Below are 141,873 nucleotides of genomic sequence, written 5' to 3'. Positions count from 1 at the left end.
ATGAGTTCTCAATTTAACAGAATGCATTTTGACATTTAGGGCCCTATCTTGCACCCAGCGCAATTGACTTTGTACACCGACGCATGTGTCATTCCTATTTTGCACCCGCGCAAAGCGCGCTTTTCCCTCCACAGAAGCACATCGCTAAACTAGTGAATGAACTTGCGCTCCCTGGGCGGTTCAGCGCAAAAAAGCAGGCGTGTTCCGGCGCAAATGATCCCTGGTGCTATTTTGCTGTTCCATTAAACAATTGCGCCACTGACCAGAAAAAACCTAGTCTAAAGTCAGTGGCGCGTTGCGCGTTGTTCATTATGCTATTTTAAGGGCGCATGCTTGACCATAATGTATAGCGTGCACAACGCGCATACACTTTGCTCATGTAATCTACACAGATGCAACAGTTATTTTTGCAAATCATAAATTGTTACACTAAAAAAATATTAACACATGAGATGACGGAAATCATTGTGGTGTGCCACGAAGATGTGAAAAAAATAGGCATAAAACTAGCTCACAAATTATTCAGGCTAATTATTCTCCCATCCCCATACAACACAACTTCTCTGTCTTTCACTGCTCTTACAAGAACATCAGTCTCCTCGGCTGTGAACCGCTCCTGGCGTGCGCCTGGTAAATACGCCATAATAATAGCAATCCATAATGGAACTTGCGCACCTGCTTTTAAAGGGAATGTTTGATGACGCTCTGATTGGTTTATTTCACGTTACGCCCAAACCACACCTATGAATAATGAAGCTACTTCAGACCAACCCATTTTAGATTTGCGCCGGGCGCAAGAGCCATTTATCCCGCCGGGAAAATAGCAACAGCGCCGAGACCCGCCCACAAACTTACGTGCGCTTCGCGCTTTGACACTTGCGTTTCAGATCGTTTAAATAGGCCCATTACCTCAGAATAACTGGCTATACATCAAAGGTTGTAGCTTGGTGCCAAAAGGTTCAGATATAGCAACGAGTGAGTGGCTGCAAATATAAATTTCTCTCTGCATGTGTGTGAAGAAAGTCACAGTGTAAAGGGCTGTAATGGATTCTAGGTCAGCAAAACAACACATGTTGAGCGCATAAGAGTAGAAAAGAGGAGAGAAAAAGGGAAACAGTGAGTGTTTACAGTATGGCCACCTTTCGACGCTTTGAAGAGCCAATAAGATAAATTACCCACCAAATTTAGTTCCTGATTCTATTTCAAAAAGACCATGGAAAGAAAGCCATTCGATTTAACTCTCCTCTCTTTTAAGTATATTTTGGCCATAAATGTGTTTTGATAGGCCTAGAAGTTAATGAAAATGGGCTGGCATGCCTAGTTTGGTGGGACACGCCCAGTTTGGAGAGTATGAATCTTTTAATCAGCACATAGGTCAACTGAATGTCTATGCTAGGATTTTGTCCTTGGCCAAGACATGTGAAAGCTCAACCTCAGATTTACAAGGTGGTTATTACTGGGCTTTGAGTCTGAATGTGTGTATATTGGTATATTTGTATATTTGCGGGATCATGCTTCTGTGCGTGTTTTAAACTGCTCTCATTAAAAAGAGATGACATATATAATCAATGTGCAAGACTGTTAAATTTAGACGTGTAAAGGATATGGTTAAGCTGACTGAGACTTTTGCTCCTCTGTTCTGTTTCCAAACTCACAATGTTTTTTTTATTTATTTTTTTGTCTCTCATGCCTTAAACATCAGGGCGGATTTGTTTTGTACAAGGCTAGTGTAATTTAAAAAGCTAATTTAGAGCAAACAAATGAAAGCGACTACTAAAGCACTATTAGAAGTGCTCATTTCCCCTGTCTCATTTGGTTGGCTTAGAAATGGCAAAAGCCCACTGGCATAAGTTCCCCCGCAAATTGATTGAGCCCTTAACCCAAACCGTTAAAGTCTAGGCAGCCAGTAAACACATTATGAAGGACACTTTTGTCCCTAAGTATGATGGCAAAAAGGGCCCTCCAACACATGAATGAGACAGATAAAAACATCTTCAGAGTTATATCGCCCCCTTTTGGTGAACGGCTCGCAGCACTCCTGTGCCTGGTCACTTCAAGAATCATATGTGACCTTTTAAGCATTTAGAGCTGGCCACCCCCTTAACAAACTTCCCAAACTCAGATGATCTGCACTGTGCTGCAGAACCTCTCTGCCAACATCTACTGTATGCATTCCAGCAGCGTTTGGTTTGGACAGGGCTGCTCGAGCACATCTGGGACTGGTTTACTAAATCCCAAGTCCCCAAACTTTCAGTTTAAATGTTACAGTTCGTTTCTATGCTATAAGTGAAGGTTAGGTCTGTTTATTTGAGTTGCAGTCTTTCAGATTATACAAGACCATAACTGACCGTTTCCATATTTGTGTGATGAATCTGATTTACTGTTGTAATGTGCCAAACCGGGATGAAATAAATATGGCTGTACTGATGGAATTAGATTTATTAGGCATATCCTTCTTTACCGGGGTTAGGATAAAATTGGAATTTAAGGTTTAGATATTGGTCAGTTCATGAGCCGGAATTTGAATACAATTGACTGTTATTATTATTATTATTATTCATTTGTGCTATATATATATATATATATATATATATATATATATATATATATATATATATATATATATATATATATATATATATATATATTAACTACATCTGTTGAATATATCCATCCAGTTTTAAGTTTAAGTTCAAATTCAATTTAGAATGGAATTGTGCATCCGGTTTGCCACCTAAATTCCTGAATTCGAATTTAACTGGTATTTCAGTTCTCAATGGTGAACAAACAAGGTCCTAAACGTGTGAGTGAATCCCAATCATGCTAACCATTGTCCAGATGTATTTATTTCAACCATAAGGGGGCAGTATAAGAACACTTGATCTGCTCTTCCAGGCAGTTACTTCAGATTTATATGCTTGTTTCCTGGGAGGGTAATCAGCAGGTTGTCAAAGAAGAATCATGCATCACTCATCAGGAAGTGCCCGCTCTGTCCTTTCTTTCTCCTGGCAGTCCTATTCCAGCCTATATTCGAGAATGATTCTTTGTGCACCAAGAGCCTCATCTCAGAATATTATAACTGATTAGTGTATATGTAATGTACATGTAAAAAAAAAAAAAGGTCTAATTAAAGCTAAAGAATATATTCTCCTTTTCGCAGTAATATTTCATTAAAATTTTCCTTTTTTTTTTTTGCTGACATCATGCAAATGTCATTGCTGACATTTTGCTTTATTCTGAAGCACATTATGGAAGTCTATCTCAATAAATTAGAATGTGATGGAAAAGTTCATTTATTTCAGTAATTCAACTGAAATTGTGAAACTTGTGTATTAAATAAATTCAGTGCACACTGACTGAAGTAGTTTAATTTTTTGGTTCTTTTAACTAGGCTACACAATCATTGGGAAGACTGCTGAACTGACAGTGACAATCTGAACTGACAATCGTCGACACCCTTCACTAGGAGGGTAAGCCACAAACATTCATTGCCAAACAAGCTGGCTGTTCACAGAGTGCTGTATCCAAGCATGTTAACAGAAAGTTGAGTGGAAGGAAAAAGTGTGGAAGAAAAAGATGCACAACCAACCGAGAGAACTGCAGCTTTATGAGGATTTTCAAGCAAAATCGATTCAAGAATTTGAGTAAACTTCATAAGGAATGGACTGAGGCTGGGGTCAAGGCATACAGACATGCATGTCAAGGAATTTGGCTACAGTTGTATTCCTCTTGTTAAGCCACTCCTGAACCACAGACGACTTCAGAAGCATCTTACCTGCTAGGAGAAGAACTGGACTGTTGACCAGTGGTCCAAAGTCTTTTTTTCAGATGAGAGCAATTTTTGTATTTCATTTGGAAACCAAGGCCCTAGAGTCTGGAGGAAGGGTGGAGAAGCTCATAGCCCATAGTTTCCACAGTCTGTGATGATTTTGGGGTTCAATGTCATCTGCTGGATGTTTTTTATTTATTTATTATTATTAACCTTTGGCCTAGCTGGCACAAAAATTCTGAAGATACACAAATAAATATTTATTCTACATTTATTTATCTTTTATTTATCTCTTTTATGAAAATGAATGTAATTGGAATAGGGTAACCTTTAGTCTCAAAGCTTGTTGATAGTTCAGAAGTCTTTTTTTTTTTAAAGCAAAAAAGAATCATGAATGTTGCTATGAGTGTCTATAGTGAAGGTCACATTGGTAAGAATTTCTCAATTTAAAGAAGAAGTAGAAGAAGAAGAAAAAGAAGAAGAAGAAGAAAGGAGGTCAGGAGCCAGTCAAGTTCTTCAGTCTAAAGTGCTGTCCTTATAAAATGGGGCTGAAAAGAGGTTTTTAGTTAGTGCCAGATTGCATTCCACACAGTTCATTACCTAGCACTTACAGAGAGGACAAAGGTATGCCTTTGTATTATGCATTCAAGGCTGACAAGACGAAATCCATTTCAAGTCAGAGAGTCAGGTACAGAAGGGAAGTGCCAGTTGAGGGGTGAAAAAAAAGGATTGGTTGCAAGGATTAAACCCTGTCAGGTGAAGTTGTGTGAGTGACTAGGCTACCCTTTTACTTTCTTCATCAAATGGGAACCACAAGTGCAAAAAGTGCAAATGCCACAGCCATGAAAGAGATGAAATTATGCTAGGGCAAATGTGTGAAAGCTTGCATTCAAAAGCAGAGCACAAGCTTTTTGCACAAGTTTTGGGTGACGTAAAACTGAAAGATAGCATTGAAATAGGACTAATGTGCCAATTGGTAAACTATTTTATCACTTTACAAGCATCCAGCATGGTGTTACAATTAGTCAAATTCATTGTTACTATGGATTATGGATTCATGTTTTGGCTAGATGCAACCGTGCATATTCAGTATGCCTTAATATTGAATTTGTTCTTTTTACACTTATTCTAATTGCCCTCATTCACAGAAGAGGATCCATTGGTGTGCAAATTATTTAATGCTATTTTTTGGGGGGTGAACTATTCCTTTAATCTGACTGGTCATGATATTCAGCAGTCAGATATTTCTAATTTCTGTTGTCATCCATGACAATGGTGTACCTGTATATCAAACCATTCATGCAGATAATCATTTTAAGTTCATATTTCTTGTATCATACCATAAACTTTTCTCACTTTCTTTTCATACAAATGCAAATGCTGCAAACTTGCATTGCAATTACCAGTTGTAGTAGAAATTACCTCAAACAACTAATGTTCTGATATTACATCAGTATTTGTTTATTTTTTGCAGTTTTTGTCTTGTTGTTAGGTATGCTGGTTTGTATGTAATGGGCTATATTTTTCTTTGCAGAAACTTTATCAGACTGTGATTTGGGGCTAAGAAAACACATTTGAACTATAAGTTTATAGTTACTCACCCAAAAACTGCTGTTTTAGATAAGTGGTCCTTTTTATGGGGTTTATCTGATTTATTAGTTCTTACTTGGCCCACAATAACACAAGGATATGACTCTGTTTGTATTCAGCCAGAAGTATATGCCTGCATTGTTTGTGAAAATTTGTAAAGGTCTATTTAGAAGGTTATGTAACTAGAAGGTTATGTTACGAGGCCACACAGACAGTGTTGCTGTTTCTCATATCTATGATATTTTTAATCATACTAAGTTTTAACAACATTCATACCCAGTACTTGGCCTTGTAGATTCAAAGCTGTGGTAAAATCACAGCTGTAAAAATACAACAATACAATTTAACAGGGCTCAAGAGGACATACACAGCTCATATAAATTGCACCATCATTTTAATCAGGATAATGACGGTGGTACTGAGTGACATGATTCCACAATTTTCAAATGTTAGTGATTACACTCGAGATGGCACATCGTGTTATATTGTTGGAGATTATTGGTGCATACTAATAGTGCATATTTGATGAGAAAGGTTATGTAAGCCTATGAAAACTCTAATCTTGTCTTTATGCCTGCTGCCCTGACATCAACATACTACAAAGTTAAATTAATTTACTAAGGTAAATTAAAAACAAACTAAAGAATCTAACAAAAACTAATAAAAATTACAAAAGTGCATAACAAATTACTAAAACAATTACTAAACCTACAATTAAAATAAAAAACTGAAAATATAAAACAAAAGAGGATTTGAAACAAATATTTATATAATAGTATAGAAATAATACTTAAATTACACTGGATTAGAGCAAAGTTTGGTTGGTTGAAGCAATTTTTTTTTCTAGATAGATAGATAGATTCAAATGTACATGTCAGAGAAATGAAGGCATTTAAATGGAGCTAATTAGTGGATTAACTCCTCTTTTTTATTCCCCTCTTTTCAGATCAATATATTTCTTAAGGCACACTGCTCTGCACAACATGTTGCCTGCACACTGTTGAGTAGACATGTGTGTCTTCAGATCGGAGAATGTGAGGGCTCATGTTACAGGTGAAGGACTAGCTTCTCCATCTCTCTGCTGCGGCGGATCCTGCCTGATAACAGAAGCAAAGATTCATTTTCAAATCCTTGCTAAATCCTTCTATTTTCTGTCTGGCAGTATTTTGAGCCTGTCCTCCAACAAAAAACGACCATATAGGTTGTTTGTGCAAGCACCTTATCACGACCTATTGCCTATTTACGTTTTTTAAATTAAGCGGCCTCTAGCGGGCGTAAAAATAATGACAGCATCGCGTAGCATCTGTCGTCATGAAATGATGTATAATGTCATTAACAAACAAAATGCACATTTATTTAAATGTTTGGACTTTTTACCAGGGGGGCAGGGTTTCATATTGTATTGAAGCAGCCCTGGGCGCCACCATCGCTGTTAGCATTCCATTGACTCCCATTCATTTTGGCGTCAATTTGACAGCTAATAACTTTACTTCTGAGGTGTTTAAAGACTCCATTTGTTCATTAATTATTTCTAAAGAAACACTAAAATGTATAAAATGCTCCATTACCTTGTATCTTATGTTATGGTCCCATAGAGGCAATTTTTGTAAAAATAGGGTAACGATTGCGTCATAACCAGCGACTCTCTGTCGCACAGCAGAGAAATTACCGTATGGACAGGAGGAAAAGCTCACAGGCAATCTTTTACTGTGTATGAGGCTATCGGGGAAACGTGGAGGCATAAAGTCAAGGGAGATAATTGATCAGAATACTTACCAAAATTTGCTCCTGTTCACACTTGCCTTCTCTGCAAGATTCGGTGGGTGATTCAGATTTCTCTTGGCACACCCATTAGAAGACTTACAATTGTCAAACAATTGCTCACGTGACCTTTACGTCATCTAACTCAGTTTGAGTCTGCGCAGTACGCTCGACGCCCAGGAAGTGCGTGCTTCCAATTGACTTCATTTTTCTCAGTTGAATCCAATGGGGTCGCTGTGTCCATTTCTTTTACTGTTCATGCTTTTTACACCGATCTCACAGTCGTACATATTTTACTAAGTGGCTTATTCGTTCGAATGACCACACCTAACTCCACCCCTAAACCTAACCCTCACAGAAATCATGCTAAATTATGATTTTTTGAGCATATACATTTTACGTGCACATCCGTTCTCTGGGATTGAACCCATGATAACATATCAAGATATAATGCAATAATCTACCAACTGAGCTACACGAAACGCAAATCACAGTGCAAATAAAAGAGTACAAAACATTAATATGAAAACAACCTTTTGCCGATAGGGGCGCAATTGTAGTATACACTCTGATGGGTCGTATTTCAGGGATTTGGACAAACGATGAGCGTATTGGTTGGAGGACAGGTTGGTCTGATATATAGCACTGTTTCTGAAGTGTTTAATGTGGAATATTACTGTCAGCTTGAAGAACACACCTCAAGTCTTACTCTTTTATTGGACCAGAGGACATTTTATGGGTTTAGTGCTTGAGTGCTTATTAAATTGTGTCTTGAAAATTCAATATAAGGGTAAAACGTGTATCAGAATTAAATGTTAGGCCAAGAAAAGTTTCTGCTCTGTTGCACAGTTCTTTTTTTTTTTCTTTATTTAATGTTCAAATAAATAGCCTATGCATCATGGTTGTATTTATTTGATTAAAAATAGTAAAAACAATATTACTGTAAAATTTGTATTTTAATATATTTCAAATTATAATCAAGATGTAAGCTGATTTACTCTAGTCTTCAGTGTCATATATGTTGTGCATATTAATATTCGTTTTGGTTTAAGGTAAGCAAATTGATGAGAAGGAATAGCTAGACGTTTTGCATCAGACCTATAAATTATGAACCAGGATGTCTGCTTGCATCAAACATGTCTGCAGATGCTTCTATAGTGTACCTGATGCCAGAACTTGAGAGAGACACTTCCAAAGGTTTGGATTTTTTTTCTGAAGGAATTCAGTTCTTGCCCCTGAAGAACATCCATCTTCAGAAGCCCTAGAAGGTGCTTGAGTCTATTGATGATGTTGGATACAGGACATGAGACGTTACATAACTCTGTTTATGATTTACACATCAACGCTACAACACTAGCCAATTCTATTAGTCTTAGATCATATATAAATGTGTGTATGTTTATTAAGTATTTTTATTGAGTGTGTATATATATATATATATATATATATATATATATACATTTTTTTTTTTTAATTTTGTTGTTGGAAAACTGATGCTGTTGCAATGTGTCTGGATTGAAATGATTCTCTGCAGTCATATTGATCTGATGTTCACTTATCACATCTTACAAACCTTTTATTTTCTATCTGCGCTCTCTTATTGTGGTTGTCCTCCATCTTCCATTTAGAAATTTAGCTGAATACTGATGTTACATAAGCCACAAATACTATTCATTATAAAGCAATGATGTGAAATACATAAAAACTGTGACTTCAGAGGTGGTTGGAGCTGAATCTTTTCTGACGAGACTCGAGGAATACACAAGTAATTCAGGATACACCTTAGGTGTGAAGACATTACTGTTAGCGTCAAAGATACACTGTGTAGTTTCTTTAAAAAGTCTTACATCCAAAGTGAATATGAAATTCATATGCAACTTATTTTACTGTTGCAATGTGACCAATCTAGACTCACTGGAAACATGTACCTCTACCTGCTTATCTGTAAAACGCATCTAAAAATTTAATTCACTGTTGTTTCCAGTTGAAATGAGCAATAGTGGCAGTAAAACACCAACACCTTTTAACCAATGTCAAAATCATTCTCATATTTTTATGATTAAACAGAATGTGCTTTTAGATTAGACTGGGTTGAATGAGATGGGTCTTTTGAGTAACACAGAATTAAACAAGATTATTCTAGGGTGGGAATAGATTTTATCAATAGGCATTTGATTGGATCATGGAAAGTTGGGGTTGCCATGTCAGAATAGAGATTGCAGTTAATTATGGAGTCCTATAAATAAAGTTTCCAAAGGGAGGATTTCACAGTGATACCTTAGAAAATCCCCTTAAGTTTCTCCTTACATTGAAAAGTTCTTACAAGAACCATTTTAGTGTATTTTTTTCTTAGTGTATTTTATGTTAAATAAATAAACAAATAATGAAATAGTTAATTTAAGATTCTTCATGGAACCATATATGTCAGTAAAGGGCCTTTATTTTTAAGGATGTATTTCCCTTTTAAAACACCAGTTACTGATGTTTTTGACCATGACTTGAAGACTTTACCCGTAGCATTTATTTTCCAAATCGCTCATTGTTTGCTATTACAACCGTAACCTTCACTGAACTGAACATTACTACTGAACAATAACCAGCATAAAATTACTGGGAAGGTTTTAGGAAGGCTGTACTGACTACAAAATATTATTGTTATCAAATATGAAGTCTGACCAAAGTGTGGTGAGCCAAAAGTGAAAGACTATATTTTGCAGTTCAACCAATTTAACAAATGCAAAATTCAGTTGAACTTACTGTACATCCAACATAACGTGCAATGACATCATGAGCTGATGAGGACCACAGTTGTGGTATTTAAGAATATGGATAAAGAAGGAATAATGCACTAGTCAATATTTTTGCTTAATACAGCTAGAAACTGTAATATAACATCGGTATTAAAGAATTAGGAAATTATCATCAGGATTATCTGTATATCATCATCTCTGACTTTAATACACATGTGCACATGGAGAGGAGGTGTTTTTGCACTTGTTGTCACATTTAGTGATTTTATGACCTGCAGACTCTCCTGTGTGTGGGATTATCATAAAGCGATATGTTCTACAAGAGCACTAGTCACCACATTATGTCTGGCTATAGTACCCCAGCATTTTTCATCCCATGTTTCACATCTTAATGTGTTACAGAGGCTGCGTTCAAGCATGACATCTGCTCAAGACACCCCATGCCCCTCGCTCCATCCCGGGGTTGCAGGATACTGTGGCATATTGGCAAATGCTGCAAGCCTCGTCAGAAAGCTTTCATCTCTTGACAGCTGACAGCTGACATCCCGCCACAGATGTTACTCTTTTCCAGCCATAAATCATTCAATGAGACTTCAGCCTGCCATCATTTAAGTTATTATAGCTTTCAAACAAATCTGAGTGGTCATCTCATCTTCCCCACCTCATCTTCTTCTAAAAGACAGGTAAGATTTCAGCTCACTTTTGGACATTAGTCAAAGCGAGGGCCTTTTCAGAATATTGCCAATATTTCCAGCCTCCGTTATGCAGATATGCCACAATGTGGCTGATACTGATGAAGCTCAGGCTCCTGGTGATAAGTTGAGAGGCTGGTTTGGATTTCATGCCGCAGAGTCAGAGAGGCATTGGAGGTTTCCACTTGATTAAACCCGAGCTTGATCCACTGTGTGCTCGCTTTAATTTAAAAGTTGCAAATAGGGGAGCGCTGGAAATTGTAATGAGAAAATAAAATGCACAGATACAAAGTAATTGACTTTGCTGATCATCAAGGGATCAGATGAGGTTTTATTAGTGGACCTTAATTGTACTTTAATTACTAGATTTAAACACCTCCTCATCTATAGAAAAGTGCAGAATGCACCTAATTTCTAAAAAGTTCAGGAATACACTGGAGAGTGTTATATGAGGAACAGCTGGTCTAAGGACAGCATCAACATAATTTTCATTTGCTCTTTTAAAACTTGGATACGGCACAAATGCAGTTATCATTATTATTTGGTCACCAACAGGTGATGTACTTCATTATTCAAATAAGATTCTCTCTTCAGGTCTCAGGCTATGCCATGTTTTCATACACATTCAGATTGTTTGTTTCTTGGTAGTCCATATGTATTTATTATTCTGCTATTAATTTAAGGCCTGAAAAGGACTGAAAAGTTATAGATTTAAATATTGCATTTACTATGAAATGAATGTTTTTCAGTACAAACATCTACACCTCCTTAAATCGAGATGCATTTACTTGAGATGCAAATTGAACATGTAAAGTCTTGTTTTCTGAGAAACTGAACAAAATTAAGTTCATGTTTAAAACAACACCAAATACTGTACCTGTCAATAGGAGGATTAAAACTCTTCCCTTTTTCTGAAATAAGTTGACTTTTTCTGACTCCATTGGCAGATATTTGGGTTGCACTTTATTTTACAGTACATGTACTAACATGTACTTATAGTGTACTTACAGTGTATTAATCTAAGAAAGTTCTGGTAATACAAGGTAACTACATGGGGTAGGGTTAGGTTTAGGGGTAGGTTCAGGGTTAGTACCTAGTTATTACATAGTTATTGTAATTACTATAATAAGTACATAGTATGTACATGAGGAACAGGACTGTAAAATAAAGTGCTACCGATATTTGTTCTTGTTTTAATCATAAAAACACTTAATTTTGAGTATGGGTCACTATACTTGGTAATGTCACTTCACTCACTCACTTTAATACAAGCACATTGCTTTCTACAGGACAAGTAAGATTTTATCCAGTTGAGAGCTTGCTCAGAGAACTATGTTGATTTCAGAATCTTCAAACATTTGAACTGGAAAACAAGACAAGTTATTATTATTATTATTATTTTGTAGTGTGATCAGAAGGTATAATAAAAGTTATTTTGATATTCCAGTGGTCGGTAGCATTTGTTTTATTATGATTAATTATGGATTTATTTTTTAACAACTTTTTAAGGATTTTTAATAGAATACATGTACATTTAGAGACCATTTTAATGTATCGTGTTCCATTCTAATTATTTCTTAAAGTGTCTTCTTAAAAAGTCTTAGATTTACCTTCATAAAACCTGCAGAAACCGTTGAATTAAACAATGATAATGATGACGAATAATGTTATTTGGTTCTCAAGAAACATTATTTAAAATCTTGAAACAGCTGTGCTGTGTTTTTTTTTTTTTTTGGATATGGATAAGGATACCCCCCCCCCCCCAACCTCCAGGAATCTTTGATGATAAAATACAACAAAGCAGCATGTATTTGAAATATATAATTTTATCAGTTTAATTTGTCCTTGCTGAATAAAGGTATTTATTTCTTAAAAAGTGTGTTTATATTAAGTTGTGTATTTATATTTTTGTTGCATTTTTTATGTATCTTGTTGTAAAGATATTTAGATATCGAATACTGATTATGTATATGTCCCAGTACAAAATGGTATGTGGTATGCTTAATATCTCCTTTTCTTCATTTTTTTCAATGAGCTATCAATCTACCTTCCATGTTTTCGTCACACATAACTGGTTCCAGATTCTGTCTCTGTTTTTTGGGAAAATTGTTGGATGCACTCTGAGGTATAACGGACACACCTCAATGAAGAGAGATGGCTGACAGATGCGTCATTGAGACAAATGATGCTGTGAAACCTGGAGTAATTCACACCTGTTCACAACGCTCAACACTTTACATACACAATGGATCCATAGAATCCACATCACAGTGTCTCCTCTCTGATGGTACTTAACATGTTGGGTGTATAAAACTGTGAAGCTTTTTTAAGCATGCTGCTGGTGCTCCAAATATTTACACAACAGCCTTGAAAGGATTCTGTTCTTCAACTTTAAAGTGACAATCAGTGTCCTTCGCAGGTGCACAGCTACATGAAATATGAAATGATTCATCTTTCAAACATTCTGGATTGAAAGCATGTGATTGCAGAGGTTGGCTGCTTCTTCAGAAAGTATTTTATATTCTTGAAAAATATCAGTGCACTATGGACTGTTGTCAGTACGGTCGCATGGAAGTGGAAATCAATTTCTTGGTTTTATTTCAACCAGTGGTGTTCGAAAGGAGTGTGGGGTGACAAATGTAGGAAGTTTGACTGAGGTCATGAATATTAATTAGCTTGGACTGGCATTGCTAGGCAATCTTCCTCTGGGCCTTTCACACAGGATACATTCTGGTGCTTTTATTTAATTGTTTTTCCTCTGGAAACATTTACTAGATAAATGTCACTGGTTGTTTTGCAGGTCATGAGCAATATGGATTTAACATGCTGTGTCAAGTTAATAACAGTTGAACCTCTAAAGGCTGTCCAGTCAGGTAATGTAATTAATATTCATGAGCTACACACTGTAAAAAATTTCTTGTTGTTTTTACAAAAACTTTTTGGCAGCTGTGGTTGCCAGAATAATTTTGTAAAAATACAGAAAACTGTAAACACATTTACGTCAAAAACTGTTAATTTTACAATATAAAGCTGTAATTTACAAACAAGAAAATGTGAATATAAACCAGTAAATTCAACAACACACAAAATTAAATCTGTTTTGTACCTTGAAAATACGGACAACCACCATAATAATAAAGATGGTACTGTATAAGAGAAAGCCACATGAAGTATCAAAGCTCATCACAAGTAGCTTCACCACAAGCAGAAGTATATATTAACATATAGAAGGTGCACATTTATGGAAACACAAAACACCATCATGGTAACACACGTGATACTTAAATAATGCAAAGAACTTTCATTAAGCAACAGAAGATGTAACATAAAGCTCAAGTGTACATAACTGATAACAAGAACTATTTAAAAACATGATTATTTAAACAAAATACTTTCAAACGTGGAGTGTCACGCAGGGAATTCTGGGAATATCAGTTTACAGTTTTAGACTGTAAATTATACATTGATTTGTTCTTTTTTACTTCTAAAAGCTGTATAATTAACAGAATTTTACTGTAAATTTACATTAAATGCTTTGTTAGATCTTTTACAGTTTTTCCCTGTATATAGTACGGGAACTTACTGTTAACCTATTATCAGTTTTTTTCCGTAGCGTTTTTACAAAATTTTACAGTTAAAATTACACTTATTTTTTACAGTGCACCTTTGCCTTGTGTCACTGTTAAGTTATTGAGCTGCAGTATCAAGACAGTTTTACATATGCTCAGATATTTGTACCTTTTAATGTTAAAAATGCAGATCGAGTCTGTGGTAGAGCTTATCTGTAGTAAGTGTTTTTATATATTTATAAAAAAATAATTTAAACAATTAAAATTGTCAATTGCACATTAAATGGCTATTTGTCTTCATAAATGCATGCTTGATCTCATGAATAGTGATTTTTTTTTTTTTTAAACAAATGGATCTAATTTATTTATCTTCATCCTTTGACCTGATTTAAAGCACATCTTATGTAGATTTAGCACTACACATTTTGTTAGGGTTAAGTTTGGCCTTTATGGCAGATATTACATTGGCCATAACCATATTATTCACCATATTATTATTATACTAGCTGCGCTGTTGTGTGCTTTCACAATATAATATCGATCAAGAGTCATATGCAGTCAGTTTACTCTATGAATGTTTAACATGCTTATGTTAGAAATGGAGATAATGCACTAAATCAAGACTGACAGGCTTCATAATTTACAGCGTTAGTCTACTGTAAAATATACTGCAGTCAGTGCTACATCACTGACACATGTTGGAAAAAGGCTCCCTGTGGTGAATGTTATGATCATTCAGAATTATTAGTGGTGGGTTGAATTACTACTGCTGCTTATAGGGTTAGGGACTCTAATCCAAAGTATTAACCATGAAGCTTATTAAGAGAAGTGTTCTATTATTATGTTCTATTATTATTATATAAATTTACACTGACTATATAAAAATAATTTTATTTGGTATTTGGTAAATCACATTTTTGTCACGTATTAATAAATGAAATCTAAACATACATATACAACACACACACACACACACACACACACACACATATATAAACTATGTGGATTATTGTGATATCTTAATCAACTGTTTGAACTATCATTCTGACGGCACCCATTCACTGCAGAGGATCCAGTGTTGAGCAAGTGACTTAATGCTACATTTCTGATGCAAAAAACTAAAATTAGATTAAAAATAAAATTGTCATCTGGATCTTGGCCTGAGGTTAAGTACATTAACAGCTCATTTGTTGGGCCCATACAGTTCAAAGTAACATTAATAAACATTAATGATTTCAAAGATATTTGAAGCTAAACAGTTTCTGTTCTTTGTTGCGTCGTAAAACCTGGATCCTTTTACAAACCAGTGATTCTTTGAGATGTCATTTTACACAAACTGACGTTCTTGTTCTTGCGTTGTCATGAAAAAAAAAAAAAAAAAAAAAAACAGGTGTGACACCCACCCAGCATGCACACCCGAAAAACTGACACATCTTTTTAAAGGTCACAGTTCTGTCAAAATACACACACCATATGGAACACTCTTCTGGGCACATATCATATTTTAGCACTTGCAGCCTGCCAGCGACACTGATAGAGAAGTGCTATTCCTGAGGGTGCCACACAGATGGGTTGATCAATTTTACACGGTTTCTGCTACGTCGTCTACACATTTATGGGTGAGTTACTTCCTAGTCAATGCTTTTTTTCTCTCTACCAGTTTACTTAATAGGAAAACTGAAGGTTAAGAAAAATGTCCTGAGAAATAATGTTGGTTGCAATGTTTCTGTTTAACTGTAATAAGAAGTAATTAGATGCTAATACACCACACCATACCCACTGCTTGTTATGCATGATGTTTAATGTCCTGTGTCGGCAGAATCAATTTGATGGCTGCCTGCCCGCATGGACTACTGGAATGAACTTAATCAAGTCATTTAATGCTCTAATTTCTCGAACCTGATTCTGTTGGCAAAAACTGAATGCTGCTTCGTGTTTTCTTAATTTCCATGACAAGTTTAGGGTAGCAGGGTGGTCTTGCTGAGATTTCTGACCCCATTAGCCAACTTGAGCAAACTGTTTTGTCTGCTTATATTATTAGTTTATAGAGACCTAAATGCCAGTTGTTAGTGTTTTTCACTGTGTTTCGCCACCAATTAAACCATTCACTCAGAGACCTTAGGCTCGCTGTGATCCAAAACCTAGTGAGCTGCCACATTGCCTGCTGTCTACATAGATGGCAATGACATGGAACTACAAAAGTGCCCCATTTTTCAACACTCTATATAGCTGGCAACTAAGATAATGCTTTAATAATAATAAAATGGTGAACACACATGGGTATTACAGTAGATGTTGAATAAAATATATCTAAATAATAAATAATAATCAAACATATACTTATATTTAGATCTATCCTTTGTTTTGTGTAAGGGAATGCCCTTTCTGCAACATATATATGCTTTTTTGCTTCGAATTTAGCCAAAACGAATAACTTTAGAAGGCAAAATTGTTTTGATGCCTGCTGTTTGGAAAAACTTTTAGTTCAAAAGCATGCCAGTGATGCTTCAAATGTTCTTAAAATGTCATTTGAAACTACAATTTCTGACATTACACTTTCCTTGCCTGCTCATCCTCCAAATTTGTGGCAAGTCTCTGGCTTTTGTTTTAATAAATAAATTGCATTATTTATTTTTCTGTAGAATGTGACATTGTGCCTTTTTTCAGCTGGAATTGCACGTATCATTAAAGTGAACTCTATTAACCCCACTCACACTACAGTGACTCATGCTATATTGAGATCAAATAACCCACGTACAGTACAGTATCGCCGACCAGGTCAAGTGCATTGTAATGGAAAACGTAGCAGCTTATATCTTACACCACCAAAACGATGCTCTTGTGACAAAAATCAGTGTCCGTTCCACTGAAGATAGAAAATCATCAAGGTTTGAAAGGACATGGGGGTGAATAAATGAAGACAGAATTTTATTTTAATTTTAAATGTTAAGCCTTGAGTCAAGTAATGTTATCATCCGAAGTGTGACCCTGGAACACAAGGGTCAATTTATTGAAACTGAGATTTATACATCATTTGTTTGTTAGGACTATGAATATCTGGAATCCGAGGGTGCAAAAAAATCAAAATACTGAGAAAATCACTATTAAAGTTGTCCAAATGAAATTCTTAACAATGCATATTATTAATAAAAAAATTAGTTTTTGATATATTTACTGTAGGAAATGTACAAAATATCTTCATGGAGCATGATCTTTGATCTCTTGAGAGAATGCACAACATGCAATAGATTACAAATTTTAAGCATGTCTTGCAGAAAATGAAAGAAGATCTTCTAAATCTTTTGATCTTCAGAGAAAACAAAACCACCACATATTACGTTTTTAATTCAAATGAGCTCTCCATGAATCAATGAAAATATTATTTTAAAAACAATTCTCTTTGTTTGAAAAGTGTTTCAACATCTTAAAAGTAGAGTGGTCACTGCAAATAATAAGATGTAGATGACTTTTTCAAGTTTCATTGTGATGCATTGTTGATATTAAAACCACAGTTTAGCATTTTTGAAAATGCTATAGCTTTATTCTTGCTAAAAAAAACTTTAAATGAACTAGTTTGTACTGTAAGTCATGCTTTGTAGCTGTTGCCTTTCCTTTTGTCTCCTTGTTGGACAAAATATATATTTGGAATATATATATTATATAATATATATATTTGTTAATCCGAAAAAAAAAAAAGAATGCACCAGTACATTCTCAGAAATGTACTTATTTAATTAACCACAGTATGTATTTGTTTACTCTCTATATTTCTCCTCTCAACCATTGTCCAGACATCTTTTCTGTGAGCTAGTAAACCCAGTGATCTGATCAGCTCACATCATTGGATGTCTCTTAAACAAAATCCTTCACAGCACAGTTTGATAGCTTCATCTTCAGGCATTCATTAAGATTTCGATTACTTTACAGATTATTCACTGCATTCACACCCTTTTAGTCGCAAAAGAACACGGGTTTACTCATCTTACACCAGTCTGAACTTTCTATTCTCTCTTTTCAATTACCAGCCCACCTTGCTAAGCTAAAATATTGTAGTTTTGCGCCCTCGTTCAGGTCCACTGGGCAATTATCAAGATGAAGTCGTGCTTCTCAGCCACTCCCCAATGATTACTCCACACTTATTCCTCAAGGAGACGTCAGTGTTCTGCTTTACAAGGATTCTTTCACATCTTTGATCTTGCTGAAAGCTCTTGCCTCACAAGGCTGGCAAACAAACTTGACCTGGTTCTTCAGGAGATGTGCCGCCCTTACTGTCGACCTTTGCTCGCTCACCCCCTGCCAATTTAGTCACACACCTACTGCTGTTAGCTTTTAGAGAAAAAGTCCATGTTTGCCCACTTCTTTTCTCTTCTCTCTTTCATGATTTCTCTGGCAGCTCACTCCTGCAGGCTCTGTGCGCTAAACGCTGGCCTCTTGCCATCTGTAGGTTTACTCTTTTTCTTGACTCTAAATAGATAGAAATATCAAGTTTTAGTACATAACACAGTCCATCAGATTCAAAGACATTGACACCAAAAAAGTATTTGGACACAATATATATAAAATATTATATATATATATCAGATCTGTTTATTTTATAGAAGACAGAGTAGCAGCTGGAAAAAAAATATATATATATTTTTTGACTCAGAATGTGACATGTATGTAACGTCATACAATGTGCTCAAGATTGTCTCATTCTTTATATTTTATTTTATTCTGAATCATATTTCACATGACATCCACTATTTAGCAAATAGTGAAAGACTGCATGAGTCAGCAGTATTGGACAAAGTATATGCATGTATGGGTAAAATGTCTCAGCCGCTTATGTTCCCTCGTGGATCTTGTGAGGTCAGCACCGCCGTGGCATGATGAATGTAAGCAGAGTTCAGCAAATGTCCAGTTTTGTCCTAGTATGAGAAAGTATTTTAGCATTGTGCTGATGCTTACATCAGTAGCAGCTGATGTTCAGAATCCATCCCTTGCAAAATTACAGTCAGTCATAAAGACTAGATTTGAAAACCTGACTGGATTTGTGTGCAGTGTAAACAAAACCTTAAACTTCACTTAAAAATGTATTAATGTCAATGCATTTCAAAATATTAAAACAAGTGACATTTTTGTTAAAGAAAGCATGCATGCGTTGATTAGGAGGCATTCTGTGGTAACTGGTATCATCTTATATAGTGTTTTTAGAATATATATTTGTTCAGTGTGGGTTGTTTATTGGCTTTTTAGTTGCTAATTATAATATGAAACAATTATGAAATTACCCAATTTGCATATTATCTTGTGAACATGCTCAAATGCACTCTCTCATTTTCTGCTTTTGTGCTGCATCTGTAATTATTGTCTTGTTCCTAAGGTTGGTGCTTTACTCCTTTTAAGAGTTTTTTAGTTGTTGGTGCTACATTACCCTTTTAAAAAGTGTAGTGTTGATACTCACTGGTGCAGACACCATGCTGTGTACCTAGTGCTGCTTTTTATGCTGTTGATTAGTTTTAGCTATATCTTTGACATGAGAGTTAAGAGTTTAAAGCTCAGCACATAAGACACTTTAAATACTTTGTCATAAGTTATTGCTTACAGGCACTAAATGACTATAAGACTAAATCCCTACACTGTAGTCTTGATGTTTGGCAACACGCACCTATTAATCTTGCAAAAGAATTTAGAGCTTAATTGTTACTGTGTCTTCTGCCCTAGATACTGTAATTGGAAGCAATGTGTTCAGAAAGCTTAATTTATTTCACGGTCTTATTATTCTTACAAATCCACTGTAAATAAAATTAGTATGAAGTTAAAAGTAATTGCAAAAAGGCTAAGAATAGTGAATTTGGTTCTTAGAAAAGGTCCCATTTGGTTTAGGGTTTTGTCATCAAATGCAGTGAAATTTCTTTTAGTGTGGCTTTAGTTTCCAAAAGCTTTTCTACATGCAAAAGTGCTAGTGGAAAAGGCCTACTGTATTTCTATGCCAGACTTTGATATTCCTTCTGACGTCAATAATGAATGGTATCTAATCATGCTACAGTTTATGTTTTATGTGACTTCATAAAAGCTGGCTTTATGCCAATATGGAAAAAAAATAAATTGCCTGGATCAAGCCATTCATCAGTAAACTAACCTGTTTATATGTGAATAACATTAAGTAAGTGCTGAACATCTCAAACAAAAAATGGATGCAATATGGTGATTCACCAGCTATTGACGTCCATAGTGACTGTGATGTCTATTTCAGGAAGAAAAGCCAATTATATCTCCATCTAACTTTTTTTCTTAGGCCATCTTTTATTTCTGATTTCAAGAAAGTCTCTATATTACAGATATATACAACAGCAATGGCATTTTTTTGTCCTGAAGCCGACTTTCAGTTTGTATATATACTGTATATATTTGTGTTGCTCAGAGATGCACAATGCTTATTCTGCTGTGGCTGTGTTTGGAACTAATTTCATTGAAGGAAATATTTCATCTAACATGTAAGTTACTAATTCATTATTAGTCTGTTGTATAAAAGCTAAATCACACTAACAATTGCACACTGCTTGATTCACGCAGGAGCTGCGTTGCTTTAATATAATACAGAATTTGCCTTTTTGTACAATAGTAAGAACATCACTTTTTGTATACTGTAGTTAATTTTCATCTTTTAAAATGAAGCAGCATGTCTGATTTCCCAGACGCAATCAAATATCTAGGAGAACAGTAGTATGAATTCAACCAGCAGAGCTACATATTTATATTGCAGCACAATCCACTGTTATTGCCTTCGTGTAACACAATATCCATATGCTCTCTTTGCAGGTGTAATTTGCAAATTTGTGACAAAAGTGGCCGAAACCTGCCACATGGCCACAACCATTAACAGAGCATATCTCATGAAGATTGGGGTCATGTATTTTGAGTTTGAGATTAAATAGAAACAGTGGGAGAACAAATGTAATCAATTCTAGCAAGAGAGTGAAAGAGAGAGCAAGGGAAGCCAATCGCCTAAGTGCACTGCTCTTCCAAACATAATCCCCTGGTGGTTAACTCTGTTGGTAATGAGAAATAATAATATATCGTCCAGGGGAGGGGTCTAATTCATAAAACACTGAGGAATTGGCTTTTTCAGATATGCTGCAAATCTACTTGCTATAACGTATATGGAGCAGTTGCACTGAAATTTACTCACAGACACTTTCCATAATGTTCAAATGGGCTGTGATAAATTTTCAGATGAGAACAACCAAGCATGATTAAACTGTTAAGCGTGTATAAAATATTCCGAGCCATTGGTATAACTCATAACTCATAAAGAGAACAATGGCAGATGCTATTTTGAATAAAGAGGCATATCATTCATCAAAGGGATTGATTCTCACAGTCAGCATTTCTCAGGAGCTGTATTTGAACGATAATTGCTTGATATTAACATCTATCATGATCGGCGTGGCACTAGATTGATCTTCAGGACATCATTTACAGACATTGCAATAAATCCAAAGTTTGATTTGACTAATTAACAACACACTCTGTTTAGAAAAACTCTCTTGCAGAAGTTTGCATCACTGCTGACGGACTCAGCGAATACTAAATGCAGGGATAAAAATATATACAAAATCTACCCCTAAACCTAACCCTACCTATAATTTATTCCTAAAATCAGTGTGAAATGATAGCTGATTAACTAGGGTGAAGAAGCACCTAACCCTGATTGTAAGCATAAAACAGATATTTCCTGAAAAGTTATATCTCAATTCTGATTGGTTGATTGGAATGTTGTTCCAGGATCAACAAGGATGTTGATCCAAGACTGGGGATTAAAACATGCAGATACAATCAGTTAGAAACAGGGTACATTATGCATGAGCACCATTCAGTAAGTTTCAAGTCTTTGTGGAGAAATAAAACGTATTTGCAGTAATAATAATAATAATAAAAATGTAACAAACTGTAAACACTGTGCAACTGTAAACACTTAAATGACATAACTGGTATTATACAAAGCAGCGGGTAATCTTGTTTCAGTTGATTAACATTAAAGGGACACTGAGTAGGAATTACTCCCATCTAGTGGTGAAATTATATTTTGCATTCAAACTAATTTTGCTCTCCAGCGCCTCGCTTTTTCAAATGCGCATTGCATCTACGGTAGGCGATATGTACCAAAAAGCTTTGACAGGATGTCTTCTAATAGCACTTCGTCGAGTTTTCCTTCAGGTGAACAGGTGTGTTATTTCAAACAAACTGCAACATGACAACTAACAAACAAATGTTACAGTATGAATTACTGACTGTGGAAAACATGAAATATTGTAATTAGTAGTTATGTCTAATTTATTCGTTATATTTTCTGAATTATATGCATTGTTAGATATAAAAAAATATTATAATATAGACTGTAACACTGACTTACCTGTCGAGAAGAAAACTGGCCACTTCAGCGTCTCTTTTGAAATCTTTATCAAGCATTAGCTCTTTCCACCTAGAAAAAGCTTCCCCGACATTAACTCTTGTTTTCTGTAATCTACGGTCACGTTTCCTTTTACGTTCTATTTTTGACTGTTTTGGCGACGATGTTTTCTTCTCCTGTGGCGCGGCATATGTATGGTCCATAATAAGAATGCAATCCAGACTTTTAAACTTGCCGGTGCAGTTTCAAGCGCCTCTCACTGCTCTGCACCTGCGTTTCTGGCTCTGACCGAAAACGCGCTGTGGAAACGCGTTGGCTTAGTACTTTTTGTCCCTCTCTGCTATTATAGTTTTGCAAGATGGCGGAACTACATGGAAGCCTCCGTCGACCTACCCGTCCCATGTATATAAAGATAATAAATTCTTCATTTACAAGGATTAGTTTAAACATTGGCATAGGTATTTGTACACCATTGAGGGCATATTTATGAATAAAAATATTGATTTTAGATAATAAAATACCTAAAAAGTTACTTATTGTCCCTTTAACTTAAAATTGTAACATAAAAAAAAAAAAAAGAAATCACATCTGAGCTGATGAGGAGGATTGTAATGATACTCCCCCCCCCCCCCCTTTTTGTTAACTGCTTGCCTGTATTCTATGTGTTCACTATTTTTCCAAATTGTTTGCTGAATTGTTTTTTTTTTTTTTTTTACTTTTTTTAAATAAAATGTTTTGGGTGAAGGGGTTGATGGGAGCTGCTAGTAATTAACAAAAATCTATAGTATTTCTAAAAAAATCTAGATGCTATAGTGTTACAACAACACATTTGAAGCAGATATATGTGGGGAAAATATTTGAAAACTTTAGATAAAAAGAGCAAAAACACTGAGTTACAGATGTTAAAGCAAAAAGTGGTACAACCATACCTGATCTCTCATACCTTAGGAATATTTTACACAATCTTCCCTTGTTGAACCTTGAAAAATCCATATATTATTGCCTAAGACTATATTGCTAAAAAATGGTCAATACAGTTATTCACACATTAAAAGAAATTCTTGGGATTTACCCTTCTGGGATCTACCTCCCGTAAGAACAGCTAAAATGTTCAGCTGGCACCATCCATTCACATAATACATTTCACATGCTGCTAGAAACTTGGTTTCCATCAGTTCATATATATATATATCTCCCTCCAGCCTCCTTCGAACTGATGCTGGAGCTCTGGAGACATCCTCAAATGCTGTAGCCTTTGTATCAATCCCAAAAACATCATACTCTATGCTGTATGCTCTCTTTCTCTGCAAAACTTTTTTTTTGCCACCCAACACTCACAAGAAACACACCACACACATCTCTTTCCTTTTGCTCTTTCCTTTTTCCTTTCTATTAGTGTCTATCACAGCATTTATCATCAAATGGCATGCATATCAGTGGCACATAATGTCTTAAAACATGGCAAAGTAACTGACATTGTTCGATATGTTCACTTCTGAGATGGCGGTGCCTCATATCAGACTGGGAAACCTGCTGTAGTATTAACTGAATGCGAGCTATTATAGGGTTTCAAAGTCATTTGATCGGTTTCAATCTGACTTTGCTGCCTGCACTACACCCCTTTCAGATTAATTAGCAAAGAGAAAAGATGAATTGCTATTCATAGGCAAACAAACTATGGTACTAACCACTTAACAAGCCCATGCTTCATCATTTCAAACAAAAACGCTGATATCAATAAATGGTTGTCGTTTTAGTATTAAAGTCTTTCTTTTATTTTTCACCACACTGATTTAGAAAACATTTCAGTCGGAAGTTACTAGTAAACTTCAAAAACATTTTTTTTAAAGAAATGGCAAGTAACACTCTAATTGAAATTAGTATGAAAATGTCTTTACTATTTAATCATCCTCATGTCTTCAGATTATAACTTTATGTGATGCACAGTTTAAAATTTTAAGGGATGTATGCTGGTGTTCTGGTACAATCCTAGAAAAAAACACAAATCATCAAAAAATCATGTTTCTTAGTGTATGTTCATAGTTAAATAAAGATCAATTATCCAATTCATTTAAATAAATTATATATATAAAAAATAGTGTAAGGAAAACACATGATGCAGGATACATGTTTAATGGCACAGCAAAACCCTCAGAAGATTAAAGCAGAAAGAGAGAGAGAGAATGTGCCTGCTGTTTGAGAGAAGGGAAGGGATGATGAGAACAGGAGGGAATCTTCCTAATGTTTGATAAAAAAGAGGGAAGATAAGGCACCCTGCAGGAAAGTCCCCATCAGGCTGTTTAATAAGCTTAATCAACAATGCTGTAGCTTAAAGTAATAGTTCATCATTTATTCACCCTCATGTTTTTTTTAAAACCTGTATGACTTTTTTTTTGTTCATACAATGAAAGTGAATGGGGCCCAATATTGTTCTGACCCATGTCTTTTACTATACGGACAAAATTGTTGAAACGTTCATCAACATATCTTATTCATTCATTCATTCATTTCTCCACGCCAGAAAGAAGGTCGCTGAGATTTTACCAAGTAAGACATGTTCCTGGATCAACATATTTTGATGATCCTGGATCAACATTATTGTCCAAAAATATAGACTTAACCCAATATGTACCCCTAAACTTAACCCAACCTATAATTTATTCCTAAAATCAGTGTGAAATGATAGCTGATTAACACGGGCGAAGAAGCACCTAACCCTGATTGTAAGCATAAAACAGATATTTCCTGAAAAGTTATATCTCAATTCTGATTGGTTGATTGGAATGTTGTTCCAGGATCAACAAGGATGTTGATCAAAGTACAGCATGTTGTTCTTGGGGAAACCACGCTCGCCCAGAAAGAAAGTGATTCAGGTTTGGAACAACATGAATAAATGTTCACTGAGAATTTAAATTTTTAGGTGAACTATCCTGTTTTTGCATTATATGGTACTGATCACTCCAAAATACTTATAATACTTATAATGTTTATCTCTTGCAATTTTAGTGTAGTGAATCTTTGCACATTGATCTTTTGGTCGCACTCATTCATCATAAAATATCTTGAATCTAGCCTCTGTTCAAACAATCTATATATCCAGTAAATAACAGTAATTAATCACCATTTAGTGGTTTCTTGTAGACTTCCTCTGCTTCCATTCTGAAGATTTCAAATGATGTCTTGTAAGAGACACTAATTGCAGCTGCCTGAGGTTTAGGGAGCTGAACAGAGCAATCAGCTATTTGATGAATGGATGTTCTCCTTGAATTTTATTTACGCAGAGTGGCTTTGGGTTAAAGCAATATTTCTGCAGAATGAGCATGAAACGGTAGATCTGAAAGGAGGTTACACTGCTTCATTTTTCTGAAGCAAGACCGCACTATGAATGTCACTGTGCGTTAGAGAGGGATGATGGGTAAGGTCCCTGATGTAGTGTGTTATCGTACTTCACATGACAGTAGTGTTAATATACCTTTGGATAATTTCAAGGGGCAGTTCACTGGGAAATGTTGACAAAAGTAGACACCTCCACAGTGTAGCTGGTGGCTCAAGCACAAAATGCACTTTGTAACCAACGCCATGCTCTTTCATTTAATCTAAAGTTGTTTTTGAATGCTAAGTGTGTATTCAAGTCCATTACAAATCATCTCAAGAGCTAGTAAAGAACCTGAGCTTGAAATGTGGTGTCAGAGTGAAGCATAGTTTTCCTTTTATTATTTTATCAGTAAAGAAGATTCTGTTTTCTTGTATTTTATAGCCCTTGTTTTCACAAAAGTGAACATTCTATCATAATTTTCTAACCCTTACGTTCTCCTTTGCTGCAGCTTTCAGAACTCGTTCACTTTTGCATGTATTTTAATACAGTGCATGAAGACGCATTGTTTTGATGTCAAAGATGGTGAACAGCATTTTTTATGATGCTCAACTGCAACGAATAAAGTTTGATAACAAATAAGGGTGAGATTTTACAAATAAATAAATAAAAAAAATAATAATTTTTTTGGCAGGGAAAGCTATACCCAAGTTTTCAAAACTAGGATCTGGAGAATTTTACAGTTGTTTTCAACATCGATCATAATGAGCATTTGTTATACTCAATAAATATAATTTTGTTTCATAAATGTCGTCCCTTTGAAAAGGGATCGTATTTTGACGGTCTTGGCATCAAAAAACAGCTGCGTGAATGACACGTGAATGAGTAAATGATGACAAGATGCTCATTTTTGGGTGCAATAAATAATTAAATCTCTGTGGTTTGGCAATCAAAGTGTCTTAATAAATGTCTTTTTTTGGTTTTAGTCCCAAGTGAGAAAGCTGTGCCTACCGTGTCTAATTTATCTTTACTTTGAGTGTCTTACCAGCTTAGAAATATGTCTTTTTGGGATATACGGTTTTAAAAACTGACAATTTATATGTGAGCAAACATCTAGGAAGAAGATAAGAACATTATTCAGAAGGTAGCAGCTGGTTCGAGCAACTTTGTATTGAAAAACTGTCAAGCCACAGTCTGTGAGAATGACTAATGATGCCTGTCATTGAGAATAAATAACATAAAACTAAACATCATCACTTGTTAGGATAAATTAGTGCAAGTCAGTGACCAAGAACTTGTCTACTGGGAAATTCACCCCTCAAGAAGCTCAATTTTATCTTGTTAAGTTGGAATGCAGTTATGCTCTGTGAATAATGTCCATCCACCCATAGACTTTAATGACCAGAAGGTCTTCCCAAAGGATTGACATTCTGTCATGATGGGGGTGATGGGATGGATGACTGGTGAGGGAGAGAGAACTGATCTCCCGATGCTTGCTGGTGTCTCATTAGACACAATATGATTTGGCGTGTCTTGTCAAGGCTTGAACCCATAACACAAATAACATGTGAGTACAAGGCTCCGGCCACCTACATCGACATTAGCCTGGCCCCTTGACACACGCAGACGCGTGTACACATCCAGACAGATAGAATCTCATCTCAAGAGGGGATTGCGCATCCAGTGGAATGTGTTGAAATACTGAGCCGGTTCGTTGTTGTAACATAAACATCCGTGCGTCTTCGTGTCTCAAGAGCTGGGGATTTGTGTGTGTGTATGTTTTTTATTCCTTCGTGTGGGAATCGCCAGAAGGATGCATGCCTGCTTCCCGTAAAAATGTCAGTCTCCCATATCTTAATGAGATCATTTAAAATGTCGGCCAAAACCACAGAGAAAGAAACACACAAGATGCTTGGGAATCTGGGCAGGAATAGAAATACAGAAAGAGGCAAGATCACATGGCGGGAAAGGTCAAACGGTACCGGGGAAGTTTCATTCCACCTGGAGGGGGGCAGTTATGACCTATATAAGGGAGACTGGGACTAGTTGTTACAAGGGCTGCATTTTAGAAATTAAAAGATTTTGAGTCAAATAAAATAAAATAAAATGACACAAATGTCATTTTTGGCAGTAAATAAAAATCACTCTAGCAGTCATTCTGGCAAGGGGCTGTGGAAACTCATTCCTGCCAAACAAACAAACAAACAAACAAACAACAACAACAAAAATAATAATAATAATAATAATAATAATAATAATAATAATAATAATAAAATAACAATGTAAATGTGACTTTCTATCCCACAAATATGGACTTTTTCCCCAGGAATTCTACAATTTTGAGTTTGTGAGATGTAAAATACTAAGAAAAAGTTAAAATCTTACAATTCTGACTTTCTTTTCAGAATTCTGAGTTTATATTTCACAATGCTGTTTTTTTTTTTCGGAATAAAAAAAAGAAAAGAAAAGAAAATCCAAATTGATTGAGATAGAATTTGTCCAAGAAATTTTCAGATAAAAAGTCACAATACGTTTCTTTCTTTAATTTTGGAAACAATCTTCCATGAAGACCCCATCTAATGATGGGGTGGCAGTGGCTCAGTGGTTCATGTAGGTTGTCTACAAACGGGAAGGTTGGTGGTTCAATCCCTGGCTCCACCTGACCAAGTGTCGAGGTGTCCTTGAGCAAGACACCTAACCCCAGCTGCTCCCGATGAGCTGGATGGCGCCTTGAATGGCAGACACCGCAGTCGGTGTGTGAATGGGTGAATGTGAGGCAAATTGTAAAGCGCTTTGAATGGTCATGTGGTCTGTCGAAAGCGCCATATAAATGCAGTTCATTTACCATGGAAGATTTAAAAGAAAAGGTTGAACTGATATTTTTCATGAAGGTCAGCTAGGAGTCACATTTTAAATGTAATTTTATATAATTTACTTGAAAGTGGCCTTTTTTGGTAGTCTTTTGGCTATTTATTTACTTATTCATTTATATATTTATTTATTTAGTGTAACCCAGCTTTGTTGAATATTATTATTTTAAAATTCTGATGACGAATATTGGTATAATTAAATATTTGTCAGTGATTAAGGCTATTAAAGTTAACACAAAAAAAGGACACATTTTGAATATAAAATTTTGTTGATCTTATGCATCATTCAAATATATATATTTTTTCTACTGCATTAAGGCTTTTTGTATCTTAAAAGGGGAAAATCAATAAATATGACTAATCCAACACAATTCAGTCTGCTTTAAAGGGAAACATTAATTTTTAAGCTTTGTGTGTAGACTTTTCATAAAAAGTGTGACAACTAGCTATTCTGTTCCCTCAGCAGCAGCTTTCATACATGTATTTATTGGTTTTAAACCCCCCAAAACAGTCTTTTCCTAACTGTCATATAATGTGGCATGAAAAAAACAACAAAAACAAACAGACTCTAGTATGGATGTTATTTTTTTTTCTGTACAGAGAAGGGCATCATTTGCTGTGGATAAAGGAAGCACCATGCTGTATCTCACAGAATGAGCGAGACAGGTCTGTTTATGTTGTTTTCTCTCTCAGCTTGCAGTCCTTTACGTCTGAACTCTGTAAATGAGTGCAGCCTATAGGGCTGCAGAGGTGATGGACTGCAGTAAAAAAAGTACCAGGAGTAATCTCCAACTGCCTGATAAGGAACGGCCGGCTCTCATGAATGTCTTTCTCTCTCTCTCTGTCTCCGTCCGTGCCACCTTGGCTGCAACAGCTCATGCCCACCAGCAGCTAAAAATAGCTGAGCTGGCATGTGTGTTCATGGACCTCCGGTTAAGGACTTCATTTTGTGTTTTATTTATTTATTTATTTTTAAAATCTCAATTTCTCCCTCTCCGCTCTTCCCCAAATGAGTTCTTTTTTTTTCTAATGGACATCTGTTCACAAATTCTTCATGAGGAGAGAAAAGAGCTGATTAACTGAGGATGAAACATCCTCAGGGGGAAAAGGAGGGAAAGGGAGGCATGAAAACACCCACAGAAACAGAAGGATGAAAAGTGCCACTGTGAGGCCTTGGCGTCAACTCTCAGAACTCAGTGTAAATAATTGTAGGTCCTTTTTTTTACATTAAAAGCAGAATTTGTTATTCAATTATTGACACAACCTTTGAAAACGAACAATAAGCTGACATAACTGCACTACAAATGCTATTCTGGACTGTTTTAGTCTGTATGCGGTCAAAAAAGAACAATGTGACTAAGTTCCCCAGTGTTAATTTATGCGTTTGTTCTGTTTTCAGTAAAAATGCTTTATCATCCTATAAAAGCAAAAATCTATTATGAGGTGCAATGGGACATTCAGTTTTTACAATACTTGATGTAGGAGAGGGATTTTGGACCAGTGACTGCACAGTGAGACTACTATTCAACGCTTATTGCTTAAAAAATACTGGCCACAGCAATATGATAAAAGCTACTAATATTTAATAAACAACAACTTGTAATAGTAGTTGTGAATAAATAATAGTTCTGGCAAGTATGGTTATATGTTATATGGTTCACTGTTCAAATCTGGCTATTCTAATCTTAGTCAGAATTAAGGTCATTTGATCTCAGTAATTACCATATTAATTCAGTCTAATGAAGTAGTACTAATTTGCAGAAAACTATTTCCAATAGCAATATACTTACTATATTGTTTTTAAGCATATATTATATTTTTATATACGTTTTTGTCAGTGTAGCATTAACTTCTAAAAGTATGTTTTTTTTCTGAGAAGGCAGGCATAGCTTTTTGCCTCCAAAACAAGGGGGTCTGTTCTTATTTGTCATCTAATAAGAATGAATGGAACCAGCCAAGCTGAAAATATGCACCAGCACTAATATTTATAAAATGACTGCTATAATAGTCCATAGAGCAGCACCCAGATATGACTTTCCTGCAGTGTAATTGCACTGCAAGTATGATGTGTGTGTGTGTGTGTCCCATGCCAACATGGATAGTAATACAAGTACACCTACACACACATTTTGCCCTTTTGGGGATATTTTTCGGTCTCCATGAGGAGCATTTTAGACAAACAGCTTATAAACCACGCAAAATGAAGTTAGTTTGCAGCATCGTATCTTCCTCTTTCAGTAAACATGCATAATTCAGGACCGCAAGCTTACAAAGTTAAACATTTACTGTGGATTCAATAGCAGTGCAGTTAATAAAACTTATCGTCATTTTCAGTGATTCATGGTATGTATTTTTGTATATATTTTGTATGTATGTATTTATTTATTTTCCAGAGACAATAACTTAATTTCTTTTCAGTCTTTTCTTCAAACAAAAGTATTATATGGTTTTAGAAAACATGGAATATATTGCATACGTATATTGTCACTTTGTCAACGTGCAGCATAATGATTCTTAAAAAAAAGAAAAACATTCTACTATTGTGTTTCACTGAATAAACAACAGAATATGGGTTTGGAACGATGTGAATGAATAATAACAGCCTATTCTTTTCTTGGTAGGCTATTCCTTTAAGAATGCCAAACAGTCACATAATAGCCATTTCCCTGCTGATAGACCTTTTTAAAGTGCATGTTTGTAAGGAAATGAGATGCTTGGAGAATGAATTTGATGAAAAGAACCATTTTTCTTTGTTTCACAGCCAGCCTCATCTTGCCAGCTAGAATTTGTATACAGTAGATGTAACTTGGTTGAAACAACGATCACGGCATCAATGATGTTTGAATATAATCGAGCCTAGCTCAATTAATTAGCCAGTTCTGTCTCTCATTTCACCCCTTTAATTAGCTGTGAGTTAATGAGCTGCACATTAATGGGAGTGATTCCTTATCAACTGAATAGCCTTCAGCAATTAAGGCCATCTCAAATCAGCAGGTGAAAGAAAAAAGACTTCAGTCTCACATCCTGATATTGATTCAAGCACAAGGCAGTGATGATTCAACTGGACTTCATAGACAGAGAAAACCATTAGCACATCTTTAAGTAAGACACAAATCACATGATGCTCCTTGGATGGAAGACATTTTAGTGGCAAAAACTCAATGCTTTTCAGTGCAGGGTAATTGTGATTAATGATGTTTACTATATCAAGCCATCCTGTTTCACATAAGTCTCTGCATTATGCCACTTTTTCAGTAATGCTGTTAGTAGCAATTACACGTCTTACACATCTTTAAGCTTGTATGCTTTCTTTACATTTATTTTACATCCTCTTATGCATGATGGCACATATAATGGGTGAGACACTATAGACGGAAGTGGATGTCATTATCAGGGTTCGTTAGAGGTAAGAAGATTTCATGACGCTTTTCTGATGAAGGCATGTTTTATCCCCGGCTCCACCACAAACACGCCGGCCTCAAAATATGCATCAATTCAGTATGCAATTTGCTGTCTAATTTGGCTACCTCCACTTCAGCGTGTGTGCCCTGGGGTGGAGGAAATTGGTAACAAAAGCTTTGGATGCATTTCATGCTTTTTTGATCCAGCCGCTCATTTCTGTCTGATGAAGTTGGACTTTAATTCAAAGTGTCATTCTCAAAGCTGACAGAGCCTGTTGTTTTGAAGTATTACCTGTGTGCTGTCAGAGAAACATTCCGGCTTCTCTGATTACTTATCTAAAAAAAGTGTGCTCCTTATGTGTGGTTGTGATGATTTTGGTAGAAGAATATTTCTTGATGCAATGTGTATTAAAGGGATAGTTAAGTCTTAAATTAATTTTCTCCCCTTATGTTATCCCAAACATGTCTGCAGAAATTCATAAACATAATCATTAAAATCATTAATCGTATTAGTGTACATTAGTGCAAGTCAAGATGAGCAAAATGTTAAGTTAGATTTTTTGTACTAATACTAATAATAATAATGAAATGTTAGATTATAGTGTTTGCCATTTATTACCATTTCATTCTGCTTTCTAAACACTGTTGGACAATTATGATCATTCACAAATTATATTATTCACCAAATAGATTTAATCACATTACATATTTACAGCAGTAAGTGGAAATAAATGAGTGCCTTTTAGCATTTTGAGTAAGTAATTGAATTGTTTTTAATAAGCACAGTTAATATGGTTTATTAAAATGTGTCAAGTCAAGGCAAGTCAAGTCAAGGCAACTTTATTTATATACCACTTTATACAATACAGTTTTAAAGCAGCTTTTCAGTGACAAACATAGAAAAGAATGATTCAATAGTACAAACAGAATTCAATTGTGCTGTAACGCAGCTCTAAAAAGACAATAGTAAACAGTAATTATTCAGTTGGACGACTGTTGATTGAATTCTATTAAATGTTCATTCAATTTGCTTTCATGTCTGAAAATCAAATGAATGATTTGTTTACTATATAATGTTCTGTTTCTAGCTAGTTAACTGCAAGATATTCAAATGAGTTATTGTTATTGTGTGAACTCATTGTTTTTTTCCTGTACGGTAAGGTATTTAAGCACAGTTATTGTTTTAACTTAATATTAAGAAACCCCACATCCAATGTTTGTAACCACTATACTCAACTCAGTTAAGTTCATCTAAATAATTATTTTGTTTATGTGCTTGTGCCAAAATGCTCCATATTGTCTGAAAACCTATTGAGCGTTTTTCTGTGATGGTCCCAGGCCATGCCTCCAGGGGGACCTTGGAGCCCTGTGACTTGGATTTTTTTGCAAAGAAGGGTAAAAAGAGGGCAGTAGGAAAACTGAAATCCTGCTAAGTGCTTGAGAACAGTGACTGTGGGTTATAGGGCTTTGCTTAAACCAACCTCACAACCGCATGTGAGACAAGGACAACAAGCAAGAGAGAATCAAACTTGTTAGGGAGGTCACTTCAGCAAATATTATTAATATTTTTCCATGGACATTGCATTACCATCTGAGGATAATCTTTTTTTAAGGTCTTGCATTAAAAGAGCATCAGAATTAAATTACATATGTGAGACCAACATAGGTCAGCTTCCTTAGAAAGCAGCTCCATTTGACCTTGGGTAAAAACATCGCCAAACGTGACAAATGCCCAAAAGACAAAAATAATCTGCACTCCCTTTTTGCCTTAGCTGAAAAACATGAACTTTTGCTTTAGAAGAATGGAGACATTTTTGCTCTTGTCCTAAACAAAGTGAGATATTTTTCTGCATAGGAAGCTGCATTCTAATGTAGCACATGCATGCTAAATATATCTGAATAATAAACAATAATATTTAATAATATAAAAACAGAATATTATATATGTCATAAATACATATTTTGAAATTTTAAGTGGATTGAACGCAATCAAATCATGTTGTGACAAAATTATCAAGAATTGTGTTGTTTAATCATATTTTTATTAAGAAATTAAATAAATTGGCCAAGCAACCCTTTGAACCTGAAACTGAACCACCAGATTCTCCTGTCAACCCTATCGGAAGATGGCATCTTAGGAACCGCATGCCAGTAGTTTGAGTCTTACCTCTCAGATAGGTCCTTCAAGGTATCTTGGAGAGGTGAGGTGTCCAAGTCACAACATCTAGTTACTGGGGTGCCTCAGGGCTCAGTTCTTGGACCACTTTTCATCTCTGTCTACATGTAACCACTAGGTTCTGTCATTCAGAAACATGGCTTTTCATATCACTGCTATGCTGATGACACTCAACTCTACCTCTTAGCTGCTCTCATCTCAGCTAGTCTAATTTCTTTTTGGATGACAGACCATCACCTTCAACTCAACCTGGCTAAGACAGAACTGCTTGTGTGTGGTTTCAACAAACCCATCACTTTATAAAAAACAGCTAGAAACCTTGGAGTTGTGATTGATAATAATATTACTGAATTTCTCCTGGTGTAGGGATATATATATATATATATATATATATATATATATATATATATATATATATATATATATATTCTATTTATCCTGGTTCATTCAGGAAATTGATTTTTAAATCTTGCACGGCTGTTATTTCCTGTGTCTTGGGGTTTTCTCTCTGTGTTCTGGCTTACTCTTTGTCTGTGTTTCTTGTTATTGTTTGGACTGTTTTGCTGATTTAAGACTTTTGCCTGTGTTTGGATTACGATTGTGGATTATCCTCTCAATAAGCGCTGCGTTTGGATCCTTAGCCTTCATGTCTCAGATCAGTTTGTTACATTTCCATTTATTTATATATATTTTTTCCTCAGATAGTGAAGTTGAAATCTGATGGGCTGGTTACAATGGCAGAGTCTTCTCTAGTGGCTCTGTTTTAATTAAACAGGCTCTGAGCGGAGTGACAGCACTGCGGCCCCATTGTGTCAGCTTCCAGGATGCTGATCTGGGGAAGTGGACGATGTCGAATTTTCAGCCTCTGTTGTGAAAATGTACACATTATACCTCAAAGCACACAAGTGTCTTTCTATTTGCTTTCTTCAGACTGGGGGGAAAGGGGTGACCCATTTCCTGAAAACTGTAGCCAGGAAATTGATTGTACGGTCTGCACACAAGCGGTGTTGTGGGTCATGTGTGGTGCACTCTGTCATATGAAGAAATAATGGTGGTTTCACACAATTTATTAGAATATCAACATGTTTGCCTGGAATACAAATGCATTTTGCTGGAAAAATTGAAATAATATAGCATCTCTCTCTCTCTCTCTCTCTCTCTCTCTCTCTCTCTCGCTCTGTGTGTGTGTGTGTGTGTGTGTGTGTACACACATACACACACACACACAGAAACACACAGGGAGATTATTATTTCTAATTATTTAATATTTATGTTTATATTAATGTATTTTATAATATGCAATTTAAAATTATTATATGTATGTAAACTGTACACTCTTTTAACTGTACTGTATTTAAGTTTACCGTAAATCTTTATAAAATTATTCTATAAATAAATAAATAAATAAATAAATAAATTAAGTGGAAATCCTGGAGGTATTTGCTCACTGATAATAACACACATAGGACATTAAAAGCTGTTTGGAATTTTTATAATTTGAAGATGAGACAAATAATTCTATGTGCTGAATGTGTTGAAAAAAAATAAATAAATAAAATAAATAAATAGAAAGTACTGGGAAATGTGCCATGAACATTTGAAATCTAGTACCTCCCCTACTCAAATTTCCAAACAATTAAGAACCACACATCAGAGCTATTATAAGGAGACAATTCCAGGCCCTCTCCTTTCTTATTTGTTGCATGTATCTGTTCAAAGGTTTGATGGAAGAGAGTGTGTAGTATGAATAATTTAAGAGGTGCTCATAGCTCTCATTGGATATCTGCTGCTTTCATTGTGCCTTCAGATTTCAAAGCTCTTGGAGAAAATCTGTGAAAATACAGCCGCAATCAAAATGTTGCTCAAAGATGTAAATCATTGCCTGCTGTCTTCCAAAAACTGTAAATTTGACAGGAATCAGCTTCATTAGCTGGTTGTGGTTAATAATGCAGTAGTCTGGTATGTTAGCTTGCTGCTGGTGGTAGACGAACACATACTCAAAGATCAGGTTTGGCTGAGAACGAGCAGTGTGCTTGGCCTGTAATCTAGTAAACACATTACACTCTGAATCATCCTCTTTCAAGACTTCTTTCCACGAATAACCACCACATTCAGGTCAGGACATTAAAGAAGAATTAGTAAGATTGATATTTTGAATGTGAAGTGTTCGTCTAGATTATAACTTACAGTTTTCTCACAGGTGATCTCTTTCCAGGATCAAAAGACTGATGTAAGCTGAGGTAATTGATTGTCTTGATGTAAAAATTATTTTGAACTCCCATCTTGGAGCTTCACAGTGGTGTTTCACACAAAAGATGACAAGCATGAGTGAAGTAATGACCCGTGAGGGAGAAAACATCAAATGTTAAAAACATGGGAAATCCTCGAAGGAATGTCCGGAGCTAGGTCAAAAAGCATGTTCTGTTACATTCTAAATCTACTCATGTGAATGTATGTGACATGTCTGTGTCTTGCTAAGGTTTAAGGAGTGAATGCACCCCTAACTTTGGCTATTAAACTTTGGCTTGTAGCTCTATAGCAGATTATGTGGCTTGTTGCAAAGAGGTATGCTAAACGTGAATAAATGTTTTTAAATAAAATAGTATCATACATATATGAAATATTTTCACAAGGGTTGTGTCACCGCCTATAACAACAAACTGAGCTAATGTTTTCTTTCCCTGTGTGATCTATCATTAGGTAGTTAATAACCTGTGATGCAATGCACAGATACAGCAGCTCATCTATGTATTACAAATACTCTCTTTTACTCTTTTCTTTCAGTCATGTGAATAAGATATATCTGGTATTCGTGTTGATGTTTATTAGCTAGCACTGCCTTCTGGATTTGCACACTGAATCTGTCGAAGGCACAGATGAACAGGCTGCCTGCCACCAGTAATGGGGGTGGTTATGCTTGACAACATGCCAATAATCGAGACTTCATTTTCTAACTAATGAGATTAAGGCATAGCAGCCTGAGAGGTACATGTCATGCTCTGTACATACTTAGACAGTTAGAGCTCGCTTTTTTCTCTTTATTGAACATGATTTGAATTGCAACTACCCAAGTGTCACTGCTGTCTAATTCCTACGTGGGTAGTGATCTACATAAACTGCATTATAACTTTAATGGAGACCTTAGAAATAACAAACACAGTGTTATAAATCTTGTTGGTGATGCATAAGAGAAAGAAGGGTTGTGTTTAGCGTGGAAAACAGATGTTTACCACAGTGTAACCATTTGCTTCTATGGAAAACATGATAGTATGTGGTATACATTTATTATTTCTATTTTTTTTAAGTTTATATAATAATAGTAATAAAGCATTGTATAGTTTTATATAATTAAAAATACAATTTAAATATATAATTTACTGTTACAATGAACAAAAGCTTTAAGAAGCAACAAGGCAGCAATTCAGCAACAAGGTGATATATATATATATATATATATATATATATATATATATATATATATATATATATATATATATATATATATATATATATATAGTTTTCTTCAATGCCACATTAAATAGATCTAAAGTCGAAGTAAAGACAGTTCTTTTGAAATTTATATTAAGAATCCACCCCAAAAGTATCATTGAATTTAGCACAACTGTATTCAACATTGATAATAATAAATGTTTCTTGAGCCACAAATCAACATATTAGAATAATCTGAAGGATCATGTGACACTGAAGACTGAAGTAATGGCTGCTGAAAATTCAGACTTGCCATTACAGGAATAAATTACATTTAAAAAAAACATATTAAACGAGAAAATAGTTATTGTACATTGTAGTAATATTGCTTTATTTACTGTATTGTTCTGCTGAAGACTTTTAAAAAACATTTTAAAAATCCTACTGACCCCAAACTTCTGTACAGCACTGTATTTGTATTTATATGTGTGTTCGATTATTTTATTTAGCAGATTTTATAGCAGGAAAAATAACTGCTGCTAAAATTAAAATAGCTAAATTCAGTCTAATGGGATTGTTTTCCACCACAGTAAACCAAAGCCCCATGTATGAAAGGGTGCTGACTGTAACTATGAGAATGAATTGAAAGAAACATCAATATATATCGATCATAATCATCAAACTGTTCCCACAGGCAAAATATAAGGAATTATGTTGATAATGTAATACTAGAGGATAGTACAAAATACGCAGCAAAACCTGGAATGGCTAAATTGCGACGTTTTGATTTATTTAATGTTGTAAGACTGCTATTTTTATTGTACATTGCTGTGTACATGTGGGAGAAGTCAGCAGTTTAGAAGTTCAGTAGTTTAATAACTTCTTCATAACAACCCCCCAGGAAGCTTTGGATTCAGACATGAATCGCAATGTCTTATTTTGGCAAGTCTATAATTTGTGGCAAAATTAGGTATCTCAGAATGTATAGATGTTTATGTTTTTCTATGCAGACTCAGGTTAAGCATTTGAGCTCTAACAGGTGTCATGCACAGCTGACTAAGGAGACAATAATTTATTTTTGGCTTTATCCAAATTGACAAATGTGTCATGAGCAGGTGTGGGCCATTTTCTATCAGATTCGTCTTTGCAAGTATTTGTCTTGCTCTCAGATACTTAAAAGTCTTGTTCCACCCCTGATCTGAAGTGATCATTTTCTCCTACATCATATCATTGACTCTGTTGCAGTGTGCTTGGAAAGATGTTTTTTTTTTTTTTTTTTTTTTTTCATAGCTACATGCAATAAACAGAAATTGCTCTGCCGTCTGTTTGGTAATGTCCTCCCCCGAGTTGTTATGAGCTTTTGCTCTGCTGAAGTCCTGCCTCAGGGTCTCAGTTTGGCTGCAATTTTTAGGCCTTTTCAAATACTGGCATGGCAAGCCTGTGTGTGTATACTGGCATGCAAGCCTTGGCAGAACAGCATGTGGATCAATGCCGTGGCCGAGGTCATTCATCTGAGCTGTCTGCTGTGTCCCAGAAACACTGAGTGAGAGAAAGATAGTGTGCCGTGAATAAAGGAGAGGGAGGCTGGACTCTAAATGCAAGAGTGTTTCAGAAAGCATGTTCCCGGTTACGTGAAAACAAGCTGCAACATCTCTGAATCTGAAATATCTTTCAGTCAGAGTCAGTATGGCAGGTAATCAATTGCACAGCTTGTGATATAACACAGGGTCATGTCCTCATTCACATTTAGCGGTTTGAGGTTTATTACTGTACCTCCTATTGTGGCTGGAAGATGTTACAAAACATTTACTCAAGTATAAAAGTGTTTGACACGGTATCTAACCCCAGTTAGACACTGGCTGTGTCTTAGTTTGCATATATACGGCACACTGCAATGTCTAAAAATAAGTCTTTATACCACAAATTCTCTTAAAAATTTAAATTTATCATGGGTAGTATGCAAATTAGTACTGTGACTATAAAAGCTTTTAGCCATTTAGTTTGTTTGGTTGTTTCTGAATGTTTGCATTTTTTAAAAAACATTGATATTCAAGGAATGGTATTGGCAAATAAACCAACTCAAAAAGAAATAAATAAACAAGCTTTTGATTTTGACAATGTCTGAAGCACAATCATCTAAAATACAGTTGTCATTTATTGTTCAATAATAACTGCATGATCACAGGCCCTCGAATGACATCGAGCTTTTAATTAATACCCCACTCATCTAAATCTCTCACATCAATGGAAATATTAAGTATCGCTCACATGGCCCATTGCATGATGGGTCTTTGTGGTATTTTAAATCTCAAGACATCATGATCAAAGGGTAATTAAACAACAGAGTAGGCAGCAAGGCTGTAAGAGAAAACACCCTATTTTATCTCCCAAAACTAACGAAATAAATCAGATTTCTGCTGCAACATTGAAAAGACAAAGTTAATTTTTTTTCAGACCTGCATGATTCCTGGAGGCTTTATTTTAGTCCTTTTTATTTTTTCATTAATATAAAAAAAAATTGGAAAGATACAGGAACTATATCAGGTGGTGATATTAAATCCCACTTTATAAATACACCATGATACAAAAGTACCATGCTACTATGTTTACCATGGTATTCTTAAATGTACCTTGGAATACCATCCAAATACAATGGCATTTTTTCAAAGTACCATTGTATTACAACATGTTGTTGGTATTTACATGGTATTCCAATTTACTAATGATCAATATCATTGCACATTTGGTCCATTTTTTGTGAGTATGGTAATGGAATGGCATTGTTTTTAACAACATTGCCATGGTAATCAGTACACTGAAGGAAAAAAAAAAGTAGTGTTGAAACCATTTTAATTGAGCAATTAGTAAATTTCACAATAAATTACAAATAACCATTTGTAATAGGTCAAATTAAGTGTGAAAACTTAATCTGATAATCTTTGTTTTATTTACAACCTTTTTTATTTTATTTCATGTTTTGTATTTTTTACACTGCATGACCTTCACTGTACCATGGTGCTGCCACAGTTCTTTTTCTGCAAGTAATGTAGCAGTCATTTCTCAATCAATGCATGAAATGAAGATTTTCCATTCATGATATGACTGTCAAGCCCCCATTCAAATGTTGTCAAAACTCTACTGGGAATGTCATTGTAAATAGAAGCCGTTCATTGCAGTTTCTTTTAGCAGAGCATCAGCAGTGTACTGTATCAAAGTTGCAGGGGAGCGTTACTTGCTTCCACCAAACATTTGAAAAGTTGTTCCATCTTTTGATGGAGCGGTGTCTCCCAAAGGAATATTCTCAGAAGTGTTTTTGGAAGACAAGTGATGCAACACTGTCAGGTGGAGGTAAAAAGCTGCCTGCCCGACACTGAACCACAAACATAAACATGTCAGAATTCATCAGTGTCTTCGGAGGCAAATTGAAGATGCCTTGAAAGCAGAAAATATAACTGCAGGAGGTTGGAGGAGGACACTGCAGTACACAAACTAATGAGCAGAATAAAAAAAAATAAAATAAAAAAAAAAATCCCTACCTGATGGCAGTCATATAATATAAAACACCTGTAAGGGATATTGCAAAAATGAAACCCTTCATAAAGTAGCAAATTTGTCTCACTAATTGTAAACTGGTTCCTCGCAAGTTTTGTTTCATTACTTAAACATCTTGAGGAGATTTGCCTGCTTGTTTTTTTCACTTGGGGTTTGTATTTTGTTCTTTGTAAATCTGCCTTTGAATCATTTGAATTGCAAAGTACTATATTCAAATACATATGAATTGAATTGTACAATGATTTTGAAACCCCATTAAATCAACATTGAAGTGTTGTGGTTTGCAATAAATGCACCACTCCTAAAAGCATTTTTAGCAGATCTGCATTTAAAATTTTACAGCCTTTCATTTCCTGGAAAGTTAAAAAAAATATTGATGACTAATCTTGTATCAAAGACACATGTGCTAATAAAATACTTTCTACACTGAGAATATTATTTCCCTGATTCCTGTACTGTCAATCAATATCAAATAATTAGAGTCAGTTCTTTTTAATGATTCAGTCACACAGTGCTAAATTGATTTTCCCACTGTGTAAATAGTAACGAGACACTTTAAATTTTCTCTCAACTGATATTTTATATATTGTTAGGTACACTTTTTTTTTGAGTAGCCTTTCCTACAATGATCACAAATAAGTAAACATGAAACTGTATTTAACTTTGTAGATAATATCTTTTAATAGTAACAACTCTCACTAGCATGGCACTCAAATCCAAAGAATACATCACAAATACAAGTAAAAAGTACAACAAAATGCTCTTTCACTCTTACACTGTGAAGCTCCGCCACTCTCTTGAACTCTCATGAGAATGCATATGAATCTGCATGCATTTGTGTTCCCCCTTAATCTGGGTTCTATGTGTGTGTGTGTGTGTGTGTGTGTTTAGCGGCTCAGAGATGCTGGACTTCCTAATTCATATTGTCAGCTGGGAAGGGAAGGCTCTCCCAAAGGCAGACCTGCTTCTAATCATGGCCTGCAATCAAACACCTGTCACTGGGGATGAATCCACCATCACTACTGCACAGGTACACCCAAACACATCCAAATAAATTGGAAAGGCCACCGAACATTGTCATGCAGTGAAAAAAATAATATGATTTTTATAACAGTGCTTACTCAATTATTTATACTGTATATAGGTCCTGTGAAGTTCAGTTCAATTAAAAAGACGCATGAAAGAAAATAGTTATAACTTGATCTTTTATGAATGGAATAAAATAAATAATGCATGGGCATCTATATATTATGGTTAAATCCCTCATGTTGTGTTCCTGGAGAGGATTTTCTTTTCCCCTAAAAATTCTACTTAAAAAAGGATAAATACATACATATATACATAACGTATCATTTTTGTACTTTTTGGGGATTTTGATATGAACATATGAACCTCGATTTTTGAGTTGCCAAAATTTGAACAATGCCAAAAATTAGTTAAATTAATTATAAAGTTAATGTATTTATTTACCAAGGAGACAACAGTATCAGTGAAGAGCATAAAATATGAAATGTAATATACATAGAAAACAAATTATGCAATTAAAAAAAACATTTATTTTAATGTTTTTATTGTGTACATTAAATTTAGCCTTTACAACACAAAATGAGCCATACTATAGTGAAAGTTAAAAAGAGTGTTTTAGGAAACCTTAAGTCCACAGGGCCAAAAGTCCTCATAACAATAATAGATGGATTCTCAGTGCATACTCATTAGAGCTTATTAGTATCATTCTCATGCCAATAAGAAACTAGGAAATCTGCCGTCACAATACACAGCAGATAGCACATGATTGCACTGCAGCTGAAGTGCACAGGGTATAAAAATCTCAGTTGAAGAGGGGTGCATTTCCTCCTAAAATTACAATGGAAACTTCACCTGCTGCATGTCTTGAGTAGTCCATGTCTTGCGTGGCACGTCTTATGCTGTAAACGTCACTCTGTTAAAGATGCATCATGACTTCTGACTCTTGACTCTAATGATGTCTTGCCTATTGCCTGGGTAAAGCAGCAATCCCATGAGCCCAAAACAGGGAAGGCATGTGCATCATCATTATACATGGCCTATTATAATGGGTTAATTAGTATGTTATGGACAGGCCACAGTGAAACGGTGAGCTTAGTGTTCTGATCTTTTTTTTTAGAGTCACAGTGTGTTTGGCACTCTGAAGCTGTGGATCATGATAGACACTTCTGATCCTGAGCTCTCTTCTGCTTTATGCTCAGTAATGATGCCACTTTTAGGTTACAACAACTGCATTCTATCTGTGAGACGCTATAATGGTGTTTTGAACAGATAGCTTTATGTTTTTTTCCTGTCAGTTAGGCTCTTTGGTATTATGTTGCCTACACTGCTTCTTGTGAATTTTGTTCTCGTCTGTCAGCTTTTAAATTATCATTTACCTACTACAGAATTCAAGAATAAATGACTGGAATGCCAGCTCTAATTGGAGCAAAATGCACATGCAATGATGTGGACAAAGGGGTGTAAATGACAGTGTTTTGGAAGTAGAAGGTTTTTGGCCGAATTGCATTCTTTTTGCTCAACTTTATTTTACCATCCACAGTGGCAACTAAGTATTTCCTCCTAACTGAATTTGATTAAATTCGTGGCATGCTGGCAGGATGGTATTTTGTAGTGGACATGTGTGACCTTTTGCAATCACTCCAATAAAACCCGCTCTGTATACACTCTAACATTTTTGTCTCTGAATTCAAGCAGACTCATAAAATCCAGCATTTCATGTTTGTGACTTGAATGCCAATGACTTTGCTTTTTTTTGTGTTGAATATGTATAATTCATGCATAATTCACGTCTTGAGTTTTGTTCGCTTAAGGCTTATGTGCAGAACAGTGAATTAGAGTGTAGCCAAAGAACATATTAACATATGTCAAGCCATGGGATCTGGGTTTGAGCTATTCATTTCAATGCAAACTGCTGCCAGTGCCTCTCTTAAATGTAAAAAAAGAAACATTTTAATTTATGAGCAAACAATATAATTATGTAGCCTGTAATACAACCACAGCATTTTGAAGATTTGTATTCAGTGGAAAGTTCATGACTGATATGTTTACCCTTCAGTTTTATTATTGATGAATGTGCATATTGAATAGATTTAATGATCAATGATCATAACTCAAAGCTTCATAACATGACATTTGCATTGCATTAAACATTTTATGCATGCAACATCATGTGACATTATTTAGTGGGATAAGTGTGTGTAAACATTTGATGTACTGATATGTTTACTGTACATTCCAACGGCCTTGAACTTAAGGGGTCGATACTACTCAAAGTACAATGCAAATAATGTATATTTTTTTAATTTTAGATATTATTTTACTTTTCTGACTGTTTGCATGGCAAAAAAAACAAAAACAAACAAACAAAAAAAACATGGCCATTTCTGTTGGATATCTGGTCACATGATTCAAGGCTTTGCTCTGAGATGAAAAAGAGGGACTCCAAGGATGCCTGGCTAGGTCCTGTTATTTTCTGTGTTGTTGTTGCGACTCACTGAATGGCTTTCATTTATTTATTTTTTTCTGCATTGATGGTCATCAGACAGATGCGCTGAGAGCCATGATTAACACAATGGAACTAATCACACTGCTGACCATCAGTGTGTCCACAAAACTTGACAGCCAGCTGTCCTCCTTGTATTAAAGTGTCTTGGCTCCTGATTAAAAGAAGCTCAGCTCTCACACAAGCTTGGTTCAAAAACCTACTGAGCTGCCTTGTTGTGTACTTCCGACAGAAAATGTTTTCTTGTGTCTGTCTGTTTTTCTATGTAAACATCCACTAGATCGGTGTTTCAATTTTTTTTACTTTAAGGCCCCCTATTGTCCAACACAATTTTCAAAGGTCCCCTATATTGATTAACGCATTTCCTCTGGTATGCCTGGTGCGATTTTGTCAAAACTGCTAGTTTTTAGAATTTATTTAAATAAAATAACTTAAAGATTTATGATATGAATTCAAAAGGCTCACACTCAACCCCTGGTTGGGAATCACTATGCTAGATGGAGTTCATGTTTGGTTGTTTTTAAGCAATAAATAAATAAAAATAAATAAAAAAATAAAAATAAAACTTTTTTTTTCTCTTGACACCTGCATTCTGGCGATCGGTTTTTCAATGCAAGAACGCATCCTGTGGACAGCTCCTACGGCATCATCCTAACTAAAATTGTCACTAATTTGGAACACTGTTTATAGGTACCATATTTTTCGGACTATAAGTTGCACCTAAGTATAAGTCGCATCAGTTCAAAAATACGTCATGAAGAGAAAAAAAAAAACATATATAAGTCGCACTGGACTATAAGTCGCATTTATTTAGAACCAAGAACCAAGAGAAAACATTACCGTCTACAGCCGCGAAAGGGCGCACTATGTTTTCAGGGGTATGCTACAGAAGCACTGAGCAGCATAGAGGGCCCTCTCGTGGCTGTAGACGGTAATGTTTTCTCTTGGTTCATGTCAAATTAATTTTGATAAATAAGTCTCACCTGACTATAAGTCGCAGGACCAGCCAAACTATGAAAAAAAGTGCAACTTATAGCAAGGAAAATACGGTATTAACTCTATGTGCCACACAAATCCTCAGTTATCTAAGCTAAAAATGGAAGCTTTAGCCTAAGTTCTGCCAGGAAGACTCAATCACTTCGTCACTAATTACCTTCATCATTATCCAATCACGTCTTTATACTCCTGTATAAAAGATCGTACTTACACATGTTTGAGTTCGCAGATGCCAACGCGACAACAACCGCAGATTCCGACGCGATTGTACTTGCTCAAGCTGTTGTGTTTATTCATCTACTTGCTGTAATTAAGTTCGTGCCCCGCAAACTATCTAGAGTTCGACGTTCCTCTAAGATGCACACGGGATCGTTGGCTTAGCTCTGTGTCGCGGTGATTATCTGCAGTCGTTTGTGTTGGATGATTTACAAGCTTTTCTCGGCTTTTCTACTATTAAAAAAAAAAAAAAAAAAAAAAAAAAATAGCCCAATCGCGTTCAAAAGGGATTTATCGGTAGAATTCACATTCTAGGGGCTATATTTAACACTATTGGGGTCACCTCAAACCCAGGACAGAAAAGGCAACCCACAAAAAAAAAAAAAAAAAAAAAAAAAAAATACGGTCTTGGCAACGCTGGTGCTTTCCGAGATGTCGCGTCAGTGCTGCTTGGGTCTCAACACCTGAAAAGACTTTGGTCTCAATCAACAAATATTCATCTGTACGCTCACGTGAACCTGCAGCAATGAAGTTTCTCCGGACCAGCAGACAGAATTAAGGCTGCCAGTCTCTTCGGCATCTCGCCTCCATCACTTCACAAGTCTACAGCATTATAAGTATCATTTTGTTCTATGCACTTGCGGCGCCTGGGCATTAATTTATTCTCTGCAAGGATTTATACTTGCACGTTCAAATAAAACACTGGGCGTTTCGTGCTTGTTTATTGACTTGCACAGCATAATTAAGATGTTGATCATAGTGCATGCAACTTTCAGAATTTCTTCGTAATGAGGCACTTTAAGGCTCATCATAAACGCTACAATCTTTATACTGATAAAGATTTTTCGCATTTCTTAAAAAAAAAAAAAAAAAAAAAAGCTCTGTCTAGCACACTTGAGATTCGCTGTTTTAATCCTATGCTTTAATATTTGTTTATTCAGTCTTTCATTTGCGTTATTCCTGAAAGTTCATACTCTAATGGGATTCTATGGTTGCAGATGCAGGGAACCGCTGCTCTCACCTCATCTTTACATGGCTTACTCTTGGGCTAGTGAATCATGAACACCGGATCTACCAAGCTGATGCGTATATGGACCCTTCTTTTGAGTCGTAGGTAAGATTCGGCTCAATGCTCCGTCAGCTGGCATATAACTCCACGTGACACGAGTTGCTGCTGACCTTATTTCAGAGTAGTGACATATCTCCAGTTTAAACCGAATATTAATTAGCAGGCATGGTTTGTTTGCACTCCTGGTCTCCGTCTCAAGGCGCGGTCGCACTTGACTTTAAACATGCGAAATTATTTCGAACGCCACTGCGAATATGGGCGGGAACAAGATAAAACAGTCTCCCCTCAATTATCACAAGATGGATTATTATGTGTGCTAGCACTGTGTCTTTTGCAAAGGCGTCAAAAGCGTTTTATTATATTGTAACGTTACTCTGTATCTCTCTATAAATATATACACCCTAAGGGGAGGAGGGGGAGAAGAAAGAGAGAGAGAAAAAAAAAAAATATATATATAAAACGTTGTCATTCCAATGTATCACCTGTTCCCGTCGACACTACAAACCATGCAGCTTTTCTTTTATAAATCTTTTAATGTATTATAAACTAGGACCCTGTGCAACAGCTAAAGTATATAGCGCTTCCTTTTTGAATTTTTGTACAGAGGCCATGCAGCAATGTATCGCTCTTCTACTGGTCCACATCCTCACGTTATGCAAATTCCCTGGTCAGAGTTCACCAAACTTGAACTTTGGAACGCAGCGAAATGCAAAATTTTTCGCATAAGCTTGCGTTTCCGGTCCGACGCATTCGCATGCGTATGAATGGAAGTCAATGGAGAGAAAAGTGCAGTGTGACCGCCCATCACTCATAACTAACTAACGGCCGGAGGGGCGCGTTAAGTAGGTTCTGCTCATGCTGTCAAAACTGACGTCATCAGAAAATTATTCGTTACAGGGTGGAAATATTCAGAATTTGATAAGATTGCTAAGACAAACAATGTTTAATTGTTTACATCAAGATTAGCAATTTGTGCTAGTAAGTCAATTCGATTTATGCGTATTTTAAACGTAACCTCTGATACCTCAACTTAATATTATAAGAAGAAAAAAAAAAAAAAAAAAAAAAAAAAAAAATTGGGGAGTGACAGTTAAGGGGTTAAGCTACAATCAAGGCTTGTTTATTCGCGTATCTACTGGTGTTGGTTCATCACTCTTACTCGGCTGTTGCGCCTTTCACTTTACACTTTTAAACTTTCAGACAGCTGTGCCCTCAGCCAACCCGGATTCTTCAGTCTGCCCTCCGTTAGCAGACATAATACTAAACGAAGTGCTACGTCAGCTGGAAATCACATTTCTAAGGCGTCGCTCCCTCTACAATCAAGCCTACACGTTTGCATGGTCCGCTTCTAATGTTTTTCCTTCCAATTTTTGCGTTCCTATTCTAATTTTGACCGTTGCTCCTTTCTTGTAAAAAAAAAAAAAAAAAAAATCGCAATCTTAATTTCTCTATTCGCAGACTCCTTGCCAGCATCTAATCCACGCTAAATTTTATAATCAAATTTTCAAGCCTTTTGGTTATTCAGTTCTATTACTACTTGAGGGGTTAGCTAAATCTTCCAACAAATTAAAGACAAATGTCTGCCTATTACCCTGCCCATATTGCAAAATGAATTACTTCCATCTGCTACGGCCTTCCTTCAAAGTACCTCAATATTCTTCTGGAGGCAGTGTTTATCTGCTTTCTACAGGTTATGCTTCCAGGGGAATTCACTTCAAACCAATCAATTTGATCCTGCTCGCGGCATTTCCTTCAGATCTATGATTCGGACCAAAAATTCTTCATACTCTCCTCAAGCACTCAAAAACCAATGTGCAAGGTTCTGGAGTCACCTTAACAATTCTAAAATCAATAATCCTGTCCCTTCTCTGCATGGTGAAATTTCTTAAAAATCCGACCTAGAATTTCTAAAACGCACCAGCTCTATTTTTCCTAACGGAGCCCCCTTTCCAAGGCTGTTTAGAACTCACTTAACCACTGTTCTCAAAGCTGCAGTCTATCTACTGGCCATTCATTCAGAATTGGGGCAGCTACTTCAGCAGCTGAATGAGGGATCTCTACATCAGCTGTTAAGATCATGGGCAGATGGTCTTCCTAAGCATTTGAATCATACATCAGACCTGATTCAAAACCATTATTGAAGCTCCGCAAGCTCTCCTGTAACTAATCAGGTAAATTCATGCAATTACTGGTGGTGGTGTTACTATATCTGTACGGTCTATCGAGACCTGTCCGTGTCCGGCTATCATGGCTATTTTTCTGTATGGTCTATCAAGGCCTGTCCCATGTCTGCCTATTGTGGCTATCTGTGTCTGGCCTATCGTGGCTATTTCTGTACGGTCTATCGAGACCTGTCCGTGTCCGGCTATCATGGCTATTTTTCTGTATGGTCTATCAAGGCCTGTCCCATGTCTGCCTATTGTGGCTGTCTGTGTCTGCCTATCGTGGCTATTTCTGTACGGTCTATCGAGACCTGTCCGTGTCCGGCTATCATGGCTATTTTCTGTATGGTCTATCAAGGCCTGTCCCATGTCTGCATATTGTGGCTATCTGTGTCTGGCCTATCCTGGCTATTTCTGTACGGTCTATCGAGGCCTATCTGTGTCTGGCTATAATGGCCATTTCTGTACGGCCTATCGAGGCCTGTCCGTGTCTGCCTATCGTGGCTGTCTGTGTCTGGCCTATCGTGGCTATTTCTGTACGGCCTATCAAGGCCTGTCCGTGTCCGGCCATCATGGCTATTTTTCTGTATGGTCTATTGAGGCCTGTCCTGTGTCTGCCTATTGTGGCTATTTCTGTACGGCCTATTGAGGCCTGTCTGCGTCTGCCATTGTGGCTGTCTGCGTCTGGCCTATTGTGGCTATTTATGTACGGCCTATCGAGGTCTGTCTGCGTCTGCCTATCGTGGCTAATCATGGTCTATCGAGGCCTGTCTTGCGTCTGCCTATCGTGGCTGTCTGCGTCTGGCCTATTGTGGCTATTTATGTACGGTCTATCGAGGCCTGTCTGTGTTGGCTATTTCTGTACGGTCTATCGAGGCCTGTCCGTGTCCGCCTATCGTGGCTGTCTGCGTCTGGCCTATTGTGGCTATTTCCGTTGGTCTATCGAGGCCTGTCCGTGTCTGGCTATCATGGCTATTTTTCTGTATGGTCTATCAAGGCCTATCTGTGTCTGGCCATCATGGCTATTTCTGTACGGTCTATCAAGGCCTGTCTGCGTCTGCCTACTGTGGCTGTCTGTGTCTGGCCTATTGTGGCTATTTATGTACGGTCTATCGAGGCCTGTCTGTGTTGGCTATTTCTGTACGGTCTATCGAGGCCTGTCCGTGTCCGCCTATCGTGGCTGTCTGCGTCTGGCCTATTGTGGCTATTTCCGTTGGTCTATCGAGGCCTGTCCGTGTCTGGCTATCATGGCTATTTTTCTGTATGGTCTATCAAGGCCTATCTGTGTCTGGCCATCATGGCTATTTCTGTATGGTCTATCGAGGCCTGTCTGTGTCTGGCTATCATGGCTATTTTTCTGTACGGTCTATCGAGGCTGTCTGTGTTCTGCCTATCATGGCTATTCTGTATGGTCTATCGAGGCCTGTCTGCGTCTGCCTATCGTGGCTGTCTGCGTCTTGCCTATCGTGGCTATTTCTGTTGGTCTATTGAGGCCTGTCTGTGTCTGCCTATCGTGGCTGTCTGCGTGAGGCCTATCGTGGCTATTTATGTTGGTCTATCGGGGCCTGTCTGTGTCTGCCTATCGTGGCTGTCTGCGTCTGGCCTATCGTGGCTATTTATGTACGGTCTATTGGGGCCTGTCTGTGTCTGCCTATCGTGGCTGTCTGCGTCTGGCCTATCGTGGCTATTTATGTTCGGCCTATCGAGGCCTGTCCGTGTCTGCCTATCGTGGCTATTTATGTTGGTCTATCGGGGCCTGTCTGTGTCTGCCTATCGTTGCTGTCTGTGTCTGGCCTATTTCTGTAAAACTTAAGAAGTTTAATCTAACGTCATTATACTGGTCATGCTAACTCTCTTTCTATTTCTTCCAGGAACCTTAGGATTCACAACTGGTGGGTATACTTCATCTACTTTTTTTTGGGGGGAAGGCTGGCCCCGTCTGGAGGTCTCATAATCCACCTAATTTTGGGGGTCTGCTGCGCCCCTGCCTTCGTCTTCAGGCAGGAAATGCAGATTCGCTACCCTCGGATTACGAACCATGGACGGGGCCTTCCGCCAAAGAAATTTATAATTGTGCTCGCTGAGCTGTCAATAAATGTATGCTTCGTACATTCCTCTATCTCCCGAGTCTTTCTGGTAGAAATGGAAGCTTTAGCCTAAGTTCTACCAGGAAGACTCAATCACTTCGTCACTAATTACCTTCATCATTATCCAATCACGTCTTTATACTCCTGTATAAAAGATCGTACTTACACATGTTTGAGTTCGCAGATGCCAACGCGACAACAACCTCCACCCTCCCCACCACCACCAGGATGGTCCTGTCCTTACCTTCCAGGGGGGTCTGCTGCGCCCCTGCCTTCGTCTTCAGGCAGGAAATGCAGATTCGCTACCCTCGGATTACGAACCATGGACGGGGCCTTCCGCCAAAGAAATTTATAATTGTGCTCGCTGAGCTGTCAATAAATGTATGCTTCGTACATTCCTCTATCTCCCGAGTCTTTCTGGTAGAAATAATTTATAGCATGTAAAAAATGTATACCATGTAATCATTCACACAAGTGATTCTTCTTATAGCAAACAGACACAAGAAGTGCTTGTAATACCAAGTTTTAGACATTGTTCAAATAAGGTCAAGCTAGAAAAAGAAGGAATAAATAAAGAGTATTTTTTTTATTTTTTTATGATGAAGCCAAGTAGTTTAGAAAGAGATGAGTTTTCAGCTGTCGCTTGAAAATTGTCAGGGATTCAGCATTCCGGATAGGGGTTGGAAGATCATTCCACCAGCCAGGAATGGTGAACGAGAATGTTCTGGAAAGTGATTTTGAGCCTCTTTTCCGATGGTACTACGAGGCGTAGCTCACTAGAGCCCCTTTCACACTGCATGTCACTTCGAAGTGATGACACACGTTATCGAGCAACTCTTTTATCGGCTGTTTTGAAGAAAGTGAAAAGTGAAAGTGAAGTGACATTCAGCCAAGTATGGTGACCCATACTCAGAATTTGTGCTCTGCATTTAACCCATCCGAAATGCACACACACAGAGCAGTGAACACCCACACACACACTGTGAGCACACACCCGGAGCAGTGGGCAGCCATTTATGCTGCGGCGCCCGGGGAGCAGTTGGGGGTTCGATGCCTTGCTCAAGGGCACCTAAGTCGTGGTATTGAAGGTGGAGAGAGAACTGTTCATGCACTCCCCCCACCTACAATTCCGTCCGGCCCGAGACTAGAACCCACAACCCTTCGATTGGGAGTCCAACCCTATAACCATTAGGCCACAACTTCCCAAAGATCAACGATCACGACAAAAAAATAATAATATGTGCAAACTCAGCAGAGATCAGTCACTTCCTCACTTTCCGCACTATTGCCGAGATCGTTTGCTTGCTTCAGTGAAAGTATAACGTGCCTAACGTTTTTGACTCGTACATTACACGTCACGCACTGATGTCAAGTGTCGTTACGGGATCTTTACAGGTTGTGTGTGAAAGCACGACATATCCCGGGTAATCACTGGCAGTGTGAAAGTACAAAATCTAGCCACCCGGGAACAATTGCCGGGACACTTTACCCATGTATTTGCCGGAATGGCAGTGTGAAATGGGCTTAGCAGATCTGAGATTTCTGGAAGGGATGTAGATTCATAATATGATGAAGAATAATAGATGAAGCATACATGGTATGCAGCCCTTAAGATTTGTCCACAAACTACTTACTGCCTTCTTTTCAAACAGTTTGGAGTGCATCTGTGATGTATGGTAGGCAGATTACTAGGTTTTTGGAAGAGAGTGATTATCTAAAGGAGTCAAAGCATTTTCTAAAGCTGAGTGGAGAACAACATTGTAGGTTATACAGGTGTTTGGTGACAATGCAAAGGTTATGGGGACACTTCAAAATTCAAAACATGATTCATGACTCAAATGTGCAGGAGGTATAATGAGTTCAAAATTGTCAGACTCATTTGATCCCTAAGTAGTGCCCTTGTTTGACCAGTGAATGAGAAAATAATTGCATTGTATAAAAACACTGCCCTCTGACAAGCCTCTGTAAGTACGTCTCGTCTGTGCCTGAGGGACTATCACAATGAGAAAGGCTGTGAAAATATTCATCAGAATGATTTTCTGAAATGCCATCCAGTATTAAAATGCGTCCCTTGTTGCAAAATCTTAAAATAGCTTCTATAAAATGGCAGCTAATTCTTCTACCTCTCTCTGTCTCTCTCTCTCTCTACATCTTTTTTTTCTCTCTCACTGTCTTTATTAGCATGAACAGCTGGTGTTTCTTCACACTCTGAAATCATGCCCAGAAACATTAACATGTATGGTGGACATGTGCCAAACGATGTGGACCAATTAAACAAGAGCAGAAATCTGTATTGATCTGTCTAACCAGGTTAAGTTAATTAACAGTCTTCTGCAGCATACCAGAAAACTTTTATATCTCAGAGGTTGCTCATTTAAAGTGCAATAGATTTAATGGAGGTCTCAGATGTGTTTTATTAAAATGTATTTTTTCCCCCCTAAATATCTGTTCTGAGGATTTTATGGCATACAATTTATCTTTGCTGCAAGTGAACCTGCATTTAAAATAGTTCACACCTATTTTATTATTATTTTTTTCATAGTTTTGTTCTTGGATTTTGAGGATGAATGCATGTGATGCAATCTGCCCATCTGCCAGATGCACATACAAGACTTTCAACATCAAAGCTATGAGAAGCTTCACTTGTCTCATTGTTCACTAATATATATATATATCATCATAATTATCATTATTGCAATTATCTTCTGTTTTTAATAACTGCTTTAATACCCTGAATAAAAAGCAATATATATGCATAGCAACTTCTCCATGAAAACTTCTTTCTCCACCCACATGTTCCTACGCACCAGAGAACCAGCCATTTCTCAGTCAGCGGCTGGGTTAAGGGTGCTTTGTTAAACAGTGCAAACAAGTGCACAACACAGTTACAGTGTGCTTTGATCTGTCGTGGGCCTCAATATGATTTCTTTTTACATGTCGCTAGGCTTTTTGAAAAGATGTCATTAGTTTAAATATGTACAGTGGTAGCTTACCCACTGTTGAGACTTCAGTGGTGTAGATGTAGCCCACCTGCTGTGAGAGGGGAAAAACACTTGACAGAGAGAGACTTGGAAATAACTGGAACCAAACAATGATGTGAAAGAAGCTGGAAAAATACACGAACAAAAACAACTCTGTAATGTTATACACTATAACTACACAATCTTGTCGTTCTTTAATTAAATAATATAGGTTACATGGCATTAGCTCATTACATATAGTGAGCGCCAATCAACTCGTTAGTCCATAGTATAGTTCTTGAATAAATTGCAATTTTTAAAGAATTGGTGCAATGGAATGACTCAATGATTCAATCATGTCACTTTTCGCCACATACTGACGTAAAGATAAAGAAATCTCAAGGTTTCCTGGGTTCTGCTATTCATATGCATAATGCGAACTACGAGGGAGCTAGGGGGAGCTCGGCTCCCCTTAATAAGACATGGGCTCCCCTAAAAACGAGAAATTTTAAATTTTGGGGGGTCTCAAAATATTGACAATATGAATATTTTGAAGTGCAATTTCAGTTGTGCAATGTGATCATTTTGGATTATTAAGTGTAAAATAGCAAAAATATTATTCATTCATGCATGACGGCGATTAAAACCTAATTTACTTCAATAAATATTACTATACATGCTATTCTTGTAATGAGCATCAAAGTGTGGGGGCGCTGCAAATTCCCCGTTAGTACGTCATATATTCGTAGAAAAAAATAAATGTCGGAGGCCATTTATCACGCGCAAAGTCCTTAATTCATTCTGCAGTTATAGCATCATAGCAATGATAGCAATGGTAAAAAGAAAACAAGGCAGTTTAATTAATTTTGGTTTTATTAAGAATTGTGTAGTGATGACATTAATAGCACGACTGATTCACCTGCTGCAAACACATATTAGACCTCACACTGTGCGCCCACTGTGACAACCAAGAAGCTGAAGAAAAGTTATCTCTGGCTGTAGATGGGAATAGCTCGATAAAATATAATAATATAATAATAGTGCATACACTTATAGCTGTCCTTATTTGAGGCACACACAAGCGCACAACCACCCCCAACCAAAAAAAAAAAAAAGTGGGCTCCCCCAGAGGACATGAAAATAAATTAAAGCTAAATAGAACTAAAAATACTGCTATACTGATATACTTATTTGAATCACCATGCATATTTGGATATCTCCATTACTAAAATATAAAATAACTTGTTATTGTTCTTTAGTCTATATTCAATGGCCCACTGTTCTTAGGAGCTAAATTATATACATCTTTCCTAAAGGAGCGTATATAGTTTGTCTATTGATCAAAAAACCCAGCATTATACAGTTTTTCTATGTATAATCTTGCTATGCTTGTCCTTTCCACTGTGGTACACCTTTCCAATTTATTCCACTGTCCTTTCTTCTTTGACCTTTGCCATCTAATCTTTACTTGTACAGCTAAGCAGCAGCAGAGGAATATGTGTCTGTCGGTTGTACTTTTTCCTCAGTAGCTGAATAAAGAATTTTAAATGTGATCAGTGACACAGGGAGCAAATTTATGAAGGTGATTCATTTTGTTTCTTATTGGCACTAGCATCCCTCCAGCAAGAATTCTTCCTTTTTATCGATCTGGTGTTTGTTTATGTCCCTTTGGGGTCACCGAATTTTGAAAGATATTGGTAGTCTGTGACCCTTAGCTGAAAATCGAGTGTCATCACTTCTGTTGTATCTTGTTTAACACAAATTACAAGAGACTAGCAGCACTGTCCTTGCAAATAGAATGCAAAATGTCCCATGAATTGTCTAAACCAGATCTGCCTTATATAGCTGTGTGGTTATTTTTACCCCTGACTCATTATGAATATCATTTAACTGATACCTATTTAGATGTGTATATTTTGCAGACTATTTTATCCAAATAAACTTGCAATGAATTCAGGGTATACGTTTTAAGGTTCAACTGAATCCATGAGCTTTAGCATTTTTTATTTGTTTGTTTTTTTAACCTCAAGGCAGAAACAAGCTTCCATAGGTAGCTCAGTATTCGCTGAAAAGAATCGACTCGAGTCAGTTGTTCGGCAAACAGACTACTCTGGTCATGCTGTTTGTTGTTGCATTCAGTTTGTAAGAACTACTCAACAGTAAGAAACTTCTAGCCATTATTTTGTGGTAAACTATCTTTTTATTGCATCACAATAAATACAGACTGTGAACTCACATTCACAACTCGGGTGATTTATTTTTTAGTGCAGCAAAGCGCTGCAGGTAAAAGTGGTACAAGGAACTTTATAACTTGATGCATTATGAAAATATTCACCTTAAAATGTATAACTTTATACAGTTTCATAATAAAAACTACTATATTTTACCTATTCATGTATAGTAACCTCTAGAACAGAATAGCAAACTGCAACATGGTAACAACTCAGAAGAAATTAGCAAGCACATAGCAATACCTTATTAAATTAAATTAAATGTATGCATTTAGCAGACGCTTTTATCCAAAGCGACTTACAGTGCATTCAGGCTATCAACTTTTACTTATCATGTGTTCCCGGGGAATCGAACCCCCAACCTTGCTCTTGATAACACAATGCTCTACCACATTATTATTATTAGGGCCCGAGCACCGAGGTGCGAGGACCCTGTTGTATCTGCTTTGTCTATTATTCCACTTCTTTTTCTTCTTCTTCTTCTTCTTCTTCTCCCGAATGAATCGCATTTTTGAGGGCTTCAACATGTTCAAGAAGTCATGACACTTTGCACACGAGTCAAACCTGGTGAAAATTTTTGTCTAATATAGGATTCAGAATAGGGTGTGGCAAAATGGCTCGACAGCGCCACCTATACTAAAAAATCAACAGCCTTCCAGCTATGTTTCACGTACATGCATGAAAATTGGCACACACATGTAACACACCAATACCTACAAAAAAGACTCATGGAGTAAAATTCTAAACCCAACAGGAAGTCGGTTATTTTTAATATTATGAGCAAATTTTGTGTAATTTTTGTCATTTCCATGCGTTGTATTTTAACAAACTCCTCCTAGAGATTTATTCAGATCAACACCAAATTTGGTATGCCTAATTTAAAGGCCTTTGCAATGTTAAATTGAGATCAAAGATCGTGTCAATGGCGCCGTGACAACGTTCGATGTCTCGCCAAGGGATTAAAAGATGTTATAACTCAGACATAAAATGTCCGATCTTCCCCAAACTTCACAGGTGGGATAAGAGTCCTGGCCTGAACACATCTGTAGGCCAATATTCCATCGGATGTGGCAAAATGGCTCAACAGCGCCACCTATACTCTTTCAACGGAGTGCGCCTCGAGCTATGTTTCACATACATGTACAAAAATTGGTACACACATGTAACACACCAATACTTACGAAAAAGTCCCTTGGTACGAAATCCGAATCCCAACAGGATGTCATACATACAATGAAGATTACAATGTCCAATCTGCCCCAAACTTCACATGTTCGATAAGACTTCTGCCCTTAACAGATCTACATGCCCATATTCAGTTATAGTCATAGCGCCACCTGCTGGCAACAGGAAGTGACATGTTTTATGCTGAGACAAACTACTCCTAGAATTTTTTTGACATTAATGTATTTTTTGTGGTCAGTCTAATCTGTGCAATGTTAAATTGTGGAGATCTTGAGTTTTTGTTAAAGGGCATGTCCATGGCGCCATGACAAAATTTGATGTCTCGCCACAGCAAGATAAGTTGTTGTAACTCAGGCATAAAATGTTCGATCTTCCCCAAACTTCACATGTTTGATAAGAGTCCTGGCCTGAACACATCTGAAGGCCAATAGTCCATTATAATGATAGCGCCACCTGCTGGCAACAGGAAGATTGGGACATATATGTAATAATACATTCCACTTATATTTATGACTTCAAATGCATATTTCTCAACGTTCCCCTTTTTACTAAAGCCACTCGCTGCCGGTGAGCCCAGGTGCGAGGGCCCATTCATCGCTGCTTGCAGCTTTAATTATTATTAGTATCATGTCTGCGACTTTTGGATCATTCACATTTCCTGTAACGTAAAATGTCTATTTTATACTCATAATTCAGTTAGAATGATCAATGAACATCAGAATAAAATCACTTGCATTAGATAAATTATACACAAAAAGATGAGATGAGAGGTGCTTGCTAACTATTAACCTCAGTACTTACTGTACATGCGTGTGGCTTACTCTGCCCCACCATCAAAGAATACTTAATAGAATAACAGCCGCAACCATTTGTTAAACAAGGCAGCCCTTTACACTAAGCAAAATAATAATTATTTTTATTTATTTTTTTGAGTGTTGCTGTTCTGTACACTTCTTTAAGGCGGTGAACACATACGACCTTCATCCTCAAATCACATTTGCCCTTAAGCAGATGTAACAGACCCTGAGCGAATTCATAGGGCATAACATTAACTCAAAGAGACGTTCAGCATCTGAATGGCTAAAACTGGTTCTAGTCCCATTCAGATGTATGCATAGCATGTATCAACCTTAAGCAATATCAAGTTTTCATCCTTGTCAGTGTGGGTTCAGTGTGAGAGAATTGTTCTCTCTCTTGATTTAATGGTGCCAGCATGTTGTCAAGAAAGGATATCAGGATGTCTAGTGAGAAGCAATCTGCAAGATAATTACCCTGGTGGGGAGTCTTACAACACTCAATATGGTAAACTGCTTCCTTCATGTCAGCCAGAATCACTTGCGCAATGCAAAATCAGTATGATATTTATTAAGGGTAGAAACCAAAACCTATGATCTGCATTAAGCCTTTGCTGTCGTTATAGACTGGGGGACAAGTTGCATCAGAGAGAGAGGACATAAATCATAATGAAATCCCAGTAATAAAAGGCTTGACAATAAATTGTGAAAAACATGATAGTGATGAAGCCACACAAACTGAGGCACATTCTCTGTGAATATAACCTAACCCAAAAATCCCCCTAGAGGGACTGCTCACCACTTTGAAAAGAAAATATTAAATATGAAAAAGAGATTTGAGTTCTCCCTCTGGGATGCTGTATGATCTGATGCTCTTATCAGTTCATCAGTGTTTTAACTCTTCTGCTGATAATCAAAACCAAAACCATAATGAGTCATAGGATCTGTTCAATCTCTTAATTATTTTTTCATAGGTTTAAAATAATCTATTATAGAGGAGAAAGTATATGATATATATTATTTTATTTCAGCTATTTGGCAAGGTAACATTACTTGTTTATGTTCTTGTTGTTGCTTTAAATAAACAACACCCCCCCCCCCCCAAAAAAAAAAAAACAACAACAACAACAACAACACTTAAACTTGATAAAAACATATACTATTAAAAATATGACATAAAAAATTAAAAATGAATAAATTATTATTATTAATTATTGTTATTAATTGTACTGAAAAACATTTGTTTAGTTGGCAAGAAAATAATCTATAATAGCATAAGTATACTTGAGCAGTTGTTACTTCATCCATACAGAACAATAAATTACAGTATTTTTTTTTGTTAGTTACTTTCATATTGTTCATGTAAAGCAGTATCATTTATTCATTTGCTACATATTTCATATTTTGTAAGAGACACTTATTTTTTTAAATCAAAATGTTTTATGTAATTTTGGAAACCTATACATGAGCTGAAAAAAAAAAATGTGAAAGTAGATTTTTTTCTGAAAAAAAAAAAAAAAAAAAAAAAAAAAAAAAAAAAAAATATATATATATATATATATATATATATATATATATATATATATATATATATATATATATATATATATATATATATATATATATATATATATATATATATATAATTATAGGTTTCATGTCTCATTTATCTCAGATAAATTAAAAAATTTATAAATAAAATAAGACTGTGGTGCTCTTATCAAAATCACTAGCAGATATTTCCTACTTCCAAAATCCCAATTAAACTTTGAGAGGACTTGTACTTTTTGCTATAAAATAAAATAAAACATAATAAAATGTACAGTAAATACTGTACACTTAAGTGATGGGTCTTATGTCCAGATGCAATTGGGTTGTCTCAATGCACATCAGGAAAGCAAGCCAAACTATCTTGTAGCTATATATGTGATAAGAGATGAAGTCCTCTTAAAACCTACACTAAAGAGTCCCTTGTGCCAGATTTGACCCAGTAAGCCATGAAAATGAGGAGCATCGACCCACGTCCTCACACATCTACATCTGAGCCAGCAGACCATGTTGATTAAGAAAGTTAGTTCTCTTCTGAGCAGAGACCTGAAGCAGCTCTCAAAATGCCAACATGTGAGGCTTTTTCCAAGAATAACTGGTGCCAGTTTATGATATAATCTGTCATGAACCATATGCTGGATTTATACTGCAAGCAGAGTGCGTGTCTGAAGACCTTAAGGCTAATGAGTGAATATATCTGTCTGTTGAGACAGACCTCGAGAGATTTACTGGAGAGATACTATCTGGATAATAAGGACATTTGGGCAACTCACTTTGACAGCAGTGTGATGAACCGCTCAGGGTGCTTTCTGTCTGGTCTAACACAAACTTGTTACAGTTTTGAGATGAATAAATTAGCTGTACATATCATGTAGAGTGTAATTTCAAGACCTACAGGAGTGAAACAATCATTATCATATGAGCAGCCATTCATTTCATTATCAAAACCATGAAATCAGTTAATCAGTTAAAAATGTTCTTTTCTTTGTTGACAAAAGGGAGCTGGAATGAGGGACACTGCAGGGCTCGTCTTAATTTGTATGTCACAGCCGTTCATAACTGAAGATAGATTTTGCCGTTCATAACTGAAGTGAATGACATTCTCAGTATAGAAATGTCTGATTTTACAATCAATTGTTCTGTTGAACAGATCCTGTTCATTGATTCAGTCGAACCAATTCACATTTCTGGTCAAGCTTGACTCAAAATGAACCAGGAAAAGTGTTGAAGATGTCAGCTTATGTGTTGAAATTTAATTTAATTTAAAAATAATTTAAAAAGGAATAAAAAAAGATAAAAAATAAAAAAAATAACCGAAACATATTTGGGAACATGACATATAAGAACCAATGGTACCTGCATTTCTTATTAATGCCATCTTGACCAGCCACAATGGTATGTACTGTATATATCTGATGTCAGTGTTTATTTGCAATTAGAAAAAAGATGCAGACTTCTTCCAGACAAGCTGTTTAGTGATAAACTCTCTCTCTGGCATTAAGATGGAGCCTGGGCGTCTTCCTGACGAGCTTGGCATTTATACTTAATTAGGAAAACACTCTGGTCTGCTGAACCTGTAATTACACACCATTCATCCAGCTGCTGGAGATGACCCAGTCCAAACCTTTTCCACACTCATCTGAAATCAGGTTTGTTTGGGGAGTGATACGTCACTGCATATCAAACAAAGCAGTGATAACTGTCCCGAAATAAGTCGATGTGACTCAGCTTTATCTGCAGTGAAGGTTAGAGTCCAGACATCAGCTCCCAAGCTGCTTCAAATATTGATTAGCACGTCCAGCTAATTAAATCACCATTAGCAGCCTACTATTATCAGGATAATATCACTTCTCAAAGGAGCTATTAAACTCTTTAACTACTCTTGACATTTTAAATGAATATAAGCCATCAAAAGACGCTTTGCTCTACTTTGTTCTACAATGAGCCATCGCAAAGCTTAATCCAGTTTAGATTCCGCAGATTAAAAAGGGTCAGCGTATTATTCATGTACAAATTGAAGCCGGCCCAGCAAAGACGCTCTGACTTCAAAAATCTTGCATTAGATTACATCTGAGAAGCTACATATGAGCTAATTAGGCATTGATTTCTTTGTAATGCATGGTGAATACAGACATGGCATCATCCCTTAAATGGATTTTCCCTCGATCAAATTTGTTTACAATAGAAAAGACTATAATTTTTAATTTATTTAAAATTGCATTATTTGATAGGAACACTGTTAGCAAAACTTACCAACTGCTTTAAACTTGCTTGGAAACCTCTCATGGTATATCATCACTAAATCTTAGCTTTTATGTCAGATAAATACTATTCTGATTGCAAAAATGATGCTGGATGGATGCTGGATGCAAAAATGATGATAGATAGATAGATAGATAGATAGATAGATAGATAGATAGATAGATAGATAGATAGATAGATAGATAGATAGATAGATAGATAGATAGATAGATAGATAGATAGATAGATAGATAGATCGATCTATGGATTCTATCCATTTGAAGCCCCCTATGAAATACAGCAGCAAACCAGGCATTTGACATTTTTATTAAGTTTTTAAGAGAATTATAAAATGTACAGTAACACATATGCACCAAACATTTTCCCACATGCACAGTTTTAGTATACAAGACAAAACAGTTACTTTTCAATATGAAAATACCATGTTATATGTACTCCATCTCACAGAGATCATTCACTAATACATCAGTATTAAATTCTCAGGGCCGTGTGCAGTAGAAAATGTCAGGTTGACAATGCTGGCCGACTCTAAAAATGTATAGCCACTATTTACATCTGGCCAAGGTCTTGTCGTTTTTCAATTCAGATTACTTAGAAACATAATTGGACTGTAGCGATAAGATTGGTCATTAACAGCTTATAATTTCATATCATATCAAAGTTTTGCCAAAGGGAAATCATAATGTGAAGAAATGACGCACACCGATTATACGGTGTACACAAAATTAGGCAAATTAGACTTCACAATTTTAAGAGTACCAAAGAAATCATTGCTATTAAACAACAATTACTGTTTCAGTGTTTATATGCATCATTACGAAGATACTGTGACTGAGGGTTGATGGGGCACATTAGAACAAACCGAGAGTAGGAGGAAACAGTGCATGGAAAAACGAACATATCATTAGTGTCAAGGGGTGTGATAAGCAGCGCTAACTTTGAAATTACTGTAATATGAAATACTTATAGTACATTTCTGTTTTAGTTTTTTTTTTCTATGCTGAAAAAGAAACATTGTCTGAAAATAATAGACAACCTATAAATAATTTGTCATTTCAAAGAGATAAACGACTATAGAGCTGTAAAGTACACTGTAAAGTGACCATAAAAATACAATTGTTCATGATAGCAGTTTCAAAATGAACTGTTTGCAACCCACTTTTTTCTGTAATATAACAGAGAAGAATTTTATCGAATCTTTTCATCAAAAAAAACTTAAAAGTTGTCTCATATGAAGGGTGTTTGAGAATAAGAGGACTTGAAGACATCAGCTGAAATGGAAAGTCATTTCAAGGGGCGGAGCCTCTTTGAAATAACTCACAATGAAACCAGCAATTAAGCAAGGACCAATATTAAGAAAGACTGATGATGCTTAAATGTATACTACCATTCAAAAGTTTGGGCTCAGTAAAATTTTATTTTAAGAAATTGCTATTTATATTCAACAAGGATGCATTAAAATGATCAAAAGTGACCGTAAAACATTTCTAATGTTGCAAAAGATTTCTAAACTTTCCATTCATCAAATAATCTCTTTTCATCAATGCAACACCAGTTTCCACATAAATATGAAGCGGTTTTCAACATTGATTATAATCAGAAATGTTTCTTGAGAAGCAAATCAGCATATTAGAATGATTTCTAAAGCATCATGTTATCATGTGAAGACTGAAGTAATAATGCTGAAAATTCACCTTTGTCATCACATAAACAAATGACATTTCAAAACATATTTAAATGGAAAACAGTTATTTTACATTTAAATATTATTTCACATATTACAGTTGTTACTTTCTTTTTGATCAAACCAATGAAGTCTTGGTAAGACCAACCCCAAACTTTGAATAGTGGTGTACAGCTGCAATATCCTGAAATCTAGTTTGTGTGTTTTTCACCTGCTTTGACACAGATGTAGGATTGCAAAATGTATCTCACTCCCCTTACAAGAAACTTCTCTTTGTTCTCTGCATCTTCCTGCTAAAACTCCAACTCTCTGAGCGGGAGGAGGCAAGGACACCTCAGACACTAGACTGCTGACAGGAACACTGACATCAGTCAATCAAGAGTCTGCATTGTGACAGCCGCAATATACAGCAGAAAAATCGATATCCCATTGACTGGGCCACTGCAGCCTAATCAAGGTGCCCAGACCTTTATGAAAGCTTGAAGGAGAACAGATTGGCTGTCCTGATTGGGACTCTGCAGCCTATTTTTTTCTTTGTCTCCTTCGCTAACCTTTTTTAACATGTCTTCATGGGCTGTAGTAGCGCACCTGTTCTGGAGACTTTGCAGGATGGCTATGTCACCTTGGTTCACTACCTTGTGCTTTCTTCTGACATTGAGAAGAACAAGTGCAAATAATGGACTCTACAGCCTGATACTGCCATGACAGAGCCAGGAACATATTGTCCAGTGAAGGCACATATTCCTTGACAGCGAACCTCGGCATTAAAGGTCACCCCCAAAGCGCCTCACCTCTTGTCTCATTGAGGGTACAAATGAAAAATTCAGAATGCAGTGCTTGCTAGATGGGCAACAAAACAAAATATGATTGCCAATATGCTGGAAGTCTTATATAGTGATGTTACACAGGGCTGCACAATAATGGTTAAACTCATAATCACTATTATTTCACTCAAAATTTATACTTACGATTATTAAGGTCTGTTTAAAACAAGAACCATAACTACAAAGACAACTACAAACAATTACTATATTAGCGTCCACACCTATGCATAATATTCTTATGTTTATTAGTTTTGTAGTCTTTCCTTTAAAATGTTTCATCTCTGTAAAGCAGGATGGATTTTAATTGGGTGTCAAAGTTTTTATCATTCATCAGCTGGAAGAAAATATTTTGGGAAAAGAGTGCAACAATATAATTTCTCTGTGCTGTTGTCGCTATACTTTTATTTTGAGGAATAACTTTTTACCTTTAATCCGGAGTCTTCCACTTTCACATAAGCAAGAGAACTTCTGCTCAGTTACATGGTTTCATTTACCTCATCTATTTTCCTGATTTATTACTGCATATTTAGTCTATTGTATAAATAAAAATATCACTCCCTACATTATAAACACTGGTAAAATAAGAAGTTTCTCTTAAAAGATAAAACCAGTGAAATTCCTAATAGTAATTTTCTAAAATCCCAAAATTATAATTTTACTTTCAATTTTTATTTTAACTTTTTTTTTTTTTTTGGTGTTTTCATATTGTTAGTGCTTTTTCCTCCATTCAGAGAGAGAGTGTGTACATGGCTGCCAGATTGGGGAGATTAATTATTACACTGTGCAGAAAATGTTTCTTTTTAAAAGAAAATTTTATATTGGGGGATTTAAGCTCTTGACATCTGGCAACCCCAAGCATGAAAGCTTTTGGAGGATTGTTACCAATGCAAGATAATGCAAATGTCAAATGGGACAAATAAATAAATAAATAAATAATAATAATAATTAATAAATAACCAGTGGGGAAATATCACAGCTGGAAAAACTTAATTACTCATCAGGAATAATAATTGTGATCATGATTAATATACTATTTATAGTGCAGCCCTAATATGACATTTGAGCAATATTACAGGATCAGGATGGAAAACCACCTTGAACAATGCTGTTTATATTTTTCGACACATTTAGACTGGTAAGGAAACTCTGGGGACTTTCACGCATCAGTCTTGTACTTGTTTGCAAGGCTTTCAGTCTTTTCACATCTGCAAGGCCATTAGAGCTATAAAAATGTTATACCCTTTCAGCAATGTTCCACATCTTGTCACTTAGTTTCTGACAACTTGTTTTGCAGTTTATGTGCCAGTTTACTAACATGCAGTAAGTACAGGTAGATATTGTGTGTGAGGCATTTAAGTAGTTTTCAGAAGCTTACTTATTTATGGGTTGTGAATAACACTATACAGTGGGGCAGCACTAGCTAAGAAAAACTGAAGCGTAAATCTGGTTCAGCTAGAGCAAATACTCACAGGAAGATTATGCCTTAATTGTGTAGCCTTAAGTATATAATGCGCAACGCATCAATAATTTAACCGACATGAAGAGTTGAACAAAATGCTAGTACCCATCAAAGAGACTGAGAGGGAACCTTTCGAGTCGATGGCACGGTAATAGAGGTGAGATGGCAACACACTTTTCTTAACTAATGGAAGATTCCCATTAGGACAAATCAATGCTCGGCTTTTTGTTAACCCAGACCCAGAACTTAGACAGCACAATGAAGCCACAATAGATCCAAAAACCTGCAATATATAGAGCAATTCCCACCAACATTGGTTTCTTAGCCCTTATCCTCAACTGCAAAACTATTTTAATCTACTTTGGTGTGTACATGAATTTAAGGCATTGATTGTTCTCAAGGATCAGAGAAAAAGATAATGCATGCATTGGCACACTGCATAAAGAAGCACATTATACAAAGGACAAAAGCGGTCCGTTGGTTTTTTTTTTTCTGGTTGTAGGGTGCCAAAGAAACTGTCCTATATGCAAAAACATTTTTTTTTTAATCTGTACTGTTTGTCTCGTTTTCCAGTTCATTAGATTAGTTAAAAAAAAAAAAAAAAAAAAATAATAATAATAATAATAATTGAGCACAATTTAAGCACCTTTTAAGCATAAGCATTTAGTTCATGATTTGGTTAGAAATGTGATTTTTTTTTTTATTACCAATGGGGTAAGAAAAATAAACTTAAAATCAATATTCTCTGAAATAAAGTCTTAATGTTTTATGCAGTTTTTTAGTTCATCCTATTTAAGGATGTTTTTACAGGAAAAGACAACAAAAATACTCAATAATAAAAAAAAAGTCTGCAGTTTACTCTATCATCCCAAAAGCCCTAATGACTCTCTTGCAGGGCTCTGCCATGTTTACTAATGATGAATTCCTTAAAATTTCCCATTTTCCCATCTCAATATCAGGCTCTTCCATACATGTTGCTGGAGCTGGAGAATGCCATCTGGTTAGATTGTGATGGGAAACATAAGCCTTGTATGAGCAAAGAGCAGAAAGTTTGTGTTGCTTGGTGTGGCAGGATCTGGTGCTCATGGGAGGCAAACATCAGGAGGCACTGAGCGTCGACAGAGCACAAATGAGGAGTGGAGAGAGAGAGAGTGTGCACAGCCTTGCTGCTCTGGATCCACGGGCACCCATGCCTGTAAGCAAACACAAACACAACCATTAAGAAAAAACGATTTAACCTCCCAAAGGACAGAGAGAGAGCATTATGGTTTACATTTTCAGACAGCTCAATCCCAAATCAAAGAGAAATTGGCTAATAATGAAGATAGTGGAGCGGAACTGATAATGAATGTCCAAGACAAAATACGGTCTGAAACTATACAAAAAATACAACTAAAATATAAATGAAATACATTGTAATTTATAATTCTATATATTTCTATATGTTGTTAAAAAACTTTTGCATCTATTGTTCATTAAACCAATTTTTACCCTATTCATTGAAGGAATCATTACTGAGGAAAAAATCCTCTGAAAGAATCGGGGTGAATTTGAAAGCAACTCTGTAAGAAGGGGAAGGGAAGCCGAGCACATATTGATAGCTGCCCATATAAGAGAGTGAAGGAATTGGGGGTGATTCTCACTAATTTATATGCAGCTCTGGCAGCGCAGTGACAGAGATAGATAGTGGAGGAGCATGCATTTCTTAAAAGGTTGGATTCTACGATGCACTGAAAGACTGAAGCGAACAGAGCAAAATATTTTGCATCCAAACTGACTGAATTCTCATTATGAGCTCATCAATGCCAGCAGAAGACAACAGGAAAGGACAGACTTACTGAGTTGGTGGATGTGGATGGGCTCACTTCCCTCCCCCAAGCCCCCTTCACTGAGGGTCTTGATCTGAATGACGTAGTTGTCGTTTGGATTGAGGGTCAACTCAACCGAGGTTTTGCTGGTGATGATGGAGTACATGTCGTTATTTCGGTGTCTTCTGTACAGCACCTGCAGATGACAGCACCCCAATATATCAAAGGCTTCATTCAGAGTGAACTGAATTAATTAAATAAACAGTGGTAACTATATATATATATATATATATATATATATATATATATATATATATATATATATATATATATATATATTAAAAAAGCCCCCAAATGAAGATAATTATGGTGGCACTGCAATAGACATACATGACTTATAAAAGTGCTCATTATTAAAAAATAAAAATAAAATTACCCTGAACTAATGCATTAAATTGACAGCACTAATAAAAACTGAAGCTGATTTTTAAAATGACCTGGATAAAATGTAAGTCCTTTTTCATGCAACAATGATACTGCAATGTTGTGTGTTGTTTTCAGAGTGTTGCTATGTGGTTGCTAGGGTGTTCTGAGGGGTTTCTGGGGTATTGTGGACCAATACGGCTAACGTTCCTCTGTTTATAGTAAAAAAAATAGCATGCCTCCTCTCAAAAAGGCACATGATTTGAGGCATCATTTTGAAGTAGTTTAATATTCAGAGATCGTCTAAGTATAAGCAACAGTGATGTAACACCACTAATGATGTGAGATCGATACATACATATATATATATATATATATATATATATATATATATATATATATATATATATATATATATATATATATAAAACAATGAAAGGAGTTAAACACAGGTGATGCTCTGTTATTCTAGATAATGTTTACTGATGCTAATGGCTAGTGCCTTTCCCCTGAGCTTCATGACTGTTTTCCCTTGTGGGTAAATTAGCACTGTGAGAGCTGTTAATTGCATGCATGTGTAATTAAGAGAGGTGGAACGAGACATAAAATAGCATATGCTGCACTCTTATCTATAAAAACACACAAATGAATGGTTTTCAGCCACGTAACAGCCATATCTTTGTAGCTAAATTACTGCACTCCGACAACCCTTATTATGTATATCTATGGTATCAGATGCATTTGTTCGGCTCACAGTGTAGGAATAAAATACCTGACTGCTGAATGGAAAACAATCGATTACCTACAGTGAAACTCTGATAAAATATACCAAAGTATTTTCTGGGTGCAGAGAGGTAACATCACCCACTATGTATCCTGTGACCTCAGATTCAGTTTCGAGAGCGATGACAGGATCCCACTGAAGGACGAGCTGAGAGCCAATCAGATTCCACTCTACATTCTGAGGGGGTTGTCCAGGCGCTGAGGTTTGTTGGGTATGAATGAAATGGACAGAAAAAGAAAGAAAGGGTTGACAGTGTGCCATCAATCGTGTGACTGCATTCAATGACACCAAAATGTTTGACAGGCAGATTAGTACTGTCAGTAGGGGAAGTATCTTTCAGCACAAATCTGTTGCTAAATCAGAGCCGTTTCTATCACAGATGGACTTGGAAACTGTGATTCATATCTATTAGATTCATTGGTTTCCACAGTTTGATATTGTCTGAGATCTCTTTTTCCTTTCATTTATTTATTCACTGGTTTTACTTTAGCTTCTAAGTTTATAGAGTGTTGTTCACCACTTTGGGTCAATTTCTGCTGCTTTTAAATGCTTTATAAATAAACATGACTTGACTACTATCAAAATAGATGGTTGGAATAACTTTCATTTGGAAAAAAAAAAAACTCCTTCAAGTCATGTCACAGCAGGTTCACAGCAAGTGTGTGTAGACTTAGTGGTCTGTCCAAAAGTTATAAGTTCTAAATCTTTCACAGACATTAGTAAATAACAAAAAATAAATAAATAAACTAGCAGAATTGTACAGTCTTGCTTTGGTTTTTATTTATGTACTACTAGGTGCCTCAAGCAAAAATCTTTTTGAAAACTTGGAAAGATTTGATGTTCCCTCTGAAAAACTCTGAGGCAGAAATAGATTCCCATAACACTGACCAGGGTAAAAACATTAATGTGAAGATAAAAAAGAGATACAGACATCCATAGAACGCTGTTCTTATACCCACCGAACATTTTACTAACGGACTGTGGATGAGTAACTTACATCTTGCTACGGAGCCATGCAAGAAAAAATAAATAAATTGTGCACACAATTTAATAATTTGTTCCCTCAATGTACCAAAACGTGTACATGATTACTATTGCGTTCCCTCGATTTGCTAAATCGTCCGCACGATTTAGCAAATCGTGGGAACAAATTGGTAAATCGTGCGCACAATTTATAAATCGAGTGAATGAAATAGTAAATCGAGAGAACGCATCAGTAATCATGTGCACGTTTTAGTACATTGAGGGAACGAATTAGTAAACCGTGCACACGATATAGCCTAATATCTTTTTCCTGCATGTCATGTTCCTGCATGTCAGGCTCCGTATCTTGCAGCTATAATGCTCACATCAAATAAACATGTCAGTAACAGATGATCGTGGAATGTTCTGTAAAGATGGTTTGTAACGACCAGAGTACTTACGTGGCTTTTTGGTGGTAACATTGACAGGTACAGACTGCGGGCCAGTTCCTGCAGTATTGAAGGCACACACCGCTAGATAATACTGAGTGTTCCCCTGCAGGCCGCTGACATTCACTGCTGTGTAGTTTCCAGTGATTCGCACTTTACCCACCGTATCCGGCTTGGTGTCATCTTCCCAGTACACCACCTGTTCGCCAGGACACACAACAAGGGCATTTTATATACCCTTGACATTAGTTGTAAACAGCTCTCTGCCAGAACAATTACAATCACTCTTGCAACCCACTGTGACCCTAAATATGCAGATTTTTTCGACTAAGATATGCTACTATGAAAATAACAACGTTTTTGGCATGGTCACTTAACTCATGGTTAAATGGTTGCTAACAGAAATACATTAATTGGGAAAGTGTTAAATCTTAGGAAAATATACACAGTAAATGCCAATTGTTTATTAGCTGCTGTCAAAGAAGGTGACATATGATATGGACAGAATTCATTAAATTCTATGAAAATTCGATTTGGCTAGAGATTTCTACTGAGTCAATCAATAACAAAGCGATCAAGTCAGATATTTGATACACATATTTGACTTCACCCTCATTATTCACTTAATTTAGCTGATCATTTGTGTCCTTTCGGCAAAATTTCTGGCTGCTGGAAATATGATTTTCTGTCTTGAATTGAGAATTTACTTTTTAATTTTACATTTACATTTTACAATTATGCATTTAGCAGACGCTTTTATCCAAAGCAACTTACAGTGCATTTAGGCTATATTTTTTTTTCCAGTATATATATATATATATATATATATATATATATATATATATATATATATATATATATATATATATATATATATATATAAACGTGTCAAGGTTTACACAAAAATTATAAGCAGCACAACTCAATATATATATATATATATATATATATATATATATATATATATATATATATATATATATATATATATATATAGTTGTGCTGCTTATTATTTTTGTGTAAACCTTGACACATTTTTTTTTATATTTAAAAAATATTACTGACTTCAAACGTTTGGATAGTAGTAATATATATATATATATATATATATATATATATATATATATATATATATATATATATACATATATATATATATATATTTCATCATGTTAAATCAACTTGTGGATCAGGGAAAAATAACACTTAATGTCCTAGAATGCATTACCTGCGTTGAATTATTTGAAACTGCAATTCAAAGTATGCAAAGTAATGCAAAGTAAATTCCTCCTGTTATTCCTCATTTAATTCCAATTCAGCTTCCTGTAGGTGTTTCCAAATCAATGCAAATTTCAAGCCATAAAAAAAAAAAAAAGGAGCCGAACTGTGACACTGACCATGTGTATTCCATGTGAAGAGGTCAGATGGTCTTTTTTTTTTTTTTTTTTTTTTTTTTTTTTGCAAGAGGAAAAGCAGCAATAGTTTAAAAAGGAATTTTCCCATTTCAAATACGGCAGGTGCTTCAAAGGACTGTGGGCACAAATAAATGGTATATACGCATACAGCGCAGTTCCTTGATCCGTGCTGCTTTGATTTGGTCTTTCAGTCCTCACTAACCAAAGACGAGACAAAAATAAAACCTGAAAAGTTTTCCCCTCGTCTAGAACCCAGTGACATGATAGTTCTATTCTTTCCAGACAATATGGCCGCTACCATGGTAACATGGCAGTTCTGTGCCACAGGGCTGGGGTGACAGAGATGGAGAGAGTGGCTTGTGAGAATGTGAGACTCTCTTTGCATTCTTGAAAGGCCAGTGGAGAGCTTTCATCCAGCTTTTAAGAGCTACAGACATTTAACAAAGCTGCAGCACAGTCTAAACACTGGCATTCTCCGTGTGTGAGGTGGCAGGGGAGAGGTGAGAAGCACTTTTAATAATCGCTTGCTCATTACAGGGAAAACATGACATTTAATATGGCGAAAGGGGAAGATAATCTGAATCAAACCTCATATCCGAGAACTCTTTCAGGGGTCGACACAATCGGCTCCCAGGTAACTTCGATGTCAGCTGCTGACAGACTTTTTGCCGACACTCTCTCCAGCATTAAGCTCGGCACTGTGGATAAATGGAAGAGATGTTGAGGCTCTTATTCAAAAACTTTACGCAGCCATCAAAGTAAAATTGGATTAAGTCAGAGAATGAAGCCCTGGCCTCACCTGAGAGAGGCCCTACTTCATTTTAATGGGTGTAACTGACAGAGAAGGAGACAATCTGCTGAGAAAATCCAATTAACACTCTAGCACATGAATAGGCCTGTAAGTGTCTAGCAGGATTTGTTGTAACCTATAGCCGCAATAACTAATATAAGGTTGTCATTGGCAGTTTGAACGAGGGAGGAGGGGCGTAAACTGTCTCAATCAATTTATTCCATCATACTCATTCAAGGTCACACCTGTAAGTGCGAAGGGAAGGAACCAAGAGTGCTTGAGAACGTGAAGGGACTACTGCTGAGCCTGACTGTGTTTGTGTGCTCGTAATATTTCAGCTCCACAGGCCCACACAATGTATTGCTGACTGGCCTATATTAGTATTTCCGGATGATTAGGCCAGAATTGAAAGCAGATTACATCAGGGCTCATACTATTAGGCTTATATGTAGAATTAGTGATTTGAGTTAATTGTACTATTTTTCTATTATTTTCTATAGCAAATATGTGCTATTTTTTCTATTGCTGAAAATGTCAGTGAATGATGGCAAGAAAAAATAAAAATAAAATTCATACAGTCCTATTCAAACATTTTCATTTTATTTTAATTTAAGAAATTAAGACTTTTAATTAGCAAGGATGCATTAAATTGATCTTAAGTGACAGTTAAGAATTTCACATTGTTACAAAAAAATATATATATTTAAAATAAATGGTGATCTTTGGAAGTTTCTGTTCACTGATAATAAGAATTGTTTCTTAAATCACCAAATAAACATATTGGAATGATTTCTGAAGGACCATGTGATTCTCAAGACTGGAGTAATGATGCTGAAAATTTGCCATAACAGGAATAAATTACATTTTAAATTATATTCATATAGTAAAAGAGTCACGCAAAATGATAATTATAATATTTTAATTATTATTATATATTCCAATCATTATAATATTGGCTTCACGTTGTTATATTATTCTACAAATATCGAAAAATATGGTTAAGAAATAAGCTTTTCTGTGCGCATGAGTTTGCGGTTGTGAGTTTTGATGTACACAAATCTAGCTTTACCTTCTTCTGCAGAGAACACGGTTGCAATGCTGCTGAAAGGTCCTTCTCCACGGTTGTTGAACGCTCCCACTTTGACATTGAATGGTGAGAATGGTGGAATGGTGTCATTGCGGTAAACGTAGCGGGTGACACTGGGCGCAGAGATCACGGCACGGGTCCAAGTGACCAAGCCCACTGGCCGGAAAGCGATGATATAACCGAAGCCCTCTCCGTTCTGCAACTCCTCTGGAACAGGCTTAGAGTGGAACACAAAACTATAGTGATATTAAAACAAATTGAGGTCAACACACCAAATGACCCACATGATAACAGGGCTTCATTAGCACTTGCTTTAAAGACCACTTTCTTTCTCAAGTTGTTTTAATTGTTATGCATGCAGTTTTCATGAATTAATATTACTATATAGAGACTAGATGGAATATTTAAAGAGCTTAAAGGGATAGTTCACCCAAAAAAGAAAATTCAGTTCTTTAATTACTCAACCTCATGTCATTCCAAACCCGTATACCATTATATTTTAACAACTGAAGACACATGAACTATATTTACATATGTCCTTACTAACTTTCTGGGCAATAAAACATTTCAGTTGCTCTGCTGTCTATGCTGGATCATAAAGCTCTTGGATTTATTCCAAAATATCTTAATTTGTGTTCCAAAGATGAACAAAGGTCTTACAGGTTTGGAACGACATGAGGGTGAGTCATTAATGACAACATTTTCATTTTCATTTTAAACTGTCCCTTTGAGTTACCTGATAAAAGCAAAATGGGGACAAATATGAGGGAAAAATAATACATAAAAGACTACTGTTCAAAAGTTTGGGGTCTGTAAGATTTTTTTTATGTTTTTTTTTTTTTTTATGTTTATGCTCACCAAGGCTGCATTTATTTGATCAAAATACAATAAAAACAGTAATATTGCAAAATATTGTTACAACTTAAAATAACTGTTTATCCTTGTAGATTATTTAAATAAATAATAATAGCTTATCTGATGCTCAATAAACATTTCTTATTATTATCTTCTTATTATAGTTTTAATATAAAAAAAATTTTGTGGGAAAAAAGTTTATTTTTTTAAAGATTATTTAAAACTTTCGAACAATCGTGTATGTATTAATTTGAAAACTGCTTTTATTTGCTGTTTGTATCACTCTGTTTTTGCTGAAACTGCTATTGCGCCACTCTGCTCACTATTGGAATATATTGAAAAGTTACAGAATAGTATGCAAAAATGTTACTAAATCACTGCTAGAGTTCATGAAAGGCTTTGGAAATTCAAATTAAAGTATTCCTGCAGCATTTCTTTTAAAGGGGGGGTGAAATGCTATTTCATGCATACTGAGTTTTTTACACTGTTAAAGAGTTGGATTTCCATGCTAAACATGGACAAAGTCTAAAAAATTAAGTTGTACGTTTGAAGGAGTATTTCTGTTCCAAAAATACTCCTTCCGGTTTGTCACAAGTTTCGGAATGTTTTTTTTCGAGTATGGCTCTGTGTGACATTAGATGGAGCGGAATTTCCTTATATGGGTTCTTAGGGCACGTCTGCCGGAAGAGCGCGCGCTCCCGTATAGCACAGCACTCAGAGCACAACAGACTTCACTGATCAGAGTGAGAGCGTCACGAAATGTCACAAAAGAAGTGTATTTTTGGTTGCCAGGGCAAGACAACCCTGCACAGATTACCAAAAAAAAAAAAAAACAGTATTAAGGGACCAGTGGATGGAGTTTATTTTTACAGAGCATCAACGTAGTTATGCAAGTGTTTGTTCCCTGCATTTCGAAGATGCTTGTTTTACAAACAAAGCCCAGTTTGACGACGGATTTGCATATCGTTTATTCCTTAAGGATGATGCAATCCCAACGAAAAAGGGCCACGATCGTGTGTTGGAACCGCAGGCGGTGAGTAAAACTGCTTCAAATATCTTTGCCTCCTTGTTAGTGCGTCCGCCTCCCATGCCGAGACCCGGGTTCGAGTCCCGCTCGGAGCGAGTCGTTGCTGCTGCTGCTCTCGTTCAGTTTTAGCCTCGGGATCTGATTCTGGAACATAAATATACGCTGAATCTGACTGTAAGCCATGGTTTGTTTTGGTTGGTTTTGTCCTCACGGTTTCACAGCTTCCAAACGCTCTCAACGCAAAAGCCTACTGGCGCTCGTGATTCTTTAGCTCCGCCCACACGTCACGCCTCCTGCCACTCGTGTTTTTCCGGGAAAAATCGGTACAGACTATCTTTCTCTTATGAATATAATAAAACTAAAGACTTTTTGGAGTTATGAAGGATGCAGTACTACTCTATAGGTACTCAAGATTAACAGGATATTGAGTGAAAATGAGCCTTTCACCCCCCCTTTCAATTTTAGACTTTTCCCTGGCTTAACCCTTATTTCCTTTCTGATGTATTTGGGATATTTGCGGGTGAAATAAACTTCAAAGAAACTTTCTGGCCATGAGTTAACTTCCATTTGGAGGAGAAGTAGTAAAGCCTGGAGTCCGGAGGCCAGGAGGGAGGGGTCTTGGTACAGGCAACGATCATAAAATAGCTACATTTCATTCTACACAATTAAGCACCAGCATTTAGCCCAGGCTGGCCGAGGGAGCAGTAAAATTTGACAAATGACTTACCTCCCATGTTATCACTAATTCCGATTTGGTACCTCCTCCGCCTCCGACATCAGTGGGAGCCGTGTCAGGCACTGCAGGCAAAAACCCCAAAAAGAGATTAAAATGCCAGCAGAGCTCTGACTGGGATTTTTTATTGCATTTTTGAGCATCAAAAGTGTATTTAAATTTTCATCACATAAAGACTCTAAACTATCTCGCTCACAGAGTTTTTAGCTTCTTTAGAACATCCCTCAGAAATTTTTGAATAAAAGAATGTGTTTCCGGAATAGGTTAGAGTGTTGCATATGGAATAAAAATGATGGCTGTGACATATGACGGGGGAATTGAGGATGTATGGTCTGCTCCAGTGCTTTCAATTTCAGTCTGAAATATGGAAAAGAAATTCAGGGAAGCCTCACACTAGCATACTCACTAGCATCTTCTGTTCTGATCTTAGTTGACGGGGGACTGGGTTCTCCCATCCCGACACTGTTACTGGCCAGCACTCTGAACTCATATTCCACCCAAGCGTTCAAACCCACCACAGTTGCAGTCAAAGTGTTCCCATTGATCGCCTCAGGAACTGAGAAAAGACGAACAGTAAAATACAATAGCAACTAACTGAAATAAAATAAAGCACTAAAAGTTTAAGCACTAAAATGACTAAAAAAACTAAACCATTAAAATAACAAAACAAAATAATCTTGAACTAAAGATAAACTGAAAAAAAAATTGCCGATTCCAAATAAAACAAACATAGATATATAGATAAGATATATACACTTAGATATACAAATAGAAAAACAAAACAAAACAAAAGCTATTTCAAAATACTCATAAACACTATAATAGTATATAAGACAGACAGATGGACAGACAGACAAATAAATGTCAATAACAAAATAAATAATACAATATATATATATATATATATATATACATATAATGAAATATAAGACTAATTAACTATTTCTTAAAGAGGTCATATGATGCTGCTGAAAAGAACATTATTTTATGTATTTGGTGTAATGCAATGTGTTTATGCGGTTTAAGGTTCAAAAAACACATTATTTTCCATGTAATGTATTGTTTCTCCTCTATGCCCCGCCTTCTGAAACACAAGGCTCATCATTATGAAAAAGCGAGGTGTGCTCGGATTGGCCAGCTATCCAGTGCATTGTGATTGGCCGAATGCCTCAAGCGTGTGACGGAAATGTTAAGCCCCTTAACGTACCGTCTCTGCTCTGCTCGTACACATCCCATTATCGGTTCTCTTTTTGTTGTTTGGAGTAACTGAATAACTCAGCATATTGGTTTATTTCGCTTCAGAGGGAGTGTGAGGCACGTTTATAAACCGAATAACTGAAGTAATTTGTGGATTAATGCGTACTGGAGATGCAAACCGTTTCAAAAGAAGATTTGGTTAAATAGAAAGATTTGTCTGTGATCCGGACAACAGATGAGACAAAACCAATAAAACCCATTACAAATGAGGCATTTGTTGCATCCAGTGGGCACATAATTACTGATTATAATGACTTATACCGTCTTTTTACTCGTTGCGTTGCGTATCACTTGCCTAAACATGAAACCATGTCTGCATTTGTGATCTGAGAAACAACAAACAACAAGCCTACTCTACTGTTCAAAACTCGCATTTAAATCATCACTGGCAAATTATTTAAATATGAATAATGTACTTACAGGCTATGAGTCAGAAGCGCCAGACTGTCCTTGCAAAGTTTGAACTGCCTAACTTTATAGAAGCTGTCTTTGTGCCACAGATGTATTGCAGGTTACTGGTTCAGGAAACAGTCATCATCCTCCATAAAATGCACAGCACACATCTGAATATTTGAGTTGCACTGTTCTGTAATTCAGCTTAAATGATTTCTTGACTTGTCCTCTTTTGAAAGGCCAAACAAAGTAGTTTCAAGTTCACAAGGAAACACACAACAACTCAAAGGCATGGCGCCGGCGGCAACAGAGAGAAAAAAAAGGTATGCCTTCTTTCTTTGCATGAACATTTGGGGGCGTCATGCAAATATTCCCACATAGTGACATAGACACGTGGGTGTGTGTTAGAACAAACAGTTTTAGGAGTGTGTGGAAAAGCCTTAACTTTTATAAAGAATATCTCTTTAGATTTGAGACTTTAGTTTTTGCTAATTTTCAGATCTTTTTTATGCACCAAGAGCTTGTAAAACTCCAAAGAGAAAGGAAAAATTGAAATCGCATCATATGACCCCTTTAATAAAATATTTAACTTTTTAATTAAGAACATAAAATATATATATATATATATATATATATATATATATATATATATATATATATATATATATATATATATATATATATATATTATGTTGCCAGCGCTTCCCAATGTACTAAATACTGAATCAAAAGCAACTTAAACACACAAACCCAATGGCATATGCCTGTGATGGGTGATGATGTACCTGTGTCGACAGCTTGCCAGCCGACAGTAAAAGGAGTCCTGGCCTGGATGACATATCCAGTAATGGGACTTCCATTGTCCTGGCCTGGGCTCCAGGACAGCTGGGCCGTGCTGTCAGTGACCTCCTCCACCACAACCAAGTCTGGGGGGCTGGGGGGACCTGACTCGATCACACAGCCCATATGGAATTAAATTAATTAGGAGTGTTTGATTATATTCAGCACCTGCTCAAACGTTACATTCGGTCCATGCATCGTGCATACTGATCACTTGGAAACTGTCTCACTCTGATAAGAGGGCAACTATTTGTTTAGGAGTGTGTTCTAAGGTGTTAGACATGGCGAGCGGTTTGTGCATGCTTGCTTGAGTTTTAGCAAGTGCAACAAGGTGTGTATGCACGCTTGTATATGCACAACTAAATGATTCACATTTCTGCTCCAAATAACTCTCTGCCATTTAAATGTTTTCTCTTGATTTGCACTGCATTCTGGGAGCCAGCCGTGCTGCTTAGCCGATGTGTAAATGAGCCAATTAAAGACATCCTCTATGATAAACAGCTCCTCTCCAAACACCTGGGACAGAACTGTGATGCGTAATCGCCATGAATACTAATGTAACTCACAAAAACAGAAGCAAAGAGGAGGCCCCATAAACCATCCCAAGAGACACATTAAGCACTCTCTGAACTCTTGGTACATTAGTAGTGCCCTTTCATTGAAATACACACCTCGCAAGATGCTCTTCACTGTGGAAGATGTTTGTAAATACATATAAAAATTGGCACAGAAGGCAAATATTGTGAATGTGGATATATAAACCAAAAGAGAATTTGGTCCTACCTTTAACAACCAATATTGCGTCAGCAGACAAGCTCTCGACATCCGTGTCAATGAGGCAAACGTACTTCCCACCATGATTAAGCTGGATGTTTCTTATCATAAGATCACCGGAAAAGCTCTGTAAGAAAAGGGAAAATTTATTTCTTAATTATTAATAATAATTTCTGTTGTTACAGCGCAAGACACCAAATCCACTCTATACTGATACAGTAGTTTCGGAAAGCATGATGCATTATCATTCATAACATATTATATGAATCAAAATATAACCTCAAGGCATGCTCTATATTTTTGGCTTGTGCCATGAAATTCTGGCACCATTTAAAAAAATGAAAATAAATAAATAATGAAAGAACAGGTACTACACACCAAAAAGCCTTCAGAGACTGATTCTGATTTTTCTTATTCTGTTCACATTTAACAGGCTATGCAAATATATTTTATATCACATTTAAAAGTCAGATTTACAAATCAAATGTCATATTCAGTGATTTTATTTTATTGATTTTTTATTTATTTATTTTATTTTATTTTACTGTTTACTCCAGAGTTAGTGGTTAACTAAAACATCATCAACAACAACAACAACAACAAAAAAAAAAAAAAAAAACACTAAAACAACAACAACAACAACAACACACACACACACACACACACACACACACACACACACACACACACACACACGTATATGTATATATTTGTTACTTGAAACATACTTCACTAAAATTAAACTATAAACAATACTTCTAACCAACTACAAACAAAAAAAAAAAAACACTTTCTATTTCAGCTTGTTGCCAAGGCACCATTTCTAATTTTTATTTTGTTTAACTTAACAGACCAGCCTCTTCGGAGTTGCTGTCAAGAGCTTCACCCAGCAGTTCTCGGCCACACAGAAGCAGACTGAAGTGATAAAGTACATCCTGCACCAGAGGAAACTTCATTTCCGGCTGCAGCCCCTCAGCCTGCTCGTTGCCGAAGCCCCCACCCCCTTCAACCGCCCCCTCTCCCGCGCAGCTGCAGCAGCCTTCCACCAGGCAGCGTCGGGCAGCCAGTCGAAGGCAGGATGCCCAGCAAGTCCAGGCCCCTACCAAGCCTGGCGGCAAGCACAAGTGCGAGAGGCTCTGAGACCATCCTCGAGACTTCCATGTGCAGTAAGGCTCCTCTGGGTTACTCCACATGAGTAAATGACACTTAAACCCCTCTGGGAGGAGGTGACTCTGCATTTTGCCTCTTCCAAATGGAAGGGGTACGCTTTCCCTGTGTTATCCAAGTCCTACTGTTGGGTTGCGAGGAACAACTGTAGTCAACCTTCTCTATGTATGTAAAGCCCGGTCCTATAATCTGCCTTAAAGGATGGATCAGGAGGCCTAAAAAGGTGCAGGTGACAGCACCTGTGGCATGTTGATAGGGATCCCAATTTCTTACTGAAAGGGAACATTTCGGTTATGTATGGTAACCCTTGTTCCCTGAAGGAGGGAATGGAGACGTCATGTCCGATTGCCACAGTTGCTGGGTCACCAGCTCAGCTCCTCAGCGAAAGCATGAATGAATGCGATGCACATGCTGCCTCTTATACTCACACTGTGGCAGCTGGATGCAGCTGGATGCAATGATCGAATGCCAATGTGCATTGGCTCGTTTAGTTACACTCCAAGTGGATTGGTCTCTCTGGCGAGATCCCAATTTCATCGGTCATCTGACGTGACATCTCTGTTCCCTCCTTCAGGGAACGAAGGTTACCATATGTAACCGAGACATTTACACAGACACACACAAACTGCATCACAAGTGTAATCATATTTTGGACACTTGCAACTACAAGTATCTTGAGCAACTAATGGCCTGTTTTCAACAGCTATCTGTGTCTGGTATACCATTTTGTGATGTAATTACCACCAGTATAAAGCTAACGCAGATGTGCTGCTGATGTTCCCTGTCATGCTAGTTGCACATTTCTGCAAACTCAGACACTCATCCCTCCCTTTGAAATGGCTGCTGTGCTGAGAGATACAGTACGTGTGGACCTAAATAAACAGTCTTAGTGACTAGCCTCCGGGATTCACTCAGATCCAGCTCTCTCAGCCACACAGGAGCTCAGTAAAACACACACACACACAGTGTGACTAATTGGCAAGACCATACTAATTATTCTACAGTTACATAAGCCAGGACTAGGTAAATGTGCAAAGAAAATGCAGAGTAAACTTATTTAATATTTAATATTTATTTAATATTGTTCCAGATAAGCATACAGCACATCAAAATCATGCATGCCTGGTGATTATTATTATTATTATTTTTTTTTTCATATTTTAAATGGAGACACAGCCAAGTATAACACAGCACAATGTGTGAAAGAAGCTGACTTAATCAGAAAACCCTTAAGGTTCTTTGGTTCTGATTAACTGACATTGACCATCTCATTTTATCTGATCACTTTCTAAAAAAAAAAAAAAAAAACATGATAAATAATAAAACAAAAGAACATAATATTATAATGATATTTATACCACTTTTACTATTTTAAAATAATTTAAAAAAGAAAAGAAAATAGGTTTGCTGACACAATTTATCTCAGTGCTTCTCCCTGTTAAAAAAAAAAAAAAAAAGATTGCCCAGAATTTTATACAAGATGAATCCTGCATATCACATTGATATCTCTAGTGGTCTACCAGCCCCAAACCACAAAGTACTACTCTACTGTAAAAGTACATGTAAGTATGTAAGCACTCTAAGCTATCAAAAAAAAAAATATAAAAAAAAAAAAAAAAAAAGCCAGCACTTATGTTTGACTTTGGTTTCCTCTCCATCAAGTTAAATTCCTGTGAAAAAAATGCCTTAAACGCAATCAATATCAAGAAGAGAGCCGATTCACTAGATAGATTCCAGAATTTCAGGATTGGATGAGAAGACCAATGAGCGGGTGATGTTTAAACATGGTAATGTACCCATCAGATGTTGCAGAGATGGAAGCTTATCCCACAACTGTATTTGTATTAACAGGCCTTGAGAGAAGCGCAATCTATGAACTTTATGTAGCTACCACCACAAGACAATAAAAGGCAAGGCAAGTATTTTTTTTTTTTTATAAATAATATTTATGTTTTTTTTTTTTTATATACAAGATATATATATATATATATATATATATATATATATATATATATATATATATATATATATATTTTTTTTTTTAATACATTATAGAAAATAATTATAAAATATAATAAGCACATTTTCAGCTGAATTAAATTCAAGAAGTTATGAACTATCTAGTAAGTGAACCATCTGGTCCTGTGCTTTTCAAAAAGAACCTTAGCCTGTGCTCAGGTTTCAAATCCTTAAAAGAAAATGATCAAAAGCGCTTCATTATTCTGTTCAAACCCCTAGCCAACAAAGGGAATATATAAACCAAAACAGCAAAATGGAATTTGACACAACACAGAACGTTTCTCAAGGCAAGATTTCAATTCATTGGAGTCCTGCGGCAATAAGGAATTGTCTCCCCAGAGATATAAAATGTCCTGCGAAACTGGAAGGGTAAAATGGGAACAAGACACTTAATTGATCTGGCCTCTTTCCCTGGTTCACTCTGTAGAGAGCAGCTGTTTGGTATACATGTTGAATCATTCACATTCAGTGTAGGTCAATGATGGAATGGTCCAGAACAATATGGTAAAATGTATCTAAAGAATCCAATTTCAAACTACAGACATAATGACAGGCAAGTCTCTTTGAGAGAGAGCATTCAAAGTACCAATAGCTTGTTCCTGTCCAGCACAATGATTAGATTAAAACCCAGTTACAGTACTTCAAGTGCTTGTGTTTGAGATCTACAGTATTCAATAAGATGGATTTAAATACATGCTGGATTCTTATGATTGATTCAAATATGAGCACAAATAACTAAAACTAATTACTCAGAAACTCCTACTCAAATCAAATAAAACTCTCAAACTCATCTTTGAATATGTTAAAATAAACTACAACCTATATTTTATTGTTCAGATTTATTGTAATTTATTCAAAGGACAATATTCTACAGTTCTGGATAATTTGTATTATTATTTAAACGCTACTGTTATATTTCTAATTGTATTTAGTCATTCATTTCAGACCTTTATAATTTAACAGGCTGTTTGCTACTGTAACTCTAAGAGTTTTTTGCAGGCAAGTTTTCATAAATGATTTGTGAAGGTTAGCTTATTTACACAGTACATACATTTTTTTTTTAAACAGCAACAGAAATCCTGTTTTCCGAGATATGTTCCCAATTCATTTTTCATGCCCAGAGGTGATGGTGTAGGATGAGGATGCTGAGGTTGCAATATAGCCATTAAACCACAATACTCACCCCTCCCACTCGCTCGAAGTGGTCGGCATCTTGATGGAAATCAATGGGCTGACCGTTGAAGGCCCAGAAGAAAGCCACGTCCAAGGATGGATCAGCAGTCACCTGGCAGGGCAGCACGATGCTCTCACCCACCGTGATCTCTGTGCTGCTGGGGCCCTGGCTGATCCTTGTGGGCTCTGTCAGTTACAGTGTCAACATAGTCAGTCAGTTTAGCTCTGGGACACAAACTGAGGCGAGAGAACATCTGTTGCCAGGAAAATAACAAGACAACCTATTTTATTTTATTGTTCTTATCCTTATTATTATTATTACTAGTAAGGCGCTTCTGGAGGAAACATTTTAAGGCATCATAGACATGATCCTGACACATGGCTGCACAATTATTGTTATTTAGAATAACTATAAATGCAAAATTTGTGAAAAAATAAATATAACAAAAGAAAATGTGCTTGAAAACGCAGATAAATGTCTAATAAATCGCCTGATTAGAAAAAAAAAATTGTGACACCAACATTTTACATTTTTTATTTTTTTATTATTATTTGTTTTTTTTTTTTTCATTCTAAAACCACTGTAACAATATTTTACTTGCATTGCTGTTATCCTGAGGAGCAGTAGGCTGTGGGTTAGCGATTTTACCACAACCTACGGTGGTTTATTGCTGTAATAAATATTCTTAATTTCTAGGTACTTTATTTAGATTTTTTGCTGATGTCTTTCCATACGGGGGTTATTAATTTGAGAAAAACATAACGTGGATTTTAATAAGAGCCAAATCAATTGGCAGCATGTCTTCTGACAAGATACAGTTGACTGAAGACACTTTGTGAGGGAAAGGTCATTTTAATTAAATTAATTTAAGGGGGTCAACTGCTGGAGCATGACAAAAACATAATGAAAGAAATATAGAAGGAAGAGATGAAAGAAAAACCCTATAAAAGACATATGGACTCACACAGAGGCCTCAATGGTATGTAGCTAATGAGTTTCTTCTGATTTGCCATGAAAATACTGCTGATTAAACCCATAACCTATATAATGAGGAGCAAAAGTGAGGAATAACATTCATCTTATAACCTAATGAGGAGATAACTATCCACACAGATAATGGCCACAGCAATTACAGATGACCTTAACAATGAGTAATTAGTGAAACATGGATTGGGGTGTGTGGAAGACTTGAAACAAGAGGGCACATGAACTACACGGAACACTAGAGAAAAAAATGTTTTAGCTCCACAATATAGAAGGCTCTTTTTGTTGCGGGATCAGTGACAATTTTGACTGAGCAAGTTAAGATTTTAACCACTGGCCCAAACAGGTCAGTAGAAAAAAATGCTTAGCATTGAACCCTGATTAGAAATGTTTATTAAGGCAGACGTGAGTTGGGAATCAAAAGTAAGTTGTTACTAGTGCAATGCTCTACTGAAACTCTACAGCAGGGATAGGCAACTCCAGTCATGGACGGCCACTATCCTGCAGAGTTTAGCTTCAGCCTTCATAAAAACTCACCTGCCTTTATCTATCTAGTAATCCTGAAAACACTGATTGCCTTGTCCAGGTGTGTTTAATTAGGGTTGGAGCTAAACTCTGCAGGACAGTGGCCCTCCAGGACTGAAGTTGCCTATCCCTGCTTTACAGGAACGATACATTGAAGTATCAATTTGTGATCTAATTATTATTTATTTTAATCAATAAATCCATTTGTGTGGTTTACAAAATCAAATGATTAATTCACAAATCGGACTGACCTCTAAAGTTTAACTCAATGCCCATTTACCTGCTTCAAGTTCGTAGCTCGTTGGAGGGAAAAAATGGTAGTACGCAAAGACATGCAGACTTGAAATACAACACAGTTCACATGCACTACTTGAATTAAGCTGTTTTTTGTCCTTTTCTGAAGCTTTAAAGCTCCAGTCAACATTCACTACATTGGCATGAAAAATTAAGAACAGTACATTTTTCATATTTTCTAATTTTGTGTTCCACAGAGGAAAGAAAGTCAAATGAGTTTGGAATGACTTTAGAATAAGAAAAAATATGACAGAATTAACAATTTTGGATGAGCTATTCCTTAAATAGGAGTTTGAAAAGATGCTGTAAAACCTTTAGACATAAAGACTTGATAACAAAAGCCATTTGTCTTGAAATACCATAGCACCATTGTGTAGGACTTCTCAGTGTGCTTGATTATATAAAACAGATCTTGATTTTTTGACTTGAAAGGCTGACAGCAGTACAGAAACTTAGAAGAATGGAGTTGTCAGTTGGCGAATACATTTCATGAAACAGCTGAAGCAATGCATCATGATATGTGCCAGATGTGGCTTTTCATTCAAAGCTAATCATAGGTAAACCTTTAAGAATACAGTATCTGAGTCAACAATAAGAGTGGACCGCAATCTGTATTGTAAATAAAGCTGCTATTCAAATAAAACTACTTTAGGACCTTAAGCTAAATGTATGATTATCAAAAGAATCCCACACTATATTAAGGAAGATGAATAAGCTTTCTTTCTTTTTTTACAATAAAAACATTTAATTATGTAATAAAAAGTTTCTTTTGTCAGGATTTGTACAAATTTGTATGGTAACAGAGAATAAAAAGGGACAGTAAGAAACTGAATCTGGATCTAATTTTGCTAGCCGAATGCGATCCTCAACATCCACTGAACCACTACATTGATCTAGAATGGGAAACACAATGACTTACCTGTGATGATCAGTCTTCCTGTTGTACTAGCTGTGCCAAACTGATTTTTAGCAATACACGTGTAACTACCCCCATCTCGCTTAGTTACGTTGGCAATCATAAGCGTCCCATTGGGGAAGAGAGAAATCCTAAAGGTAATGGATGATTTCTTAGCATTACAAAGAATAGCATGGCTTCATTGAGATTAAATATAAACTCTTAAGGCTAAATACCTTTCGCTTCTTTGCAGTATCTCATTCCCTCTTTTCCACAGGATAATGGCTCTGGGCGAAGCATGTGGTCTGCAATCTAGACTAACGTCACTACCAGAGCGAGCCTTAAGCACTCGGCTCAAAGGATTCTGGGAGAAGCTGGGAGAAGAGGCTGTAGGAGACACAGAGAGATTTGGTCCTCAGACTCACACTTAAAGCCTCAATAGAATATGTGATGAACAGCAACTGACGTTCAAACAGCCGCAGGCAAAAAAAAGGAATAAATTATTTTAGAAAAGTCTAAAGGACTTAACAGATACAGCTGTCCGCTTCCAATGGCTTCTTCCAGGCCATTTGTCTTAACTAAAACGTACATTTTACTGTGCCATTTCTTCAATAGATGCCATTTATTTGCAATTGGTCTTATATGCACAATACCGACCAATGTGTTGTGATTAAAATGAATGAATTTCAGCATGCGCAGACATAATTTCACAATCAATATGGGGGAAATATGAGTGTTACGATAGAGCGGATGTTTTCAGTGCCGCCTTGTAATTTGAGCCTGGGCTGTGACTACACAATGAAGTTTTAGAATTCAAATGAAGGATGGAGAACAGGCAGTGAAAACACAGAGGTCGTACCAAGCACCATCAGTTCGGCGCTAGAATAAATGATGCCGTGCTTGTTCTCTGCCACACACTGATACATCCCACCATCTGAGAGGTTTAGTGAGGAGATGGAGAGAGCACCATTTTCTATTTGCACTCGGCCCTGTAGACATGAAAAGAGACAATCAAATAAAATGGTTGCTAAGCAGTTGCTAGGGCATTTCTGGACCACTTGATTACACGGTTGCTTACAAGCCCGAGTCAAAAGAGACCAGCGCAAGTTTCTATGATATTCTGGGTGCTAGATATGGATTGGGTCCTTCCTTTAATTAAGCTCAATTTAAAGTAAAACTACTTGACATAAATTAAACATGAATTAAAATAACTCACGCAAGTATGTGTATGCAGTGTCTCTCAGTATCAACCAATATATTGTGCACTTACAATTTTCTCATCATAACTGATGGCTTTTTTACAACATGGCTGCACTCTAACACTGAAAGTACGTTGAGGTGAATATCTAAGGATGGGTTAAAAGAAGGTGGAGGAGGATTTAAAAGAGAACGAAGAAAAAGGTTGATCGACTGCTCCAATGAACAGAAAAGAAATGTTGACCATAGCAGTGAAATACTAATGGCCAATTCATTTGGCTTGGGCGCCCAGTCGGAAAAGTACATGAGACAGGTTGGGAGGTGTTGAGCTGATAGTTCTGATAATGGCACAGCAGACATTTAAGCCTATCAGCTGTTCTTAAAGGCTGAACTCAGCACAAAGAGTCACAAGGAGAGATTGACGTGATGTGTGACGGAAGGATAGGGAGGAGGTACGGGTAGCTCTCGACTTGAATGCAGGTCACATCTAATGGATTCTTTCTGCTGCCTCATCACTGCTGATGTTTGTTGATAGGAGTCTCTCCTACTTAAACAGCTGTTGGCTTCTTTTTTTGCATCACTTTTATGCCAGCAATGAGAATTTTATGTTTGCATTGACCTTGGACTACAGTAAGTGGAGATAAAGCTTTCAATCTCATTAGATGCCTTTCAGAAACCGCAGAGTACCTCAGATATAAGAGTTTCTCCATTCTTCAGCCAGCTGTACGAGGGTTTTGGTTTCCCATTGGCTTTGCACTCCCAAAACAGATTATCTTCAATGGACAATGATGTGTCCGTCATAGTCTGCAGCCAATGAGGTGTGGCTATGGAAATAAAGCATATTAATTAATATTAATTAAATTGATGAAGGATTGATGATGGACAGATTCAAGAACACACATAAATTAAATATAGCATTTTATTCTAAAACCAACCATATACGCCAAGGCTAATGAATCCAAAGGCTTTGATGACAGAAACAATTACTGTAAAGTAAAATTCAACCAATAATGCAAAATTTGTCACTGTTTTCTCACCCTAAAGTTAATTCCCAACCCATTTGACTTTTCGTCTGTGAAAAATAAGACGCTAAGCTGTTCCTGGTTGCTCTTTTTACAACAAAAGTTAAAAACAAACAAACAAACAAACAAAAAACTAAGTATAGCCTACCGTCGAAAGTTTTTGAAATAACTCTCTTTCTCTCTTATTTGAACGAAAAAATAAAATAAAACGGAAATACTGTGAAAAATTATTACAACTTAAAATAACTATGTTTTATTTGATTATATTTTAAATTAATTTATTCCTGTAATGGAAAAGCTTAATTTGAAGACTATATATGAACTGTTTCTTAAAAGCTTCTGAACAGTTCCTTGTTAACAGACTTTTGTAGCAAATCTCAACCCACATTCTCTCAAATTTGTCAAATCTCACAGTTTGACCCCTGAACCCCTTCTGATTATTAATCATTATTATCGGAAAAGGCTGCTATATTAAAACCACATAAGCCACTTTATCAGCTCCAGAGGGCTTGCCATACACCCTTTGCTAGTCTGTAATATACTGAAAGCAAGCATGACGCTTCTATAAAAACAAACAATATATGACCCATTTCACAAGAGCCATGTGAATATGAATCTCACTACTGAAGTAAGACGGCCAGTGAATATGTCAATTATATCACACTACGGGCAGACACTCAATTCCATGCTACAAATCCTTTGACCTCCTTCTGGAAGCTTTATTATCTGTTCGGCTGGCAAACACTCCACTGCCAAGTCTTGAGTTCAATTAACAAATTCATACGATTGCATTTCTACCCACAAATGGTAATTTGAAAGGCTCAGGATAAGACCTACGAATCCTTTAAGACCGACACCAAACCAGTGCTTTTTCAAACTGCTTGTTTTTTGCAGGATGTCAAATAGTGGAATAGAAAATCTACTTTGGCAAGTCAAGCTCCCTTTTTCATTTATCCTACAGAATTGTATTACAGTTTCACAGCACACAGATGCACAAATTGCATTTAGGCAGTCAGTTCAAATACAGAAAGTCTAAAAGGACTGTTGGTTATGTGTTAGATTTTATTGAGGGTACAAAGGGTATACAATTATTAATACAACAACGCCATACATTTCAAATTAAGTTTGACTTTTTATGGAATGCCACTGTGACCTTCTACGATGAGGTCTCACTGCAGAAGGTCACAATCACGTGCATCATGAAATGTCATGTTTCTCAAGGACACAAGTCAAATGAGATACTGGTTGTGACATGTTCTCACTGTGAGTTATGACACAAATGGCATGGTAAGGTTGAGTGCAGTTTTACATGGCATAATGACAGTGGAAAAGTGTCATAATGCAACTTGAGGTAGTTTAGAACTTTACAAGCTGCTAACGAATCATATTAAACTTGCATATTTCTGTTAAAATCTCTCAAAGATAAACATTGTTTTAATTTTTTTTTTCTTTTTGCCTTAAAGTAGCTTTATTAATAATAGTAAAGATGTAAAATAATAATAATAATAATAATAATAATAATAATAATAATAATAATAATAATAATAATAATAATAATAATAATAATAATAATAATAATAATACAATAAATAAACATAAATACATTTTAAATAAAGTTCTAAATAATAATAATAAAAATCTTAACTTGTGTTGTTTAATTAATATTCTTAAATTCATTTAAATTGATATTACTACTGTTGGATCTGCTGCAATCTCAGCTAAAGTGAACTATAAACATTTATCATGTGTTAATTGTTCTTAACAGACAAAACATAATGGTCTTTTTGTATAAATAAAATTTGCATTCTATAAACACCTCCAAATGAATAAATAACTGCAGTAACAACCAATGCCACTATCTACTGATTTATTACTGCAGATTCAATGCAGTGCAGAAATGCCATATGGTAGCATTTTTGTTTTTTTTTCAAATTACTGTAAAGCTTAATGAGACAAAGCTGATCTGTCAACAAAGGCATCTATTTATTTTTTTAACAAAGAACTAATTCTAGAGGTAGAAAAAAGTGCATGGATATATGTTGACAAGGGTGTTTATGATAAACGTTGAAAGGAAAAAAAAACAGTAATTAATAAAATATACATTAAAAATGAATTAAATAATAAGATAGAAATTAAGGGTGAAAAATAACCACTCACCATGGAAAGACAAACGACCCCTTGCTGCATTTTTTCCACGACTGTTTTCCGCTATGCACTCATATGTCCCAGTGTCCTCTTGTTGAAAACTTGGAATCTCCAGAATGGCATTAGAATTTTTCAGTTTGACTTTGTTTGGGAATGAAACATCACTGGTTCTTCTCCAGCTGATCTTGGGAACTGGACTGTGAAGCCAGGACACAGCCACAATTAGAACAAAGAAAGATTCATTTGAAAGACACCTTTATCTAAAGCAAATATACTTTTTTTTTTATCAGTATGTTTATTCCCTAGGAATCAAATCATTACATTGGCATTGCTTTTATTCAACAACATATAATGCATTCCAAGCTACACATTTAATTATTATGCAAAAGGTATAACATTTACATTTATGCATTTGGCAGATACAATGCATTTTTGTATTATTATGTGCAGATTGTGCCTTTACATTTATGCATTGGGCAGACACATTCAATTGAAAGCAAAAAAAAAATAAAAATGATTCCATTCATCATTCATTATAACTACCCGTATGTAAGTTTAGGGTTAGTGCATTTTTTTTTTAATATATATAAAAAAAGATCAAAAACATACAGCTTAGGAGCATAAGAGACTTAGTCATGTTAAACAACCTTACTGATCCCAAACTGTTATGGTAGAAGTGATTTAAACTGCATTTAACTTAAGCATTTTGATCTGTTCATGTTTTCCCTAGGACTCAAATCCATGATACACCATCCTGGCGTTGATAGCATCAAGGTCTACCAGCTACAGCAACATTCTCTGAAGAAGTGAAATTCCATAATGTTTGGCCAAAGAAAATCCATTTCCCTCTCATTTCTTCAAAACTCTACCCTATTAAGAAAATCTGAGTGTGAATGGATCTGATTCACGTTCGGATCTGGGGCGACGCGCTCATTGTATGTTGTGAAAAGCTATCATCTCCCGCTTTTTGAAAACCTGCATTACCCCCTCTCTAAACGACAACCCTTCTGCTCTCCGTTTGAAAAGAAGCTTGCAGCTCTATTTCCACACTATTTAAGGAGTAAATCTTGCGGGTCATTGCCCTCTGCAAAGCGAGCCATTATTGTGAAAAGCTCACTGTAAAAAAGCTTCCATGACAGATTGCAAATCACATTAAGAATGAACCTGAAGTGCTTATTACAAATTTGGTGTATTTTATAAAGCAAGATAAATAACGCTAAGCAAATGTTTGAACTCAGGCAGATAGATGCAAATGTGTGCATGCTGGACTTACTTTCCCAGGGCGAAGCATTCTAGCTTCAGTGTGGATCCTTTAGCAGCTGGAATGGTGTCGGGGAAATGAAGCTCTATTTTGGGCTCGTACTCTCCCATTGCTCCTGCCATGGGCAGACAACACAGCACAGATGCATATGGCTTTGTCATTCATGATTTATGATATACAAGCTTTGTACTCCAAAATACAAGCAAAACAACAACAAATGGCAAAACACAAAGACCTGTCAATGAGCAGGGGAGCTGAGAAGATTGTGCAAAAATTCAGAGACATGTCATTAAAGATTTATGGAAGACACATAATAAAAACCGGATCCATCTCAAATGGAAATGTAGTCTCCCTTGAGGCATTGTCAAGGGTGCAGGTTAATGTTCTTAAAAGAGGCAGTTCAGCTTTCGAGACAGTGGGATAAATACCTCTCTGACATTTATGAATGAACATCACCTTAAAAATGTCACAAGCTTCTTGGACCCAAGTGATTGAGATTGAGACTGTTAAAAACCTGTGAAATCTATTTGAAACACCAAACAAACAAAAACATATGGTGCCATTTTTTTATTTTTTATTTTTTTTTATCAAACATTTTGCCAGGTTTAACAGATTGATCTTACATTTGCAGTTAAAAATCACATTTCATTAACTAAAAAAGGTTAAACATAATGGTAAATGCTAAACTATGTTTTTAACCTTTATAATATACACACAAAGAATTCTTGGAATGCAAATTCACATTTTCTGTTCTGGGAATGTGAGTTCACAAGATGATTTGTTCTTTTCTCTTCCAAAAATAGTAAATTGAACAGTATGTTACTGTAAAATTACACAAAATATCCCATTAGGTCATTAGTTTTCCACTGTATAGAAGCCTGTTCATACCAAGAATGAATGATTACTATAAAGATAACTATAACGAGAACTATATTAGCATCCACACCAATGCACAATAACATTGTTTATTGGGCACATGCTGCAGCTTTGTCATCTGCCAGGCTAAATGTTCTAAAAAAAATAATAATAATGTCAATATTTTTCTGAATGATTCCAACTATATGGTTCCTCTGTGCTTTTCCTGTTATAGTTGTTGTAGTTCATTGTATTAAAGATATATATATAAAATCATCCTTGGTGTAAATGGGCTTTAAAAAGAACATATAGCTTTTATCATAGCATTTTTATAATATTTTACCATTTTTACAGTGTATACTCCTATATTGCACCTAAACTATACAGTATTTGACAGACACCTGTCTTACCGTCGTTTCTCAGCACTAAAGGTGTTGGCGAACTGAACACCCTCTCCTTGGTAATAGTGTTATTAACCACACAGGTGTAATTCCCAACATCGGACGGTTCCACTTTAGCTATATAGAGATTCCCTGTCTCTTGGGATACAAAGCGCCGGCTATCTTGCTGGACGAAGTGAGGGTACTCGTTGAAGACCCAGGTGAATGTGAGCTCTAGAAAGATGTCAGAAACAGAGCGTTAGATCCTGACACAGACATTTATAGTTTCAGAAAGGTGACTATAATGTCAGCTCAAAAGCGCATACAAAGTATCTTTGTTACACCACTCGCTTTGCCTCAGGCTGACCTCCTTAGGGCAGGTAAGGCTCAGTAAACAGAGCAACTCTTCCTTTGTGAGGCGGCAGGAAAGGGAGCGAAACAAACTAGATTAAAGCGCCTCACTGGCACTCTTATGACACATGCCCTGTCCGGCTTCACCATGACTGGGGACGAAGGCTTCTCTGTTGGTGTCATTCATGCATGGCTGGCTATTACTGTAAAGGGCTGAACCAGAGAAGACCGAAGGCCCTGCCACAGTGCATTAGCATGTCATCTACAGGAGACTGAGAGGGGGAAGGGAATGGGAAAGAGTGGCTCGTGTACATGATGCAACTGTTGGAATGGTGTATGGGATGGCTGCCACTCAAAAAGCGTCCCCCGAGACTGCGCCACCCATCCTAAGAAGGGGAAACACGCTGACAGGCTGGCTTTCGTGAAGTTGAAAGCAATTCTTTATGATCAGGTTGGCCCGGGAATCCCTGCTTCAGAGTTCCGTTAGCTTAATAAGAAGCGATAGTGCTGAAGGTAGAGGATTTGAAAAGAAAGAAACTGCAATGATTACTGAAACATGCTGTTCAGAACTGCAATGGGGATCTGCGTTTTTTTTTTTTTTAAGGGGGTCTGATGTTAGAGGCCTACACTGAGAAAAACAGGGCAATCATGGGTTATATGACATGACATGTCAGAGCTATCTATGCAATATTCTGGCATTTTAATGAAGTGAGGCATAATGCTGATAGAAATGCTGAAAAAATTGCCAACAGCTTGAAAATAATGACAGACTAGGTCAAATTCAAGAGATACTTTTTTTGAATGTACTAGTTGTGCCATCATTCAGTCTTTTCATTCAAAATATTTATGTCTACAACATGTAATTCATAGAATTCACCCACAGAAAAAGCAACAAATTGAAAAGGTACTTTGAAAATGTATTTTTTTTAAAGCATCAAAATTACATTCATTTAATCATCTGAAATGATTCAGTAATCAATGTTGAAGAAGAAGTTTGTGCTATTTAAACTTTTTGTGGATACTGTGATACTTTTTCCAGGTTTATTTAAAAAAGTTCTTTAAAAACAGCATTTGCTTTGTAACATTATTGTCATTTCTGTAATTTTTTAATAAATTTTATGATCCTTTGCTGAATAAAAAAAATACGATAATAAATCTTACTTACCCCAAACATTTTAACTGTAATGTATAGTGGATTTTAGCAGATTTGGAGCAGAGAATCAATTTGATCGCATACTATTTTTCAATAGAGAACATAGCGTTACCCTTAAAAAAAAAAAAAAAAAAAAAAGGTAATATTACTAGTGTAGAACAATATAGCTTTGTCTACTATGATAAAACAGTAATTTGGTAATAATAACCAATTAGTTTTTTGAGTTCAGCAATCTCAATAGATAGCTTGATCATGGGTACTATATATATATATATATATATATATATATATATATATATATATATATATATATATATATATATATATATATATATATATATATATATATATATATATAAATATATATATATATATATATATATATATATATATATATATATATAGCAGGAAACTGCAAATGTGGAGCAAAGAAAACTTGCTTCTAAAACATTTCATCACATGCTTCTTTGCCAAAATGAACATTCAGCATTGCTCTGGGGGAAAAAAATAGTTGAGATGTTCTAAATATTACTAGTGTAAAACAATACAGCTTCTTCCACAATGATAAAACAGGTTGGTAATAATAACCCATTTGTCTTTTGAGTTCAATGCAGCCTAAATCTAAATAGATAAAGAGCTACTACTGTATATTGTAATATTTAAACTTATGCACAGCAAAAAGTTTTATAATAGAATCAGATGGAAATTTGCAAAGCTTAGCATTATTGTTTGGATTTTGCAGTGATAAACAATTGATTACCTACTCCGCACAGAAAAAGCATGTCTAAAAAAAAAAAAAAAAACTCATCTAATAGGGTTGAGAATTCAATTTCAAGTCTTTATTTCTATTTGCCTCCAGATTCCGGTCTGACTGAAAAGAAAGTGATGCAAATGAGAAAACAAATTGAAGCCAACGAATCAATGGTAGGATCTGTGATCCATAGTAAATGAGTTTCTTTAGAAGGTCTAATGCTGAACAGCATGCTTACTCTGAGTAAAATGACCATCAGTGCTTCAGAACTTGTCTCTTTACCACAAAGTGTGCTGATTACATTTCTGCCTTTTCCAGCACCTTTGAATGATTTACTGTATCTCTGGCTTTTTAGGCATAGTTAGCCAATGTTTTCAATCATTTGTGACATTAAAGCCAAACATAAGAATATTCCCGCATGAAACTCTCCTCTTCTGGGTTCTCTAATAAAACAAATGCTTAATTAAAGATTTATATCAGCAAACTATGATTGCCCAGCCTATGAAACCAATTTACATCTTCTAAATTCTGACATCTCATTTGTCGCAGTAATAGTCATGGCCTCTAATTGATATTGATGTATCTCACTCCCTGCTTCTTGTTTGCACTTGGGGTCTAATGGCTTCTGTCCAATTACAGCTGGTTGAGTTACAACCTCAGTCTTGTGTAAGAATAGGTGCTATATGCCTAAGAGAAACACAACGGACATGCATACATGCATTTCCACCACTTTTGGTTCCAGATGGTGAAACATCATTGGAGTGTGAATTTCTACTGACCTTTATCAAACTTCTCAAAACAGCTTGTATCAATGGAGGTAACAAGGAACAATGTTGTTGTTTCACAAACATCTCATCTAAAAAAGCCATACGTTTCATATAATTTTCCAGGAATGACGAAACAAGAAAAAATGGTTTCATGTCATTCAGTGGGATGAAAGTAAGCAATTTAAGGATTTAAGAACAAGTACATACACTATGTGTGCAGGCAGCACTTCACAGATTCTGACTGCTTTAATTCATGTCGAGAGTGAATTGCTGTTTGAAACCCATTTTACTTCCATAATTTGACATTGTGAAGCACGATAATAAACAAGAAAAAATCTACGGAAGGACTTTTAAAACTAAATATTAAATAAACATTTGAAAATATTACTAAACAAATATAATGGTTTATAAAGAATACTAAAATAACACTGCTGCTGCATAACTGATGTCAAATGAAAAGCAATCCCATTGAAGAGGAAGAGCATTTTAAATATTAAGACAAATGTTTCGTTTGTCTAACAATGAATCATTCACAGTATAAGACACATTTAAATGGCAGATATACAGACTCACCTCCATAATGCAAAGGTGTGCCACATAACAAAACAACCCCTTGGCCTTCCCTCACATTCACAGCACTTCTTGTCTGCGTTTTGCCATTTTCCAGATCTGTAACAGATTAAACATGGAATGAAATACATTTGCATGCATAATGAAAACAGGATCTCATAGTATAGCAAAACAAATGGAGAAGCAACATCGACTGCAATCGTTTAGTAGAGATCAGTATTTAAGAAAAGAAAAAAAGAAGGAAACAGAATCAGTGATTGAGAATAATCCAAAGCATACAGTGGGTGTCTAACAATGCAGTCTAGTAAAACACTCTGAGGGGGTATGAAAAAAGGGATGCTAACATCACATACACCTACCAGCAGTAAGCCGTATCATTACCAGAGATATCTTAATCTCACCCACTGTGTCAGTAGCTTCCCTGTCAATACATGTTCACACGATTCGTCCTCACAAATGAACAGGAGGAGAGGAAGTTGGCACCCGGCTCATATACCTGGCACGATAAAAACCTTCTCATTGTTTCGTGACAGAGAAGGCCTTCTGTAACCATACCCTGCTGTGCCAATTTCCAACCAATTTCACACCCTTAAGCAAACAAGCCAAGAGCCAGGCTCCCCAACACAAACAATATAGAGTCAATGTGCCCAATAAGACAAATTACAGAGTAAGGAAAAAACAGAAAAACAAAAGAAGCAGAAGAAAACATCAGGGTTGGGGGGAGGTGGTGGAAAACAGTGGGAAAGTTTAATGAGAGATTCCCCGCTGACCGAAAAGAAGTCCCACACCGCAGAGTCATACTGAGCTGTGATGAAAGTGGAAAGAGCTGGACTCAGTCAGCTCATAGTAAAAGGATGAATGGATTAAGAGCCGGAGCGGCAGAGTCACGGAAGCTGATTAATGGTCTCTTGTGTTAAAATCTACCAGGCTGGACTCATGTGATGGGTGTAGGCTGTGCAGTAAGCCAAACATCTTCACTGGGAATGTTGTTGTTCCATAAATGGAAAACATTAATATCTGGATAAGACATAATGTTTATTTAATGTTTTATTTTGTATTTAAGTTAATAAAAAGTACAAATGTACAAATTAAACGTTGGATGAAAACAAAAAAAACAACTATGAAACTACAAAAACTAAAATAAAATGCCAGTACGCCATATTAAGTTAATTGCCTGCGAGCTTCTCCTCCTGTCTGTACGGTAATTTCTCTTCTGTGCGACAGAGGGTCGAGTGGTTATGACACAATCGTTAGCCTATTTTTACAAAAACTGTTTCTACGCAGCCATAATGTAACATAGAAGGTAATGGAGCACTTTATACATTTTCGTGTATCTTTAGAAATAAATAATGGACAAATGGAGTCTTTAAACGCCTCAGATATACAGTTATTCGCTGTCAAAGTGATGCCAAAATGAATGGGAGGTCAATGGGATGCTAACGCAAGTGAAGTTCTGCTACAAGATGGCAGCACGTGGCCGACTTCAACTTCCGGTCGACTTCCTTGCCGCCTGGATGCACATCCAGGGCATGAAGCTCCCGTTCCACCACATCCCAAAGATGCTCTATTGGGTTGAGATCTAGTGACTGTGGGGTCCATTTTAGTACAGTGAACTCATTGTCATGTTAAAATGCATTGAAGCAACTGCCATGTGATTGGTTGATTAGATAATTGAATTAATGAGAAATTGAACAGGTGTTCCTAATAATCCTTTAGGTGAGTGTATGTGTGTGTGTGTGTGTGTGTGTGTGATCAGAAAACTAACAAAGGCAAACTATAATAACCATGTAGTTGCTAAACATGTGTTGATATACAAAAAAAATCAAATTAAACATGATCCCCCTTTACAATTTTATTTTTATATAGGGTCTACTGGTTACAGATCTGAATTGGCTTTGAATTCTAGGGAGCTTGTGTGTGCCACGGTTTGTCAGGTCACAAATCTGCACTGTTGCTATTGCACTCCTGAGAAAGGTACTCATTCCAAACTAAACCCAGGAAAGGATTACCCCACAGCCAATAGAAAGCTACCTTGCAATAAATCTCCCAATGACAAATTTTACAGTTAAGCATGTATTTCAAACTGGCTTGTAAACGCATGATGCAGTTTTCAACAGCTGTCTGAAAGATAAGAAATGCCACAATGACATATTATCAAAGCCAGCGGCATTATCATCCTATTAAAATCATAATTCCCCTTTGACTAACCAATGATCAATACAGGAAATAAATGTCAAACTAGTCCTGTTAACCAGTCCCATGAAGTGAGAGTCATTATCCCACCCATAAAGATGGGAATCTCTCTCCTAAAGGGGTGTGGGATGCTCTGAGGATTCCTATGGTTGGATCAATAGTTAGATGGCATGAGAGGGAAGAGTCTTCACTGTCAGTCAAAAAGAGTCCATGGCCAGGCATGTTCTCATCTCAAACAATCCTTCTACCAACTCATTTGAGCTTCTGATTTCTTTGAGCATGTAAGGGTCCAGGTGGCTACGACTATTCTCTTACTTGGCAGTTTACTTTGTGAAGCAGACAGCACAGATATTAATATAGCGAGTTAAAACACAGCATACAAAGATGCTGTTGAAGCTGGTGACTAATGAGAATGAGTGATGGTGTTTGAAGTCGATGAAATGGTGCTTCACCCAATGAAATTGTCACATTTGACAGCTCATTTGATTGCTCTTTCTTCAGCAATGCCATGTGAATACCAAACACCAAAGCTGATGCTTTTACAATATCACTTATATACAGTCAAACCTTCCGGAGTTTGCCACTGTTTGGACAAATGACACCCCAAACTCAATAGTAATGTTTGAACTAATGCTTCTATGTTGGATTTAAATATTTACTTATCACTAAGGCTGCATAGATTTGATCAAAATACAGTAAAAAAAAATAATATTATGAAATATTCTTACAATTTAGGTTGAATTGCTTCTTGTCTTCCTAGTTGGTAATTCAATTTGGATCAAATTAATACTTGTAAAATGTAAGTGTAATTTAAAATAATTTGTATATATTTTATAATTCGATTTTTCATTAGATGTATATCTGAATTTTTAGCAGCCATTAATTCTGTCTTCGTCACATGGTCACTGAAATCATTCGCTGATTTGGTGTTCAAGAAACATTTTTTATTACTATAAATATTTACAGTTATAGTATATTTATTATTAATCATAATTTAGTTAATCTCTTATATAAGTGGATTTGGGATAAATAATATAATATGCATTGACAAATTGACTGAATACCCTAATTTTAACAACGAAAAATGGCACACAGCATTTTTAAAAAATACTACTTTCACATAACTTACATGCAAACTGTAGTGTGGCTCTCTGGCTGAGAATGGTTCCTCGGGTGTTGGAGGCAGTGCATTGGTAGACACCGCTGTCTTGGTCCCGATCCAGGCCAGTAATGATCAGGTTACCCCCAGACAGGCGACGCCTCTCGTCACCATGAAGATCAATGAGCGTTCCGTTTAGAGACCATCTGGAGAGACGCAAACACAATCAGGACTGTGGTCTCCAGAGAAGCTAACTCACCAATATTCATCAAATGCATCGATCTGATGAAGCTTGCTTCATTATGCAGCCAGATTCAGCATCAAACAAAGCTCATTGCTGCCACTTGTTTTCCTTCTTTGCTCTCTGCAGACTAATAACTGATGAAAGCAAGCAAACAGTGCTTAAAAATAAGAAATATCTAATTATTTATTGACCTTGAAGATATGCAACTTTAAGTCATGAGTAGGTTGGTTTTAGTTTCCAGTGATAAAATTGCTATGAAAAACGATAAAAGATTCATTATTTTTCAGTGTGCTTTCAATGATTTAGCTACACTTACATGTGGGATATAATATAAATCTACATGGAGTGTGAAGCAATAGAGCAAATTAAACAGCAACTTGGACTGCTTGACAAAAATAATGTGATATCTCGAGACTTATTTGGAATGTATCTGGTGGTTGCTAAAGAGTTTTTTTTTTTTTTTTACAATTTTATTTTACAAACAAAAGTTTTGAACTTAATATTAAACCATTGTGGCATCTGCAAACCAAACACTGCAAGAACTTTTCTTAGAATCTTGTTCTTTAGCATTTTTGTGGCTACTTTTCCACCAATGTATGTGTTTGTGTTTTGCCTCGAGTTTAAGAATAACCACATGTGAGGTTCATCATATTAACTATGGGCATGTTCCAACAATGTTCAACAACTAGAAAGCATCCAAATACTATTTCTGTATTTTGAAGGGTGATTTTTAAAAAATAATAATTTTCCTTTCTTTAAAATCAATGCCAACAGGTTTAATATATTGTTACATAATGCAATAACATTCCTCCTAATTTGCAGGTTTATTATTCTTTATTATTCATACCATTACACAGTAGGAAAATGATATTATACAGTAAAAGTGGAATGTTTCCCATCATAAAACCAGTTTAAAACATAACTGAAATCATAAAATGTATACCTAACTTCTGTAACAGGGAAAAATGTATAATTTCCGACCTTTCTGAATCATTAGATATCTTAGCACTCTACTATTCAGAACTGACCTTAAAAACCACCCATAGCCATGCTGAATCAGGCATTTGAGAGTGAAAACTTGGCAGAAAACCTTTGAAATGATGGAAACAATGGGGAAATGAAGGTGTTGGCAGGATCTACATTATTCCACAACGGTGTGAAAAACTAATGAGTGGGGTGGACAATGCAGTTTTAAAAGGCAACTAGAGACCCTAGTATCTCCCAAATCTGACAGACAACAAAGTGTAGATTTACTGCAGCTCTCCGAAGCCCATTTCTGCTGCATTATTTATTGAGCAGTAGCAGTCAAGTTAATCTAACTCCTTTAGTCATCATTTGTGAGTCTAATATCATAGCCACTGTATTTGATATCATTAACTGTGACATTCAGCCTACAGGCTTACGCAGTTGATTACTGTGAGGATGTTTGTTGTAAATACAGACAATATTTGTGTTCTCACCGAGTAGTCAAGTATTATAGCATCAAACTAATCTAGTTTTCTGATACACTTTCAATAGCGTGATGAATCAACAAAGCTCCTGCATCCCACATAAAGTGGCCCCCTCGTTGTGTAAAATGAATGAAATAACCAGAATGTTATCCTGAAAGGATCTAACATCATCTTTGTTGGTACATATACCCCTTCACTAAATAATGGTGTCATCTACTTCGTAGTGTAGACTAGCGGTTCTCCAATAACTTTGATTTAACCAGAACATCCACGGACCGCCTAACACAACAACAGTTCTTCAGATTATTAGGAAAACTGCATATCTGTGATTTTATTTGGTCACTATAATGCCATATTTCAGTTATAATCAATATTTCTGTAAGTAAAATGAATCATAATGCTGTAAGACATGTCATTTGTTGCTTCAGCTGCCAATGCAGATACATGGAGGAACTCTACAAGAGTAGCATCTGAAAAACAATTTTTTTTTTTTTTTTTTAGACTAGAAAATGAAATATATATCAGAACTGACATAAGCTGAAGCGAGCTGCTTCTGATGGATCAATAGCCTCAGAATAATATGGAAATAGGAAATATTGATTTCTACCATATGTGCTGAGATGCTGTATGAGTATTCAGGGGGAAAATTATTTCATGCTAATTAAAATATGATGCCCACGATCACCCTCTCTTCCACCTTCTCTTTATGTTAAGTGAATGTCATATATATATAATAAGGGGAAAAATATTTAGTGCAACTTTACTTTGAAACTAAATAAATTTAATGTAGCACAAGTAGCAACGGATCATGTTTTCTGCATGGTAATGTGTAACCGAGTGAAATGGTTTGTCATAAAAAGAAAAATATATATGGCAGGGACTTGGTTAAGTCCATTAGCTATGGACTGGATTGGTGGTAGAACTGAATTTGTAAGAAAGGGATGGAGTATATGCAGACAAAATAACTGGACAAGTCCAGTACTGTACATGACCAGAGAGAAGTCTGTTGTTTCACCGGCAGACTGTGTTATGACATTTTGATTACTAATTACAAGGCCATTTTTATGTGCATATGTATGGATGAATCATTCACCATAAGATCAATAACATGCATTTATTACAGCTTGATTCTGGGACAGTACTCTCAAAAGTTCCCTTATACCAATACAGATGACACATTGTACCATTAAACTGTACGAAACCAGCGACAAGCACATGGTGTCTAAAAATTCAAAAGACCCTGACATCATAGACTCTAAATCTAAAATATATATTTTTATTGATTTCCCATGATAAGATGCTCTTTTTGTATTCAGTCCTTTTTGAAATCATATTACAGGACTGCAATGATCACAATCACTGTGGTAGGTTAAGGTAACAGAATATATGTATCCTGATGGTAATTGGTCCATGAATGATCGCTTTAAATGCTAGACAACAAAGTACAAACAATCCAGTCTCCAAGGAGCCCCTTAACAAGAGTCAAAAAGGCTTAGTAGTGACAGTGAGCCGAAGTATTTTCAGATAATGAGCAGAGGGCCTATAGGGCCTCCAATACTGTTCTTTCCTCGACCAAAAGTTCTCTAAGAAGTTTAATGGACAATTATGCTGCCTTCGCACACCGAACTGTCCAAGCAGCCATCAGTATCATGATCCTAACACTATTATTACTGTCACGATTAAACATCGTCATAATCATCATTCTAAAGTATATGTTACTTCAGACTAAATTAACAAGCTGCCCAGAGACGAGACAAAGCCTACACCTGCTCATTAGAAAAATATCATAAAAGTGCACATGGAAAGTGCAAAACAAAAAAAAAAAAAAGAAAAGAAATGGTGACGTACAAAACAGTCAGCTCCAATTATCTTTCCAAAAGAATGCTCCGCAATACAACTGAGAAAGCAACCTGCATTCAACAAAGATCACGCTGGAGCCGAGGTAATGAGGGCCGACACAAGAGCACCTCTGACTTTCTCTGTCTAATCTCTGCATTTTAACCAGCTCTCATTCACATTCTCGTCTCTGATGATTGCCTGCTCCATGGACCAAGGTTCAAATCCTTACAATCCTGAAAGTATTCTAGGCAGGTTGAAAATTCCGTAAGGTTAAATATAGGCTGGGAAACAGATTCTGAGCTCTATCAAAGGATCTAAAACAGCATCGCAGGGAGACCTAAAGTGACTGAGTAAAACTGAATTTCTTTTGCACTAACAATGCATAGGTTATGGGTTTGACTCCCCGGGAAAGCATAAACTGTTAAAAATACATAGCCTGTATGCAAGTTGTTAAAACGAATGAAAAAGAAGTTAACTTGCAACACCTTGTTGCACCTTCACAATGAGGCAAACAGTCCCTTTCCAAAACCTTCACTCTTTCATCTTTGGTGGAATGAGCTGCAAACCTCCAATCTAACTGCTGAGACTTACTTTTTTTTTTACCTACTTTACAAGAACACACCTTTTCAGCAAGCACTTATCCACTCCAAACCATTAAACCAATGCAATTGCACAGTCACGCACAGTTTTCTTCTTCTCTAGCTAGCTTCCTAATCTAATTGTCAATTAAACCTGCCATTGTACTCGAGGAATTGCTTTTGTTCCTTTTTGTAAGGCATTTTGGATAAAAGCGTCTGTTAAATGCATAAGTGTTTAATGTAAATTCTTGCTCTATGAGTGTTTGCCGGCCACAAGAACCCACAACGGATTGTGGGTAGAATTCATGGCTGTCCTTTGTCCTCAAATTCCCCTACATTTTAACTCATCCCTTCTTGTAGAGCGACACTACCACATTAATCGCTGGACCAAAAAGAACAAACCACAGAATACTAGAGATATCCTATGGTCAGAGTTGTTACTGCACTGTTTTTTTTTTTTTTTTCTGCATAATGTTGGCACACTGAAAATCTTTCGCTCTGTGCTTTTATATGTTAAGCATCAAATGTTCTTCAAAGCGCAGATCATAAGTGGGGTGATTGAAGCACATCAGCATGTTCTGTACAATTGCTTATGTGAGATGTTGGGCAATGCAACACCGACCGATAAACCTGTGTGACACATTTGAACTCTGAGAATTTTCTACTTTAAAAACAGGGGAAGGTGGGGAAGTCAAACAACTCTGCTGAACACCTCAGACAGATAGACAACCTCAGCAGACAGCGCTGACAAAACAAGTGGAGAAACACCAACAGCAATTAAAGCTTTTCAAATGACACATCAACACCCTTACAACAGTTTATCATGGTCTAAATTTTGTAACAGTAGTTGTGCTATGTTCACACAAATCTCTGTTAGAGGGGAGGAGGAAGACTACGTAATTTTTTTTATGACAACTGTAATTATCAGATTTTTTTTTTTGGGGGGGGGGGGGGGGTCTTTTGTAGCATTCAGATATTTCAAGAAATAAATTATTATGAGCATGAAGACTGAAAAACAAATATTTTATTAGATGCAAAGTAATTTGTGGTCTAGTTAAGGATACAGACAGAAAATGTTACCTGTTTACAAACATTTCTATTTCAAATGAAAGTTGTTCTTTCTTTTCATCAAAATAATCCTGAAAAAAAAGTATACTGAGCACCAAATCAGCATATTAAATTGTTTTTTTGAAGGACTTAAGACTAGAGTAATGGCTGCTGAAAATTCAACTTTGCCAATACAGGAATAGGCTAAATTTTAATATATTTTAAAATTGATATTTTACATTGTAATAACAGTTCAAATATTACTATTTTTGATCAAATAAATGCAGCACTGGTGAGCTTTCAAAACTACAAAAAAAAAAAAAAAAAACATACTAAACTTTTACATGGTAATGTATATAAATTTGATGTTTTTATATGATATAAACTGTGTATTTTCCTATATATATTCAAGCAAAATACATGTATTAATTTTTTATAATCTAATAAATGTAATAAAATATAGACACTCCATAAATATTTTTTTGAAAGAAAAGCAGAAGTCAGCCAAGTGCTCTTCTCTGACTCAGCTCTGAGTTACTTTTCCTTGGAATCTGAAACCAAGATGCAAAATAGCCTGGCACGTTGTGTTCTTAAAGTTCACATTGGCCCCTGCAGACGTTGAAATACCACCAGACTTTGCTGGAACACTGACAGTTTCTCTTGACAAAAGAAAGTAACTGGATGTTCTTTGGAGACTCTTCCTCCTCTTGCTGATTTGCAGCAGAATTGGCCATCTTTCAGTCAACATTAGCTGGCTCAACTGTTAACTGCTAACATGCTCAAAATGACTGCTGGGATGGACCGAACCTTTCGGATGTCTCTAGACCAGATTGGATCTTATAAGACCAGCCTTGAAGAATTTACTGTCAGTGACAACCTAGCAAATGTCAAGAAATTATCTTTAGAGTGACACTGATTTTATCAGTGTCTGGATGTATTGTTGTAAAGTTCATTGAATGATTGGTATAGGTTTTATCAAAAGAAAAGGTAGTGTCACAACTTCAGCTTTCACTGTGCTCTTCTTCTTCCTGTATATTGATACTCTCGTAATGTTTGGTTAAATCTGTGTTTTCCACAAATATTCACTAAAGGGAAATGTAAGCGTTTAAATCAAATGTCACTCACAAGGTTATTACCCCTCTTCCTTGTGCTTGCCTGAGCATTTACATGATGCTGACCCAAGCTACGAAACACAATATTCAACAGAGCTGGAGCATGCTGCTATTTTCAGAGCAGACGCCACACCAGGGAATATGCGGGACAGTCTCTTGGAATCTCTAGCACAAATTAGCCATTTAAACCCCTCCCAATTTCAAAGCCAATTTTTCATCCTTACAGTAGCATGCATTACCCTCTCAGAAAGATACATTTCGGCATGCTAATTCCTGCAGAGAAATGTACAGTGTAACAAAAAAAAAAAAAAAAAGACTGAATTTAACGGTAAAACACTATAAAAATGCTACAGTAAAAACCTGTTAAATGATTTATGCTAAATTCCCCTACTATATAGAGTGAAAACAGTATTGAACTTTACATGTAATTTTATAGTACACACCAAAGATGTAATGAATCTTAATCATATCTCCATAAGTATATTAAACTACTGTTTTTTTTTTTTTTTTAATCTTTAGTAAAGTAGTTGATGCACATTTAAACTGAAAATGGCAGCATGATGCCAATGGGATAGACTGTTAGAAATACAGTAGTTTACTGGATATATCCAATGGCAAACACAAAGTACAAATAAATTGCCTCTCACCTGGAAAATCAATGGCAATCAATGCCATTACTTTTCAAGTTGATCCTTATGGGAATAAGCTACCAATTTGCCAAAACCAACCACTTAAATGGTTTGTAATAGCAATGAAAGGATCCATAAATTGCTAGCACAGAATATCAGACTCATACCTATACTGAGGGGAAGAGACTCCTGATGCCTCACAGGTTAATACAGCCTCCTGCTCAGCAGAATGGATGGGCAGTATCAGATCTTCTGGTTCCTTTTGCCAGCTTGGACCAAGAAACTTTGGATCTTCTGCTTGTGCTGATGAGACTGAGACAGAGAAAATCCATTTGTATTACATTTATTAATAATACAGTTCAATCATGACAACTCTCTGAGTTAATTATTTTAACCAGCATTTACTGACATGAGGAATGTAATGTGCATAAGCTTCATTTTTGCATACGAGATATGCTATGCTGCTGTTGCTGAGCAAACACAATGGGCCCCATTTTAACGATCTAAATGCAAAGTGTAAAGCGCACGGCACAGGTGCACTCAGGGCATGTCCAAATCCACTTTTGCTAATTTAATGATGGAAAATCAGTTGGTGCGTCCGAGCACATGGTTTAAACAGGTTTTCATTCTCTTAATAAGTTAATGGGTGTTTTTGGGGTATAACGTGCAATAAACGAAAAAAATATAGATAGCGAGCAGCCTAATTCTGGTACATGCGATGACTATCCATTATGACATGTAGGCATATATATATTTATTATGTTTAGCCTACAAATATTTTTTATGCATTACAATCCTTTAATTTTTAATATTTGTCATGTTTGTGTGCTGCGGTGCATCCCTGTGTTTAATAAGCAGTGTGTACGCTCTTTAAATAACAATGAAAAAACATTGCACCAGAATTTAGACCAGGTTTGAGCTGCTCTATGGCGCAGTCTATTTCTAGTGCCAGCAATGTGCCTGAACACACCTCATTTTTAGACCAGCACGCCCATGGGCGCTAAAATGAGCGCAAATGCATTTGCTTATTAAACGACGTGGCGCTGGACGGGAAAATGCAAACGGCGTCAGACTGAAACTAGTAAACACACTTGCACTGCACCTTGCGTCGTATTGCACCGGGTGTATAGGGCCCAATGTATGTATATGTATGTATGTAAATACACACACTGATAAATTGTACTCCGTTACTGATTACAGATTGCATGATGATAATGGTAGTTATTAACGCAATCTAAGTTACAGTACGTATGTAGTAATGTAATCTGACCACTTCTTAGATTATTTTAATTTTTTAAATTACACTTTTTTAAATTAAACTTACCATTATATGTACATTATCGATATAAAAAAGCAGAGAGAAAGAGAATGTGTTCCAGTCTTTGATATAAGCACCATAAAATGCATTAAACATAACATTACACCGGGGTTCCCAATCTGGACTATTAATGTAAGAACTGCAGTGTGCTTGCGAGTTGTTAAAATGCCATAATATTTAAATCATAAAAATGTACGAAATAAATAATGTAAACACTAAAAATATAAATATTTTATTTGTTTACCTGCATGTCGACATGACCATTAACCAACATCAGAGAAGTGTAAACATGCAAATGTCTTAAAATAATTATCATTTTAAGAAGTTTGGCTGAGAAAACGTGAATTAATGTACATGATATTTGTTGTGAAGATGCTATACACAGCCATACACACACACATACACACACACACACACACACACACACACACACATACTATGCATGCTTTGACAGTTTCTTTTATTTGATACTAAAAATATCCAGGACTACAGAAAAACACCATTATTCACACATCGTTTACAGCTCCCCACACTTCATGTTTCAAGAATGGTGCTTCAGAAGACATCGCGCCCCCATGTAATATATAGAAATTAGGGGTGTAACGGTTCACAAAATTCACGGTTCGGTTCGGTTCAATACACTGATGTCACGGTTCGGTTCGGTACGGTTCGGTACGTTTTAGATACAGCAAAAAGAAAAAATTGGCAGATAAATTTCCTTGATTTTTTTAAAAATGTTTTATTTATTAAAACTAACAAAGTATGTGTTTTTTTTACATTGAACAATGATGGAGCTATTCTTTACCCATCTTCTATGGTGTTTTCTTAGCAGCATACTGTATAAAACAAAAATAGCTCCTTATAATTTTTTTTTTAAAAATTAAATGTAATATTGTTGTAGTGGTTATGAACAAATACAAAGATGTAACTCTTTTTATATGGAACTCTATAACTCTTTATATTTAGTGTGTTTTTACTCAATTGGTTCTCTATAGGGCTTATGTTTTTTGGAACAAAGCAGGAATTACGGTCTGTCTGAAATGGGCTCGTGAAGGAATATTGTAATGGGGCTCAATTACATTAAGCATGTTCTTAAAACCTGCGTTTTCCACTACAGAGTAAGGTCTCATATCCGCGGCTATAACGTAAATGCACCATTCGCTGCGGTGATGTCCGTATACGGAGACCGGGACGTCACCTGTAGGAGAAAAAAAAGCAATCCGTGGCGACGGTTTTGCAATCCGTCCCCTCAGTTTATAAACCGTACTCACGAATTCATAAACTGTTCACTCGATTTAACAAATCGTGCCCACGGATTAACAAACCGTGCCCATATGGAGCCAGAAGAGTCTCAATAAAGATAAATGCACACACTACAGTCACATATGCACACATAGGATTCATACATGCACACACATAATTCATAAATACACACACAGGATACACAAATGCACACAAAATTCACAAATGCACACACAAAATTTAAAAAGCACAGAAGATTTACAAATGCATACAAAATTCAGAAATGCACACAAAATTCAGAAATACACACACAATTTAGAAATGCAAACAACATTTACAAATGCACTCAAGATTCACAAATGCACAGGACAAGATTCAGAAATGTATTTCTGATGCACACACACATATATCTTGATTTACAAACTGCTTGCGGTCTGTGAACTTCACTGCATTTGTGTGTGAATTTTGAGACTCCCTTGACTTGGCTCGACACACAAATGCCTTTTTTTAAACAGGGAATGATCTGCAACCAATCAGATATCGCCCTTGTTTTAGCCAATCACAAGAATGCACCCCACGTGGAGGATTGTTTACTTATAAGCCAATCAGCGAACGACTCACTTTCCTCACGCAGCGAACGACTCACTTTCCTCAGCGAACGACTCACTTACCTCACACAGCCGGCGACTCACTTTGCGCAGCCAGCGACCCACTTTGCGCAGCGAACGACTCACTATCCTCATGAGTCACGCAGCGAACGACTCACTTTCCTCACCCAGCGAGCGACTCACTTTCCTCAGCGAACGATTCACTTTCCTCACGAGTCACGCAGCGAACGACTCACTTTCCTCACCCAGCGAGCGACTCACTTTCCTCAGCGAACGATTCACTTTACTCACGAGTCACGCAGCGAACGACTCACTTTCCTCACCCAGCGAGCGACTCACTTTCCTCAGCGAACGATTCACTTTCCTCAAGCAGCGAAGTTGAGCGAACGATTCACTTTCCTCAAGCAGCGAAGTTGAGCGAACGATTCACTTTCCTCACGCAGCGATCAACTCACTTTCCTAAGCGAACGACAGCCGGAGACCCACTTTTCGCAGCCAGAGAGCCAGTTTCCTTTCGCAGCGGACCACTGACTCTCTCTTCATGTAGGGACTGAATATTCTAATTAAAGTGACTTCTATATTGCATCCAAAAGAATATTTAGATATATTTAAATATTCATAAAGGTTTAAACATTTTTTTTTTTTTTACTTTCATTAAAATATTTCAATAAAATGAAATAATTGCCTATTGCAAATTTATGAATCCATGGTTAACTTTTTTTCTGCAGTCACTGGGCTATATGTATTGAGACATTTTTAAATTTATATTTAGTAAAAAATAATAAAAAATAAACCTGAATTGTAATCTAAACATCTGTATTTTCATACAATTTAATACAATTGCTGTGTGAACACGTTCATGTGATTGGCTTATAAGTAAACAATCCCCCTACATGGGGTGCATTCTTGTGATTGGCTAAAAGAAGGGAGATATCTGATTGGTTGCTGATCATTCCCTGTTTAAAAAAAGCATTTGTGTGTCGAGCCAAGTCAGGGGAGTCTCAAAATTCACACACAAATGCAGTGAAGTTCACAGACCGCAAGCAGTTTGTGAATCAAGATATATGTGTGTGTGCATCAGAAATACATTTCTGAATCTTGTCCTGTGCATTTGTGAATCTTGAGTGCATTTGTAAATGTTGTTTGCATTTCTGAATTGTGTGTGTATTTCTGATTTTTGTGTGCATTTCTGAATTTTGTATGCATTTGTGAATCTTCTGTGCTTTTTAAATTTTGTGTGTGCATTTGTGAATTTTGTGCGCATTTGTGCATCTTGTGTGTGTATTTATGAATCATGTGTGTGCATGTATGAATCCTGTGTGTGCATATGTGAATGTAGTGTGTGCATTTATCTTTATTGAGACTCTTCTGGCTCCATATGCCCACGAATTTCCAATCCGTGCACTTAGATTTTGTAAACCGTACCCTCGGTTTTTGAATCCGTACCCACGAATTCATAATCCGTGCGCACGCTTTCGCAATCCGTTCCCTCGGATTTGTAAACCGTACTCACGGATTCATGCAGCAAACTCCTACGTGTTAACATACAGTTTTATTGAATATTATTATGTGGAATAGGTTTACAGCAAAGTGCCTTAAGTGATTCTCTATCAAGTGTAGTACGAGGTGGAATACAAAGATTTAATAAGAAAGATGCGCATTAAAATCTTGTTCAATTGCTGATAATCTATAATAGCACTTGATTATTATTGTGCAATAAACCTGGCATTGTGACTGACTCTGGAGTAATTTTTTCCTCTTTTGTAAGTTATTTTGGATAAAAGATTCTTATGCATAACCTGTTTAATAATATATAATAATGATACAAATAAAAATAAAGTTATTTTTTATAATTTTAATTTGTAGGCTAAATAAATGAGTACAAGACAGTAAAAATATGTGTCATAAAATAATTTGTGAATTGCTTTATTTTTAAATAACCTTTGGACAGTTTTGGAAATGCTTGTGTACAATTCTTTCTTAACATGAAGACTTATTTTTGTGATTTTATTATACTAAGCTCCACCCACCTCACCCCACCTGCCGGAGTTAGATGCATGTTTCACTGTTAAGTGTAAAATGCGTGTCAGTTTTCAAATCCGAGGGAACGGATTGCGAAAGCGTGCGCACGGATTATGAATTCGTGGGTACAGATTCAAAAACCGAGGGTACGGTTTACACAATCTAAACGCAGGGACTGGGTTAATCCTGGGTACGATTTGTTAAACCGAGTGAACAGTTTATTAATTCATGAGCACGGTTTATAAACTGAGGGGACGGATTGCAAAACCGTCGCCACGGATTGATGTTTTTTCTCTCCTACAGGTGACGTGCGGGGCTCCGTACCGAGCCTTCAGCGCGTACTGAGTGAGCGAGCGCCTGACTGAGTAGCCTAACATAAACATATAAGTTGGTGTTTTTTTTTTCTTCGGGGGTGTCAGGGGCATTGCCTGTTACGTCGTTTGGGTTATTGGGCTACCTTGTTGAACGCATAACATTATATTTCACACACCTTTTTTATTTTCCAAATTTAATTAATTAGTCCAACGGACCGTTCGGTACATAATGCGTACCGCGTACCGAACCGAAAGCCTCGTACCGAACGGTTCAATACGAATACGCGTATCGTTACACCCCTAATAGAAATAGATTCCAGAGACTTTTATTCCAGCCATTATTTTCTCTATATTAATTAATAATATACAGGGATATATCCTGCAGCCACATTTACGATACAGTCAGAGAATTCTGCAAACACGTTGAAACACCATACTACAGGAAAATAAACTCCAGTGTCAGCTGCTGTTGAGGTAATATCAACAGAATAACATTTGTGAGTATCATTTCTAAAATGACAACTATTGTAACTATAACTATTTGATGCATGTGCCAGTTATAATTATTCTGTATTTCAGTGTCATGAATAGAAGATTAAAATTAAATAATGTAATCTATATTTCTCTTCACAATAGCATATGTACTGTCATTAATCAAACCTGTTGCAAATAGTGCCACCAACAAACAAAAATACATTCCCTCTGAGTTGCATTTGTAATCCACTGCATCCACAGAGGCAGAAAGAGGCAGTGGTTTCTAGTGAGATATATCCTGATAAACATTAATGGATAAATGGACTGAATGAACAAAAAAATATATTGTATGTACTGTACACTACCATTCAAAGGTTTGAGGTCAGTAAAATTTTTACACTTTAAAAGGAATCAATATTTTTATTCAGCGAGAAAATAAAATAAAAATAACAACAGTGAAGACATTTATAATGTTGCTATTCAGCAAAGAAAAAATGACCATGGTTTCCACAAAATTTAAAGCAGCACATCAGTTTTCAACATTGACATTAATAAGAAATTATTCTTATGCACCAAATCAGCATATTAGAATGATTTCCGAAGGTTCGTTTTTACATAAATTGTACATTAGCCTAAATTGTTACAAATAAATTGAGCTTTCAAAAATATATATATATATATTCTACTGACTTCAAACTTTTGAGAATTGCAGTGTATATATATAAAGAAAAATAACTTGGGGTTCAATTAATGTTAATAAATTAATAAATTAATGTTTTTTTAACATTGAGTGGTGCTTTCTTGTTGAAGTTTATTACTTCGAAAACTAAGCACAAAAAGGGGGTTACTTTCTCAATATCATATTATTTTCATTCTGAACAAAACATGATATTTAAGTCCAGTGGCATTCAAAATAACAATATATTGGACATGATTGCACATATAAACTTATCCAACTTCAGTGTCTTGTCTCAAACCTTCTCCAAGGACTGAATGAATCCAAGGCTTACGATAGTAACAAAAATCTTCCTATCATGACACATATACATTCAGCCCACAATAAAAACAGATAGAAAAAAAAAAAAAAAAATTCAGTTTGAAAAACAGCAGGACAATAATTTACCTGCAAGGCAGCCAATGATTGATAGCGCCACAAGTCGTTTCCATAGTAACGTCATCTTTAGTTGACAGGGGCAAGTATGACTCTCATCCAACTGCTTGTGAATGGAATGATTTCTCCCTTGAATGTGAGACGTATAATCTGTGGGGGAAAGTAATTACAGAAGTAATTAACATAAGATATTCTGAGTCAAATATGACAGACATGCTGCTTTTTATAGACAAATCTGAAAAATTACACCTCTGTTGACGTGATCACCTTGACTATGGAGACAAACACTGGTTAAATGTTGTTGGATCAAAGAAAAAGTTAACAACTGGGATGCTTTCAATGTGACGGCAACTAAAATATTAAAACACTGCAAACAAAAGTCCTGGGAGACTAGAGTTAAAATGTGCAGAAAAAAAATGCAATGATGTTTTGAGGATGAATGACAGGTGGGAGTAATGCTTCAATGGTAGAATAAAACAAGAAAGCAGACAGTTAGAAACCCCCAACTGTTAACTCTCTACAAAATATTCATTGCATTTTTAAAAGAGAGTAACAACTGCTTTTGTTCTGAAGCTTGATGCAGTCTAAAGTATGCATTATTATTTGTGATATCAAAGAAACAAACAGAAACCTGCAACATCAGAGAAATCAGGGGGCCGGAATTTGTTGACCTCAAAAGCTACTTTCTCTTGACTATTAATAGGAGCTAGAAGCCAACCTAAATACTGTTAGCTGCTTTCACTAGCACATAGCATTCCACCCACATATACAGGCAAAATGACATCTTCTGAGGCCCTGCGTAGGGTTGATTCTGACAGAATAATTTGCAATGACTTCTCAGAGGACCTTTCATTTTGATTGAAATGCAGACATTTACATATGAGGTTCATGCATATCTCAATTACAGTGTGATGCCATCTTGCAGGAAATATTCTTGCATTCAAAACAGATGGAGTGCAACCAAATGGAACAAAAAGCAGTGGTTTTGAGATGTGTCTTTCAAAGTTAAATTACTTTCAACTTAACACAGCGTCTTAAACAGTACAGTGTAATAAACGATTACATGTTTGGATTAAGCAGACCCCCCCCCCCCCAAAAAAAGGTACTTTTTTAGTTTTTAGTCGTAATCAGGCTACAGTTACTTTTATTTATTCATGATTCATAATTTATTGATTGTCCCTAATTCTTTTTTTTTTCATCTTTTAAACGTTCCTTTCTAAAATAACTTAGAACCTATATACTGTACATTCAGAAAGTCCATCATAGAGGCTTCTGGGTTAAAAAGCTACATTTACTGTATTTTCTACTATTATAAAAGCTATCTTAGCAGACTGGCATGCCCTTTTGGGATTTTTATTTCATGAGGGACTCACTCCTGTGAGTATTGGAGATTTTCCTTCACTCGCTTTATTTTGCTTTGAAAATCCCTAACTGTCACAGTTCCAGCTCTATGGCCTGAACCCATGTGATTTTTTTTTTTTCTATCTACAGAACCAGTTAGTCAGTCTTTATTTAACACCCTGAGGTTTAAAACCATTTGCACACACTATTTCCTCAGTTCTTTTTCATAAGCACATACTAATTTCTGTTGCACTGGCCCTTTAAATGAATAAAGGCATGAAGGCTTAGAGAAAGGGTAATCTGCTATCGTTTCATTATAATTGCTTCAGAGAAGCCCCTTGTTTAGTGCTGTATCCCAGTGAGGATAACTGCTGGGTGTCTGTCATAATTGCAGGGACAGGGGGTCTCTGGGTGGATTTTCCTGGTGTCTTTTAAGTTTGGGGGCACATTATGCCGCAGGAAACTCTGTCAGATTGGATTACATAGCTCAGCTTTTGACAAGAAAGAAGAGGAACTGTAGCTGGAGTCCTCCAATGAAAAACATCACATTTGTTATTGTTTCTCATTATGACCTCTGCATGCAACCAACCCCATACCCCCCGCCCCCCAACCACCAAAAAAAAAAAAAAAAAAAAAAAAAAGAAGCATGCTAACAGGCAAGCTGACAAAATAAAGGATAAGTCACACCCCACAGCAAGGCTTCCAAGATCAGATTTCTGTTGGTAAAAAGAAAATGTGGTTTAAAGAAACTGGATGTAGATTTCAAATAGTGAGCATGTCACATCCAGCAACATGAGAGACAGGGCATGAATTGCAAGTACAACCAATCTCTCAAGAGCCTTTTCCAAAAAACTGAGCTGTGGTGTCATTTTCACTAGCTTCCTCCAATCATCTTATTAAGCAAAAGGATCAGCATTCAACTAGCAAATGTAATGAGGCGGTGCAGCATCACCTCTGCAGCAATGCCATGCCATAAAAACCATTTTGTGCTCCTATTGCACCATTGCTTGGTTACCATTAACACTGTTTTGGCATATAATGGATATAATAAGTGTTTAAAGGTGTCTGTTTTGCAAAGTATGACAGACAAGTGGAAAGCAATTCAGGCTGATTTCATACACATCAAGATCTGAGGACTGAACCAGCATGCACAACGGTCTACACGTGACAACTGGATAACACAATGTATAACAGATCATCGTCAGTACGAGAAGCTTTAATGAACATGCCAAGCACTGTAGCTCTTATGATTATGGTGCACAATATTTCAGCAACTAACTGTTGATGATAAAAATATGTTTTCAACCAGTTGTTTTTTTGTTTTGTTTTAGTTTTTTCAATCAGTCAGATTTTAGGGTTAGGGTTAGGCTAGTGGTTGTTAGCTGGTTGGTTGCACCCTAAAAATAGGGTCAATAAAAACAAGAATTCTGACCAAAAGCTACCGTTGATTGATGAAGTGTCCTACTTGGCAAATTCATCCCCTGACAAACTGAGGTTCTGGAGGAAACAGCCCCTAAAACCATTCCCATCATGCTTTTGAGCAAGCCACTTAACCCCAGGTTATTCCACGGGGATCATCGTTTTAATAAGTATACTTTTTTGGAAAGAAGTGTCAGCTAAATTACTTCTTACACTAAAGCCCTGAACCTGAGCATTACGTGTACTTACAGTCTATAATTACTGTAGATCAACTGCTTGGCGGTACTTCGGCTGACATTAAACATTTGGTGTGGGAGCTGGTTTCACACTCCTGCTATAAATCATCAGTTCTTGTAACAATGTGGTGAAGTTGACAGTATATTGTGTTTTTGACAGTGAGAGTAAATCATGTTCCATGCCTGACCATCAAACCTTAGCAATCCAATGGAGAAAAATGTACTGTGATGATGTCTGCTTAAACTACTGTTTTTATTGTGAACTAAAACTATTAAAGATATTTTCCATTAATTGAAATTAATAATGAAATAAAACAAGACAAAACATTAGATGAACATCTTAAACTTAAAAAAGTCAAATATATACATTTTGCTTTGACAACTAACTGAAATAAAGTTGAAGTTCTAAACTAAAAATAATATAATTAGTTCCTAAAACCAAAACGTAAACAAAATAAATACAAACAAAACAAAATCACAACATTTTAAATAAAAGCATAAAATTTAAAAATAAAAATAAATACTATAATAGTATATAAATGATACTAAAATAACAATTGCAACAAATACTGAATGAAATGGATAATTCACCCATTCACTGCAATTATAAAGCTTGAAAGAGCTAGGACATTTTTTTATATGAGTAAATCATGGGGTGATTTTTGGGTGAACTACCCCTTGAAGCACCTTGAGTGCAAATGACCTACATGTATGAATACAGAGGTGAGCACAACTAAAGCCGACTTCTTGAACAGCGTTATACATAATTCAACCGTACTTATCTATCACAGTATTTAGATTTGTAGGCCAACATTCCTAGAAACAGATTTCCTCTCAAATTTAAAGCTGTGTTCTATAAAAGTGTCACGGGGGAAAGAGAGAAAGGGCTTGGCACAGTTTGGTACTGTACATAGTCTAGTTATTTACACTACATGCAAATCAGTGGGCGGGGCTAAACAGGCAGTAGGCCTTGGCGATAAAACTGTATCGATATTTATCGACAGTACACCTTGTTCGATATCAATGTAAAAAATCTTCGCTATAGCACACGATATAGGCACCTGCTGTGAGTGATGCAGACAGCACACACAAATATGAACACATGCTGATTTGAGAGCTGTGCCTGCCTGTGATGAGGAGATTGTGAATAAATAATGAATATTTGTTGAATTTAAAATTGCATTTGAATGTTAAGTGTGCATCAGGGAACATCATCAGTGGCATGCGGGATGTCGTGATAATTTAAGTGACATTGTTGCATTTTAATGTTTTGTTAGTCTACTCTGGCCCACGAGACCCTTCACTGCTGCGTTATTCTGTCAAAATATTAGAGAAATATAAGGGCTCATTGTGGAGAAGATTTTGACAAAGGTTAAAACCGAAACCAAGCCATTCACATCGATGCACACTCAGCACATTTTTTTAGGCAAACAACTATGACTGCTGAACTTGCGACTCACACAAGAGATGTGTAGAAAGCCATGCAAAGTTTAAACCGTTGAAACTTTTAGAAAAAAACGTCACAAATTTGTGGAGGTTTATTCCTTTTAAATAGATGTTTGTTAATTTTTTTATTTTGTGTTTGATTGTTAAAACAACAACTATTTGATGTTTGTCTCAATAAATTGCATTAATTTAAAAAGACAGTGGTTAAATAATAATAAAAATAAATAAATAAATAATAATAATAATAATAATAAAATATATAATATATATATATATATATATATATATATATATATATATATATATATATATATATATATATATATATATATATATATAGCTTTTTGTTTTAAAAAAGGTTACAAAAATGACAATAATTATCAATACCAAACAATAAGAAAAATTATATTCAATATAACAGGCAGTGATGCAGAAGCAGGCGTTGATCTTCTTCTGGGAGGCAGTGCTTAGCCACGCTATTATGTCATAAACTGGTACATTCCACAAGTCGTTGTGGCAGATTGGCTTCCGCATAGGCTGATTTTAGACTAAAGAAAAATGTTTGAGTTCTGAAATTTTTTTTTTTTATAGTATAATTACCTTTTACATGTCAAAAAATCAATGGCATTTTTATTTCTCAGTTCATGACCTCTTTAAATGACCTCTTTAAATAAATAACCTTTGTGCTATATTACATGTTTCAAAATAACTTTAACAGATCTTCAATACATTGTTTGATCTGGTTCACCAAATCAGTCTGAAATGATTTGTTTATGAATCAGAGACGGCGAGTGATCTGGTTGCAAACTTAATTGACTTGACTTCAGCAGACTTGGGACATACAGTAGCATCACATGGACCACAAGTAAATTCTACAAAATGTATTTGTTTAAGTTCCAAAGAAATAAGAGAGTCATACAGGTTTAGAACAACACAATGACAACTTTCATCTTGGAGTGAAGTATTCCTTTAGGCCTCAGCCTGAGATTTTAAAAAGATAGACTAGAAAGATAATGAGAGAGAAAAAAAAAAAAGTTTGTGATCCAGACTGCAGAAAGCAAATTCAAGAGATAGATTTAAAGAAAGGCAGAAAAAAAAACATTGTTATATAAACTAACATTACTTTTATCTCTAATTAATTCCTCCCACATGTTCCAATTTATCTTTAGTCTCTCTTTAAATAAACTTTATACGCCAAGTCTCAGAGGAAACCAAGCTGTGCTGTGGAGTGGTTCGACCGAATTCTGCACACTGCTGTTTCCCACTGTTCTCACCTCTAATTTGGCTGTGGTTGTTAGCAACAAAATTAGATGAGCAATGTATCCCAGATGCATCCATAAATAAACATGATCACACGAGAGAAGGATCCCATTCCTATTTGAATAGCAGATGTGGTGCGGATAGAAAGCTGATTGTGTATTTTGTCCTGTCTGTCATGCCTCTCTAACTCCTTCAATACATAATGGCACGAAAGTTCCCACAGTTTAGTCACACCTTTGTGAGATTATAACCCAGGCGATAGAGGCCGTGTTTGCTGAACTATGGAGAGGCTGATGGTTTATTGATCCACCTAACACTTGTTTGAGGGTTAACTTCTAAAGAAACTAACCCAGGTCGGATCAGAAAACTATTACGTGGCTTTACCGTCTTACTGACAACTGTTCTCAAATGTTTCAACAAATTCATTTCCATCCTTTTCCCAGTCATTCCTGATAACTCTGCGGAATTTGATTAAACAATTATTCTTATTAGCATTCATATGACTCCAAGAAGATCCTCAAAAAAGACTGATGTTTCAAGCTGACAAGTTATATAATTTGACAAATTAGCAATATCTATCCGTTTAAAAACAGCGCAAAACCAGAAAAAATCACTTTTTCAGGCTTGGAAAGCACAATTCCATGAAATTTCTCTCCATAGAATTCCATAAACATGTGCCTTCCATACTATGTGAGGAATGCATGAAAGGGGAATTCTGTTACGGATGACTTGAATAAGAAAAAAATTAGATTTTGTAGACCTTATAGGTAGCACCTGCCAGTACCTTATAAATAATCTCTTAACTCTGAGGGAATAAAAGGTTATCTGCAAGATACTGTATGAGAGATGTTTGTGCCCTGTGTGATCTTCTGCCCTATGAGATATCATGAGATGCTGATTTGATCTCTTACTGAACATCAAGTTGTTCTTTATTTTTTGTTCACATGAAGCCTATGTTATATTACACTTAAAGCTGGAAGGTTTTGTTGAGAGGCTACACATGAAAGATGCACATTAGAGTTCTGATATAATTTGTGGTGTCATATGAATGAAAGACTGAATGAATTAAATCACCCCAAATTTTGTTTGATATTTAATACTCTAAAAAATCTAAGTGAAAAGTCTAAGCCTGTTTAAACATTTTATTATTATTATTATTATTATTATTATTATTTGTTATAAACTCTGTCCTTTTAAATCTAAAATTAGGCTACCTCACATTCAGCCGAGTCTAATGCTTTAAGAGTTGCATTGCTTTTGCCTCCATATATTATTTCCTAAAAGTACTGAAAGATCGCAAGTGGCACGGTTTTAAAGAATCCGATTATAAATCAAGGTCTTGGTCATAACGATATTCGTAATGTACAATCATTTAGGCTACATTATTTGGCATCTCCAATAAAACTTGGCTTAAGCTACAGTTTAACTCTAAATAATTGAACAGTGCATGGCTGATGATTCAACTCACCGTGATGCGCTCCCGTTCACTGTATTCCGAAGTAAGAGAAGACGTGGGAATTTATTCCATATTCAGTGATGAGATGAACCTCAGCACCTCTAACCCCATAATGTCGTGTGCAACATCTTTCCTTATATTGTTCTCTCACTTTTAGTACCAAAGAAATGTCTTCTAAAATCGAAGCCTATGGAGTCGGACAGAAAAACGATGTTTATTCCATCTCGTGCACAGAGATGCTCCTCGTATTCCTGAAAGCGCCCCGCAATTAGTCCACGAATCACAGCGCCCCGGTGTATCCGCTGCACGCACGTGCCTCGTGATCGGTTCCGACCAGGAGAGTGATCCAGAAAGACGGTTGGTTAGGTATAGGCTATATGATGCGTGTCTCCTCCTCCAGGCGCTCAGTGGATGAAATGCGCAGTTGTGGTACCTAACATGCTGATGCACCTCCCGCTGAAAGTGGCTTTGTAGCACGCCCCAAATTCACAAGTGCCTCTAAGGGAAGATTTTTATGTGATGGGGATCGTTTGCATCACTTGTCTAATGCCTGTCTTCTCCTGTAGTGCCATTCGCTATTTTCTGGTTTGTGCAGTCATAAACTGGTACATTAAGAATTTCATTTGAAATCTTGCACTATTAGAAATGTAATAGCATGCATTGGCTCTGCTTTAATTTCCAGTTAATTTGAATAAGCCTATGTATTTTATACCCTACTGACTACCAGAAAGAAAAAAGAAAAGAAAAAAAAGAAAAGAAAAAAGTGAGTTATTATTATTATTATTATTATTATTATTATTATTATTATTATTATGTCATTGCATTGATATGTGCTATGCTGATATATGACAAGGGCAGCTGAGGATAAACCTAATATGTAAGAAGAATCAGTTGTTCCACAAAAGCATCCCTCTGAAGCACTGTTTGTTCACGGCTTGACTTAGGGGAGGTGAGTGCTAGTTGTCACATGTTTTACTCATGTGAATATTTCTCAGGGCAGGTTTATTTTTGAAAGTCAATTAAAGTCTTGGCTACAAAAAAGCACTTAAGCATGTTCACCAATAAAACACATCATACACAGCAATCAACCCAGTGTGGCAGAAAAAAACCTGTGTCATATAGGTTATGTTAAAGCAATATTTTGGAATAATTTTTTTTTACAGCATGGAAAACAACAACTTGCCCCAATAAATGAAAAGCTACTGTAAGCTGCCATTTTATGTTCATTTGATTATGCAACAACAATTAAAATGCGATTGTAATTAGAATTTTTAGTTTGGAAGACAGAATTCTATGTACTGATAATTATATGAAGCATAGGTATTTATAGGTATTTTTTAAACAAACATTCAAAAGATACAGCTAAAGAAAATATGCATTTGTGTAATTTGACTTTTGCCTCAAAACCATATAGGTACTAACATATAGCCTTTATGGATTCCATGTGTGACAATTTGCCCCAGTCTCCCATAATTTAAACTGACTAGGAAATAAGTGAATCTCATAACCCTGCCATTCCAGGTCATTCGGAATTTGGCTACAAAACAGCACACCCTACTGCTGAATCCCACCATAACACAGTTACTGTTCCTCTTCTGAACCTTTCGCAACCTTTGTCCTTCAATGTAATAGACTGCTGAAAAATAATAATAATAATAAAAAATTGGTCAACAATCCTGCTGTCCAGACTGGTTTGATGGTTTTGGAGGGTTTGGGGCCACCTTGGTAAAGCAAGGAGACCAGCTGAACAAACTAAAGCCAGACTGAACTATGAACTAAACTGGACTCTGGACCACCTCAAGTCAGATTTCAAGAACATACTGACTAGCTGAGACCAGTTCATTCAAGTCCGAGTCTAGGCCAGGTCCAAATGCTCTTTAAAATATGATCGTAGTCTCGGACAAGAGTCCAAGTCTCGTCTTATCTGGACTGGGGTACTAAAACACTGCTACTGGTTTAAGCTGTTAATTTTCATCACCAAATAAAATTTATTTCCGGTTATAATTTAACCAATCATTGATCCTGTTATATTTGCAATAAAAAATATTTAAAGGATAACCAAGAATACATCAATATGATTTTGCAGAGTAAACCAAACAGTTAACAGTGTCAGTCGATAAAGACTGTTATATTTCGAGACTGGAGCAGTGGAGTTGTTAAGCATCAGAAATAAAATAGACACTGATAAGAGATTGAGCAAATGGTCTTTGAGAAATGTCTGAAAAATAATATCATTTTTTTTTTCATTTAACTATGTGCACTGGACCCTCATCTAGTGAAGAAAACATCTTTGGCTTTTAACGGCATTAGCTGTTGTTTTGTGCACACTTGTGCACCGGCCAGTCATGTGGGAATTTTAGCTTAAGATGAGCATAAACTGGCATTGTACAGCTATATTAAAAGAGTAATTCACCCAAACTGAAAACTCTATTTTTACTTTCCCACCCGCATACGTCACATACAATTTTACATGAAACATTTTTTAAAAAGGGGATAATATATCAGTGAATGGAGACTTTTCTTCATTTTGGAATATGTTCTATGTGTCATATGGAATACTTCTAAGGTGTTTTTCTTATCCTTTTGGAGCTTGACAGATTCGGTCACGATAATTGTTCTTTTTTTTCAAAGTTGTAAATTAATAATGGAATAAAATATGTGTTTTGAAGAAAAATGCTATTTCAGTCTTTCTATAAAAAAAAATTCATGTTTAATTCAATGTGTTAAGTGCCATTTCTTTGTAATTTTGAAAAAAATAAAATAAAAAAAAGATTAATAATTTCAGAGTGAAAATTGGTTCAAAGTATACTTTATCATATGCTGCAAAAATTATGTTGGAGCTACTGTACATAAATAGCTGTGTGAAAACTCTGTGAAAAAATTCTTCTTCTGGACAAAATATACAATAAACATATGAGGCATATTAATATATGAACAAGGAGGAAAGATATATTTAATCCTTGCACAATTTATGATTTTATAGCTTACATATTTAATAATATTTAATAGACAAGTAACTTTAAGTTGTTGCCTCCTAGCTGAACCAGCGACCTAAACATCCAAGCAAACATTATTATGAAATGCAGCCCTTACCCTCAAATTTAATTATCCAGACTTGAGGATAAGACACTGGCTATAAATCTTCTCACATTATTTTATCTTCCAATACAGAGGAAAAAATGGCATCAAACAGAATTTGATCCCTCATTTGGTGAATATCCAGCTGGGGTTTGTGAACTTCAAAGATGGGCAGGTGACACAGATCCATCTGGTTCCCCTATAGGCTTTGAGTACCTGTAAATCAAGGGCGCCACACTGCTTATTCAGTATGACGTCTTTCATTGTATTCTCTAGACAGTATGCCTTGTCTTACTTTGGATTTTTAACAATTATTTTCTGAATGGCTTGAGTTTAAATGAGGTGAATGAAGTTCCAAATCAAAGCTAATCTCGTCAGATGAGGAGTATTGCACCATATATTTGAAGTATAATATATTTGAAGTGTTTTCAAATATATTATACTTCGTGTTAATTTATTTATGAACTCATAAATCACTTTCTTCTAATTTGTTTGCAGTGCCATTTTACAATGCCCCGAATTCCTAGAAAATCATTATTTCTAGCTTTCAAAATATATTTAGTAATGGAACTCCTGAATGACTTGTCAATCATGGCTCATCATTAATCATAACTAAACAGTTGGGGAAACTTTTAATGACTTGTCATCAATCATAAATGGCATAATCATCAATCACGTTCAAACTGTTGTGTTCGGGAAACTTTTAATTAAACCTAACGCTTGACCTATATATTGATTTATTTGGTTAGTTTTTATTTTTAACAAATCACAAAAAAAAAAAAAAAAAAAAAAAAGAAGAAGTTGCATTTACAAAAATATAAGCTGTAAAATGCCATTTAATATCAGCCATCTAAAAAATTGGTCAACAATTTGATGAAACATACTGAAAGTATCTAAAAAAAAATCATTAGTATCTCCAACATTGGCTGCCTGGACAAGGAATTAATTGAAGAAATTAGCAAAAGAGCAGTATAAGTTAAGTTAAGTTAAGTTAAGTTAAGTTAAGTTAAGTTAAGTTAAGCATAACTTGCTGTTCATATCAGCCTTCAGTTTTAACCCTCTAGTCTGTGGCATGATGCTCCATCAGGGTAACTCCTTTTCTATTTGCCTATAAAATGGCAATAAATGCTAAAAAACACAATGTCGTGCTAAATTATAGTTGGGGTTTCATCTTGAGTTCCACACTTAGCCCTTTGTATGTTATTGTTATGCTTTGACTGTCATGTCACTTCATCATACCTGTGTCATACAAGATCAGTGTTTGGTTATTGTGCGATATTGATTCACATTGCCTGTCTTATTGTATGCCATAACTCAGGACTGCTGGAACATTTCTCAACGTGTCCAGCTCACCAAACAGCCCTATTGACTAAGTTGTTTGATCCACAACAGAGAACACAGAAGCAAGTGTACAAAAACACAGGGAACGAGGCATCAGTACAAACACACATAGTGTCTGCATGGTCGACTACACACTCATCTTTCATGACTTCTCATTTGGAGGCTGTGACAGCCCACTGGTATTAATTAAAAAGAGAGGGAGATCTGTACCACTCAGCTCTGACCCACAACAGACATTGCTCCCAATTAGGTGCCCTCCTAAGACTCTGCTGCTAAGGCTTTTTGGCATCATGGTTTACAGAGTGATGATTCGAGGTTGTAAATAATTGCATGGTTGTGGTCAGGACTCCAGTTTATTTTGAACACGATGCAGTGCTGCGGACTCTTGTGAAACATCTAACACTCTATGTGAATATAGTTTTGCTGAGTAGACAGTTGAATAATATTAAATATTTTTTTACTTTCTTCCATTGAAGACAACAGAAGGTTGTGTTTTCCATGCAGTTACTAATTAGAACTGAATCTTTCAAGCTTTTACTGATTGATTAGTCATTGGTGAAGGATTTTTAATTTAAATTTAAATTTTTTAATTTTTTTTATGACTCAGGAATAACTAGTTTCAGAAAGTGATTTGTTTACTTCGTCGTAACCACACATATGCAACATTGGTAGAAATCTCAGTACAAAAGAAGAGTCTTAAGGCCTGTTCAAGACAAGAACAAGAACAACAACTATAAAGATTAAATTAATGATAACTTTATTATCTGCTATTATTTTACATTTAAAATGAATGTTAAAACTATATCTTTATTGTTATCTTTAAACTTTAGTTCTAGTTCTAGTCCATCCTTAGTGTTAATGAGCCTTTACTGCTTGCTCTGATGTGTGTTTTTTCATTCATTACTCACATGAAGGAAACAAAAATGATCTGTTCACCTCAGTTCATTCAGCTTCTCATACTCGGACTAGAACACGCAGTAGGGAAGCAGTAGAGTTCTGAAAAAATTATACAGCATTTTAAAAGTGATCTATATGATTTGTACACTATATTTCAAAGTCTTCTTAAGAGTGTGCGTGTGCGTGTGTGTATGTGTTTTTACAGAAGAAAACATGATGGCAAATAAATGATGAAAGATTTTTTTATTTATTTATTTTTTTTTTTTAGTGAACTGTTCCTCAGGGGAAAAAAATAAATGGGCTCAGACACAGCCATATGAAATGTCTGGCGAGTCCTTTAGATATGAAATATCTATTGTGCCTGTTTGAGTGTTGCAGCTGCCGATATCAATCTTATCTCTGCACAGTCTGAGTTTGTTTAGTGCCTGTGTTTGGTTCTTTTAGCAGATAGAGGATTTTTTTTTCTTGACTGAGCAAGTTTGCAACACTCACTCAAAAACCTATTGCTAGCTTTTCAATCCATTGCGTCCCACTTCATCTTGTGATAAAATAATCTTTGAACTAGGGGCGTCGCTAGACATTTTGTACTCAAATACTTCAGCGGAACATTTCAGTGAAATACCTCCGGCAAAATATTACTGATAATAAATTCTTGCCTGATAATGGAGATTGCTGTACTGACCTTAAGATAATTTTTAGAAATAATTCCTCCGTTTTCTGGCAGCTGTTTAAAAACAGAACCAGCAGCAGCAATGCCACGCTAGCAAAGGAATCATAATTGCTCTAAATCATCAAACTGGTTTGCAAACAGAAAGCATTTGTGATCCAGTTTGATTTATTTGGACAGTTCACTCATGCACCGAATCATTTGATATTTACCCACAATCTATTGTAGGAAACAAAATCACTTGCAAGCAATGAAGCAGCATTTTTATGTGGAGAGTAGCTTCCAGCTTGTGGACGACTCTGTTGCAGACAAAATTATGTATATGCATACATCCATAACATAATCAAAATAAAATTTCTAAATCTAGTTCTATATCTAGGCCTATTCATTAAATAACTAAGTAAAACAACTATTAATTTTAAAATTCATTTTAAATATTGTCAAGATACTGTGCAAATAAACACCTGGCCCTTTCCAGTGTGTTTCTTTCTTTCTTTTTATTTTTCTGGATTGCAAAGTAACTGTCAAATAGAAGTACAGTATTTTACATATCTGCTTTTTGACATATGCTTATTAATAGCATGTTTATCACCACTGGGGATTCTGAATTTCCTAAGGGGATCTTTAAAACTGGATCATATCCCAGGAGACCCCTGCAAGCCTGCATCTGACAGCTAAAAGATCACCGTATTTATATGCTCAACAACAAATCATATGCACACAGAAGCCAGAAAGGCAAGTCCTTAATGCAAACTAGCACTCTGAATCCATCTCTTTATCCTGCTCCGTTTGTAATCAGAAGTGTTATAAATGATGCTGTATTCCCATGGAGCTGTTCTATGCTGGAAGAACAGGAAGTGAGTGAGCTTTTGATGGTTTCTTCCTAATCTTTCTCAATAGGTTAAAGAAAGTGTGAGGCCCTGGTGCTGCATGATTCTACAGAGCATTGTCTGAACCAATACATGTGTTATAATAGTGTGGCATTTATATTGTTTATGCCTTTGGAACGGAAATGCAATATGGAAGCACCAAATTTCTTTACAATTTCTATATGCATGTGTTAAATGTTTGGCTATGCCAAAACAGAAACAGTTTATTTCTCATTTATTTTTCTGGCAGTTCTAATTGTTTTTATTTAACATACATTTCGATTTGTTACTCATCCATATATCACTCTTGTGCATCATTGTATTTTCTAAGTGAATTACAATTGGCTGCTTTGTAGATTTCTAGACATATGGCAGTTGTTATTTATTTATTATTTTTATACATATCTGATTATCAGTATGCATGTGTATTATGCAGCAAATCTGATTACAGCATACACAGACAGCAGCAGAAAATCAGAAAACCCAGAGGCAATGACGTGAGTTTGGAAAACAGGGAATGTCTGTGAAATGTGCTTTGCAAAAGACATTATTTTGCTCATACATTATTCAAAAACACCTGACTACAAGTAAAATGTAGACACATCTTGTTACATAACATGATGCTTCAGTCAATCAATTAACACTTAACTAACAGTCTATTGAAGTGGAAAGCTGTGTGTTTGTAACAAACATTTTATCTTCAATGCGATGCTTTTGGGCGAAATACCAGCCCATAATCCATAATAATGTTTCCTCCAGTGAAAAAGACCATTCCATGTTTTCTCTCACATCAAAATAAATCCACTGATATTTGTTTAGAACTGGTTTCACTTGTAAACGCTGATTGATCTTTGCATATTTCTCTCCCAATTCAAACGAAGGCAAAAAAAAAAATTAAAAAAAATAATAAAAAAAATAATATATATATATATATATATATATATATATATATATATATATATATATATATATATATATATATATATATATATATATATATATATATATATATATATATATATATAGTTCTTTTATTAATTTTATTTATTTATCTATTTTATTTTTACCAGAGGATGCAATATTACGTTTAGAAGACTCATATTTTACCCAGAAGTTGAGGTTGAAAATGTCTTGATGAAGTCACTGAGCAGGTTTTTGTTACTCGACATTCATGTGACCAGCTTGAAAATTAGTGAAATTTGCGAGGGGAAGTTTCTTAAATTGTTTTGTGCATTCCTTTTAGAATTACTAGATTTCACATGCAAAATGTTTGCAGCGCAACAGTAAATGTGACCGCACCTTTTAAGTCGATTGATACTATTTTTCTTATTTTATGACCTTATTTGACTAAACACATTGTCTCTGAACCAATGCTTTTGCTCAGTGTGAAGCGAGAAGGCAGGCCAAGAAGGCAGGATACAGTAGAGAATCTCTCTTTATCACTCTTTTGTCTCATGATAAAGGGGCACCTCAGCCACCACTTATATCTTCACTTATCCACCGTGGCATCCTTTCAAGCTAGGGCGTGCCATTTGCCTATTTATTTAAATGTCATCAATATTTAATTTGCAAACGTGTTGCAGGAGATCACAAGAGCACTCACAAAGGACCTCAGGCAGAATATGCAATGCCTTGATAAATATTTCAGCACTCCATTTCGCCAGCTCCCCCACTGACTCACTGTGTGCCTTAAGCGAATGCATGCAAGAATTAAACATGCTATAGCAGTATTTGTTCTTGAAAAAAGGAACAAAACAAGCAGGGTATTGCTGAGGTGAGCGGTTCAGAAGAAGAGCATTTAGGCTTAATGTTGCTTCATTATTTGAATAATAGACATAAATCCAAACACTTTGATACACTGAAAATAGTGCATTTATTTTAGTCAACCATTTCACTTATATGCATAATTTCTATAATGCAGTACACTGTCTTTTTAAGATATGGTATATAATACTAAAATATATATTTTTTATTTAATAAAATCTTTTTTTTTTAACAAGATCTATATATGTATATATATGTATATATATATATATATGTGTGTGTGTGTGTGTGTGTGTGTGTGTGTAGCCAACAAATTCCAAAATCCGCAATGCCTTAAGGAGCAGCTCATTTAAAGATTCTCTCTCCACTCATACAGTACGTGGGCATCCATCAATAAGGCAATTGTTTAAGCTCCCAGCAGAGCTCGGCTCTGCTTGTGAAATTTATGAGAGCCAGAGCAAAGAGACGAGTGGATGAATGGAGAGCGTGAATCCCGCAGGCAGACGGAACAGAGTCCTTAACAATAACAACACAATCAATCAGGTCATACACGCTTCACACTCAAACCCAAGAATTCTCCCAACATCCCCTCCGCATATTCTGCCTAACTCATCATTGCGCTTCATGGTAAAAGGCTATTGAGGATGAATGATAGGACACAGGTTGCTCTATTTCTACCAGATTTCGTGACACAAATGTGGCATTTGTTACCATCATCATCAAGTAAATGAGCAAATGGATACAACTTCCTTTGCATATTTTATCTGTTGTTGCTGATTGGAGAAAGATTTATGCTCTAGTAAAAACCTGAAATTGCAAAATTGAGTGTAGATGTAAGAAAGCAGTTTGCACTAAATTACACAAATCCACAGTGTGGATGATGTTACCATCTTCACGTTGTTTTCGCACTTCAAGCAGCCTCATGGTTAGCCAAATAGCCACTGGCATCCTAACAGCAATCAGTCACTGTATTTTACTCATTATGCAGCCCACAGGCTGCTGAGAGAAGCTCGGAGGAGGGTTTTTTTTTTTCCCACACCGCAGCTGTGGATAGCAAAGCTTAGCCAGGGTTCAGGTGATGGCTCTTGAATTCACAAAGGGTACAGTTCGTACATGGCTACAACTGCGCATAGATTACTACTAGCATGAAGACTGGAGGCAATGCAGAAAATCTGAGGTCTAGGGTTGCAAGTGCACAAGGGATAGAAGAACAGACAACATAAAGTCTTGCTACAGAGAGCGGTTGTAGTTTTGCCCACAAACAATGATGTATCTTTTGAATAGAAAAGATGTTACAGGATCGAGACACAATCTGTCCCCACAGCAGTGTGGCAACATGGTGTGTTGGGACTTCATTACAATCTGGACTGTAAAACTTCACAGAGAATTTTGTCTTTTTGTTTGTTTCTTTTCTCTCTGTCTATTTTTATTTTTATTTTTTGTTATCTCTCTCACTTTTTCAAACTGTTGACTGCTCATTCCCAAATGAACATAAGATAGTACAGTAATCAGTAACATCAGTAATGTCTACTCCTGTAAAGCTTAAATTACATTAACTTACATATTAATATAGTTAGTAGACAGAATGGTGAGTATATGTTTATATGAGTAAAGGTTTTCATTTTAAATGCTGTTCTTTAGATTATATATATATATATAATAAAATAATGTATAAACTCAGTTTCCACACACACACACAAACACACACACACACACACAAAGACTGGAGGAACAGCAGAAAAAAAAACAGCTTTTACATCATACAAAGAAATAATAATAATAATAGAAATGTATTACTTTTCATTAACATTTCACGATATAATTTTTTGTAATTCTGTTTTTCATTAAATTCATGCAGCTTTGGTGAGGACTTTCAAGAAACTTTCAAAAGAGACTTTAAAATAAAAATAAAAAAAAAACACTTATACAGACCTCAAACTTTCAGATTATAGATTCTAACTATTTCTTAAAAGAAATAGGGCAGTCTGTTCCTTCCAGCTCACCTAAGAGTACTAACTACTCAATATGAATCACTTCATGAGCATTATTTTAAGTGTGCTGACAGATATCTCAAGTTCATTCCTATTAGATGTTGTATATAGCTTGTCTAAGCTATCAACAGTAACCAAGGGAGTTGGAGCTTAGCAAAGGCAAAGTTCCCTATTTCTGAAATTCTCTACTTGCCTAGTTCTGTGCACCCTCGATCCTGTTTGCATGCTCTCTGGCAAGCATCTATCACCATGGTGACTATTTTCTTCTTCTGTTGGAGCAGTATATCATAATGTTAAGGAATACTGAAGCACAGATTTGGATAACCATAAAGACTAAAACAATAAATTCGACCTTAGCTGTGACCTGTCTTAACCTGAACATGTGATCAAGTGTGGCCAAAAGACCAAATCAAAAACATTAGCAGGCTAATCTCAAAGATGACAGATGTTAAATTAAAAATCCTAATAATAATAATATGAAAAAATTTGAATATTATCAAATGAATATTATGTTTATATATGTAATTGGGTTGGGGAATAGATGATATAGATGGGGGAAAAATAAATATGTTGTTTATTGGCTTCATTGTTGTTTCCATTTAAATGCAAATACATAACAGTGGAGACTATAATTTAATATTATATTATTTCCCATTTTATGGTATGGTATGCCACTATATATTTGTTTATCTATATGGAAAATGAAATGAAACTGTACTGTGTTCCTGAGAGTTGTGTAAAGTCTGGAGTTCCTAATTGTATATCAGTGTTTGTTGAGGAAGCTCTTACATCACCATGGCCAGTCAGTTTAAGCAGATCTCTCTGCACCTCACTCTCAAAATGAAATTTGGTTTAGACTCTCTAAAGCGGATGTCTTGCTTTAGATTTATGCAGAATAAGCTCTGCAAAAGAGAAAATAAGAGGTTGAATAAGACCTGAGGGACATAAAGTTTCTCCTAAAACACGTTAAGCATCCTCAGCCACACACCTACTCTCCTTAAAAAAAAAAAAAAAAAAAAAAAAAAAAAAAAACCTGAATGTATGCAACCAGAGGCAAATGAGACAGCCTTTCTCTGTCAACACTTCTCTACTTCAAACTTTTAAATACACAGGCGGTGTTTCAAAGCTCTCATTCAAAATTGATCATGAAGTTCAACACTTTCTTAAAAGCTTCGAAAAAACGCATACTGTATGTGTTGTTCTGTGAACACTCCATGCAGAATCCATAAAATATGCTCATGACTATGACTGAAAGGCTTGTTAATGCCTTGCACTGCATTATGACAAGCCTTGCATACATTAAAGCTGCTAAAGAATTGCTATGCTGTATTGGCTTTTCAAATTTGAAGTTATTTTGTATTCTGGTTTCATGTTCATGCTATACTGCAATGCATTTACCATAAGTAAAACCATTGTGCAAAAGAAAGCAATAGGAGGACTATAATTAGCTGCAGTTTTTTCTTAATTTCTCTTATTGATCAAGCTGGTGTGCAAATTATTTAATACAGCCTAAAGAATAAAACATGTTCTTAAGTGTCTAACATCTGAGAAGAGGCATCTGTTCTCCATGGCTGGCAAAAACACTGTGTCCTTGTCCTTCAGCTGTATTTATCTGCTTTGCTTTGGGAATCCAAATAAACCATCTTATTACTCTTGTAAATAATGAGGATAGGGACTTGCATTCCTCAGTTGCTATTAATCACATCATTTCTCAATCTAGTTTGGCTTATCTGGCTGATGGAGAATGTGATGCTTGATGGAGTAATCGCACAAAGGTGAGAGCAGTTCAGTCAGTAGTGGAATATATGTACTGAAATTCAAAGATCTTTTTACCTTATAGGAATAGAGTAACCTAGAAATGAAAGTTTGCTGAAAATTTACCAGCCTTCAGGCCAAAATATAGATGATTGTTCCTTCATCAGAACAGATGTGGCTAGTGAATGTATGCCTTCAGAGTCCGTATAGCTGATAAAATCATCACAACAATCCATAATCCCTGTTTAAAAAGATACGCGTTTGTAAGAAACAAATCACTGGCTTGATCACTGGCGAGATCACTGGCTTGTGTAATGCTTTAGAGACAAAGGAGTTGTCTTTAGGGCTTCACTGATGCTTTGCTTGGTGTAAGCTCTTGAAAGTATTTTCGCAAAGTCATCCCAGACAGCAAGCCAACATTGAATAAACATTGTTTTTCCATCTGAATCATCATTATGGTTGATATTGAAATTTCAATGCAAAATAAATGTTGAATCACCATTACCATATCGATGAAAACCTGATGTTATTAATGTTGATGGCAACAATATTGGAACAACATTGATCTATAGTTATCTTTATGATTGATTAAGCATTGATATTTGGTTACCGCGGTTGATCCCTGAATGTGTTGAAAAGTTATTGATTTATAGTGGACAGAGAAACGATGCGGTTGTTGAAAAGTCATCGAAATATAGTTGACCGGGAAATATGATTGAAAAAGCATCGAAATATAGTTGACCGGGAAATATGATTGAAAATCCATCGATTTTTGGTTGACCGGGAGATCAACGGGTGGTATACCCAACGTACTGCACCGGACACAGCTCATTTCTGGACCCTTGGCACAAGTGTACAGGTAAGCTTGCTTAATGTTCGATATGAACCCGGACAGCACAGGCACGCGGTGTGTTTTTATACAGTCTGTGGGCAGCTGAAGAGACTGGCTCATTTTCAAATAATGTTACCGTTAACTTGTTTAGACAACGGTCACGGTAAATTAATGTTAAAGCCTTGCGTTTCCAGCAGTATCTCGGAGGGAAAATGTAAAAGCGGTTTATTAAAGAGAAGTCCTGACTGCTTTATCGTCGTGTTTTTCACTGTTTTACAGGCTACCAGAAAGAATCCGTCTCTATAGTGAGTGATTATTGAATGAGTCTGTACATTATAAATGTAATGTTTTAACTCGAGATGTTTGTTTGTGTGAATGCTGTGTGTGCGGTGAGTTCTGCGCGAGCGGGGAGCAGAGTTGCCATGGAAACGGGGCGTCAACACAAAAAACGTTACTGGCAAGCAGTAATCTCCGTCTCTCGCTGCGGTTTACGCTGTTTTAGGTAAGTTTAGTCGCTAAAATCACACAAATATGATATACAAATGTTCCTGACACGTTTCTTACTTGTTATTGACATATTTCAACTAAATTTATTTTATAGAAATGGTTTAGTGTCTTCGAAAAAGTCCGTTAGCGTCTTAGCAGTTTTCAGGTAGGCTAACTCTATAGATTTAGCTCTTGTTGATGAAACTCTGGGCTTTAAATCAAATCTTCGTGTGTGTATGAGATATTTTGATGGCTCTGAATGTTTTGCTGTTGATTTGTCAGTGTATTTTTTTTTGGAAAAGGCTGATTTACTGAATCGATGACGTCACTTACACTGAGAGTGTAATTGGCTGAAAACAAGTTCACATGAGTTTTGATATTTCATGATAAACAGATATTAGTACAAATTGTTCTGTGATTTCAGGATGAGAGAAAGAAACTCTACAGAACAAAGTGAAACTCCAAGATTTTTGAAAAGAAAATTGGTGAAATATATTCTGAAAAAGGCATATTAATGTATTTCATGAGCTTCTTCAGTTCACCTGTATTTCTAAGTCAGTATCTCCCTTCAGAAATGTGGCTGAAGGGAGATACTGACTTAGAAATACAGGTGAACTCAAAAAGCTCATGAAATACTCATGAAAGAAGCTCATGAAATACATTAATATGCCTTTTTCAGAATATATTTCACCAATTTTAAGAAGTCCCTGACATCAAAACGTAAGTCACACTCAACCTAAAACTAAAAATATAGATTCCGTTATTTTAAGATTATGTTATTAGTAGTAGAATTTGTATATCACATATGTTGTTGTTATATATATTATTCTGTCTTTTATCTGCATTTTACCTCTGCTTTATCTTGTTTCCTTCTAATGAACCTGGAACTGCAGAGTAAATATTGTTGTCTCTGTGTCAGATGGCTTGTTTTGTTCCTGGACTCTTCAGTGATGATGAGCAGAGTCTGAGTGAACCTGCTGTCAGACAGTAAGTACCCTGAGTACCCTGGAGTTTCAGTCAGGGCCTTCAGTAAACAACTGAATCAAACAAAATCCTTAATGGTTAATAGTTACTAGTTAATATATTATTAATCACTTATAAATCATTGAAATGTCAACATTGTACTATTATCTCAATAAACATTATAAATAATTTACAAAGCTTTCTGCACCCCCTAATCTAAAGTGTAAACTACTCATCAGTTGTACTCATCGGCTTTCATTTGCTTGTGGATGTTTGCATCGCAAGTGATACAGCATTGTACTTGCACAACTATTTTACTTCATTTTAATACCGCGCAACATATTTTGCAAGTAACTTCATTGCCCTTTGTCGAAATTGGTCTTTTCGCTCGCTTCATTTGGCTTGCTCAGCTAAATATGTCTGTAGGCGTGTGGTTGCGTGTGTCAATGCGCCCAGTTAACACACACGCACGTGCCTGAGGTGTCTGTCGTTGCTAGGCATCCATCAGCTGGGATCTCCGTTACAACAAGGACATTTCAGTAAAGGATTTCCACCACTGAAAAACCCTTGCTGTAACTCTGGTACAGGATTTATTTTCGAAGAAAAGTAAAACAAACCCTGCAGTGTTTTTGTGCACCCCGTTTTTCAAAAACAACGGGGAATTTCACCCCGAAGGAAGCTGATTGAGTCGGTTCTAGTCACATGACCTGGTGTGCTTGCTTTTTTTTCTTGGTGGAAGCTGTGCATTTGTTTAGCTAACAAATATTAAAAATGTATTCAAAATGGTGTACAATTGTTTAATTATGTCATCCTGGTTAGGGTTGGGCCGATAGACGATTCCATCGTCCATCGCCGATGGCTGATAGACATCACGATGCTGCGCCGGCAAACAGCGTCATGAGCTCCAGTATCTCGTGCCTGCATCCGTTGTCATGCAACAGAGAAGTTGCGTCTATGGACAGTTGTGAACGCGCTGACAGCTGGTTGCCCAGGCTTTGGGTTAAAGGTAATACTGTTGTAAGTAGTGTTCATTTTCTTGTACAGACCAATAATTTCTCTTCATTAGATCTCAATGTGTCACCAGGAGCCACCGGTATTTGGTCCTGTTGTTTTTTTCTCAAAAACCAGCAGCCGCTGACTTGCATTTAAGAATCACCAAGGGCAACGGTTTCACCTAAAACACCTTTACTGTTCTACTGCAAAAACCTTGGATGACCTGAGGGTGAGTAAATTAACAGCAAATTTTCATTTTGGGGTGAACCATCCCTTTAAATGCAGAGTAAATTTCCCTACATGCTCAGTAAAAGTAATCAGCCAATACACTGGTGACGGGAATGACGACGCCCAAAGCAGCAGAACTGTACAAATGCTGGACATCCACACACCGCACCACAGTATTATCAACTAGAGATTGACCAATAGTGGATTTTACCGATACTGATAGCTAGGTTGGACCACACTGGCCAATATATCAAATTTGTCAACCAATAGTTTTTAAAATGGATACTGAATGAAAACTAAAATAGAGCTTTACTATTAAAAAAAAAATCAGTAAAAGTACTGAACCATACTTTGTAAATGAATAAAAATGTAATATTAATATTAATTATTATATTGATCATTAAAGTTATTTCATAGATTACCAATGTAAAAAAAAAACTTTAAAATGTAAAAAGGAAACCTATTAGTAATAGTAATGAACACACTCTAACAAGGAACAATACTTCTGCCAAATCGAACTGAATCGTTTTAAACGGTTCGCATCTCCAATACGCGTTAATCCACAAATGACTTAAACTGTTAACTTTTTTAATTTGGCTAACACTCCCTCTGAGTTAAAACAAACCAATATCCCGGAGTAATTCATTTACGCTAACAGTACACTGACTGAACTGCTGTGAAGAGAGAACTGAAGATGAACACCAAGCCGAGACAGATAAGAAGAATCGATGAGCTGATGATACTGTGCATGTGTGATTCAGCGTGAAGCAGACCGACACACGTCTGAACCAAACTGATTCTTTTGGTGATTGATTCTGAACTGATTCTGTGCTAGTGTTATGAGCCCAGGTAAACCGAAGGCCATTACGTCAAGGGCAAAAGAACCGGTGAATCGTTTTCTTCAACCGGTTTATTGAATCGAACTGACCGAAAGAACTACTGGTGATCCGAAAACCGATGCAACCGGTTCTTCACTTGTGAACGAGTCAGTCTATTGTTTGTTATCTGTCTCGGCTCTGTGTTCATCTTCAGTTCTCTCTTCATAGCAGTTCAGTCAGTGTACTGTTTGAGTTGGTTAACCAACACAGTGCTGCATTCACTGAAATTGATTTTCATTTTACCAATATGTCAAAATCTGCCAAAAGTACTTCGTGGTTGTCTTCTATGTTATAAAGTTAGCAAAAACTCAGAGTCCAGACTATTAGAGTCTTCCAGTCTTCATAATAGAAACATCTTGCGGCACGAATGTATCAATACAAATATAACATCTCCAGTTATTTAGCTGAGCATCAATTGTACGTAAGTACAATAAGTTTAATTTAATAAAATAGAGTTGAAATGTTTTATTTTTTATTATTTTTTTATCAAGTGATCAAAGTGTTTGTTGTCGCTGCGATCAGTGGCCCGGATGCTGTGTACAGTCTGCACTGTATAAGGTCTGCACTCGGACACGCGCTTCAATCCGTTGTGGAGACCAGACGGTCTATTCGTTCCGGTGAAATTACTAAACATAAATATACACAAACGTATCCCTGTCTGATATACAACAACTGATAAACATAATCAGTTTTGATAAATACATTAAAAAAAAACATACGAGTGTGGTTTAAAACCCAAACCCGGACCTCTGACACGCTAGGCAAAAGTTCTACCACTGAAACATTTGAGCTGACAAACAGATATATTGTAGCTTGATATTCACTATAGGAAGAAAGTGCAGCATAAAAAATAGCATATTTTAGCATTAAAATCTCTTACACATTTATGGTGATCTGAGAGGGCGGGGGAGTCCAGTTAATGGGGCGTAATTCATTAGCTTTAATGAGAATTTTATATTTTATAGGCCTACATTAAAGTGTATTTTGTTTCTTATATTTTACATTTATTTCTTGAATGCTACTATAACATCAACTGTAGCTGAAAAGAATAAACCACTGTATATTTAATTTGTATATTATGTTGTTTATATACTCTGTTTTTATATTTTTCATAACAGATTGGTTACCGGAATACATATGTATAAAGTACAGTCACACTGTATGATTGTGAATTTTAATTGCTGTTTTTAACAGAGATTTTTGTCTTTTCTGTTCTTTTACAGATCACTATTGCACACCAAGTAAGCAAAACAACATTTTTGATTTCATTTTATTTTATTTCTGCAAACAACTTGCACCACTTGCAATTGGTTTTCCAGCCCAAAACCTCGTCAAAAACTGAATGCAATGGTTTTTGTCTATGATTATTTTGTCAAAGCATCTTTTGTCTATGGTAACTCTAATCTACATTAACTATTTAATTAGTATCCAGTTATTTATATTAAATTTGTGGTGTTAACAACTACTTCTGAACTAATAAAATAATAAACATACATTTTTTTGAGTCAATTGGCCTCATACATTTTCCTTATGAAAGAGGTCACTGCAAGCTAATCCTTTTTGCCTCCCTTTAATTCGAATACATCCATGAACAGGCAGTTTTGAAAAGTGCTTTGAATATAGGGGAAATATGATCTAGCCTACAACACTACTGCTCTTACTGCACTACTGAATTAGTTCAAGTATATGTTCTGTTTAACTTAAATGCTATATTTTTTTTGCATTGTGATTTTATCTTCTGTTTTAGATGCTCTTACTCAGCAGATGGGGACAGCTACCATCACCCAATTTTCACCCAAAAGTGGCTGCGCTATGCGCCAGACCGGGGCAGGAGGGACTGGGCGACAACTTATGCAGGCATCAGATGACAGTGAAGTGTAAATAAAGAGTAGAGATGCTAATAAACAGGAATTTGATTTTAAATAGTGTGGTGTGTTCTGTGTTTTATACAAGATTTAAAATGTTCCATTAATTTTTAACATCCTGGCTGTAGATAAAGCAGGCTATTTAATTTATGGCATTACATTTAAAATTAACATTTAAAAACGATTGAAATTCCATTGAAATCACGTTGATCCTTAGTTCAGTTGAAATTTCAACATTGTTTCAATATTCCTGATAATTGAAATACCATTGAAATTCCGTTGATCTATGGACAGAATTTCAACATTGTTTCAATATTAAATCAGGGTGCAAAATGATGTTGAATCAACATCAGAGTTCGATGTTGATTCAATGACTTAACGTTGACAACGGAATGTTGATTCAGCATAGTTTCAATGACTGTTTGCTATCTGGGATTTCATCATAAAACCAGGATTTTGAGGAACTCACAGAATGATGCTTTTGCTGTCATTATGGCCTTTCTGAATAGTGTTTGGGATTACTGCACTCAGCTATCTGATGTAACAGCAAAAGAACAGCTCTGATTGGTATCTCAGGCAAACAGGTTGAAATTGTGTCATAGCGGCTGGAAAGGGAAGGTCACTTTAAGGAAATACTAGAAAAATAACCATTGTGAACAGGAAGTGATGGTTTGAAATATTTATATTATCATTAGCACTGTGTTTTCTCTGTTCTCTGCCCATTAGTGATGTTCTTAAGGTTTCTAACATGAAATTTCTAAACTTTGTGTGACTATGATAGCACAAAGGAAATAACATGATAGAACAACTGGTTGTGCAACTAAAATACACAAAAAGTTATTTATTTTTGTGTGTGTATTTTAATTATACACAAAATAATTATATATTTCAGACACAGTGAAACTCTCTTGATTGCCCTGAGATGTATAGTAACGAAGTAGAACTACTTCACTACTGTACTTATGTACTAAAAGGCGGTATCTGTACTTTACTAGAGTATTATTTTTCTCTCCTACTTCCACTTTTACTTCGGTACATATTTTCGCTGAGTTTAATACTTTTACTCCGATATTTTTTTTATGTGCTGCATCGTTACTCGTTACAATTATAATAATGTTACGAATCATTCCATTACAAACCACTGCCAGAACTGTAGATAGCAGGTTTGATGAAGCTGGCACATCATTGAGCGAATCAAGCGATTAAGAAGACTGCGCGTGCTGATTGAACTGCTGTGAAGAGAGAGATGAACACCGAGCCGAGCCAGATAATGACTCGTTCACGAGTCAAGAACCGGTTGCATCGGTTTTCGGATGACCAGTAACGTTAGTTCTTTCTGACAGTTCGATTCAATAAACCAGTTGAAGAAAACAGTTCACCGATTCTTTTGCGCTCGATGCAATGGCGTCATTGGCGTTGACTGCACCTTGGCTCATAACATGAACA

The 141,873-nt window shown here is 36.1% G+C and overlaps 1 protein-coding gene and 1 long non-coding RNA gene across 3 annotated transcripts; one reads left to right on the top strand and one right to left on the bottom strand.

Moving 5' to 3' along the window:
- Nucleotides 1-66,984: 66,984 nt before the first annotated feature.
- LOC113050333 (contactin-3-like) lies at nucleotides 66,985-122,257 on the bottom strand. Its single transcript, XM_026213196.1, has 23 exons — nucleotides 121,833-122,257; nucleotides 114,675-114,812; nucleotides 107,741-107,885; nucleotides 100,704-100,879; nucleotides 97,385-97,480; nucleotides 93,820-94,023; nucleotides 92,567-92,669; nucleotides 91,306-91,490; nucleotides 88,814-88,950; nucleotides 87,789-87,918; nucleotides 87,166-87,316; nucleotides 86,954-87,081; nucleotides 84,241-84,416; nucleotides 79,881-79,998; nucleotides 79,043-79,201; nucleotides 77,014-77,163; nucleotides 76,602-76,672; nucleotides 73,975-74,209; nucleotides 72,704-72,813; nucleotides 70,713-70,899; nucleotides 69,373-69,485; nucleotides 68,112-68,277; nucleotides 66,985-67,466 (listed from the first exon to the last, which is right to left on the bottom strand). The coding sequence occupies exons 2-23, from the start codon at nucleotides 114,727-114,729 to the stop codon at nucleotides 67,372-67,374; spliced, it is 3,090 nt and encodes a 1,029-aa protein (XP_026068981.1). The 5' UTR covers nucleotides 114,730-114,812; nucleotides 121,833-122,257; the 3' UTR covers nucleotides 66,985-67,371.
- Nucleotides 122,258-136,068: 13,811 nt separating this feature from the next.
- LOC113050332 (uncharacterized) lies at nucleotides 136,069-140,485 on the top strand. 2 transcript variants are annotated; one of them, XR_003276757.1, is made up of 6 exons: nucleotides 136,069-136,220; nucleotides 136,420-136,487; nucleotides 137,283-137,469; nucleotides 137,548-137,685; nucleotides 139,786-139,803; nucleotides 140,310-140,485. It is a non-coding gene; the product is annotated as an uncharacterized LOC113050332 (long non-coding RNA). The 2 variants fall into 2 exon arrangements; XR_003276756.1 differs by lacking the exons at nucleotides 137,283-137,469; nucleotides 137,548-137,685 and having other exon boundaries at nucleotides 136,071-136,220.
- The last annotated feature ends 1,388 nt before the right edge of the window (nucleotides 140,486-141,873 follow it).

This window comes from Carassius auratus, chromosome 31 (genome assembly GCF_003368295.1).
Source record: "Carassius auratus strain Wakin chromosome 31, ASM336829v1, whole genome shotgun sequence".
Classification (NCBI taxonomy): domain Eukaryota; kingdom Metazoa; phylum Chordata; class Actinopteri; order Cypriniformes; family Cyprinidae; genus Carassius; species Carassius auratus.
This window is presented reverse-complemented; position numbering and strand designations above follow the sequence as displayed.

Excerpts from the sequence above, each read along its gene's own strand:
- LOC113050333 (XM_026213196.1), bottom strand. The coding sequence starts at position 114,729 with ATGACGTTACTATGGAAACGACTTGTGGCGCTATCAATCATTGGCTGC. Across the intron at positions 107,886-114,674 it reads AATCATTGGCTGCCTTGCAG|TCTCATCAGCACAAGCAGAA; the intron begins GTAAATTATTGT and ends TCTCTGTCTCAG. Across the intron at positions 74,210-76,601 it reads AATTAGTGATAACATGGGAG|CCTGTTCCAGAGGAGTTGCA; the intron begins GTAAGTCATTTG and ends TTCCACTCTAAG.